Source organism: Schistocerca serialis, chromosome 11 (assembly GCF_023864345.2).
Source record: "Schistocerca serialis cubense isolate TAMUIC-IGC-003099 chromosome 11, iqSchSeri2.2, whole genome shotgun sequence".
NCBI classification, from domain to species: domain Eukaryota; kingdom Metazoa; phylum Arthropoda; class Insecta; order Orthoptera; family Acrididae; genus Schistocerca; species Schistocerca serialis.
The window spans coordinates 135,574,787-135,718,965 of record NC_064648.1 but is presented as its reverse complement, the minus strand read 5'-3'; the positions used below and the strand labels follow the sequence as shown (position 1 = coordinate 135,718,965).

Genomic DNA, 144,179 nt, shown 5'->3' with positions numbered 1-144,179 from the left:
TAATACGGGAGGTGGAGAACGTCAAACCAAATAGATTTCATTAAGGATCATATGGTCTCTGAGGTCAACTTGTAATGCTATAGAACACGTTGAAAGCGGTGCAAGTGTAAGCTGTTGTGCCATTGTCACTGACGAGGAATGTGTACTGACTTTTAAAACTGCTCTCTGTACAGAACATGTTTGGCGAGAATTGCTGGACGATGTACCCCTGAACGTTAGGTAAATGACGTACTTCGAAGAAGACACGGCGCGTGCTCGTTTCAGCATTACTGTGGCGAGTCACCCGGGAGTCTGCTCGGGGAATCGATGGATCGGCCGAGGTGACGCTATGGCCTGGTCAAGCAGGTTGCCTAACCTCACGTGCCTCCATTTCTTCCTCCGGGGCAGCTGGAGTGTCAAACCACTGTGGAAACACAAGAAGACCTCGTCGCTACAAATACCGTCGCTCCTGGTACCATTGTGGAGAGGCCAGGAATCTTCAAACGGACGTGGCAGTCAGTGGTCTAGTGATGTACTGCGTGCATACAGGCCAACGGCTGCACAATCGAGCAGTTCCTGTAAGTGTCACTACTGCAGTCAACATGCTTAACTACCTTCTGTGTTAAAAATTGCCATATTTGTTTTTTAAGTCCTCTGCCTCCTGTGTTAATTTGAACGACTAGCTCCGGAACTCCCAGTATGAAAATTTGGCCATGCAGTTTCTCTACTATGAGAGTCAGCTACCTCACAGTGGCATAAAGGATATTAAAGAGGGATAGATATGTTAAATTGGAACAATTGACTGTATTACACTTTGAATATCATTTCCAGTCCACATTTTCGTTCCTTTTGCCATATTCGCGGAAATTGGTATCGTATAAAGAGACTATGAAAGGAAGCAGCCAGAGAACTGGGCGACACCTTTCAATCTGTACAGCACATTCTAAGAAACCATTCCTCACATCATTCATCACATTTTCCTGTTGTATGAGCATTTTCACACATTCTGTCAATTTCATATCCCTTTTCAGTAGTACAGCCGAGTGTTTACACTTTGGGAGATGTTCCATATATATACCACAAGACTTGTAAACACATACCCTTCAGAGGTGATAGAAGAAATTTAAATAAAGTTTGGAAGGTAGGAGACGAGATACTGGCAGAAGTAAAGCTGTGAGTACCGGACGTGAGTCGTGCTTCGGTAGCTCAGATGGTAGAGCACTTGCCCGCGAAAGGCAAAGGTCCCGAGTTCGAGTCTCGGTCGGGCACACAGTTTTAATCTGCCAGGAAGTTTCGATTTAAATAAAGCTGTCAGTCAGAGTAATCAAGTGGAAATAGCAGCGAAGTCCTCCCATGTAACCTCTTAAACATCCAACATCGACTCTCTCACATCTATATCAGCATCTTCTGACAATTTAGCTGATCCTGTCTTCCAAAACCTGTGTGGAAGTCGAGATAACTAGATTCCTTCCGTGTCACACAAAAATGATGGGACTTTGGTTTCCATTTAGCTTTCGCTTTCTATTATAATACGACGGTCAATCAATAATTAAAGAGACAAATCCGTCTGGAGAAAAAACAGTTTACTTTTGCAAAACAATAGTTTTTCTGCATTTCAAAATAATCTTCTTGAATATTTATGCACTTTTTCCAACGAACTACAAACTTTTTTTTATTTTGGATGCAAAGAACTCTTTATCTTGATGTTTGAACCAACTCCCCACAAACTTTTCCACGTCTTTATTGCCCTGGAATCTCTGCCAACGTAATGCCTCCTTCAGTATACCAAACAAATGGAAATCACTAGGTGCTAAATCAGGACTGTAAGGGGGATGAGGCAGCCCTTCCCAGCCCATTATTTCGATGGCCAGCCGCTGTGGACGAGCGGTTCTAAGCGCTTCAGTTCGGAACCGCGCTGTTGCCACGGTCGCAGGTTTGAATCCTGCTTCAGGCATGGATGTGTGTGATGTCCTTAGGTTAGTTAGGTTTAAGTAGTTCTACGTTCTAGGGAACTGATGACCTCTGATGTAGAGTCCCATAGTGCTCAGAGCCATTTGAGCCATTTTTTTGTCTATGGTTTCACGGGTTGGTTGAGCAATATGAGGACATGGGTTGTCTTGCTGGAGAATCACATCTCTTCACTGACGTCCACGACATCTCTCTCTCATGGCTGGCTTCACCTTCTTTAAAGGCAAATCGAGTAGTATTGGCTGCTCACTGTACGCTGCTTTTCGAGATAATAATAAAAAAAACTGAGTCTTCAGCATCCCAAAACACTGTCAAGATGACTTTTCCTGCTGATGCTTTGGTTTTGAATTTTTTCTTGGCTGGTGAGTTGGTGTGCTCCATTATTTGTCTTTTTGTTTCGGGCTGAAGTATACCTCACTCAGAATACTTCCACAAGATCACGGGTAGATGGAGCTAAACTTTGTTTATTTCAACAAGTACAGTTCGAACCAAATAGTCTGCTGTTTTTGATGCAGTACAACAAAACAAACTAAACTTTCTCAAGAAATTCTTGTTCAAAAATGTTCAAATGTGTGTGAAATCTTATGGGACTTAACTGCTAAGGTCATAAGTCCTTAAGCACACACACTACTTAACCTAAATTATCCTAAGGACAAACACACACACCCATGCCAAAGGGAGGGCTTGGACCTTCGCCAGGACAAGCCGCATAGTCCATGACTGCAGCGCCTGAGACCGCTCGGCTAATCCCACGCGGCAGAAATTCTTCTTAAAAGGGAAACTTCCTACCGCACCCCCCTCAGATTTATTGGTAAGTTAACCCAGTGGACACCCCGTCAGAAACTGACCACAGATCAAACATGAGAACGGGAAGAAGTTGTACTGAACTGTGAGAAAAGAAGCAAAGTAGAGGCAGTGAACGGTCCAACCTTAACAAGTTGAACATCGAGTGAAGTAGAAGAGCCACAGCATCGTGGTTAAGTGGTCACGGTGTTCGACTGCAGAGCAGATGAGCCATATTGAACACTCCCTCCTACCATTTATTTTAATTCTTTTTTACTACATTAAGACCTCTCCATCCGATCACTCAGTTGTCTGTTCTCTGTCTGTAGTCTTGGCAGGTGTCGTACTGTGCACTGGTTGTAGAATATAAATCATGTGATAATAATACATTACCGTCGCAAGTAAATGTGATGAATAGTGAGAGCAGGCGAGTTAGCACATAGACGTCTCACAGAAATGAAAACAACGATTAAGCGGGTGTGAACTATGTTACAACAAACGAATTCAAAAGACCAAATTTCCAAACCTGAACGCAACTTCAAAATCGTTAAGAAAGTATGTTTTGACAGAGCACAGAGAAACTGCGTGATTGTGAAGCTGTTGCGTTCGCTTGTTGAAGCTTATGTGACAAACTATTATGTTTTCATCATTTCCTTGGCAGCGATCACACATTCATACGAACAACTATATCGGGCAAGGAAGCATATCTCGCTCAGTTTACCAGGCGTACGAATTAGGTGTGTCGGTATGAGATTCCTGTCATATGACTCACGTCCTGTCACTAATGCCGTGTATGACACACTACATGTGTTTTCCGGTGGAGAATACCGTTGACTTGTCGGCTTGTTATCAAAAGTTTGCCGTTCCCATTCGAAATCCACTTCCTTTCGACTGCTAAGAGACGTTACAGCACGACACACGCAGAAATTTATATACAGCAAGCAGCAGAAAAAAGAAATTGGCACGTGGGAGCTTCGAACACGGCTCTCCCGCTTTGCAGTCCAACATCGTGACCACTTATTTGTTTTCTAAATCTCATTTTGTTCGTCATTGTTCGTTGCACCAACGGCGTTGCAGCGGTGGAACACCGGTTCCCGTCAAATCACGGAAGTTAAGCGCTATCGCGCTCGGCTAGAACTTGCATGGGTGATCATTCGGTCTGCCAAGCGCTGCTGGCAAGCGGGGTGCACTCAGCCCTTGTGAGGCAAACTGAGGAGCTACTTGATTGAGCATAAACGGCTCCGGTCTCGTAAACTGACATACGTCCGGAAGAGCGAAGTGCTGACCACATGCCCCTCCATATCTGCATCCAGTGACGCCTGTGGGCTGACGATGGCACGGCGGCCGATCGATCGGTACCGTTGGGCCTTCCAAAGCCTGTTCGGACGGAGTTTAGTTTAGTTTATTATTCGTTGCATATGTTCGGGGCCGTCCCATGACACCCGTTCAATTTCACCATTGATCTATTCAGTCACATTTTTCTTTTTTTTATCACCCGAGGGCAACTATCCCTCTGAACGAACACGCAGAGCTTCCGTGCCTGCGCTAACAACGAAGCGTCGATTGTTTCAGACTGCTCTGTATTGCAGTGCTTGTGCTTGGGCCGGTCAGTGTTTCCATTTTGCTTTTATTTGCACAGTTCAGTACACCACCTTGGTTCAAATGGCTCTTAGCAGTATGGGACATTACATCTGAGGTCATCAGTCCCCTAGAACTTAGAAATACTTAAACCTAACTAACCTAAGGACATCACACACATCCATGCCCGAGGCCGGATTCGAACCTTCGACCGTAATTATCGCACGGTTCCAGACTGTAGGGCCTAGAACCGCTCGGCCACCATGGCCGGCTACACCGCCTTCCTATTTTCATGCTTGATCAGTGTTCAGATTTTGACGGACTGTCTACTGGGACCTCTAACCACTGAATGTCAGGGGGGTGCGATGGGGAGTATCCCTTGATAGCAATGTGGAGCTACAGTCTGGAATCGCGCGACCGCTACGGTCGCAGGTTCGAATCCTGCCTCGGTCATGGATGTTTGTGATGTCCTTAGGTTGGTTAGGTTTCAGTAGTTCTAAGTTCTAGGGGACTCATGACCCCCCATAGTGTTCAGAGCCATTTGAACCATCTAATAATGTGAAGGCCGGCCGGGGTGGCCGAGTGGTTCTAGGCGCTACAGTCTGGAACCGCGCGACCGCTACCGTCGCAGGTTCGAATCCTGCCTCGGGCATGGATGTGCGTGATGTCCTTAGGTTACTTAGGTTTAAGTTGTTCTACGTTCTAGGGGACTGATGACCTCAGAAGTTAAGTCCCATAGTGCTCAGATCCATTTGAACCAATAATGTGAAGGAAAAGTTCGTCACAAACTTTGTTCTTCAACGAAACGAAAATAGATTTTTGAGAGCCCAGACTACATTCTCTTGGTCAATGAAAAAACTACATCTTCAGAACAAAGTATGCGAACTGTCGGTGGCGCAAACACTTATGAAATCCCTGGGCAAGCAGGACAGAGAGGATGCGGTTATATTTGAGGAAAGGGGTCAAAGGAAGTTACTGTCAGTTGCATTCAATGTATAAACTTTATTCCTTAAAGCACACAATCACGCAAGCAAGAATCAAAACTCTCAAGCTTTTAACGAATGACCTCCTTTGATTTAATTTGGATCGGCTGAAGGCCACATCGAAAATCAAAGGCACAAGGCCTAAAAGCAAGAAACTGATGTACATGAGTTCTTCTGGAGGATTCACTTCCTTACAAAGAAATTGTTTTATCTTCATTGTAAATAGGCTGAAAGCCTTAGCTTAAATTTTTTCATAGAACTCGGCTGAAGGCCTCACATTAATCAAGAACAGTGTTACGGCTTGAGGCCAAGACTAATATTTTCAATGTTTAGTCGAAATAGGCTGAAACTCGGCTGAAGGCCGCATATCCACAAAACAATGTAATGGCTTAAGGCCTACATAGAAGAGCTTTCAATTTGGAAAGGCTGAAGGCCTTATCTTAAAATATTTCGTGTAAAACTCGGCTAAATGCCTCATACTAAAGAATAACAATCTTATGAGTTAAGGGGAAGACAAGGATTTTTAATTTTTAATTTAAGAGAACTAAAACTCTCCTGAAGGCCGCACACCAAGCAGAAAACAAATTTATGGCTAAAGACCTAAAGGGAAGAGGTTTTAAATTTGAACTATAATAGGCTAAAGGCTTTATCCTAAAACTCGGCCACATACGAAACCCAAACAATCTCACCGCTTAAAGCCGCGACAAAGAAATATCCAATTTTTAGTTTAAACTGAAAAACTCGGCTGAAGGCCACATACAAACTAAAAATTATTTCCTATGGCTTAAGGCCTAGAACAAATTTTTCAACTTTTGCAAGGGGTGAAAACTCGGCTGAAGGGCACATACCAACCTGAAACAAATTTATGGCGTAAGGCCTAGACACAAGGAATTTTCAGTGTTAAATTTGAAAGGCTGAACCTCAGCTGAAGGTAACATACCCAACAAGAAATATTTTTTTTACGGCTCAAGGCCTAAAAAAAGGTCTTGCAATTTTAATAAGCTAAAACTCGGCTGAAGGCCACACAGGGTACTAAAGAGGAAGTCACAAGCAGCGGTGCTCAGAAGGTTCCAAGGGTCGGCCTGGGAAGTAATACTAACGCATATTTAGGTGAGACAGGCAGCCACACCGGCAACGTCTTAATCGGAAGCCAGCCAATGAACCAACCAACAAGATCAGTTCTGATCCACCTGCCTCGGAAAACGACAACAAGATGTCAATAGCGCAACTGGTGCCCAATCCATCCAAGTCAGAATAAACGCCCAAAACTACCAAAAACACCTCAGCTGTCGAACTACACGCCATGTGGGACAGCATCAACACGACGAGGAAAATACACTGCCAAAAATTACGTCAACGTCCAAGGCAGGTAACCGGAATGTCAACGGCCACAAGACAGAAGATACCGCTGGTACACTTAACTAATGAAGGAATGAACTAAATTAAGTTAAACACCACACAGGAAAACGGCTGCAACTCTAGCCGACTTCAATGCACATACGTTGTTGCTCGCGGGAATCTCCAAGAAAGCGAGAACCAGGATCGAACGAAGAGATGTGATTGCAGTTCTACATCTACATCTACATCTACATCCATACTCCGGAAGCCACTTGACGGTGTGTGGCGGAGGGTACCCTGAGTACCTCTATCGGTTCTCCCTTCTATTCCAGTCTCGTATTGTTCGTGGAAAGAAGGATTGTCGGTACGCTTCTGTGTGGGCTCTAATCTCTCTGATTTTGTCCTCATGGTCTCTTCGCGAGATATACGTAGGAGGGAGCAATATACTGCTTGACTCTTCGGTGAAGGTATGTTCTCGAAACTTTAACAAAAGCCCGTAGCGAGCTACTGAGCGTCTCTCCTGCAGAGTCTTCCACTGGAGTTTACCTATCATCTCCGTAACGCTTTCGCGATTACTGAATGATCCTGTAACGAAGCGCGCTGCTCTCCGTCGGATCTTCTCTATCTCTTCTATCAACCCTATCTGGTACGGATCCCACACTGCTGAGCGGTATTCAAGCAGTGGGCGAACAAGCGTGCTGTAACCTACTTCCTTTGTTTTCGGATTGCATTTCCTTAGGATTCTTCCAATGAATCTCAGTCTGGCATTTGCTTTACCGACGATCAACTTTATATGATCATTCCATTTTAAATCACTCCTAATGCGTACTCCCAGAAAATTTATGGAATTAACTGCTTCCAGTTGCTGACCTGCTATTTTGTAGCTAAATGATAAGAGACCTATGTTTCTATGTATTCGCAGCACATTACACTTGTCTACATTGAGATTGAATTGCCATTCACTGCACCATGCGTCAATTCGCTGCAGATCCTCCTGCATTTCTGTACAATTTTCCATTGTTACAATCTCTCGATATACCACAGCATCATCCGCAAAAAGCCTCAGTGAACTTCCGATGTCATCCACAAGGTCATTTATGTATATTGTGAATAGCAACGGTCCTATCACACACCTGAAATCACTCTTACTTCGGAAGACTTCTCTCCATTGAGAATGACATGCTGCGTTCTGTTATCTAGGAACTCTTCAATCCAATCACAAAATTGATCTGATAGTCCATATGCTCTTACTTTGTTCATTAAACGACTGTGGGGAACTATATCGAACGCCTTGCGGAAGTCAGGAGACACGGTATCTACCTGTGAACCCGTGTCTATGGCCCTCTGAGTCTCGTGGACGAATAGCGCGAGCTGGGTTTCACACGATCGTCTTTTTCTAAACCAATGCTGATTCCTACAGAGTAGATTTCTAGTCTCCAGAAAAGTCGTTATACTCGAACATAATATGTGTTCCAAAATTCTACAACTGATCGACGTTAGAGATATAGGTCTATAGTTCTGCACATCTGTTCGACGTCCCTTCTTGAAAACGGGGATGACCTATGCCCTTTTCCAATCCTTTGGAACGCTACGCTCTTCTAGAGACCTACGGTACACCGCTGCAGTTGAGGCTTAACAGTAGATTAAGTGCGCACTCAACTTTAGCGTCCAGGTCTGGTGTGCGATGAACTTCGTAACCCTTGCAAGAAGTGGCCCACAACTCCAACCGCACATGCACGCCGCCAGCGGCTCTGGCCTGGCTATGCTCCATGGAGACTTCCTCGCTGCTCTGCCCCAACCGACCGACTGCCCAAAACCTGAAAATGGTCAAAAGATCAAATACACGTCGGCCGATGAGATGACCGATGGAATGACCAACCAACGGTTGTTCCCACTCCAGTCTTCTTCAGTCGGACAGTCCATGTGTGTCTCCAGCAGTAGGCAAGTACTTGGCTGTCGGCGCCTCACCGGCGCTCTGTCCCCGACTTCACTCCTGCTGCGTTCCGACTGAGATCCCCACTGAGCTTTCGACACACTACGACCCGGAAATACTATCGGTCGCTCCAGAGATGGCACCACAGTGCACTTAGCGATAAGCGCTGCTGCTGCCACTCACAGGCAGGTAAAGCAGGAAGTTAGCGACGCCAGTGAATGGAATAAGGAAACGAGGCAGTAGTACTGTAAGAGAAGATGAAAAACAATAAACGGCATGTACACGAGCCGTGCACGGTTCAACTTTGTCTCGGAGCACAGGTGGCGGGAGTGCAGCCGTCTGGCGGTGAAGGCGACGTCCGATCTGAGGCGGTATCCAACCAGTGGTGGTACGACAGCAGCTGGCTGGTGAAGGCGGAACTGTCTCTAGCCAGCTGCACGCAGGCAGGGCACTTGCAGGGCGGAAGATGACAATTTTCCTAATAGCTATCGAAATTACGGAGGATGCAGCAGGAGGTGGTGATACCTTAAGCCCGGGCCTCCTTTGTCGGCTCACACTGCCAGAGGCAGGCCGGACCCCATGCGGCCACTCTCCAACCACACACGTCCTCCTTTAACAAAGGACACGTCGTGAAGCGGCCGCCAGACAATGAGAAGTGTACCATAAACTGATGCACCCCTGAAGCCATTAGAATGGGACAGGAAGAACGCTCAGCGCGGCTGCCCCGTTGGAGATTCGAGTCCTCTGTCAGGCATGGGTGCGTTGTCCTTAGCGGAAGTTAGTTTAAGTTAGGTTAAGTACGACGATCATTCAATAAGTGAAGAGACAAATTGGTCTGGGGAAAAAACTGTTAGTAGGGCAAGTTTGGTATTTTCATGGCTTTGTCATCACTGGGGTGAGCCCAGATTAGCTGATGTATCAACATTGTTTTGTTTATAGCCTCAAAAATACATTTCAAGATGGAGAGTCCGTTTGAAACGTCCACGTTAGTTGAACAACGTTATTCGTTTTTTACTTGCTGAAGGCGAGAAACCAGTCAATATATACTGTAGAATGCCTAAGGTTTTTCGTGAAGGATAAATGAATCGTGCAATGTTTTACAAGTGGGTAGTGCAGTTCAAAAATAGTCGCGAATCAGTGACGGACGAACGCCGTTCTGGCCGACTAGTTACAGTTTCAACTCCCTCACTTGAAACTCGAACTGATGACATTATTCGGGCCGACAGTCGTGTGACTGTGAAAATGACAGGTGATAAGGTTCAAGTTACTACTCGTATGGTTCATAACATTATCTGTAACAAGCTGAAGCACCGCAAAATACGTGCAATATGGGTCCGAAAGGAGTTGACGTGGCTACACAAGAAAACAAGGTTGAGAGTGTGCACAGAGCAAAATGAACATTATGAAAGAGACGAAGACGACTTCCTCAACAAAATTTTAACTGGTGTTGAAACTTGGGTTCACTATTATAAGCCAGAATCAAAAACACAAAGCATGGAGTGGAAGCACACGAACTTACCTGTCAACAAAAAATTCAAACCCCAAGCATCAGTAGAAAAAGTCATGTTCACGGTATTTTGGAATGCTGAATAGCCAGTTTCTTGTGATATCTCGAAGAGCAGCGTAATATACTACTCAGATTTGCTTTTAAATAAAGTGAAGCCAGCCATGAGAGAGAAATGTCGTGGGACAACGCACGTCCTCATATTGCTCAACCAACCCGTAAAACCATCGACAAAATGGGCTAGAAAGTGCTGCATCATGCCCCTTTCAGTCCTGATTTAGAATCTGGTGACTTGAATTTGTTTGGTGCACTGAAAGAGACATTACGTAGCAAGAGGTTACAAGACAACGAGGAAGTCAAACAGTTTGTGGAACATTGGTTCAAACATCATGATAAAGAGTTCTTTGCAGTCGAAACAATAAGGCTTGTATCCCGTTGGAACAAGGGCATAAACCTTGAAGGGGATTATGTTGGAAAGTAGAAAATGTATTGATTCGTAAAAATAAACGTTTTTTTCTCCAGACCAGTTTGTCTAATAATTGAACGACCCTAGTAATGTGTAAGTCTAGGGAGCGATGACCTCGAGAGTTTGGTCCCATAGCAACGTATCACAAATCTCCAAAATTTCAAGAACGCACAAGCGAAAGCATGTGAATTCTTCTGGCCTGGAAGTAATAGTTGTACTTACTACCTTAGAAAGCAAGAACCAGTCGACGATTCAGGCACCCCACAGACACCGAAAGGAGCGTACAAAAAACGTGAAGAATTACCACCAGTGGGACATGTGATAGAAGTCAGTCTTCTTAAACAGATGCTTTCTGGACTAAAAAGGACGTACGTTGTAAATCATGGACGCCAGCAGACTTGAGAAGAACCCAAAGTATGAATCTGTCTAGGTCTCACGCAGAGATAGCGACTACAAATAAATGTGTGGCTCCTGTCGCAACAGCTTCGGAAAGCAGAAAAACATCGGAAAATTGTTCCACCAACTACGGCAAAATCGTGAGAAACACTCCAATTCCTGAGTCACACACCAGCCCACTCAAGATAGGAAATTTCCAACCTGCACTGAGAGGCGTAGTTATGAGACCGCGATCAGTCATTGGCTGGCACGACAAACTGGTTAGCCAGTGACAACGCCGAGGGAGCAGGAAATTTCTAGGAAGCGATGACATGAGAAATGGATGAGGGTGTGAAGAAGGGCAAGAGGACATGGGGGCTCTTCCATCCATCTCCAGCATCCACCTTCCGATGGCCGTGATATCGCAGCTTCGGCAACGCAACAGAAAACAGGGAAACAACCCGGAGACCGTGCCTGGCGCTCGCCGCGAAGCCCCGGATGCCGACACGAGCAGCCGATTCGCGCCGTACAGCCCCGAGGCGACGCGCCGTACCGACGCAGCGCCTGCCGCCGACAGCAGTGGACGACGCATGATAATGGTGAGACGATTCGTCCTTCCCCCTCCTTCCCCTTAATAACTGAGTCATATCCACACCCATCCAAATCGGCCCTGAGGTTTCTAATTTTGTCTAAATGGTACTGAAATAAATACATTTAAAAAAAATGTTTTAATCACCTAACCGATCTGTTCCATTCGTACATCAAGCCCTTAACCTCATAACCTTTTGTGTTTGAATCCATTAAATTACTGATATCAGTTGGATGCATGACGGTGACTGTGCGAGAATTATTGCACAATCAGCTTAACAGCTCATGCTTACAAGAATAATACACAGAAGAATGTAAAGGAAATTGAATATGTGTTGCATGATGATCAGTTTGGCTCTAGAGAGGTAAACAAACCAGAGAGGCAATTATGACGTTGCAGTTGATAATGGAAGCAAGGCTAAAGAAAAACCAAGACACATTCATAGGATAGTCGACCTGGAAAAAGCGTTCGACAATGTAAAATGGTGCAAGATGTTCGAAACTGAGAAAAATAGAGGTTAGATACAGGGAGAGACGGGTAATATAGAATGTTTACAAGAACCAAGAGGGAATAATAAGAGTGGACGACCAAGAACGAAGCTTACTGTTCAATCAGTACATCGAAGAAGCAATGATGGAAATAAAAGGAAGGTTCAGGAATAGAATTAAAATTCAAGGTGGAAGGATATCAATGATACGACTCGCTGATGACGTAGCTGTCCTGACTGAAAGTGAAGAAGAATTACGTGACCTGCCGAATGGAATGAATAGGCTAATGAGTACAGAATACGGACTGAGCGTAAATCATGGAAAGACGAAACTAATGAGAAGTAGCAGAAATGAACAGCGAGAAACTTAACATCAGGATTGATGGCCACGAAGTAGGTGAAGTTAAGGAATTCTACTACCTAGCCAGCAAACCGACCAGTGATGGATGGAGCATCAAGGACATCAAAAGCTGATTGCTAATGGCAAAGAGGGTATTCCTGGCCAAGAGAAGTCTACTGGTATCAAACATAGGCCTTAATTTGAGCAAGAAATTTCTGAAAATATACGTTAGAAGCACAGCATTGTATGGTATTGAAAAATGGACTGCGGGAAAAGCGGAGTAGGAGAGAATCGAAGCATTTGAGATGTGGTGCTACAGACGAATATTGAGAATTAGGTGGACTGATAAGGTCACGAATGAGGAGGTTCTTTGTTGCAGAATCGGCGAGGACACCCTGAAAATACAGACGACGAGAAGGGACAGGATGATAGAATATCTGTGAAGACACCAGGGAATAACTTCCATCGTACTAGACAGAGTTTTACGGGGTAAAAGCTGTAGAGAAAGACATAGATTAGAGTACATCCAGCAAATAATTGAGGACGGAGGTTACAAGCTCTACTCTGAGATGGATAGGCTGGCACAGTAGAGGAATTCCCAGCGGGCCTTATCAAACCAGTCAGACGACTGACCAATCAAAAAAAAAAATAAAATAAATAAATAAAAATAAATAAATAAATAAAATAAAAAACAATTGTTGGCTTCTTAATTTTTGGCTCCCAACGTGGGGCGATCTCATTGGTAATTTTCAAGTTATATGATGTCACGAACAATTTCTCGAGTTCTCTACAAGTTGCATGTCTGGAGCTACCCCTGTTGCTGTCTTCTATACTCTCCGGCACGTTACCGGGAGCCCCTCTATGCTGAACTGGATACTATGGAAACCAGCCTGAACGCAGGGTTTGAGTTGCTGATAACCCGCTAAGTACAGATGCATTGCGGGATCGCGGCGTCGAAGGCGAAGCCAAGAGACACACCGCTTCCTGTTCATCAGGGTTAACAGCTTTTGTGATATATCTGTGGCACAAATTTGAAAATTTGGTTAGCAGTGGACGAAAGCTCAGATCCCAGATAGGCCATCCAAATTGTGTTTTCCTTGTTTTCCTCTTTATCGGATACGGTGGACACCATCTCGTAGGCTGAGAGGGAGCCTGTCCCTCTCATCAGAATATAAGACAAAAATTTTGCAGCAATGTCAGGATACATCCAACACTGCCTGTTCTGTTCCCCATTTTAAGCTTGTGTTATGAACTGAGTAACATCAATGCCGATGGAACATCTGAATAAAAATCTTCCGTTCCTCTCCTCTGTTACACTGCCAGATGCCAAATTTGTTTTGTTTGCAGTTGATACAAACATTGCAAGCCAAGTACGGATTTAGAAATGGGTGCTAACCAAATTTTCATTCAGACTAATAAATGACTTAAAGCCAATTCCGGTCGCGTAAACTGACATACGGCCAGGAAAGCGGTATGCTGATCACACTCCACTCCATATCTGCATTCAGTGATGCCTATTGGCTTAGTACGACATGGTGGCCAGTCGGTACCGTTTGGGCTTCATGGCCTGTTCAGGCGGGGTTCAGTTTTTTAAAGGTAATTCACTGTCACTAAACTTTGAAAAGACTCACTGTGTGTAGTTCAGAATCTGTACGTAATTTCCTCCCAGGATGTGTATAACATATGAAGACATGTAGATCGAAGAGGTTGACAGTGTTAAATTTTTGGGGCAACAACTCGATAGCAAATTCAGTTGGGGAGAGCGTACTACAGAATTGCTGAAACTGTTAAACACCACCTTATTAGCTGTGAGAATGATGTCAGATGTAAGAGATATAAACATAAAAAAAAACTTGGATACTTTGCTCACTTTCATTGTATTATGTTATCTGGGATCATATTGCGGGGTAACTCGTAAAATCGAGGAACAGTTTTTAGCGTGCGAAAGCGGGTAGTAAAACTCATTTGTGGTGTAAATTCAAGAATATCATGTACAAACCTGTTCAAGTAACTTTGTGTTCTAACCACTGCTTCTCAGTATCTTTATTCCTTAATGAAATTTGTTGAAAGCAATATATTTCTATTTCCAACCAACAGTTCAATACACAGTATGAATACTAGGAACGAGAACAATGTACATGAAGAGCTAAAATCACTTGCCTTGGTCCTAAAAGGGGTCCAATATTCAGGAACACACATTTTCAATAAATAAAAGATTAAGAAGTTGGTTTCAGATAAAGCACGGTTCAAACAGAGGTGGATAGACTTTCTGGTAGGCAACCCCTTCCACTCTGTAGATGAATGTCTTAACAGAGACTGCTAAACAAGCTTAAGTAAACTTGTCTGTTACATTATAGTTTTGACAGCAGTTGGTTACAACAGTGAAGGGTAAGTATTTTGCGTATGATACATGTATTAAAAGTGTGTAACTGTGTTTCATTCTGACAGTGGACTAATTCTGTAAATATTAGCAGTTCCAGTTTACAGTAATGCATACACCTATTTTGACATTCTCCTGAGAAATGATCAGGGTAGAGAGTGCTATAATCAAATGTCTTATGTTATTCTTTCTGGTTTGTTCGACGCCCACGAGAACTATCTTATTTTTGTATCTATCGAACGAAAACTGAATCTAATCTAATCTAATCATGCCTGTCATAGTTCAGTTACATCAGCTTTTTTCCCAATATGAAATATTAATTCAAAACGTAAGATAGGATAATGACGTAGGAAGGTTCTCTGGGCTTCAAGTGGGAAGTAGTTTTGTTAATCATTTTGTGATAATTTGTTTCACATTCTCATCAACTAAGAGCTGAGAGAAGCTGCTGGATGATGGATTGAAACTGGCGCATTCGCAGAACAGTGACCCAGCAGCTGCTGCGCCCAAGCAGAACGTGGGAAACTGGTCTGTATTCTAGCCCTCGTTCTTTGTGCTATTTCTGGTCTGACCGGATTATTATTCCACCAGGAACTTACCATGTACCTGATCTACACTCACGTTTAGAAAAAGCATAACACGTTGAACGACTCGAGGTAGGACGTTCATATTCACAGGGCATGAACATTAGTATGTTCTGCAGAAATGATTAGCAGTTCAGTCACCTCGGTTCAGCATGTGTCCTGTTACCTAACAGGTACAGGGTCCGCCATGGGACCTGATAACTTGTTCCGTGTATGATGGCAACGACACGTACAAGGTGCGAATGGCATCCATGCTGCATTCACCTGGTTCCAAAGTCCATCTGTGGTGGTCGGCACTGGGTCAGAGCACTACACCCATCGTTCCACTGTATTCCACTCACTTTCGATTGGCGACAAGTCTGGTGATCTGGAGGACCAGGACAAGAGGCCGACATTCTGTGACACCGAGGAGGGACGTGTTCGCGCACCAACACGTGGTCGTGCTTGTCTTGCTGAAAATTGGCGTCTGAGGTATTGTGCAGAAAGGGTATGCCTATGGGCCACAGGATGGCATGTGGTTTAATAGCCTTGTTAGAAAAGCGCTACGTAAACATAGAGCACTACACTTCAGATTCAAGAGAAGTAAAAACATAGCTGTCAAAAGCTGAAAGAAGCGAAAATGAGCGTAAGGAGAGCAATGGGAGAAGCGTTCAGTGATTTTGAAAGTAAAACGTTGTCAACCGACCTGAGTAAAGACCCTAAGAGATTTTGGTCGAATATGAAGTCAGTAAGTGAGTCGAAATCATCTATTCATTCTGTCAGCGACCACAGAGGCACCAAAACGGAAGATAACAGAGAGAAGGCCGAGATACTGAATTCAGGCTTCCGAAGTTGTTTCACCGCAGAAGATCGTAACACTGTCCCTTCTTTCAATCGTCGTACGAACGTAGCAATGGCAGATGCTAAGCGTTCGCGGAGCTGAAAAGCAGCTACAATAGCTCAGCAGCGGAAAGGCTTCAGGACCAAATGAGATACTATAACATTCTATCAAGATTATGCGAAAGAACTTGTTCCCCTTCTAGCAGTAACTTATCGTACGTCACTTGAGCAAGAAGAGGTACCTAACAACTGGGAAAAAAGAGCAGGTCTTTTCCGTTTTTAAGAAAGGCCGCAAGACAGATCCACACAATTACATACCTATGTCGTTGACGTCAATTTGTTGTAGAATTAGAGAACATGTTTTGTGCTCAAGAACTATGACATTCTTGGAAAATGAACATCTCCTCTATAAAAATCGACATGGATTCCGCAAACAGAGATCCTGCGAAACTCAGCTCGCTCTGTTCCTCCCTGAGGTCCACAGCGCAGTGGACGACGGAGCTCGGGTTGATGCCGTGTTCCTTGATTTCAGTGAGGCATCTGACACCGTCCCGCATTGCCGTTTAATGAAAAAAGTACGGAGCAGATTGGCGATTGGTTTCAAGACTTTCTTGCAGATAGAACTCAACACATCGCTCTAATCGGAACTAAACCGACAGATGTAAAGGTAATATCCGGAGTACCACAGGGAAGTGTGATGTGACCGTTGCTATTTACAATATAGAAAGCGTCGAATGCTCTTAAAGGCTATTCGGAGATGATGCAGTCGTTTATACAAAAAGAAGCAACGCCAGAAGATAGTAACAATTTGCAGAACAACATGCACAGAATTGATGAGTGGTGCATACTCTGGCATTTGACCCTGAACGTAAATAAATGCACCATATTGCGCATACATAGGAAAAGAAATCCACTACTGTACAGCTACACTATTGATGACAAGCAGCTGGAGACACCGTCTGCCGTAAAATATCTATGCGTAACTATCTAGAGCGATCTTGAGTGGAATGAGCATATGAAACAGATATTGGGAAAAGCAGATACCAGACTCATTCATCCGAATATTCTTAAGGAAATGTAACTCATCCACGAAAGAAGAGGCTTATAAGGCGCTTGTTCGCTCGATTATTGAGAATTGTTCATCTATCTGGGACCCCTGTCAGCTAGGACTGACAGAGGAGATAGAGAAAATTCAACGAAGAGCGGCGCGTTTCGTCACGGAATCGTTTAGCTGGCAGGCTTTACAAGAGAGACATCGTGCATCACGGAGAGAGTTACTATTGAAATTTCGGGACAGCACTTTTCAGGAGGAGTCGGACAACATATTACTTCCCCCCACATACATCTCGCGTATTGACCACGAGGAGAAAATTCGAGAAATTAGAGTCAATACAGAGGCTTACCGACAAACTTTCTTCCCACGCAGTGTTCGCGAGTGGAACAGGGTTTCAGTTTCAGGGATCAGATAGTGATATCGGAAGGTACCCTCCACCACACACCATGGCATGGATTGCGGAGTATGATGTAGATGTAGATACATAGGTCATACCGATCCCAGTGTGCTGGACACACACCAACTGTGATTCGTGATTGTTGTCGTTTTATGTCTTACGCGAATGCAGTCACTGATATGTCACTCCCTCTGTCTGTGCAGTATAAAAATTCGGCATCATTTTCAAACAAGACAGGCCCTGGATTCGTCCGACAAAAGTGTCTGATGCCATTTCTGTCCACAGTGACATCGTTCTATACGTAACGTGGTCATGTCATTTTGATTTTTGTATGTTGTCGCTGTGCATGTCAGGGAGAGAGCAAGTTATGTTACTGTTAAACAATCTTTGGTCTTTTTCTGGTACAGTCTTTGTCTCTGCCCAGTCAGACACATTCTTAGTTGAAATGTGGTAGGTGATGAATGTATTCAGTTGTGCTGTGTTGACTTGTTATTGTATCTGTTAGATGAAGAAAGATTTGTTGTAAGGCACATCAAGGATGAACATGATCTACATATTGGAAGGCGAAAAGAATATGAATTTTGAAGAAAGTTATTATTTTTGAAGACAAGAAGTTTGAAGTAAGACTGAAGCACTGCGCAGCTAGCTTGTGTGAATAATTATTGTCAACCTTGATCAGAGCTGAGAGAAATTCCGCCCCACTTCCCCACATTGACTCATGCATTAACATATGAAGTGATTAAGCTGTTTGGTTTTTTATAGCAATTCTGAGTTAACATTGTACCCTTTTCAATTCATTACTCACCTTGTTAAGCATAGTATTGTTCAGACCAATGTAATGTGTGAAGATTACGTGAAATTTTACTCTGTAAGTGGAAATTTTGATAAGGGCCAGCTAACTGTTTTACTTCTGTTGCGCATTTAATATAAAATTGGATTCAGATGAGTTACAGTTCAAATTATGTTCTGTTTAGTCAAAGGTTAGCATATGAGTATAAGTTGGGTAACAGTTTGTGGGGACATAGTTTTCGTAATAGGTACACTTTTATAGAGTGGGAGGTAAAGTTGGGCTAGTTACTATCCGAAACCTGCATTTGCCTAATAAAATCTGAAAAAGGACGACTGATTGCTACACCCTGTAATTTATAAGTCACATAACAGTCGCTGAGCGCACCTACTTTCCCAATGGAAGGTAACGTGCAGGAGGATATTAATTGGGAAAAGAAGCGTTATAGGAACATTATGAATGAAACAGCGAGCGTGTTGAAAGAATGCTTAACCACGAAGACGAAAAGGACGAATTTGACCGTTTACGTTCATATTCAGGAAACTTTGGCGTTTATGTGCTTTTCCACGAGAGCAGTACAACATATCCAGATACGACAATGAATCGCCGACGTGGTGGAATAGAGAACAATCTGGTGTGCACAAAAATGGTAACTTCTTGACAATAAGTAAATCCAAAGTTTTCAGGAATTACAGCAACAAAATTCACCCCCAAGTTTGGATTTATCAGTTCCTATATTTTTTACCACCAAATGGGCCACTTGAGCAGAAATTGGAATTGCTTTGTGGTTATTTGGGAAATGAAGCTGCACCAAGAAAGCACTCACTAGTGAGACACTAAAAAAGCTTAATTGATTTCTACCGAGCAGTTTTGTTAGACTACTGGTCGCAAGCCCCACAAGATCGGGTAAAATGCACACATCAAAAAAAGGTTTGCATCACTTCGGTTCCGAGAGTTCCGGAACCAGTACGAAAAACTGGAATAGAGAGCAATATAAACATCATTTCTGCCCTTTTTATTGCTAATGAAAAGCACACATTGCGTATTGTTCCACCATACAGTGAGAACTTCTGAGGTGGTGGTCAAGATTGCTGTGTACACAGCGGTACCTGTAATACTTAGAAGGACGTCCTCTCGCATTGATGCATGCCTGTATTCGTCGTCGTATACTATCTGCAAGTTCATCATGGAACTTTTGGTCCAGATTGCCCCCACTCCTCAACGGCGATTCAGCGTAGATCCCTCAGAGTGGTTGATGGGTGACAGCCCTTTTCAATCTATCCCACGAATGTTTGATAGGGTTCGGGTCTGGAGAACTTGCTGGCCACTCTAGTCGAGCAATGTCATTATCGTGAAGGAAGTCGTTCACAAGATGTGCACCACGAGGGCGCGAATTGTCGTCCATGGAGACGGATGCCTCGTCAATATGCTACCGATATGGTTACACTATTGATCGGAGGATGGCCATAATACATCGGACAGCCGTTACGGCGCCTTCCACAACCACCAGTGACGTACGTCGGCCCAACATAACGCCACCCCAAAAAAACAGGGAACGTCCACCTTGCTGCACTAGCTGGACAGTGTGTCCGAGGCGTTCAGCCTGACCGGGCGATGGCATGATTGAAGGCATATGCGACATTCACGGATGAAGAGAACGTGATGCCAATTCTGAGCGGTCCATTCAGTGGTATATTGTTTGGTCCATCTGTAATGCGCTGCATGGTGTCGTGGTTCAAAGATAGACCTCGCCACGGACGTCAGGAGTGAAGGTGCGCATCACGCGCAGTTTGAGTCGTAACACGACATCCTGTGGCTGAACGAAAATCATTACACAATATGGTGACGTTGCTGACAGGGTTCCTCCGACCCATAATCCGTAGGTAGCGGTCATCCAATGTAGTAATAGCTCTTGAGCGGACCGACGGAGGCATGTCATCGACAGTTCCTGTGTCTCTGTATAACCTACATGTCCGAACAGCATCGCTTTGGCTCAGTCCGAGACGTCTCGACACTTCCCTAGTTGAGAGCCCTTCCTGGCACAAATAATGCGGATGCGATAGAATAGTGGTATTGACCGTCTAGGCACTGTTGAACTGCAGAAAACACGAGCTGTGTACCTCCTTCCTGGTGGAATGACTGGAACTGATCGGCTGTCAGACCCCTTGCATCTAATAGGCGCTGCTCACACATTGTTGTTTCTATCTTTGGGCGGGTTTAGTACAGTCAAAGGGACTGTGTCTGTGATACAATATCCACAGTCAACGTCTATGTTCAGTTCTGGGAATCAGGGTGATACAAAACTTTTCTTGAGCTGTGTGTAACATTAAAATGTTAGGGAGCTTTGAACACTCTGGCTTCTGTATTCCAGCAAAATATTTGGAAGACATGAACCGCAGAAAGCAGTACTTATAAGACTCATACAGCCCATCAGAAGTAATTCACATTTTTAAAGTAAGTAACCTACACATTTGAGACACTTAATTTTGGCCTGTACATGTAATGACGATTTAGAAGCATTGAAAACGTTACTGCAGGAACTGGGATTGGAGAGCGACAACGGTTTAACGAAAAGACATAGTAATAATCACAACAGAAACTATGACAGGTAAGGCGCGTTCGTTCCACGTCAAAACAAAATCTATGGGAACATAATTAAAAATACTTTCTTTTAAAGTATGAAATAGTATTCAAAAAGACAGAGTGAAATTTCACGTGCTCTTAGCACATAATATTGATCTGAACAATAGTATGCATAACAAAGTGAATAACTATATGAAAAGGGTACAGTATTAGTAGAGATTTTGTATAAAATCAAATCAGTTTATACGTTAACTCATGACTCAGAGAAGTGGGGTGGTGTTTCTCTCAGCTCTGAGGAAGATAACAAGCTGACAACAATTATCTGGACAAACTAGATCTGCAGTGCTGCAGTCTTACCTCAAACTTCTTCTCTTAAAAAATAATAACATTATTCAAAATTCATATTCTTTTCGCCTTCCAGTATATATGTCATATTCATCCTTGCTGTCCTTTACAACATATCTTTCTTCACCTAACTGATAAAATTACAAGTCAACAACGCACTACCGAGTACGTCCATCTCCTTCCACCCTTCAACTGAGAATGTATCAGACTGCTCTGAGGCAGAGACAGTACCAGTACAAGATCAAAGACTCGTTAACAGTAACATAACTGGCTCTCTTCCTGACATCCACAGCGATAACACACAAAAATCAAAGTGACACTATTATCTTACACGAACAGAATTACCGCCACCATGCTTCTGCACATTCGTCAATGGTAGGCGAAGAAATTGACGACGCGCACGTAACCCATGCCGTAATAAACGGCGATGGACTGTCACCCCTGATACTGTACGATGTGTTACCCAGTTCTGTCCTGCAACGCCGTTAGGATGTCTGCCTCAATGTTGTAACCTGTATGTGTCCTAAGACCCGAAGATGACGGCATTAGATTCGCTGAAACCGGTAATCGCGGAACAAGAAGAATTCCTGCGATCGTGGCTACCAGTTTGTTGTGTTACAGCCGTTAGGGTGAGGTGTCGGTCTTCTCGGAGCTGGTCTGGGGGTGCGGCCTGACCCACCTCGTCGTGTTCCACGGCATTCCGCACACACCCGCTCCACTGCCGAAACACTTCGTGCCACACGAGCAGCAGTCTCCCGTGTGGGTGCATCACGTTTTCTCATGCCGACAGTGTGCGCTCTTTCAAACTGACTGATGTGACGGTGCGGCTGGCGCAGACGTCTGCGAGGCCTCCTGCACGTCTGCCCGAGTCACACCGAGCCACTGCCTCCGGTTCAGAGCGACAACCAGAGCCGCAGGCGTACTGTACCGACAGGTGGTGTTGCGCTGTGATTTCTTTGTCGACCTGGAACCCGAGGGCGGACACGGTTCAAATGCTAATCATTTCTGCAGAACATAGTAATGTACATGTCATGTGAATATGAGTGTCCTAGCTGTAGTCGTTCATCTGTTCTGTTTTTTTTTCTTTTTCTTCTGAACATCATTGTATTAAATGAGAGTTAGGCGTTTATTCCTAAAGGGCACTCTGCTCGTAATTTTTATTAAGTATCTGCAGACGTAAGTTTCCTGTACCATTTGATTCTGTGAGAAAAAGTGTTACCTTAATTCAACGATGGATGCAGAAAAAACCTCAAGGAGGGGGCGCTAAAGTTATCTTGAACTACCTTCACTTTTGCTGTAATAAAAAATAAGCAAGTCACGTGCAAAGTTTAAGAAACTTTTACTTAAACTGATTATACACATATACAGGGGAATGCCATCTTATGATATAAAAAAGTTACAGTTGTGGTTGTCTTCCTTAAATGATGAATTCTATGTGCCTATCCTTACTGGCAAATTGGTTAATCACGTCGTCAACAGGACAATCACTGTGAGGGTGGAAGTTCAAGAGGGGTGAGCCATCAAGTCGATCCTCCTTCATTGTCGCCCTCTGCCGTCTCTCTGTACGCCACAGTGTTGAAAAACTTCTTTCTACTGTAGCAACAGATGCAGGTAGACAAGTAAATATTTTGTACGGCGTGTGCAAAGTAGGGGAGTCAAATCTCGGACAGACACACAACGCTTACATAACAGAATCAGTATGATTAAGGGCGTTTATGCTCGTTTGTATCTCTTTTTTAATCGATTAGCCTGCGGGCTGACTGGCGGGGGCGGCGCGGGTGGCAAGGTCAGTGGGGTACGGCTTAGTATACTCGCATTGTGTGCTGAAACATCCGAATAAAAAAAAGAAAAAGAAACCAACATCGTTTTCTGATTTAGATAAATTGCAGGTTGTTATTGAAAGTGTGCGTTACACTGATTGTAAGAGGAGAGACTTGAGATTGAACGACGATACGTCCGTCGGTAATGAGACGCGTGAGGTGTAGTTAGCCAAGTAACTTCCGCGGGCAAGGCCTTGTGTTACCGTTGAGGGATGTCCGGTCATTTGGTTAAGCAATGTACCGTACCGAAGCGCTGGCATACGAACAGCTGTGGCCAGCACAAATGGGAGCGTGCCGCCTTGGTCAGGACATTCCCTCCTGGATGCCGTAGAGTACGTGCGGTGAAAGGCGGGCGGCTCCCATATGCTTGCGCTAGCCTAGGACGTGAACCTATTTGCGCCTTGTTAGATTCTGGCAGTAATGTTTCATTGATTGATCATGATTTGTACGAACGTTACAAAGGCTTAGCTAAGTTGCCAAAATTAAGCACTGTTAATCATGTGTGTTATTCCGCTGGTGTGTAAACCCTTGAAGTGGTCGCAAGGCACTTTCAAGCATGGCATTCAAAGGTTCTCTTGGCCACTTGTCTGTTTGGTGGTTAAAAATTTATCTGTGAGGTTTATTTTGGGTTTTGATTTCTTGAAATTAACTCAGTGTGTGGTAGACTATGAGAACAAAAGTTTTTACTTCAAGTTTAGACCAGAGCTTAGTTTTCATTTCTGTGCTCATGGGTTGGGGGCTGGTGTGTGTAGAGTCGAGGCACAGCCAGCCAAGGTTAATGTTTACCATCTTACTCAAGAACAGGCTAGGTTATTATTAGAGGCGTTGGATGAATTTCCGGAGGTGTTGACCGACCGGCTTGGGGTCACTAATAAGATCGAATATCGCATTCAGCTTACTGATCAGATTCCGGTGCGGCAAACTCCCTGACGTTTATCTCCATCCAAAATGCAGGAACTCCGTAAAACCATTAACCACTTCCGTATCACCTTATGCAGCACCTATATTTCTTGTGCCCAAGCCCTATGGGGAAGGGTTTAGACCCGTGGTTGACTACCGTGCTTTAAATCAGAAGGTTGTCCTGGAGTCTATTCCTCTCCCGGATTTACACAGTTGTTTTTCTTGGTTCGTGGGAGCCAAAGTTTTCACTGTCCCGGACTTGCACCAAGCGTACTATCAGGTACCGTTGGCTGAGGAATCTAAGCCGGTAACGGCATTTAGTACCGATTGCAACCTTTCAGAGTTTAATAGGGGGCCCTTCGGACCAGCAGCAGGTGCGGCAGTCTTATCACGCCTGTTAGGCTAAACTTACACTGCCCACGATGCGATGCGATGCCGAGCCGAGCGGAGCGATGAAGCGCTGAAATCGCGTGACAATGGGCAGGCTTGGTTTAACTGTGGCAACAGAGCGGCGCCCGTTTAGACTGCAGGCTGGGCCGAGCGATGTGATGCGGTGCGATGCGATGACTCCGCTGTAGTCGCAACCGACTTTGCGTTTGGCGCGAGTGTTTGAAGCGATTGCTTGTTTGCGCTTGCATCTGAAGTAATTGTTTGCTTGCAATGGACATCAAAAGACTAATTAACAGTGTGCGTGAACACTCCGTGTTGTGGGAGCAGAAAAATAAATGTCACCACAATAGGGATTTTGTTCGTCAAGCATGGAATGAAATAGCTGAAGATTGTGGAACAGACAGTAAGTACAAAAAAGTAAAATAAATAGCTACAAGACTCCAAGAAATAAGTAACACAAACAACTTCGTTTATTTTCTAATTTTAATTGTGTATAGATACTATTACAGTATTTTGATAATGAAATGACGTTCACAATAGTTACAGTATTTGATAATTTCGACATGAAATATATTTGCGTTAATGACTGTTGACATAGTTTTTGAAGGCCTCTCTGACACTCCTCGCTCTTCTTGAAGCACTACTGTTTGCTCTGTCATTTTGGAGTTTCACGTCTATATTTTCAGACGAGGTACTGAAGAATAAATGGAAGCATCTACGCCACACTTTCCGCTCTGAACTCAAAAAACCTCGTGCTGAACGTTCAGGAGACGAAGGTGGCATGCCGCATTTCCAATCCAATTGGCCGTGGTACGAGCTAATGACATTCCTGACTGACATAATGACGCCACGGAAGACCAAGACTAATGTTCATCACAGTAAAAGAACAGCATCGCAACACGACGACGCACACGACGACGTACCATTTTCACCAGCTCTTACAGAGAAGCCGGCCGGTGTGGCCTTGCGGTTAAAGGCGCTTCAGTCTGGAACCGCGTGCCCGCTATGGTCGCAGGTTCGAATCCTGCCTCGGGCATGGTTGTGTGTGATGTCCTTAGGTTAGTTAGGTTTAATTAGTTCTAAGTTCTAGGCGACTGATGACCTCAGAAGTTAAGTCGCATAGTGCTCAGAGCCATTTGAACCATTGTTCTTACAGAGAAACAGAGTGTTTCACCTGATGAAACCAACCAAGCCAGGTCTTCAAGACCGTCTGTAAGTTCAGAGCGTAGCGTTTCGATGCCTCCTCCCTCACCCACCCTACACACAAACCAAAACAAGAGATCCAACCAATCGACAAACTCTGAGTTGCTAAATATAGAGAAGCAAAAGTTGAAGCTAATTGAGCAACAAATGTCGAAATCAGAAACGCAAGATGACAGCTATCATTTTGTAGTGAGTTTGCTGCCAGAAATGCGAAAACTATCACCAGCAGCTCAGTTGAGAGCCAGGATAAAAATTCAGCAGGTTATTTTGGAAGAATTGGAACAATCAACCACTTCCACTGCACATTCGTTGATGTCACCCCATGCACCTGAAAATCCAGTTGAAATCGTAATGGCTGGAAATCCGCAGAATGAAATAGTCATTTCTGAAACTGAACCTGATGACATTGTTATTTCAAGCTTTTTGTTTTGTTTGTTTTGGTTTTTTTAGGGCGCAAAATTATTTCAAGCCACCAAAATTCTGAAAACTTTGATACTTAAGTGAGTGAACTGTGATGTATTTTACTTCTCATTGTCATCTATGTCAAAATTAATTAAAAGAAGTTTGAATCTATCACAATTTGTAAATTTTTCATAGTAAAATGATTGCTGTAAACTTAATATTGTACTTACCTAATGGTGATCATAACTTTTTCAGGGGTAATAGCCATTCTGAAATTTGTGTTTTTCTTCTGTAATCTACTTGAAACAGACGGCACTATATAATCAAATGTCTCTGTACTCATTCTGGATGACTCCAAAATTTATCCTCATCTTTTCTCAAGTCACTGTACAAATGATGAAATTCTCCTAAAGCCCTCCTCTCCTTGTTGATTTCATGCACCCATTCACGACTGCGTTGAATTCTCAGAGCACTGTTTTCTAATAAAAAAGAATTTACTGGTTCGAGGAAACACGACATCGTGCCGAGACTGCTCAGTTGCTGGCCAGATCACGCGCGCGCGCTGTATCGTGTGCAATGTGAACGCTCCATCGTATTGCATCGCTTTGGCCATTATGCTTTGCATTATGCTTCGCGTCGCATCGCATCGCAGGCAGTGTAAACGTACACTTAGACTCGATGTTAGGCGACTTTAAATTCAACTTTGCGTTCAATTATTTGGACGATGTTGTCATACATAGCGTGAACTTCGATGAACATCTGGAACATTTAAGTCAGGTATTTGGACAATTGAAAGAGGCAGGTCTAACCGTTAAACCGTCCACGGAAAGTCGCCCGGAACGGAATATCCTTTTTGGGACATATTGTCATGCAAGGGAGTAACTATTGATCATAGCAGGACGCATGCTATTCATGCCTTTCCGATTCCTAAAGATAAAAGGGCTGACGCGCGTTTCGCCGGCATGGTGAATTTTTTTAGGAAGTTCGTACCGAATTTCGGTCAACTGGCCACGCCTATTAACCAGTTGCGCAGGAAAGGTGAAAGGTTTGTGTTGGGCGACTCACAACAGGCAGACTTTGTCGCCTTGGAAGCTGCAATAAGCACCGCTCCAGTATTAGGGATCCCTGATTTCAATCGTACAATCCGTGTTGAAACCGACGCGTCGAACGTAGGGGTGGCGGCTGTTTTGCTGCAGGAGCAGGACGGGGAAAGGCGTCCTCTTGCTTACGCATCACGAGCTTTGTCACCAGCCAAGTACTCAGTGTACGAATTAGAGGCTTTGGCGGTCATATTCGCCTTGGAAGAATATAAATTCTACTTGGGACATCGTCAGTTTCGTTTAGAAACAGACAATCAGGCCCTGAGTTGGGTGCTTGCTCGGCCACGGAAGACAGGAAGAATAGCGCGTTGGGCCGTTAGAATCTCGCCGTTCCAGTTCGATGTTTGTCATATTAGAGGGGGACAGAATCAAGTGGCGGACGTTCTCAGTCGCATGTTTCGAGGAAGCAGACGATCATTTCGAGCTAGCCACCTGTAATATGGCTGTGTTAACTGAAATTCCATCTCTGTTCAGTAAACTTAAGGAGGAACAACGACAGGACCCCGCATTGCGAACTGTGGTATACAGACGTAGTGCCGGGGAAACTGTTCCGGGTTACTCCTTGGAACGGGGGTTTCTCTGCTTTCGCGCTAACCGCCATAAGGTTCCTAAATTATACGTACCCCGGAGTTTAGTGCCTGGAGTTTTCGAATATTTTCACCAGACCTTGTGCGGGGGACATTTTGTTGTTGTTGTGGTCTTCAGTCCTGAGACTGGTTTGATGCAGCTCTCCATGCTACTCTATCCTGTGCAAGCTTCTTCATCTCCCAGTACCTACTGCAACCTACATCCTTCTGAATCTGCTTAGTGTATTCATCTCTTGGTCTCCCCCTACGATTTTTACCCTCCACGCTGCCCTCCAATACTAAATTGGTGATCCCTTGATGCCTCAGAACATGTCCTACCAACCGATCCCTTCTTCTCGTCAAGTTGTGCCACAAACTTCTCTTCTCCCCAATCCTATTCAATACTTCCTCATTAGTTATGTGATCTACCCATATAATCTTCAGAATTCTTCTGTAGCACCACATTTCGAAAGCTTCTATTCTCTTCTTGTCCAAACTATTTATCGTCCATGTTTCACTTCCATACACGGCTACACTCCATACAAATACTTTCAGAAAAGACTTCCTGACACTTAAATCTATACTCGATGTTAACAAATTTCTCTTCTTCAGAAACGCTTTCCTTGCCATTGCCAGTCTACATTTTATATCCTCTCTACTTCGACCATCATCAGTTATTTTGCTCCCCAAATAGCAAAACTCCTTTACTACTTTAAGTGTCTCATTTCCTAATCTAACTCCCTCAGCATCACCCGACTTAATTCGACTACATTCCATTATCCTCGTTTTGCTTTCGACCATCATCAGTTATTTTGCTCCCCAAATAGCAAAACTCCTTTACTACTTTAAGTGTCTCATTTCCTAATCTAATTCCCTCTGCATCACCCAATTTAATTCGACTACGTTCCATTGTCCTCGTTTTGCTTTTGTTGGTGTTCATCTTATATCTTCCTTTCAAGACACTGTCCATACCGCTCAACTGCTCTTCCAGATCCTTTGCTGTCTCTGACAGAATTACAATGTCATCGGCGAACCTCAAAGTTTTTATTTCTTCTCCATGGATTTTAATACATATTCCGAATTTTTCTTTTGTTTCCTTTACTGCTTGCTCTATATAAAGATTGAATAACATCGGGGAGAGGCTACAACCCTGTGTTACTCCCTTCCCAACCGCTGCTTCCCTTTCATGTCCCTCGACTCTTATAACTAGCATCTGGTTTCTGTACAAATTGTAAATAGCCTTTCGCTCCCTGTATTTTACCCCTGCCACCTTTAGAATTTGAAAGAGAGTATTCCAGTCAACATTGTCAAAAGCTTTCTCTAAGTCTACAAATGCTAGAAACGTAGGTTTGCCTTTCCTTAATCTTTCTTCTAAGATATGTCGTAAGGTCAGTATTGCCTCACGTGTTCCAGTATTTCTACGGAATCCAAACTGATCTTCCCCGACATTTAGCTTTCCATAAAACCCTGCTCAAGGTGAGCGAAAGGTTAACTTGGAAGGGATTGGTCCGCGATGTAATAAGGCTTGTTAAAGGGTGTGAGGCTTGTAAGATGGCGAAGCCGGATACTGGCCCAAGAAAGGGTTCTTGCAATCTACTCGAGAATCTCGACCCTTAGATAAAATCTATATTGACTATTTGGGTCTCTTACCGCGTACCCAGAGAGGCAATCGCTTCGTGTTCGCCATGGTAGACACCTTCACCAGGTTTGTGTGGTTAATTGCTAGCAGCGGTACTACTGCTAGTGTTAGTATTCAACATTTCGAGAGTGTTTTCGCTATCCTTGGCGCGCCAACGTTGCTAGTGAGCGATAACGCCCCCGCTTTTGTTTCTAAACAGTTTAAACAATTCTGTTTTGACCGGGGTATTTCTCATATTACCACTACACCTTATTATCCCCAACCGTCCTTCGCTGAAAGAGTCCATAGGAATTTAACGTCCGCGCTCATCGCGTACCATTCTGGGTCACAATGACGGTGGGATTTCTCTCTCCACTGGTTATATTTTGCTTTTAATACCGCTCACCACGAAGCGCACAAATTTTCTCCTGCTAAATTAATGTTTGCCTTCCCGTTGAATTCTCCCATGTCCAATTTGTGTTCGCTTAATGATCTGCTACCAGAGCAGGTCAACCCGGAGGAAAGTAAAGTCAACTGGGAGGCAGCACGCAGAAACATCAGGCTGGTACATCGCCGGGAGCAGCTGCGTTACAGTAAGGGTAGGCAACCCGCGCAAGTCCAGAAGGGGCAGGAAGTGTACCTTAAGAATTTTTGGGGTCAGAGTCAGGCCAGTCAAGGTGTCACTCGTAAGTTGCTGCCTAGATTTGAGGGTCCATATAAGGTTATTAAGAGACTCTCACCGGTGAACCTTCTACTGCAGGACCTTAATAAGAAGGCTGAAGGCACACCTGAGTCAGCTCAAATTGAGTACGATTGATCACCGTTCAGAATGTCAGGGGGCAAACGCAGGTTTTCCACCCCAATTTCAGCCTTTAAGGGGGGGGGGGCGGAGATTAAACCGTATCATCTTCATCTTTGCCTAGGCTTGGTGTGTCGTCTTCCGGAGCCTCGGCTTTGCTCTGCCGCGATTGGTCCGTTTGCTTACGGAGGGCGCTGCGTGCGAGGAGAGACCTGCTGACGACGAGGGTATCGAGTGCTGCTGCCAGAGTGAGACGGGGAGTTTTGTTTCCGGTTGTGTGGCAGCGCAATGTTGCGGGAAAGGTGGTACAACTTCCTGTGAACGCACGTGATTGCTACGAGCGTGTGTACTCGGGAAGGCGGCAGTCGTTCTGGACGGGCTGTGCGATAAGGAAGCTCGGCGTGGCAACTGTTGACGCGGCGCTCCACGTTGCTATGGCGGATCTGGGGCGGTTGACATAACCCAAGTTGGTGCTGGTTGCAACCTGTCGCCGAATGCTTGTCTGCCTTCTGGACTAACGGTGAGAATTTCTTGACTTGAGGTGTCTCACTCAATTTCTGCCCGTGTCGTCGGGTGTGTTTTGCTCTAAGGTCGTGTGCCATGGTGTTTCGCAATTTTAGTAGGCTCAGGCGTGCCTGAAATCCCGATTCAGTGATCTGCTGTTATATTGTCAAGTGTAGCTATCACTAGAAAAGAGTGTTAACTCTCTGTGCCTTAATAACTGAACCTAAAATATTATCTGTGGTTGAAATTTTATTCTGACCCAAGTGCAATAACGATCTTGTATTTTACAATTTGTTGGGTGGTATTATTATTTAGGTCTGGCTGTCACATTTACTAAGTCGAAGATTTACGAAGGGCAGTGGGCGTCATCAACAGCTCCTGCCTAGATAGGAGTTATATTTTGAACCATGTGTTTCAATGTTTAGTAATTTTTATTTTATGTGTTATAGAGAATTGCTGTGGTGCCCTATGTGAACGATTCGCCACGTAGGTGAAGTTACTAGTTGTTCTGCTGGTCTGCGCCATGTTGCTAAAGCAGGCAGTCCTAGCACAGCTGGCCAGCCGGAGTGGCTGAGCGGTTCTAGGCGCAGGTTCGAATCCTGCCTCGGTCATGGATGTGTGCGACGTCCTTAGGTTAGTTAGGTTAAAGTAGTTCTAAGTTCTAGGGGACTCATGACAAATGTTAAGTCCCATAGTGCTCAGAGCCATTTGAATCATTTGAACCTAGCACAGCTGATTGTAAATTTTTCCTAGTTGTGAGGACCACGGGCTGGTTTTAAGTGCTAACTCACTAACTTCAACCATTCTCAAATATTTATTACTACTGATATTCAGGCCCTTCAGGCACTACCCTTTTTTGGTTATTAATTTTATCTTGTTAGCTTGTTTCATTAAAAAAAAAACACACCTTTGGAATATGAATTTGTCATTTTGTCTTTACTGTTCCTTTGGAGGAAGTAAATTAATTGTTGGTTTTGAATTCTTGTAGCATTATCAAAACAGCATTTGTGGCTATATTTGATTGGTCTTTCTGGCCTAATGATTAAAGTCATTCCTTTGAGTAACTTATTGTATTGGTGAATAATTAATCAAAAGTTTTGGTCCTTCAGACCGTGATTATCTCCTTATGTTGAATCTTAAGGTTGTCATTCTGACATTACAGTTGTGAATGTTCAGTGGCCCTTCAGTCCTGGAATTTAAAAAATATTATTGTTTTTTGTGATATATATATATATATATATATATATATATATATATATATATATATATATATATTACCAGTGCACAAGTGTTTTTCAATGTTTAATAAAATTATATACATTACTGGTCATTAAAATTGCTACACCAAGAAGAAATGCAGATGATAAACGGGTATTCATTCGATAAATATATTATACCATAACTGGCATTTTCACGCAATTTGGGTGCATAGATCCTGAGAAACCAGTAACTATGACAACTACCTCTGGCCGTAATAACGGCCTTGATATGCCTGGGCATTGAGTCAAACAGAGCTTGGATGGCGCGTACAGGTACAGCTGCCCGTGCAGCTTCAGCACGATACCACAGTTCATCAAGAGTAGTGACTGGCATATTGTGACGAGCCAGTTGCTCGGCCACCATTGACCAGACGTTTTCAATTCGTGAGAGATCTGGAGAATCTGCTGGCTAGGGCAGCAGTAGAACATTTTCTGTATCCAGAAAGGCCCGTACAAGACCTGCAACAAGCGGTCGTGCATTATCCTGCTGAAATATAGGGTTTCGCAGGGATCAAATGAAGGGTAGAGGTACGGGTCGTAACACATCTGAAATGTAACGTCCACTGTTCAAAGTGCCGTCAATGGGAACAAGAGGAGACCGAGACGTGTAACCAATGGCACGCCATACCATCACGCCAGGTGATACGCCAGTACGGCGATGACGAATACACGCTTCCAATGTGCGTTCACCGCGATGTCCCCAAACACGGATGCGACCATCATGATGCTCTAAACAGTACCTGGATCCATCCGAAAAAATGACGTTTTGCCATTCGTGCACCTAGGTTCGTCGTTGAGTACACCATCGCAGGCGCTCCTGTCTGTGATGCAGCGTCAAGGGTAACCGCAGCCGTGGTCTCTGAACTGATAGTCCATGCTTCTGGAAACGTCGTCGAACTGCTCGTGCAGATGGTTGTTGTCTTGTAAACGTCCCCATCTGTTGACTCAGGGATCGAGACGCGGCTGCACGATCCGTTACAGCCATGCGCATAAGATCCCTGTCATGTTGACTGCTAGTGATACGAGGCCGTTGGGATCCAACACGGTGTTCCGTATTACCCTCCTGAACCCACCGATTCCATATTCTGCTAACAGTCATTGGATCTCGACCAACGCGAGCAGCAATGTCGGGATACGATAAACCTCAATCGCGATAGGCTACAATCCGACCTTTATCAAAGTCGGAAACATGATGGTACGCATTTCTCCTCCTTAGACGAGGCATCACAACATGGTTTCACTAGGCAACGCCAGTCAACTGCTGTCTATGTATGAGAAATCGGCTGGAAACTTTCCTGATGTCAGCACGTTGTAGGTGTCGCCACCGGCGCCAACCTTGTGTGAATGCTCTGAAAAGCTAATCATTTGCATATGACAGCATCTTCTTCCTGTCGGTTATATTTGGCCTCTGTAGCACGTCATCTTCGTGGTGTAGCAATTTTAATGGCCAGTAGTGTAGAAGTTGCCGGCAGCAGTGCTGTATTCTGTCTGTTTACATATCTCTGTGTTTCAATAGGTGTGACTATACCAGTTGCTTTTTTCGCTTCAGTGTATATGTGGTGTCCGTTCTTTCAGACATGTCCTAAAGAACGGGCACCATATGTGTATTTAATAAATGCTTTTGTCAAACTGACATACATATTTCAAATGACGACGTGATACAAGCAAATTCAGTAAGATGAGTTGTGGTCAGTAGCAGGTTTGAAGTGACTGATGAGGCTGCTTCTATTACATGCGTTTGTGCTTTCCTTGCGGACTTGTAGTTTTCGTCAAAGCCTGGGCAGACGTTCCGGTCTTGAGCTTCCATGCGATCAGCGCCTGCCTTTCCATATCTACATCTGCCCTCCGTAAGTCGCTTACGGTGTGTGGCGGAGGGTATTTCTGCTACCACTGTGATTTCCTCCCCCCCCCCCCCCCCCCTTGCTTGTTCCATTCTCGAACGGTGTGTGAACCGAATGGCTTTCTATAAACATTCGCATTGGCCCTGCTTTCTCTGATTTTCTGGTTGTGCTGGTTTCTCGAGTCACATGTGAGAGGAAGTGATGCGTTTCCCGTCTCTTCTTTGATCGCACGCTCTCGTTTCAGCAGAAGACCTCTCCATGGTACAAAGCATCTGTCTTGTAGCGACTGCCACTGCTGTCTGCTGAAAATCTCTGTAAGATTCCTGCGTCGAGTGGACGATCCCGTGGCGAAACGCGCCCCTCGACATCGAATGTTCTCCATCTCTGCCACTCATCCTTCCGTATGACTCTCGTACGCTCGGGTCGGTGCTCTGCTGTCGGGCAGAGGCTGCACAGCGACTCCTTATAGCCGGGGATTGCGCTCTATGCGTTTGAGTGAGCCAACACCAACACTAGTTAGTTGGCCATAAGTTTTCTTCGAGATTTCCGCTGCCAGCTGCTTATCCAACGACCATTTTCCAATTCTTGATTATAAATCGTTTATCTGTACAATTTATTATTAAAGGAGAGATAAAAAGTACCACAGAGGAAATTCGGGCTTTTACTTTAGTAGTGGAAAGTAATTAAAGCTAAACAGCACATTTTCAGTGGACTTGCAGACCTGGAAAAAGCGTCTGAGATCATACAGTCGATACCTAAGGAAATATAGGTAGAGGGTGACACTTGCTGAACTACATGAAACAAAATCGTCAAAACATCTGAACGGTTTGCGTTAAGACGTTCGAACTGCACGGTTGGCTTCCGGGCAAGATGGGAATTAATATGCGCATGCCGGTTTGGTTTAGCGACGAAGCCCACCTCATTTACTTGGGTTCGTCCATAAGAAAGACTGACGCATTTGGGGGGCTGAGAATCCACATTGTCCGACACATCGCTTATGTAAGTCGAGATAACTGGGGGTCCTTCTGTAGTGTCTTCCGACATACACACAGTGGGACATGGGTTTCTGTTGAGCTGTCGCTCTCTGTTATTTTATAGTGTACGAGGTCTGTTAAAAAATTTCCTGAACATTCGTAATTTCGGACCAATGGTGTGTTGGGACGAATTGGGTTGGCATCCCTGAAAACGCCTGTGTTTAACGTGTAACTGTCCGCCCCCATTAGCTGAGTGTTCAGCGCCACAGAATGTCAGTCCTAAGGGACCGGGTTACATGCCTGGCTGGGTCAGAGATTTTCTCCGCTCAGGGAGTGGGTGTTGTGTTGTCCTAATCATCATTATTTCATCCCCATCGACGCGCAAGTCACCGAAATGGCGTCAAATCGAAAGACTAGCACCCGGCGAATGGTCTACCCAAGGGGAGGCCCTAGTCACACTACATTTACATTTAACTTGTAACAACCGGAAGTTCAATTGCTGTATGTCCGTTAGTTATGGTTCAGTGCTGTAGTGAGTAGAAAGTTGTATCATACAGTGTGCGAATTTCACGATGGCAGAGTTAGAGGAGCACGGCATCTGCATTAAATTTTACGTGAAAGTCAAGGAAACCTTTACAGAGGCCCACCAAGTGATGCGGGAAGCCTACGCTGAGTAGTTAAGCCGTTACGAATGTTCCACACGGTTTAAAAACTGCCGGACGGAAGTTGAAGATGACCCTCGTTCAGGACGCCCTTCGACGTCTACCGAAGACGCTATCAGGAACGTGAACGAAATTGTACCTGTCAATAGAAGACTGATTGTCCGAGAGATTGCAGTAGAATGTAGCATTTCAGTTGGATCATGTCACGAAATCCTGACACAGCATCTTGGAATGCTCCTAGTTGCTGTTCGATTTCACAAATGAGAACGAGATATTCTTTAAGAGAATCATAATTGTGATGTGACGTGGCTCTATTGTTATGATGTTGATACCAAGGAATGATGTGGAAGGAAACATCAGAACCCTAGGAATCAGAGGATGGAGAAGGAAAGTAAATGGGAGGAAATTGTTGAGAAGGCTATGACCCATGCAGCGTTGTAAAGGCACAAAACTAATTAAAATGGTTTTGCAGCCTCATCAAATGTATATCTCATTTTTGTGTAGTTAAGAGTTGAAGTAATGAGAACTGGTATGATTTTTCAACAGACTCTGTTAATAAGGTGTGTTGGTAGGTAAGTAATTATTGATTCTTCTCTCAGAAATACAACTCGTATGCATACAGGGTGTTTGGAAATATCCGTTACAAATCTAGGACTTACAGAGGTGAGTTCATAATATCTTGAATAGGAAACCACATCTGGAAACATACTGTTTCCATTCTATTACAGTTTCAATTCAGATATTGAACTCATCCACTTATACTTGATGAATTGAATGATCCGTGACACAGTATAGTTATCAGGTAACAATTCGAAATGAAACATAACGAAACATGGATTTATCACTTAGGCACATTTATATGTATTAGCACTTTAGCGTCATGGCCTGTGTGTTTGTACAAAGAGCTTATGTGGCTGACCATGTAATTTTATACAAGACAGATGAGAAAACAGCATATTTACTAGACATTTTTGCAACACAGTATGTTTACATTCGTATCAAGTTTTCACCCAACACAAGAACATTTGCAGTATTCCACAGCATACTACAGTATGTAATGTATTGGTAAAGTATGTTATTTTCATCTGGTGTACGCAGAGAGCGCCAATGGCCTTGCCGCAGTGGTTACACAGTTTCCCGTCAGATCACTGCAATGTCTGACAGCTGGGCCTGCCACAGCCTGAAATTCGTTTCGATTGAAGTTCGCTGACAGTGCTGCCAACAGCCGAGTGCACGGCATTACCAATATTACTTTTGCTGTTGTTGAGGAGAGTGAGGAAATAGGCCTTGTATTCAAGTGGCAAGTTCGAGCTTATTGTCTCTGAGAGAATCAGTTTGTTGTGCAGAACAGACCATTGTGTAACATGCACGCCACCCACTGCAGACTAAGGGAACGACTTGGAACAGTGTATCAGGACAGCAGGAAAGATGAACAGCTGTTCTTGTTGCAGAAACATAAGAAAATTCTGAGTGATGTTACATTAGTTGCTGACATTTTAACATATCCCCTACGGTACATGGTAGTAGCAGCTTCGTGTTCCTAACTATCTGCACTGCAATTTCTAAGTGTCAGCACGTGAGATATAAGAGTCTGTTTTCATTGAAGAACCGCAGACTTTAGTAACGTGCAGCTTTGAGAAGTATTATCGAAAAAAGACCTGGAAGATTCATACCATGATCCAACATGTTCAAATTTGTTTTAAAATCAACGTCTTCTGGCTGTTTGCCGCTTTACCATTGAGAAAGCTAAAAAGGCGGTTATAGATTATCTCCAAGTTAATAGCAACAATACCAACCATATAACTGTTAAACTATGACACATGGCTTATGGTTTCATTCTTTTTCGTGTGCGGTGAGATTTACAAAGAAGGTTTGAGAACCCTCCACGTGTGTGATACCACTGTTAGAGATATTTACAAAATTTTTTTTGAATAAATTGTTTCATATTTGTCTACACTATGGCCTCAATAGGTTACAAGCAGATGAAGTTAAAATACAGCGACAAAGAGCATCAGCAGACGAGAGATCGGCGGAGCAGCGAGTCCCAGCAGAGGTTTTATAAATGTGTGCCTATTGTTCAGTAAGAATCTGGTGACAGTAGTTGTTACTGTATTTATAGGATAGACACAGCAATTTTTCAAGGTGTTTACTTAAATTATCTAGCAAACATAGGCTGTACATGTATAATCACCTTACACCAGTCTGCCATTTACTGTGCATTGCACTGTTGGGTTCCTCAACACATCTACACCAATACTCACACTGTACAAACCCTACAGGTAGGTGGCAGTGGACCATTACAACTGTACCATATGGTACTCTTAGCTTCTGGTTTCTTTCCATTCTCATGTGGAACACAGAAAGAATGGTAAATTTAAATACTACAGCGAAATACTGTTTGTGATGTCCTTTTTGTAAGCTTTTAAAATCCCCTGTTAGTTCTATTCTCTACAAGTCCAACATACTATATCAACGTTCAAGAATGGATACAAAGGAGTTTTGTTGGCTGTTTTCTTGTAGACTCACTGTATTTTCACAATATCATGCGAAAGAATTGTAGTCTGTTATCTACTTTACCTATGACTGTGCTTTTGTGGTCGTTATGGCCATATCCCTACAAACAGTTATCCCTAGGTATCTCTATGGGTTGACTGATTCTAGATTTTATTCACTGATATTCAAATCATAGAACACAACGTTTTCGCATTTTGTATAATGCACAGTTTTATATTTCTGATCAATTAAAGCTAGCTGCCACTTTTTGTACCGCTATTAAACGTTATCAAGTTGTTACGATTTATGCACTTCCTCCACCTAACTGCCTTTATCCATGGTCTTAAGGGTATCTTGCGAGGAAACCGTGAGCTGGAATTTTTATAACCAGTGTCTTCAAAGTCGATGCAAATTGACATGGATTAGGTTAATTTTTTCTACATACTTATCAATGAATACTGCAGATAAACATCTCCAAAACATGTTTGCAATGAAATCTCCTTATTCACTGTTGAACATGGAATGGTTGACTGATTATTGTGGAGGGTATAACTTACTCAACATTTACATAGAGTAGTATGAGACATTCATAGGCTGCAGCTGATTTTGCTTGGAGCCGTATTGGATACCTTAACTTTTACAAAAACTGAGAAGAAATATTTTGCTTTAGCATCCTGCAACAGTCAGAGCCACTCTATAATTGCGGTCAATAAACGTATCGACCTTTCATTTGATTACTGAAGCACTAACTTAATTTGAATTATGTACTTGATTTATAGGCCAAAGTAGAGAATTTTATTGCCAGTACTCTAACTACAACCGTAATTGCACCCTTGTGGCTGATGTGTGTGTCCAGCATTGTGGACTATGTGTTGCTGTTTTGTGCCCATAGTTGACAGTCTGCCTTCTGTCTGAAGTGCAACTTCAGTTCTTTTGACGGTTGTATTTTGGTGGCACAAAATAGGCAGGACAATATTAAGATTATACTAATTTTATTTTTCGCATGCGCCGTCTTCCATTCACGGCTGTATTAGTGCATCTCGTCACCCCTTCAGCTTTCTTTACTCTAAACGAAATTGATCTGTTGTTCATATTTCATTGACTATAACTTGCTTTTGGATACTCAGTCTCAAAGAGTATTGTATTACATTGTCATTATACCAAAGATTGTTAGCTGTTAATTGGCAGTCCCTGGCAATCCTCTGTTTGAGAACTGACTGTAATCTTCTATTGTCTGTTTTGGCGAAAGCGAAAGATCTCTCTAGCTTTGTAGCCATTTTTTTTAAATAGCTTGAGTGGTTTCAGGTTTTACCCTGTGAGAGTGGAGTGGCATTCGCACACCGTCTGACATGTTAAATTTTCTGATACAATCGCCCACACTAATTCCTCATTCACATGTACATTTCCTGCAAGCAGTAGTTGGCCAGACTGATGCCTGAGGCAATGGAGATGCTATCGGCAGGGGCGTCTGTCTGGCCAGGGCTGCTGTGCAGCTGGTAGCAAGGCGGCCCCTGCAGGTGCGTTGTAGACGTGATGCCTGACAGAGGAAAATGCACTGAGGACGGCCAAATGGAATATGTGGAAAAAGAGAATAATTTCTCTGGCTTCCTGTAATGTGATAGAGGAGATCAATGTTACATGATACCTGGTAATACATCTCCTAAGTCGAGTATTACATCTGTGAGTTTTATTTCCGATCATATGTGAATTCTTTTTAATTTAAGATAACCTATTGCGCTTTTCAAATGATCAGCACATAACTGATTATTGCTGCAGTTGCCACACTGTAATTATGCAGATTAATCACTGAACCATCTGTTTTCAGATACATAATTAAATTTGTTCTGGTGTAAAGTCAAACCCCATCACGCCAGTCAGGAACGTTAGAGCAAGAGGGCTGTGGAGAAGGTATCAGCCAACGGCACGCCTCTCGAGGACGACAACGCGGCAGCAGCGGCCTCTAGGCGAAGAGAACATAAGCGCCGCGCCCGTCTGGTCGCTGTCACTTCTACAGCAGCATCGAGATTAGGAACATCAAGACCAGCGATTTAGGAATTGTATATACTGAAGAGATTTCTTATTTGCATGTCGCCCTTTCCTTGCCACACTTCTGTGTTATTGTCAAAGTTAGGTATTGTCATTGACTCATTTAGTAATAAGTCTCTTTAATACTATTTGCTTCAATTGCTGTCTAGAAACCCACGAAGCAGGTTTCCTAGGCTCCCCATTTGCGAAATCGAGGGAGGATACAACATGAGTGGTGAGTATTAAGAGGAACCCAGTGCATGACGGCCACTGATTCTCTTTCGTGTTTTGCTGCCGCCTTAAATCTACATTGGCTTTTCTTTGCAGAGGCGTGTTTACATGATTCAATAGTGTATCTTATAGTGTTTTTGCTAATCAGTGTTTTCAGGAGGGCGTTGCGGAAATTTTCTTTGCTTTTGTACTTACTTTTTTGCTTGCTTAGTCTGTTTATTGCATTTCTCTCTTCCAAAATGAACAACCCACCTCTCCCAGCCCCTGCTCCAGGGCCACAGCGGCAAGTGATAGATGCAACGCAGCTGACACAGATCACAAATGTTTCAGCTGCAGACTCAGCAAATCGCAACTCTACAGTACAGCAGCTGCTCACCGCTCAAGTCACTAATGCAGCCCAAAATACCCGCCCTCTAGCTTCGAGTGTCATACTGCCTTTTCGCCAGTTCAATTAATAACAAGAGGAAGGGCTCGAATGGTTGCAACAGTTTGAAGCCCAAATACCTGGTCACAAATACCAGGTACTGTGAAACTCCATTATTTCTTATCAGCAGTAGGAAGTGCTGTGTTTCGCCTCACTCAGAGATTATTCCCTACCACAGCTCTGAGAGAACTTTCTTGAGATCAAGTTGTAGACTCGATAATTAACTATTATGACTAACAAGTCACTGTTGTAGAAGCTAGGTAACACTTCTTTCACTGCAAGAAACGGTCAGAACAAACTTATCATGATTGGTTAACAGATTTGCAGGGTATGATCAAGAAATTCAAATTAAGATGTGCTTCTGGTGCTTTATATTTAGATGTTATGTTGCGTGATGCGATCATTTACAATGTAACTGATGTCACACTTAGAGAACAAATTTTGAAACTGGCCGATCCACCATTTCAGCAAGTAGTGCAAATACTAGATCAGTGCAGTTCAGGTGCCATGTCGGCTGATAAATCTCAGCGGCCACCAGTTTGTCAGGCTGAGTGTCTTGCTCACGAGCGGCCTGTCAGGCGGCGGCTGCCTGCGCACGCCACGCCTCATAAACAGGTCTCTACTCAGTGTAAGCAGCTCTCTATAAGGTATTGAGAGGTGAGTCATGCCCTTTGCGCTATTCACAGCACAAACGCCAAGATTGCCCTTGTAGACGAGTACAGTGGTATGCCTGCAGAAAGAAAGGTCACAAACAGTCAGTATGTTTGCAACGGAACAACCATAAGATTTCTGTTCACTCACATAATTCTAGTCATAAGACCCATGTAATCAATGCAGTGTACTCAAAGCCTGCTGCAGGTATTAGCATAACTAGCAACCACAAACGTTTTGTTAATTTGCATATTAGTGAAAAACGTGTGAAATTTCAGTTGGACATGGGTGCCTCTGTAACGTACCTGAATCGTAACACATATGAACTTTTTGGCTCCCCATGCCTGTCTAAAACTAGCACGCACCTGATGGCCTATAATGGACAAGACGTTCATGTTCTCGGAAAATGTACTTTGCCTGCAAAGTATCACTCACGTACACGAACTGTAGCGTTCACTGTGCTACAATCATGCGATTGTGAGAACATACACTACGTGATCGACAGTATCCGAAAACGTGGATGAAAATGAGTTACAAAATCCTGACGCCCACCATCGATAATGCTGGAATACAGTGTGGTGTTGGCCCACCCTTAGCCTTGATGACAGCTTCCACTCTCGCAGGCATACGTTCGATCAGATGATGGAAGGTTCCTTGTGGAATGGCAGCCCATTCTTCACGGAGTGTTACACTGAGGAGAGGTATCGATGTCGATCAGTGAGACCTGGCACGAAGTCGGCTTTCCAAAACATCTCAAAGGTGTTCTGTAGGATTCAGGTCAGGGCTCTCTGCATTGCAGGGACGTTACTGTCGTGTAACCACTCCGCCAAAGGCCGTGCTTTATGAAGAGGTGCTCGATCATGTTGAAGGATGCAATCGCCATCCCCGAATTGCTCTTCATCAGTGGGAAGTAAGAAGGTGCTTAAAACATCAATGTAGGCCTGTGCTGTGACAGGGCCACGCAAAACAGTAAGGAGGGCAAGCCCCTCCATGAAAAACACGACCACACCATTACACCACCGCCTCAGAATTTTACTGTTGGCACCACACACGCTTACACATGACGTTCACTGGGCATTCGCCCAATACACACCCTGCCATCGAATCACCACGTTGTGTACCATGATTTGTCACTCCACACAATATTTTCCTAAGAGGACAACACCTGAATTGTTCTACTTCATGTTGTCGAGTTCATTGGCACAGCAAAAGGAAACTTGCTATTAGCGTATACCACAACTAACCAACGAGTGTTTCAGAAAGATCCCACAAAGTCTATGTTTTGCCTCGAATGCTTGCCTGCTGTCTTAGGGTTGGACAACGGCCCTGATTTCATGTCAAATGAATTTAGAACATTCTGTGTACGCAATGGCATACAGCAACTAACTAGTGCACTGTTCCATCCACAGTCAAACTGGAAGGTGGGACGTTTTGTCAGAACTTTCAACCAGCAGATGGCTGAACATCGCAAGGCACACACGAGGCATCGAGCAATGCAACTGTTTCTCGTCTCCTATCGTTCACGTCCACGAGATGGAACATCGCTGGCGGACACTGCTCCACCCTCCTCAACATCCGGCGCCCAAGTAAGGACACAGAGGATGGGTGCGAGGAGAGATCGTTCGTCGACTTGGCACTTGCATGTATCTGGTTTCAGGCTGAGACGGATTGCAGGGCCCACTTCACAATCAAATTTTAAAAAAATGTGTGTGAAATCTTATGGGACTTAACTGCTAAGGTCATCAGTCCCTAAGCTTACACACTACTTAACCTAAATTATCCTAAGGAAAAACACACACACCCATGCCTGCAGGAGGACTCGAACCTCCACCGCGACCAGCTGCACAGCAATCAAATTCGCCACTGTTAGTGCACAGTGACTCTTCTGTGCCTCTTCCTCAAGATTCACGTATCCCGTGGACATTGCGGCCACAGTAGCCATCAGTGGGCATTGCGGCCACAGTAGCCATCAGTGGGTGTCATCACAACATCTTGGGACACAATGATGGAGACGGTGCCGTCACCTCCTCTAGTCCTACCAATGGCGCTGGAACCACCCACACCGCAGCATCTGACGCCTTCTACATCTGGTTATTGGCTTCCAGAGGTGGATGCATACCCTTCTGGTCGTTTTCTGGGGGACGTTTCCGCCAGAGTGAAGGCCGGATGGCGGGGTACCACTGGAAGCCTGACATCCCCTGCAGCCACAGCTTCCGGTCCATCGCAGCGACCACGACCCTGCCTCCCCTCCCCTCCAGACGCCAGTTCGTCGGTTTGGGAGGGGAGGAAAGTTCCGGCAGAAAGCCAAGCGCCGGCACGCCAGTCGGGAACGTTAGAGCAGAGAGGGCTGTGAAGAGGACGTCAGCCAATAGCACGCTGACCGACCGACAGCTGCGGCCTCTCGCCGAAGAGAACACAAGCGCCGCTGCTGACTGGTAGCGGCCACTTCTATAGCAGCATCGAGATTTGGTACATTAAGACCACCGACTTAGGAATTGTATATGCTGACGAGATTGTTATTTGAATGTCACCCTTTGCTTGCGACACTTCTGTGTTGTTGTCAAACTTAGGTACTGTCATTTACTCATTTTGTAATAAAAGTCTTTTATACGTTTTGCTTGAGTTGTTGTTTACCAATCCGAGAAGCGGATTTCCTAGACACACCATATTCGGCAAATAGGCAGGATACAACAAAATTCAGCATGTAATCGAAACTAATGTGCTGTAAGTACTGGTGATAATACCACTTTGAAACTACACACCAAAGATGCGGGATCGTCAGCACATTAGATACAGAAGTAAATTCGGTCGAAGATCTAAAATGAAGACGTGTTTTAAGTACAGAAGTTATGTGTCAGGAGTCTGGAGATTTATACAAGTTCCAATAGCACCAAACATTTACCGAACAAGTATTTAATAATAAATATTGTGAGAAAACTGGTGTTTATTAGTAATCGAGAATTATTCAATTTCTTTTGAATTTTCAGCAAAAGGAGATTCCCTCTGATATGGCGCCTGCCGCTATCCTGTGATGTTTAGAGCGCACGCTATAATGGATTATAGTTCACTGTTCTGGTGCGAGTGGCGCTGCGGTGGTTATTTGCTGTTACATCGCTGGCGTGTAATTGCAGTGGCCGGCGGAAAGCGAGAGGGTAGTCGGTTTCCGGGTACTGCACGGAACGTGAAGTTCGCTATGCCTGACCTGCTGGTGACTAGCGCTAAGGTTGTCGTGCTTCGCAATATGAGCAAGGTGGTCTGGGGCGGAGGCGACTCGCCGCTGTTCCGGCCATGCGGCGGTGATTAATCTGAGTTGGCGTACTTGTTCAGCCTGCCTGTCTGATGTGGAGGTCGGGTGAGGTCCTGTGATACTCTGGCCCGGAGACAACTAGCTGCTGAATTTTGGAGTCGTCTGCTAGGTTGGGATGTAAGCTCGGTTGGTTAGTCAAATTTTCCGCTGGAAGCTCCAGAACCGGTTTCTGAACTTCATTCTGATGTGGGACGGCATTGCTGGAAGTTTGTGCTGTGTGTGTGTGTGTGGCACGTAATGATACTTCTTGGTACTAATTTGTTTGCTCAACTGGAGTACCTTTTGGTTAACCTGCTGAGTGGGTCGTTGCCCACCCAGTCTGCTCAGCGTTACCTTTGGTGGTATCTGTTTGTTCCTTTTTTGAAATAATTCACGTAGGTGGTTACTGTTACCTACCCGGAGTTGCGTTCATGAATATTTGGCATTTGATGTTTTAGGTAAAGTCTGCCTAAGACAGGCGTTTTTGGAAAGTATATGCATACTGATTTACTGGTGCTTGGTATATGTGGTCTTCTGCGACCTGAACAACATGATCTCGTCAATTTGGTTTGTGTAACAGAATTTAGTGATATGTTTTGTATTTTATCCTCACTGTGTTATTATTAACTTGGTGGAATATTAGTGTTTGGTATCATTAAGGCACTTCTAAGACTGTGGTTTTACTATTCATATGCGCTTGGCTTTTATTGTTTTGTTTTAAGAAGCGAGATTTGCTTATTAATATTTGTGTGTGTTGGCTTCCGGCACTTGTTAAGAGCGCCCGAGTTAACGGCGCCGTGGTTATCATGTGCTGTCGGGATGTTATATTGTTATTTGATTTTTTAAATTTTATCTTGTGTTGATGTTATCTGTCGTGTGTTACAGAACATAACCAAGGTGCATAAGTAGTGGGCAGTTGTGGGAGGCATGTCGGGGAGCTCTCAGTGGTTTATTTTGGGGACTGTTTCTAGTGGGAAGGCTTTGAAGTGTTGATAGCTCGCTCGTTTGTGATTGCATTGGGGATTGGCCTTGCCCTTTGGTTGTATCAAATGATTATTTTGTTGTTATATTTATTGGTTGTGTGTTGCGCTTCTTCGATTTTATAGTGCCAAGTGCCATTATCTTTCTCAAGGTTTTTTTTATATAAATGATTTTAAATTGTAATGCCAAGTTAACATATTAGTGGATGTTGTCTCTTGGGTAAACTCCAAAGGCACTATTGTAAAAGGTTGTTTGATTTTATGGTGGCAAGACGCTGTTATTGTTTTTAAAGCTGTTTGTTTTAACTATTTGTTAAGCTCTGTAAGTTACATGAATATGTTGTTACTTAAAAGAGTTTAGCATTGGCAATGTAATAAATTGTGTACAAAGTCTGCTGTTTTGATATTATTGGGCGGAAATCCGTGGATAGTTGTCCTATAAGGACACACATTCCACCCTCCTTCTACCTACAGTTCTCACTCTAGTTGTAACGGTAATGGATCCGTTGTATGTACTACGTAAATATGGGCGCAAAGCAAGACTGCAGGATTAACTTTTCTGAATTGTTTATTTTAAAAGTAGCAGAGGTTACACAGAAAGCTTTATTTATTTTACTCCGTAGTCGCCTGCATTACACTCAGCTTGATCTTAGGATGTCTATGAGCGACTGGTGGTTGTTCCGCTCGGCTAGGTCCAGCGGCGTGTCCCCACCATAATTCCTGTCTTCCCTGTCGGCCCCTGCCTCTAACAGTGCAGCCGCCGCCTCTGCACGGCCACGCCGTGCTGCATCGTGCAGTGGCGTGCTCCCACTTTGATCCCTGGCGTTGTGGTCGGCAGAAGAAGCTGCCAGCAGCCGCACAACAGCTGCATGGCCTTTCCATGCAGCCAGATGGAGAGGCGTGTTCTGCCAGCGGTCCCTGGCGTTAACGCCTGCTCCTACCTCCAGCAGACGGGCCGCCACCTCCCCGTGCCCCATGGCTGCTGCCCAGTGCAGTGCTGTCCGCTTGTTCTCGTCCTTCGCCTCCACGTCCGCCCCCATTGCCAGCAACGTTCGCACTTTGCTCACTGACCCCTCCTTAGCTGCCGCAATCAGCATCTCGCCCTTCATGTCTCCAGATAGATTTCTGCAACAAAAGGACAATACTAACAAATTTCTTCAAAGACGCACGTCTGAGGACGAAACACTATCCCAGAAGCAGAACTGTGATGAGTTCCAAGAACTCATGTCCCCAAGAAGGTTACCACAATACATTGGTGTCCAAAATTAAAGCAACAAACTGCGATTTCCCTGTCCTGTGTCTAATTCACGATGTGATCATGCATACTATCTACAGATGTCAGCACCATCATGTTCTACACGGAAGACAGCATTCCAGTCTACAGACAACCAAGCTCACAATGAAGTCAGTGCACCTATGAAATGGGGTAGTGTTTTCTGGGTAGTCAGTCCCACATCCACAATCTCTGTAGGCACAGTCACAGACGGTGGAGTATGGTACAGAGAAGACGCATGCCAGGCTCTCTGCAGTGGAGGGCCATAGGATGAATGGAAGGAGCACAATCACAAACTGAAGTGGCCTGGTGGCTCAATGTGGATCTTACTGTTGTTTCTCAGATGTGGCGATAGTTTGTAGAGACAGAAACTGTATCTCGAAGACGAGGGCAGGATCCAACACACATGTGTTGGATCCTGCCCTCGTCTTCGAGATACAGTTTCTGGCTAAAGGGCATCACGGTACTGCCTTACTACTGCATGGCAACTGACATCACACCTCGCAGCATGCACTGGATGTGTTGTATCGAGGCAAACGTTATACAGAAGGCCTCAGCAGAGTAGCCTATATAGTCAGAGACCTGTTGTATATGAACCCCTGACACATCTCCACAGAGAGTAATATGTAAAGTCATCAACACGCCAACCGGATGGCCGAACCATGGGCCAATGTTATTTTCACAGGTGAATCCCAGTATGGACTGGAGAGTGATTATCGACAGATTTGCATATGGAGGGAACGTGGAACAGGATTTTCGAGCCCAAACATTATCAAGCCTGTTATCCAGAAGGATCTTTAATGGTGTGGGCAGCGATTACGTTGACACCTTGAACACCTCGTCATGACACTGTATGGGTGAATTGGCAAGGGTTAACTCCTGTCAGGTATCGTAACGAGATCTGGGGAACTCATATGCCATTGTTGCGAGGTGCTGTGGCCTCATAGGGATATGCCTCATACAGATCGGGTGATTGACGTTTTCTTGGAAATAGAAGATATTGCACACATGGGAGATCCCAATTTGAATCCCATTGAGCATGTTGCAGATACACTAGGGAGACGGGTTGCATCACATAAGCATCCACAAACAATTCCATAAATCTTGTGAGTTGCTCTGCAGGAAGAATGATGTTATTGCCTCCACATGAGAGTGATGACTTCATTCGCAGCTTGCCCTGTTGTTGTCAGGGTAGTATCAGCCACAGGCGGTCACAAACTATGCTGAGCGCATTAAACCAGTAGTCGAATTGAGTGTGCAGTTCTGTTAAGTTGGAAAAAAAAACGAAGAACATTTTCGTCTACCATAGTGGTCAGTGCTAATAGACAAGCAACGCTGCGTGAACTAAATGCAGAAATCGATATAGAATGTACGACTAACGTATATGTGAGGACAGTGCGGCTAAATTTGGGATTAATGGGCTGTGGTAACAGATGTCCAATGCTAGTACCTTTACTAACAGTATAGTATCACCTGCAGCTCCTTTCCTGGTCTCGTGACCAAAATGGCAGGATCCGAGACGGCTGGAAAAGCTTGGTCTGGTCAGATAAGTCTCGAATTCCGTTGGTGAAAACTGATGGTGGTGTTCGAGTGTGACGTAGACCCCACAAAGCTGTGGACACTAGTTGACAACAAGGCACTGTGGTGTTGGCTCCATAATGGACTCCATTTTCTCAAACAACGATATAATGAGCCACAACTGTCCGCAACTGATTTGAGGAACATTGTGGACAACTGGTGTAAATGATTTGGCCATCTGGATTGCGCAACATGAATCCCATAGAAGATTTATGGGACATAATCGACAGGTCAGTTCCTGTACAAAATCCTCCACCAGCAACACATTCGCAATAGTGGGTGGCTCCAGGGACAGCACAGCAAAATATTTTTAAAAGGGACTTCAACGACTTCTCGGGTCCCCGCCACGTCGAGTTGTCGTACTAGGCTGGGCACAAGAAGGTCTGACACGATATTAGGAGGTATCCCACGACTCTTGCCACATCAGTGAATGTAGCTGTATTCCTGTCTTTCTCTGAACATTTCTATATTTTCTTCTTTCGTCGATCAGTTGCAGTATTTCTTCTGTTACTAAAGGTTTCTTCGAAGTTAGCTTCCCTTTATCTGTGTTGTCTGTCCACCGTCGGTGATTTTACATTCTAGAGATGTACACTCGTCTTCAACTGAACAGCCTACTGTGTTGTTCCTTACCGCCATATCCACATCATTGGTAAGCTTCAAATACATCTCATCATTTCTCAGTACTGCATGATGATACATCCTTCTACACTGATTCTTCTGGACGATTCTCTTGAACTTCACTCTACTATTCATAATTATTAGATCTGTATTTACATCTGAGTACACCTTACAGTCCAATATCTGATTTCGAAATCTCTGACCATGATGTAATCCAGCAGGACTCTTTCAGTGTCTCTGGGTCTCTTCCAAGTATATTTTTTCGTCACACGATTCCTGAACAGAGTATTCGTAAATACCATCTCACATTGGTTGCACAACTCAATTAGACTTTCATCTCTGTCATCCCAATGCCAATCCCATATAGCTGATGACCCTTTCTGCTTCTCCTTCCCATGCAACCGCATTTTAATTTCATACTTTCTTTTCTCCTTTTTACTTGTGTCATTGGCATGTGTACCTGAACTGTCGCTGTCTGAATTCGTTTGATGTCGAATCTGGTGAGAGAAACTCTGTCGTTGAGAAGATCACAGTGTTCCGCTCTCTCCCCTATTTTCCTATTCATAACGAACCCTGCTCCCACCATACCATTTTCTGCTGCTGATGATATACCTCAATGTGTCTTAAGATAAATGCTTAGCCTTTTCCTAGTTCACATCAGTGACCCCCAATGTATCTAGACTGGGGTTTTGCACTTCCGTTTTTAGACTCTAGCTTTCCAATTACAATCAAACTTCTGAATTCAAAGCTCCAAGTCATAGAATCTTATCCCACAATAACTTATTCCGTCTCTATTTCATAGTCACTTCCCCCTTGGCAGTCAATTTGCAGAGATCCAAGAGGGTAACTTGTCCGGAATCTTTCCACAATGCAGATGGCATCATAACCGTTTTCCTGTTACTGTTATATTTCCTGTGGCTGCAAGTTACGTGGTTTTAATTTATTAGATTCCATTGCCTTCTGCATCCTCATGTCATTGATCACTTTTGATTCTCCAGCTTTCTAGGGGCAGTTTACTACTTGAAGGGCAATAGAGTTCCTTGAAGCTCTATCCTTTCCTCCTCCCTCTTAGACCCTTCTATTATTGGTTGTCAGGAAGCTTATAACCTCGACGATGAGCGCCTGTAGCCCCAAACACACACACACACACACACACACACACACACACACATTCTTTGGCCTTTGTCAGAAAGATGGCGACTTCTGATACTGGATGACTTCTGCTGCCACTGCTCTTAGTTTTTTTCAGAGGTTAAGCAGCGTCTGTGTTCGAATGTTTTCATTACTAATCAATGGCGCACTCCTAAACCATTGGTATATAACAGAAACACTGTCCCAGCATTTATTTGACTATCTTGTAAAAATGTGAAGTAAGTCGTTTAAGAGCTTTTTGAGATTCTTGGTGACAATGTTAAAAACGTCTTTTCCCTTTGCAGTGGTATATACATTAACGGAAAAATATTGCAGCACGAAGAAGTAGTGTGACAGAAACGAAAGTTGGTACGTGTGTTTCTACATCTGAATGATGATGACTTTCTGTGGCAGTCGCGTCGCTTAAGAGTGGCGCTAGTAGTACCATTATGAGGAAGCAAATCAAGCTTGTTGTAATTACACGCTGTAACGAGCGTGAGCGTTAGTTACCTTTGAGATTAGATGCAGGAAGCTGATGTTAGTAAAAATTTCCTTCGACACGACAAAGACGCCGTTATGAACATCTCACAGAGATTAAACGAAATCTGTAATAGGGGCTATGAGAAGCTGGATGTTCCAACCGCGATGCATAAATATTTGAGAGGCATGTAGCCACTATGCAGGCCTGCTGGCTGCGGTGATTCCAAGAATATTCCGTCGCAAGAAGACTGGGTTCCAGACAGCCACGTGACACTACTGAGATGGAAGACCATCGTGTTCACCGTATGGCTCTGGCGCACTGTAATACATCTCCAGCAGCAGTTTGAGCAGCAGTTGGCACCAAGTAACACAATGAAGTATTACAAATCGGTTACTTCACGGACAGCTCCGAGCCAGATGCTCTGTAGCGTGTGTTCCACTGATCCCACACCACCACCGTTTGGCACTTCAGTGGTGGCAAACTGAAGGGAATGGTCGAACTCTGTTGTATTTTATGATGAAAGCTGGTTCAGCCTCGCTGCCAGTAATGACCATGTTTTGATTTAGAAGGAGGCCAGTTGGGGGCCTGCAACCAACCTGTCTGTGTGTTAACACATTGGACCTAAACCTGGAGTCATGGTCTGGGGTGCGATTTTATATGACAGCAGGAACACTCTCGTTGTTATCCCACACACCTTGAGTGTAAATATCTGTTTCAATCTGCTGATTCGACCCATTCTGGTGCCATTAATGAACAGCATTCCAGGGGGAGTTTTCCAACAGGATAACGCTAGCTCACTTACCGCTGTTGTAGCCCAACATGCTCTATAGAGTGTTGACATGTCTCTTGGCATGCTCAATCATCAGGTCCGTTCCCAGGCGAGCAGATATGGGACATCATCATACAGTAACTCCAGCATCATTCACAAACAGCATTACAGTCCCTGTACTGACCAACCAAGTGCATCTGACATCGAACTCCATTCCACAAACTCTCGTCCGATACTTGTGCAACACAATTCATGCATGTCTGCATGTTTTAATTCGACCTTCTCACAGTGTATGACCATTTCACGTTTCCAGTGGCTCATCTCACACCTACATTGACCTGCGATCTTGCAATGATAATCAGTTAAATATGTTACCCTGGCAAATGTATCCTTGATGTTTCACTACTCTGTATTGACAAGTTTTTGGTTTTGTGATTCTTTTCTATCAGTGTATTTATGATTGTAAACTATTTTTGTTTAAAGTAGTTGTCGCTTTTAGTCTTCGAAAGACTGTATTTTTTTATGTAGGACCTTTTATTAGTCACCACAACTGTCTGATGCCCAACAAAAAAGGAAGCCTTCACTGTCTTCGCCCTGTACATTGTTATTCACATCAGTACCATGTTACGCTCGATCTGTTCCCCAGCCTGGTTTTCTTAACTCTCTGTCAACAAACTTTTCACTCCATTATCAAGTATTTTGTTAATATATTTCATTTCCTGCTCTTTATCTTTTATTTCCGCATGCTGTTGTTTCCCTCTCGATTTTTAGCCAGCTTTCTTAACTTTTTATGTCAGTCTTTTTATGCTGAAACATTCTTCCCTTCCATGTCTTGTTTCTAAGTCAACCACAATAATTTATTTTCTACTTTGTTTTCTGCTGCTTTTCTACTGAGATTGTACTAATTTCGTGTCCAGTATGTGCAACGTAATTTAAAGACTATCCCTGAAATTGTATTCAGCATTATTAATTATGCTGCATAATGAGTTTCTGGATTATCCACAAAGTATTCTTCCCTGTGCTCTCTATCTTTAATCTTTCCTGCTACACTTCCTTATCGTCGGTTGTCTTCTTATGTTGAATGGCTGATGCTATTTGTGTACGAGAAATTAGGTAAATACCCGTCAGGCTATCTTATTTACATAATTTCACCATACCTTCTCTGTATCGTTCAACATTATCAGACCCATGGATGAACTTTTGTTGACTGCTTGTGCTGCGAAAGGCGTTCAGATTGGGATAAGTATTCTTATAAGTATTTGCTCAATTTGGCACAGACATTAAATCTAATGACATTGTGCATCTGTGGCTGACCATAAAAGGTAATTAAAGCCCGAAATCCTTGAATAACTGGGAGAGATATGTTTTCTTAAGTCACCTGAAACATTACTTATCCCATTTTCAACGTTAAAATACTGGGTAACCTTCCTTATTTCCCCTTGAATAGGTACAGACTCCTCTGTTGTCCAATAACTTGTTGGATTCTACTCTGATTAATTGTAAAAGCATGTTGAATACTCTGAATTGCCACTTTTGGGCCTGTAGAATTCAGCTAGCCACTGAAATGCATTTTGCAACAATATCAGTTCACTATCAGACTATCATTGTTTCACGAAGCGACAGTCAAATATCTGTGACTACCACTACAGATCAATAATTTCAAAGAAGAAAAGTGACGTGATGACGAATTTACGCTGAAGCTGGTCTGCAGTGAATAAAAAGAAAACTTTCGCAATGTCAGCTGTAAAACTCCCTGAGCCACAGAGGGTTTTACAGCTGGCGAGATATGGCTGCTGTGTCCATCTCCACTCAACGATCCCCACGCATTACAATTGACCTGATTTTTATTGATCCAACATGCCTGCGTTAATCAGCAAGATATCGACAGTTTAGTAGAGGCTGATGTTGTCACGAATGATTTCCAAAAACTGCCACTAGAGATTCTCACGTACATCTTTCGTAGTAGGGTAAGACATGGATCTCAACTGATTCTCCTCTCCCAGTGGTGGGGTTCCCACAGACCCTTGAGAGAATATCTCATTATAGTGTTGGGAGAGTAATCGCGGAAATGCAAGTGACGGTGGGAGTTTCAGAGATTCCTGGTTATTTGGTGAGGCAGCCCAATACTGAATAATAATGAATGTGGTTGCAAGTCAGAAGAAACAAACAAGATCCAGTCTCTGCAGAATTAATTCATAATATAGCAAATCATCGCCGAAAACACAAATTGCCTCTAAATCACCAACACAGTCGCTATCTTTGGGGAAGTATCTTACACAAGTAACTGCATTAAGTGGCTCAGTTGTGTTAGGAATTGAAAATACGTCACGATGCAGACCTGTAGATCCTTGCCTCGTCAAACAGCATAATTTATAAAAGAAATAACTTAATACCAGAACTATAACATCTGCTTCGTCAAAACATAAAATAGCAACATTCGATTTCTTCACTTTAACACTGGGCTAACTGCCCAACGCGTAACGCTGTTATTGTGACAGAACTCACCGCAGGTGAGAGACGGCAGCGTCATCAGGCTGTGGAGTGGCCTGGGGAGTGGTGTGGGGCACAGCTGTGGCTGGGCTTCGGCCGTCGTCGCTGTGGCCACTGTGCGGCTGCGAGGAGGGGCCGGTCCTGCTCTCTCCAGCGCTTGGCGTGCTGCGCAGAAGGAACATTGCTTCGAGAAGGGTTTTCACATCGAAGCCAGTGGTCAGATTACCACAGACAGTACTGCTGAGGTACTGTCCCCACACAGATAATGGTACACACACTACCAAAGACAGTAGTGGGACAACTAAGGCGTTCAGCTAACCACTTCACACATTGCATCTCCTAATTTTCTCATACTTGTAGGCTAGCATACTACACAGTATTTGGTGCAAAATAAAGCACAAATGAAAGGCTCATACTAAGCTCAACAATTATGCTTATGACAACTATTAGTCAACATAGTTTCAATACATAACAATATAAATCACAAAGAAATTTGAATGACAGTATCCCTCCAATGCACTTAATGTAGTGCTGTCGTTATGGGATGGTGTTCCTAGCTCGTGTGTTATGGGGGGGTAGGATGTCAAGCCGGCCGACTTGGAGCAGGAGAGACACCAGAGGACATTTTAGTTTCCACAGTCTATACTTTTACAAATAAAATCATAAAACTTCGTCAGAATGTCCACGAAGGATTCAGTATTCACACTCATAGCAGTGGAACTGCAAAAACATAAAGAAAAAATTTTTTTTACATGTGAAATTTCATAATTTTTCCTCTTCCTATCGGCTGCAGCTGTCGCTATAGGTACACCTTTCTTCATAAGTAAGAGAGATCTTTCGATGAATCTTGCACGGCATACAAACCATGCTTACAGGTACATGAAACTCTAGAATTTATTTAATTTATGAAAAAATGAATGTGCTGTAGCATTTTTAACTTCATCTTTAGAGAAAACTCAAGTTTTATAGTTATATTACTTCAATTTTTAGCACAGTTTTTAATCGACTTGCAAAATTATAGAGATTTGCATTAAGGAGTTCGTGTTTAATGAGCATACCAAGTTTGAAAGTAATAGGATACTTATTATGAATGTTACATGCACCTAAGTTAAGAAATGTCTGTTTTGCGGAAAATGGCCATTAAAGTTTCTGCTTGTATGTATCATTCCTTTAGAACTGTCCAGCACCATAAGCAAGTTCTTTTCCATTTTCTTAGTCGGTTTTCATTCTTTTCACATTCCTGATTTTATCACCTCCAAAAATAATTTATCTCCTTTCACTACACACTCTCTATCGCATACAAAGCTTTGATGCAGTTCACTCCGGTCTTTATTCCCATTTTCTCTAAAACATATTTCTTGCTTTGCACACAATCATTAAAACATGAAACCGCGTCATAAACACAAATAGAAACTGCATTTTGTCCAACAAAAATGGTTTTAGGCAATATTTCCCATACACATTGGTTAAAACTTTCATTTGGTTTTTGGGTACCACCATGAACACATTTCTTCAATAAGTTTTCATTTGCAAGGTCCCTGATATAGGTTTGGTGGCTTCCATTAAAGTCCTGAGCCATTGGTGTCACATTTGTTGCAGCACCCTTTGCTCTGTAAGTGTTGCCCTGGTGACTTTGTGTAGGATTGAAGCTGTGCAAAGGGGTTTGGCTTGTAATCACTAAAATGTATATTTTTTATACATCATACTATTCAGGAAGATATGCGGTACAAAATACGCATATCTTTGAAAAATCAATTTTCTAAAATTTTTGACATTCTCCCCTTAGCAGTCAGGAATCCGACTGTTGGAGGAAGAATCTGGAGAGACGTGTGCTAAAAATCTTTTTCGGTTGTTTTGTCCCTGTTGTGTGTAAGAATGATACGAAAATAAACCTAGAACACGAAGAAATGGGATACAAATTACAAAGGGGAAATTATACCAGTGATATGATGTTGTGCAGTGTTGTTAGTTCGAGGGATGTTGGTTCCTAAGATTATTGGTGCATTCATATCGCAAATTAATTTGTACTTCTACTTGTACTCTAAACATCACCATACACTTATTTTTTCTCCAAAATGTAAGTAATATATACAGATTGAGTTATCCCACCATCTTTTACACATTACAAACATAGAAATTCTTCTACAGAATAGGAGTTGTCAAGGAGAGACTTTTTCAGTTTAATTTCACATTTCACCTTGCCATCTGTTAGACGTTTTATATCACTGGGTAAGCTGCCAAAAATTTTTTTGCAGCTTTGTACACCTCCTTCTGTGCTAAAGACAACCTTAATGTTGATTAATAAATGTCATTTTTCTGCTAGTATTGTAATTATGTACCTCATTGTAGCTTTTGAACTGTACAAAAAAATTCATACGGGAGTAAATATACTGTGAAGCAATGGTCAGAATACCCTACTCCTCAAACAGATGTCTACAAGGTGATCACGGGTAAGCACCACATATTGTTCTCGCAGCACGTTTCTGGGCAGTGACGACCTTCTTTCTTAATGATGAGTAACCTCAGATGATTATTCGATATGACATTACTGAATGTAAATAAGCAAAATATGTAAACTTACTGATTTCTATCTCTTCAAAATTTGCAATGACTAAGTTAAAACGTGGCTAAACTAAATTGTTTTAGGAGTTCCGAAATTTGTGTTTTTTCCAATTTAAATTCTCATCAATATGGACACCACAGAATTTTTAATTTCCCACTATATGAATTATTTCACCACAACATGTTACACTTATCACTGGTGCAGTACCCCTGGAGGTATAGAACTGAATAATATGTGTCTTTGTGAAATTCAGGGTGGGACCATTCGCAGAAAACCAGTCAATGATACTTTTGAGAACTTTGTTCACCGTTTTTCCAATTTCTGCACGTATACTGGGAGTGATTACCATACTGGTGTTACCTGAAAAAAGAACTAGTTCTGCTTGTTGTACATTAGACTGTAGATCATTTATATATGTGAGAAACGCTAGTGGACGTACGATTGAACCTAGGGGAAACCCATACGTGATTTCTCCCCTGCCAGAATTATGTCCCTGGATTCTGTTTGTTGAATTACTAATAAGTACAAATTTTTGCATTCTTTTGGTCAGATATGACATGATCCATTGGTTGGCTACACCATCAATCCCAAAAAACTTCAATTTATCAAGGAGTATACTATGATTTGCACAATCAAATGCTTTGGATAGGTCACAGAAAGTACCTACCAGTACTATTTTGTTATGTAATGCTTGTAATATCTGGTGTGTGAACATGTAAACAGCATTCTCAGTAAAGCAACCGTTCTGAAACCCAAATTTTGATTTGCTGAGGACATTATTGTTGCCAAGATGTAATACTCTTTTAGAATACATCTCATTCTCAAACATTTTGGAAAATGATATCAGCGGTGATATAGGTCGGTAGTTACTGATGTCTCTCTTATCTGTGAAATAAAAAGTGTCGACATTCCAATTCGAAACTGAACGCTATTCATTCTGTGAATCCCAAGACGAGCGAAGACACGGATTGAAACAAGTGTGCTGTTACGAGTCACTGTTCCATAATTAATAATTCGCTGCCTGACAGATAAATTGAAGCATACAGGGAACACAGTCAGAGGTCGCTGTGGCTTTTCCGTGACGCGCCGGGAATTCTGCATCAAGAGGATCGAAGATAACAACAAGAATTCGCTTCAGCAGAGGAGGTTCGATCCGAACCAGTTTTGTCATACAAATATTCATGCACAATAGCGGTAACAAGAAAAGGATGTATGTAAATTTACGAATGCTGAATACATGTATTGAATATTGAAGGTCTGTTTCTATTAGAGCCAGTTAAAGTTCACACAGGATATGTGTACCTTCCATTTTTTTCAATCATTCTTTCAAAATGTACTTTTTAATTTATTTAAACAGCAAATATTTATTCAGATTTCCAATATATATCACATTTCTAGTCCCCCCGCCACTATTCAATGGCAACCGTGACACGACGGCGCCGAGAGGAATGTGAACAGACCTTTCAATTCTTGAAGAAAAAAATTTTTTTAGGTAAATGATCCATTTCAGCTGAAAAAACAAAATTCATGACAAATACAAAAAATGCACCAAAATACATAGAAACACAAATAGGTAAAATAGAGCGAGTAAATAAATTTAAATACCTTGGAGAAACTATACAACAGATTGGACTAGAATAATCTGGAATAGATGTAAGAATTAACAAAATGGAAAGAGCATATGGTTTGACCAAAAATATTTACAATAAGAAATGTATATCTAGAAAAATAAAACTAAAACACTACACCACAGTGGTACAACCAGAATGTTTATATGGATCTGAATGCCTAACGATGAACTACAAGATGGACAAACTAGAGGTACTGGAAAGAAGGATTATTAGAAAAATAATGGGTACAATGAAATCCGCAGATGGTTGGAAAATAAGAAGTAATGAGGAGATCTACAAAAATATAGAGAAAATATCTGCAGTAATGGCCAAACGAAGATTAACCTTTTTTGGACATCTCCACCGAATGAATGGAAATAGACCAACAAAACAAATACTGCTATATTTCTGGAAGAAGAAATCGACAATAGCATGGATTACAGAAGTAAGAAAAAATCTTGAAAGAAACAACATAAAAGAATCAGAAATAGCAGAAAGAAACCATTTTAAAAACAAAATACTAAATTTGGAAGGCTTTCAAAGGAGAAGAAATAAAAAATCGTGATTAACATGGACAGAAGAAAAGAAGAGACTTCATGGGGATGAAATGAGGGAGTCCTGGAAAAATAGGATACAACAACAATGGAAGAAGAGGAACTGAAGTTGTTAACGTGATCCTAGTAAGTCAATACGATTGTAAAAAAAAAAAAAAAATCCATTTTATCGTTACAAAGAACTAATGGGGCCTTTGTTGGATTTTTACACGTCCTTGAGGTTGAAACTATTAACAACTTGAAGGAGCAAATTAAAATGAAATTCTGCCTACGAACGAGACGTGCTGGGAATGCGAATTTCAGCGGTTAAAGTAGGAAGTTGCTACGCTGTATGCTTATATGGCCCCGCTTGGCGCCGTCTCTCTCGCAGTAAATCCTTGTTCCTTCCAATTAATATCCTTTACGGAAAGTGGATTTCTATAGAAAAGACGAAGATACGTGTAAAGTCAACATTTAATTGAAGGATACGATTCAAACAAAATTTCATGTTTAAAATTATTTTCCTTTCATAATTTTAATAAAAACTGTTCAGAATGGAGTCAAAGGAAATGGCCATTGTTGAAAATTCATTACAAAATGCAATATGCCAAGATGGCGGAAATTCGAGCTTGTCAACATTTGAAGGTCACGCACCAACTCGTGAACTGGCCAATGACTACCAAAACGACGAGGTTGGCGTTCCATTATTAAAAAATTGTGATACTGGTAATATAACTAGTCATGAGGCCGCTCTTATGACGCTCTATGAGCCAATTTCTCAGGTCTCACCGGGAAACATTTTCTAAAATAGAGAATCTGAAGTGCGCAATAGCGAAAATTTCTTTGATTATCTGCTCACGACGTCGCGGACGCAAGCACAGGAAACAGTTCACAAAAGCAATGCAAATACCAGTGAAACACACACTCTGACACAGCTAATGCAGCTAATAACACAACAGTTTGCACAGCAAAACCAGGCGTTTAACGATTCCAAGAATAGTATTAGTCAACAGTTGAGAGAGGTGGGCAAAAATGTACGCACTGAATTATCTGACGAATTATCCGGTAAGTTCACAGAGCACGGTAAACAACTAAAACAAGAAATAATTACCGACATGTCCCGCAATATAAATATGTTAACGGAAAAGGTAAGATCCGCAAATTAAAATCGGGAACAACTTGCAGGTGAGTTGCAAAACCTCAGTAAAGCATTTTGTCAAGTTCATGACACGCAATCCCATGTGGATGCGTCGGTAAAAAATGTGACGAACGTAGTCAACGAGCTGCAAGACGTATGCAAAAACCTAACTACAGAAATACCAAACTTGAGTCTAAGAGTAGATCATTTTAGAGTCAGAATTTGATAAAAACAGAGAGGTATGCTATGTGTAGATGTAAAGGAAGTAACTGAAAAAGCTGAAGCCGGGATGCTGGAGAAGGGCAGCACCCTTGCTGGAAAGGTAGTGTCAGAATGCAATATCTATGTAGGTACTGTACAATTTGTACATTTGTGGCAAGATCTTATGGGACCCAACTGCTTGGGTCATCGCTCCGTAAGCTTACACACTTAACTAACTTACTTACGCTACGGACAGCACGCTCACCGATGCCCGAGGGAAGATTCGAACCACTGACGGGGGGAGCCGCGCGGACCGTGACAAGACGCTTTAGACCTCACGGCTACCCCGCGTGGCCCTTATGTAAATCCTGCAGGGCTCTTTAGAGCTCTAAAAGAGACGTAAAGCCAACTTCTTGCTAAAACAGACTAGGGTTATAGGAAGCAGAGGAAAGGTTGCGCGGCAGTGTTGCTAAAACTACGGACATCCCAAAACAGCATATGACAGAATACAAAGCTATGCCCTTAGATGCCTTCACTGGTTACCAACAATTCAGGATTAGCCCTTAGAAGGGAAATAGCGAAGGTTGCACAATGCAACTTGCAACTTGCCGGCAGTTGCACCTGTCGAGCAGGCGCAGTTGCCATGGATACGCCACAAGCGACCATAAACACGACTGTCACTGACAGCGCGGCGTGTTTGTCAACATTACTTGCAGATGAATGATTACTTACGCATCGACATTCCCGATATTTGCTTATGAATGAAAGGAACACACCCTGTGGTCTTTATCAGAGCATTTCGAAATGTTTTACCTCGTACCTGGACCAAAGCCCAGAAAATTAGATTTCTTCTTGGATACACACAGGGTGACGTTCTACTGTGAGCTACGGACATATCGGAACGTTGCCAATATTATGAACGGAATGAGACGGCATTTCTGAGTAAGTATTGGTCTGAGGCCGTACAAGAGAGGCTCAGACGTGAAGTATTCAACCCAGCTCCGTTCAATAGCAAGTATGGAAGCTTACGAGGATATTTTGAAAAATATTTGAATAAAACTGGGTCTGGACGAACCAGCTAAATTTTCAAAAAATTTTAAAGAGCCGCCTTCCTGCCCACGTTAGGGAAAAACTCATTAACATCCCGTAAATCGACACCGAATACTTTCTATCTCTACTGGACTCAATAGATTTGATAAACGAAGAGATACCAGTACAACCCAAGCCTGTTAATACCCCGATAGCGTCACGGAGATTTACGGATAATGGTAACGATAATCACAGCGGCAATGGAGAAAGTCGTAAATGTAAAGGCGCATATAAGAGAAATGGGAAAAACTTTAGCAAAAACAACTACAACAGGCGCGTAGCGTAAGGCCAGCCTGTACAGTATGTACAGACACAAGCCACCGGCAACAGTCAGCCGATCGTTGGCAAACGCAAAACAATAGCAGACAACCAAATAACCCACAGACAGCGGAATGCCGCCAGAAATGTAACGCAAATATGCTGAATAACGCTCAGAGGCAAAGAGAATTTCAGTCGAAAGCCTCACAGGATACTAAGTGGTGTAATCAAACACCAACACTCCACACAGTGGAAGCTACACCTAACTCAGAGGCCGATGCCATCGCGACGCGAGACAACTTGAACCGGTCACGGTAGGCCCCCGTTCCGTGACTTTGGAGGATAGTGGGGCACATGTTTGATCGACACTTGCTTCATAAGGTTACTTTGAATAAAGAGGTTCAGGGTAGCATCTACAGCTCAAAGAACAGATCGTGCTTGCCCTAGCTGCCAGCAGCACATGTCACTGTGTCTGTCTCTGATCTGAGCAGCCCATCATTGTGTCCGTCACTAGAACGGAACCTGCAGCGGCCACAGCTAATGTTCGTCTTTCTTCAACCACTTGATAGGCTAACGTAAATAACAGCTTGCTGTACACATGCAATTTAATACAAATGACGACTGCAAATAAGACCAAAATAATTCACAAAGATATGAACGTCTTGGCTATTGCAGGATTTTTGGAGGCTAGCTTACGTGCTGACATACTCAGTTTAGTACGGTGATTTGATGAAACTCTTATGAGAATTTTACGAAAGCAACGTGAGCCATCAGAAAATGCTATTGCTAATTTCAGTGTCTGTGTTTAAGAGCCTACTATGCAATGTCCTTCAGACATGCATGCATGTCTGAAAAAACAGATGCTGCTGTGATCTACAGCTGTGTAAAATACAGGAAGCTTATTCACAATGGCGAATACTTCACTCCAACTGTACGGTTTACTGTTGGACTGGACTGGAATCAGAATTTCCCACTGTGCACGAGTGGTCGCCGTAACCACTTTGTCTATGCGAGCGTACTTCAGTGACCGACCCAAAACTCGAGACATCACAGTGAGTTTCCATGTCTTGCTGTAGAACAGTCACTGTAACACTCACACAGGAAGAAACACACTTATTGTTGTTGCGGCCTTTGCCTGGGCATGTAAATACTACTTACAGTGCCTGTGTTTAAAAACCTTCTATAGCATGTCCTTGAGAAAAAGGATTCATGTCTGAAGCAACAGACGAAATGTGTTCAAGTTGAGAATACGATCACATTACAGCTCTATAATTTATTGGTGACGTATGAATATTTGTGCCAGACTGGGATCCCAACATGGATATCCCACTTCATGCGAGCAGTCGCTTTAACGACCTCTGCTATTCGAGCATACTTCCAGGTTCTGGGTTCGAGTCTCAGTCTGGAAGAAGTTTTACTATGACGCAAATATACAGGATGAATCGCCTAAAACTTCGACTGAAAAGAATGGCGGATATTGGAAGTGCTATTCATGTGCTGCTCTCATAGAGTGGATTGGAACTGCGGGGCTCGTATTGTTAGCCATACAAAAGATTGTATTAGTAACTAGGAAGTGTATTATTAGTGAAAAATTACACTTTTCGAAATAGATCAACGCCTATTGACATTAACAAATTAGAAGTAGAACAAATCAGATGTCACTGGTGTTTGTTGAGGATTATGGTGCGAGTCGTTTTCGAGATACAATATTCTGAAAAGTTTCGACACTGACATTTATTTGTGATATTCAACCTGCTTCGTTGCTAGGTACAATGTTGTTGAGTTTGCTTACTGAGTGCTTGTGTGTACCTTGAGTGCATTTCGACTTGCTATTGAGGTAGTGTCTGAGAATCCAAGCAGTAGGTCGTGAGTGAATAACGGGATTTACCAATGCAGATAATGCCGGCATCTGTATGACGTATGGAGAGTGTAGGAAGAATGCATTTCTCCCTCATACAGTGTATGTGGAGAGATATCCCAATAAACATCAGCCACCTCAGCAATTAGGGCCAACGGCCTTGCCGCAGTGGTAAAACCGGTTCTGGTCAGATCACCGAAGATAAATGCTATCGGGTTGGGCTAGCACTTGGATGGGTGACCATGCAGTCTGCCTAAAGCTGTTGGCAAGCGGGGTGCACTCAACCCTTGTGAGGCAAACTGAGGAGCTACTTGATTGATAAGCAGCGGCTGCGGTCTCGGAAACTGACATACGGCCAGGGACAGTGGTGTGCTGACCACATACCTCTCCATATCCGCATTCAGTAACGCCTGTGGGATGAGGATGACACGGCGGCCGGTCGGTACCGTTGGGCTTTCGTGGCCTGTTCGAAAGGAATTTAATTTGCATCTTAGCAATTATTTATCAACCTCCAAGTTCATTAACTGAAAGAGGTAATGTAACACATAGACAACGTAACAGAAAGAAAAAAAGTGACGACAGAAGAGGGGCAATTTAATGTGCTTCCTGATGTTCCAGATTAGCTGCCGTGTAATCGCATGAGGACGTGGCATGGGTCAGGCAATTGTCGTACGTATTGTCCCTCGACATATGTTCCATTACCACCACATCTCTCTCTCCATCAAGAACTGAATGGAAATTATTATGACAAACGTGTTACCTTCTATACATGGGCCTTAAGACAGAATACTCCAGGTGTATCATGTATCTTTTTCAGTGATGAAGCCACAGTTAATAAACATGGCCAAGTAAATCATCGACACATACCCTGTGGTCTGTTGACAATCGCTGTCGGCTTCGTCAGATGGAGCGTCAGCATCCATGGAACGTAAACATATAGTGGGATAGTGAACTGCCAGTTCACAGGTCCGTTTTTCATATACGCCAATCTGAATGCGAACAAGTATCACAGCTGCCATCATCCATGGATGCTCTGCTCTTCCTCTGCAGACTAGGAGGAACCTGTGGTACCAACATGATGGCTGTTCAACCAATAGCGCACGAACTACTGCAGTATATCTTCACGAATTCTTTCCAAATTGCCGGATTGGATGCTGCGGACCTGTACCTTGGCTGTCCCACTCCCAAGATTTTACGCCCGTAGACATTTTTCTGTGTGGAAAGCAGAAAGTCTCTGTCTACGGGGACATACAGACTACAGTCGATGATATGCAGCGACGTATTACTGCAGCCTTCTTGGACATCTCCGCTGAAATGCTAGCATGTATGGAAAGGTCGTTGAAACCAGACCGGAACTGTGTTTTGTCGTTGCTGGTGCTGATTTTGAACCCAACCTGTGATGGTCAACTGCCTCGTTGCTGGCCAGAATCCACATAACTATTGTATGCACTTCTGCTTTTCTTTATTGTGTGCTACCACAGACACTCTGATCTGTAGATTGAGAAGGAAGAATGAGTAAATGAAATTATAAAGGAGATTTTATCCTACGTTCAGAGCCAAATAAGCCACTGGGAGAACTTGAAAGCAACACAGCATGCGGTGTAGATGACGTTCCGGCGGAAATCTTAAAGAGTTTAAAAGAAACAGGCAAAAATGAGTTGACCTCTCTCTGCAACTACATCTACGACAAATGTGAATGGGCAGAAGACTTTCTCGTAAGTATAATAGTCCCAATCCCAAAGACTAATTATCCTAAAAAGTGTAAAGGCCACGGGACAATCAGCCTCATACCGAAGGTAGCAAAAGTAGTTCTTCGGATTCTAAATAGGAGGCTATATGGAATACTGCAAGAAACACTTGGTGAAGAACACTATGGTTTCGTAAGGGGAAAGGTGAACACGAGATGCCATTGGGGTTCTAAGAACCATCAGTGAAAGATACATAGAAAAGAGCATAGAAATGTATGCTGCCTTCATAAACCTTGAAAAGACATTTGATAGAGAGCAGTTTGATAAGCTGTTAGGTCTTTAGAAAATGAAGGGAGTAAAGTGGAATGTGAGAAGACTGATGGCAAATCTGTACCTGGATAAGAAAGCTCGGGTACGTATAGGTAATGAGATGTCTGGAGACAACAGGATTGGGAGAGTTGTTAGACAGGGCTGTTGTCTCTTGCCGATCTTATTTAACAGCTGTCAGAAGGATGTACTGGAAAGCCGACAAGAGGCGTCAGGATAGGTCGACAAAATATTGAATGTATAAGATTTGCAGATGACATGGCGATCCTCGCAAAAAATCAAGAGAAGCTGACACAAGTGCTAAATGACCTGAATGAAGTCTTTGTAGTATATGGTATGACAATTAATAAAAAGAAAACCAAAAGCATTGCCATAAGCCTAAAGAAAAGAAAAGTAAAAATTAATTTGGAGTCAGAAACCATAGAACAGGTAAGAGCATTCAAGTATTTGAGAACTTGGATTAAAGAAGATACGGACTGACAACAAGATATCAAAATGAGAATGGCTCGGGCGGAACAGGCATTTCAAAAGCAGAGAAGACTCTTAACTAGTTGTTTAAACAAGGAATTAAGGAAGCGACTGGTTAAGTGCTTAATATGGAGCATTGCCTTGTATAGAGCAGAAACGTGGACTTTGATAAAGCAGAATGAGAAGAGAATTAAAGTTTGTGAAATGTGGATATGGCGTGGAACGAAGATCAGCTGGACTGATAAAGTTAGGAATTACTCAGATATACCGAGGAGAGTTGGAGAAGAACGGAGGATGCTTCTAGCGATGGAGGACAGGAAACTAAACTGGATAGGCCACAATCTAAGAAGAGATTGCCTTCTCGTAGAGACAACTGAACGTTTCCTTCTGGGAAAGACAAGGAAGGGCAGAAGAAGGTTTCAGTTGCCGAATGATGTCTGCAAGCCACAAGGTGGGTACCAAAGAATGAAGAGAAACGCAGCAGACAGATAAGCATGGAGGGCTAGGCAGTTAAAACCTGCTGCAAGGCAGACAACCCAATGATGATGATGATGATGATGATGATGATGACCACAGGTACAAGTTTTGGCGTGGGGACTTTTCAAAATACGATATGTCGTAATTGAGTCACATAGAATCCTACACCAAACAGCATCGACATTCTAATTTACCTTACTTTTTGTTGATTAGTATCACTGGCATTGTTCCTTTTAAGGAATTGAATGTTTTCACCAAGAAAACCCATTCTATGTATTATTACAATCTATTGATAAGTGAATAACACGAGTCCCTCACTATTAATCAATTTTGTGAAACCGCACATCAATTGTGCTTTCTATGTTTACATCATTTGCAAGTTTCCAGTGATTCACCCTATATTGTATACTTGGCGTGTCATTGTATTAGCAGTTGCGAATGCATTTATTGTATTTGATACAGCTGTCGGTCATAGCAGTGTGTGTTCCCTCAGATATGCATGCATGTATGGAGGATATTCCATAACAAATAAAGACACTGGAAAATTTTTACATGTCTAGGAAAGACTATGGCAATAATCAGTAAGTCTCTTTCTGAGTGAGAATCAAAGCATTTGTGCAAATGCTGGATGTGGACACATGGTGAAGTTTGGAGGTCCGGAAGCGTGCTTGGATAGCCGCAGTGGTTGAGGCAAGCTGTCCCATAAAGTGGCAAGCCTAAGCTCGAGCTCCACTGCAACACAAATTCTAATATGTCGTCAGAGAACTGTACAGCTGGAGTCTCATCCTACTTGCAGCTGTAAATACATTACTTACACGATGTGATCAAAAATATCCAGACACCCTCCAAAACCATGAGTTTTTCATATCAGGTGCACTGTGCTGCGAAATACTCTATATAAGCGACCTCAGTAATCATTAGACATCGTGAGATAGTAGAATGGGGTGCTATGCGGAACTCATGGACTTCGAATATGGTCAGGTGATTGGGTGTCACTTGTGTCATACGTCTGTACCAGAGATTTCCACACTCCTAAACATAACTCGGTCCAGTATTTCCGATGCGATACGTGAAGGGACATATACAGCACAAAACGTTGCGGCCAACCTCGTCTCTTGACAGACAGAGACTGCCGACAGTTGAAGAGGATGGTAATGTGTAATAGGCAGACATCTATCCAGACCATCACACAGTTATTCCAAACTGCATCAGGATCCATTGCAAGTACTATGACAGTTATGTGGGAGGTTTGAAAACTTGTATTTCATGGTCGAGCAGCTACTCATAAGCCACACATCACTCTGGTTAATGCCGAACCACGACTCGCTTAGTGTAAGGAGCATAAACGTTGGACCATTGAACGGTGGAAAAAACGTTGTGTGGTGTGACGAATCACGGCACACAATGTGGCGACCCGATGGCAGGGTGTGGCTGTGGTCAATGCCCAGTGAACGTCATCTGCCACTGTGTGTCGCGCCAACAGTAGAATTCGGATGCGGTGGTGTTATGGTGTCGTCGTGTTTTTCGTGGAGGGTTCTTGCACCCCTTGTTCTTTTGCGTGGCAATATCACACCACACTCCCATATTCATGTTTTAAGAACCTTTGCCACTGTTGAAGGGCAATTCAGGGATGGCGATTGTATCTTTCAACACGATCGAGCACCTGCTCACAATACACGAGCTGTGTCAGACTGGTTAGACGAGAATAACGTCTTTGTAATCGACTGGCTTGCACAGAGCCCTGACCTGAATGCTATAGAACACCTTTGAGATGTTTTGGAACGCCGTGAACTCCGTGAAAAATGGGCCCAAAGCAACCTTCCAGCAGCTGTTTGAAGGCTGAGGATGGGCCAACACCATATTGAATTCCTGCATTACCGATAGAGGGCGCCACGAACTTGTTTGTCATTTTCAGCCAGGTGTACAGATACTTTTCATCACATAGCGTATACAAGAAACTGGATATTGTATGTAGGCTGTTTAGGTTTTTATACTGGTAACGCCACGTAGCGCTCTGTATGAAAATCACTGGCTGTGCTGTGTGCAGTCTGTGGCTAGTTTGCATTGTTGTCTGCCATTGTACTGTTGGGCAGTTGGCTGTTAACAGCGCATAGCGTTGCGCAGTTGGAGGTGAGCCGCCAGCAGTGGTGGATGTGGGGAGAGAGATAGCGGAGTTTTGAAATTTGTTATACTGGATCATCATGAACTGCTATATACATTATGACTTTTGAACAGTATTGAGGTAAATACATTGTTTGTTCTCTATCAAAATCTTTCATTTGCTAACTATGCCTATCAGTAGTTAGTGCCTTCAGTAGTTTGAATCTTTTATTTAGCTGGCAGTATTGGCGCTCGCTGTATTGCAGTAGTTCGAGTAACGAAGATTTTTGTGAGGTAAGTGATTTGTGAAAGGTATAGGTTAATGTTAGTCAGGGCCATTCTTTTGTAGGGATTTTTGCATGTCAGATTGCGTTGCGCTAAAAAAATATTGTGTGTCAGTTTAAGCACAGTCATGTATAATTTTTCTAAGGGTACGTTTCAATACCAATAGTAGTGTATTTTACGGCGCAGGCACATCTAATTACACTTAGTGGTGGACATTGTAGGCTTGTCAGTACGCACACTTAGAGCTGTGTAACATAAATGAGGAGCTTGTCTCATGCTTACCTGGTGTCTGTCGGTGTCTCTGCAATCAGGTGAACCAACTCTATAAAAGTTTGTGGGTCGTTGACTACAGCCTCATCCCAGCCCTGAGTCGCCATCACACTGAGCAAATGGGCCTTTATGAAGGCGACGGCAGCCTGCTTCAGCATGTTAGCGGAGTGCCTAATCGCGAGAACACCTGTGGCTGATGCAGTCTCGACAGACAGCTGTGCGGCCACCTGTTGCTCGCACTGCACCTTCAGTACTGACAAGCCGTATTGGTCAGCGGCGACCAGCAGCTGTGGCGCCATGCTGGGCAGCTGTGGGGGCTGGAGGGTGTAGAGGTGTGCCAGCACCTGGCGCAGCACAGGGCCCTCTATGTCGGAGAGTGCGAGCTGGTTGCTGCTCGCCTCTAAGGTGAGACGACGGAGCATGCCTGCAAACACGGCGCTCCTGGCGGCCAAGATAGCCCTGTGAGCCACCAGCTGCGTATTGTCCCCGGCCAGCAGAGTCACCACAGCGCCGTCCCCGGCGTCCAGCAGGGCACCCAGATCCACGGCCGTGGCCTCCTCAGCCTCATGAACTCGTCCCACTGTTAGGGCTTCTGGAACACGGTGTCACTGAGCAGTCCTTTGCCCTCATTCAGTACCCTCTATACTTGTATGAGCCACAATCAAATCTGTATAAACCTCCAGTTGGGATATGTTTCAAATCACACGCCATTTGCAACAATATGATATACTTTCTGTGTCAGGCTGATGCCACAAGCGAATAGATGCAAATCATTAAAAAAACTGTTTCAGTAGGTATGTAACAGAAAATGTTTATTTAAAAAATCATTACACCCACATTTATTAATGTAGAAATCTAAAATTTTCCGTTCATAAAGCAAATGAGCAGCGTTTTAACAGAAAAATATATTGAAATAAGCAGGATTAATAATTTGCAATTAATTTGAATTTTTAATTTTTGTTGTTTTCTTATAAAAAGCCGTAACTTATATTCTAACCATGCAATTAATCTGAAACTTTTATTGTAGTGTTCTAAGAAGGTTATAAGACCATTGAACCGCAGTTATTAATCTATGGCACAAACTGTGTCATTAAGAAAGTTTTTAATCTTGCACATCCAAAATTAACTTTTTCTACATATAATCATCTAAAATTCCGAATGTATTTGGAGGATCTCGAATTTTTTAGTTCCGAGGAGACAGCAGTACGTGGCGAACACTTCACGAAAATTTCAAAGCATTAGAGCATATACTTTTTGATAAAACGCTTCTAATAAAGTAAAAATTGTGAAACAGACGAAATGATGTTCAAAGTTTATCTTCTCATATTTAAACATGCAATAATATTACCTCAATTTTAAAATCCTCCATACTGATATTCCTCATCCTTCAGGTTTCTCTTCTCTCCTCTTCGAATCTGCCTGGCCTGCATTTGCAGCTAAGACACTGATCTGTTAGCTTTCTCGATGGTGTAAAATGCTTTTCTTGTAAACACATCAAGATATATACCGACACTCTTCAGAACTTCAATTCTGCCATTATTTCCGTTATTGTGACATATAACTGCATAATAGACACCTATTTTGAGTACTTCGAGTCCACAGAATGTCCCTTTTGAGCATCTAATCCAAATTAAATAATTGAGGCTTTCATTTGCATTTTGTGTCTTTCCATGAAGACACTTCCTAAATAAAGAAGGTTTTACAACAAACCTGAATGTTGGTTTAAATGCATTCATAACATGTTCTGGTTATCAGTGTTTATGTAAATACGTCTCATTTCTGTTGTTTAACTTACACCAATCGCCTTTCGGACACAGATTGTGCATTGGTGCTTGGTCAGTGGATAAGCTGAGAGCTTATATTCTTCATTTCTAGCTACTTATTCTTTTTTGTTGGTGAACCGATTTCCATGAAACTTCCATCAGCTAAACACAATTTTTCCGCCACCCATTATGCATAAATCTAGACTTCCACATAAAGGTTCGCGAATTCAACTTCCCACCTACTCATATGTGTTAGTATTGTCAAAACGTAAATAAACCACATAAAACCAAGTTTTCAGGCAAAGATATAGATGTGAGCCAAAGATATCGAAAGAAAATATCTTCAACACTGACAAAAATTCCGCTGAAGCCACCAATTCCCCAATTTTCGGGAGAGGTGGGAGTGGCCTGCAGTGCAGATTTAATCAGTTTAACAGTATAAAGGTATTTCTAAAGCTGCTATCATGATAAAATTCGCACACAACTTAGATTAAACTGTGTAGATCAACAAAATGATATTTTTGAAAAATCGATTTTTTGGACCAAAATCTCCCCTTAAAACTTTCCTATTTGCTAGTACAAAAAGCCCCAGAAGGAATAGAGACCTCTTATCGTTAGTTCTACAATTATTTGCTCAGAATATCAAAATGGAGATGTATCAGATTACTAAGAGCGTCAGAAGGTACTGAATTCGTAATTTATTCAACACAAAGTTCCGATTTCTAAAGTTATTTAAGAAAAAAATGATATTTTACGCCTGAAATCTGTATCACACTGTCCTTAACCGCCAATCCAGCATGTTCCTCTGCAGGAACTGATACCCACAGGGGATCAACTAACTGCTATCACAGTCTGGAATGACTTTCTAGAAACATTACGTCAAGGTGGCGGGCATAGCTGGATGGCAACTTCTGACATAGTGCAATATCACAACACACAACGTTGTGTACAGTAGTGGCATTGTTACACCCCCTACGCCCACCCACAATGCATAAAATTAAATTTCGTGAGGGATAAAGACAAATGTGTCTATCTGTGTTTCGATCACAATACTAAATTATTTTAAAAAACGTCGCGCTTATTCTTACTGCTTCATAAAAGTATAATAGTTATTACATAGGTTACCATTAATTAACTTTTACTTTCAAATAATAGCATTAACGAATGACACAATGTGGTGAAGACAGAGCTAGTCAAATGAATGTATGAACCTCATCTTCCACACATAATCCTCCTGCTACACAGAATAGTTTGTACTTTTTACCATGCACCTATGATAGATAAATCGAGACATATAAATCATGTATGGTTAAATATCTCATAAAGGTTCTTGCAATAGACCAGATATTTCTTCATTTCTCACTTCATCCAAAAAGCATTGGCAAGTTGAAATCGTTCGATTTCTAACAGTTCAAAAGTAAGGTTTCCCGCAATCATGTGCTTTAGAAGCAGTAAGTATAGTGCGCGGATTTTAGCTTCATCCATTTTAAGTAAAGCTGCAGCGAGAGGGTGAAGCAACTGTCATGAGAGAGATAAGTGGTGTAGAGGAAACATGTTTTCTAACAAGTGTATACCGTCAGTGCAGACCGGTAGTTAACTTTCGTTTTTGAGGAGTAGTAAATGCAGTGAGAAAGGGTACATCAGTCTATGAAAAATGGTTGTTACAAATAAGAAGTACAAATTGTGTCATTGACTCATTAGTCTGAGGTTTAATAAAGCGTCTACAAAAGCTGAGTATAATTTATGTTTCATCATTTGGGAAACAAAAATTACCAAAGAAAATATTCTTCTTTGTAAAGTTCAGTTAATCGGTAAAGATGATGATTTGGTGTGTGTGTATGTGTTTGCAAGTCCTAGCTAGTATCTGGTTGCACTCTGGTACTATGGTTGGAAGCTATTACTGCAGGGCGATATGTCAGGGCCAGTTATGGAGAATATGCCACCTTTTCAACTAACATATTTGCCATCATTTCATAACTGATGTCATGCTACCACATTGTTCCAGGTGGTATTGATAACTAATCTTTCTTGATATAAGTTCTTTATTACACGGTATAATTAGTGCTGAAGACAGTCATAGTTCCAGTTACTACATTAGACGATCAGGTTGATCCTTTAAATGACATGTTAAATGATTATTATTTATTGCAGTTATTTTGTATCAACTAGCTCTGAGAATCCTGAGAAACAAGAAAGCACAAGGGAAAGACAACATTCCTGCTGAATTTCTCGATCCCCGGAGGAATCAAAATCAGAAGTGTGTTATATACTCCTAAGTGTAACATATGTGAAGAGGGAAAACTGTCCTTAGATTCTAGAGAAACATCATAATATTAATCCTAAAAGGAGGAATGTCTTAAAATACTAAAATTGCCGAAGTCTTAGCTTAGTGGTAAGTGCCTCATAAAATAAAAGCTTCCATTGTCTTCGAATCTTCGAACAGTTGACATAATATTATCAGAGTCAGTTTGGATTCAGGAAAACCCGAAGTATCGAAGGAGGAATAATATCTTTAAACTTAATTTAAAAATGTAAATAGGCAGCTTATTTAGGTATGCAGAAAATGTTTCATAACGTAAAATGGCTAAATAAACTTTGAGTTATAGAAGAATGTAGGAATATGCACAGACACTGATATGTTCTGTGGAAGCTGTATACAAAAAGAAAGGACTTTTATTGGTGTGCGCTCTACACAGGTTATACACATGTTCAGAAATGAGTCCAGCAAGGAAGTGTGCTATAAACAATTATTCTTAATCTATTCAACGAATAGGTAGAAAGTGAGAGTGGTTTTACATGCACAGGTAAGCATGGCACAGCTGTTTTATCTGAAAGTGAATCCAATCGAGGCCCATGTCAGTTGAATCTGAGTGCCCCAGAGCCAGAATGCAGTCTCCAAAGTGCTTCTCGAGGACATCAAACGCTCTACTGCTTCGATATGGGTCGAGCCCATTCTTGCACAAATCACATCTCGTCGAAATCAGTGGCACTTTCGATAATGGGGATGAAATCATTTTTCAACACCTTCACGCACCATTCCGTACTCACCAAAGGAATATCCACCGATTATTCGGTGAATGGAAATTGCAAACCACACAGTCTCCTGTTGAGAGTGAAGAGACTTTTCGACCGCCAAATGTAGACTCCCAGTCCCCCAGATGCGCCAATTACGCTTATTGACGAATCCACCCAACTGGAAGTGGGCTTAGCCGCTAAACCAAACTGTATTCACATCAAAGCACTGTTCGTCAATTCTGTAGACAATAGTGCTGGCGAAACATAACGGCTGTCCAATGGCCCTGGAACCAGACTGATAGGTCTGAATTTTATATGGGAAGAAATGCGCGTCTTCAACAACAATTTCTTTCAGTGTATCCCAGTTGATTCAAAGCTGTTATGCAGCTCGTTTCACCGATTTCCTGGGGCTAGTTTGAAACAATGCAAGCGTCTTCTTGGTGTTTTCAGGCGTTTTCATCCTATTTCGACGACCGACATTGCGAACTCAGTCAGTACGAACGCTACCCGTCTCTCAAACTTGCGAATCATATTCTCGATCGTTAGCACACTTGGACCGGTTGTCTTCAGCTTGAACTCGGTCGCAACACTTCCTCTGAGCCGCAGTTGGGCTGTTATTGCTAGCACAGCAGGCCTTCACAAGCGCTCTATGTTCAGGTACGCTGTACCGTGACGTTTTCTCGCGCAAATAGACGACAACAAAAAGGCGCGCGCATACACGTACCAATTACAATCACGCCCCGCGGCTAACCGTACAGTTTGAACGTCATAACGCAAACCACTCAGAAGCTATGACGATTTCTTTTCAAGGTTCAAATGGCTCTGAGCACTATGGGACTTAACCTCTGTGGTCATCAGTCCCCTAGAGCTTAGAACTACTTAAACCTAACCAACCTAAGGAAATCACACACATCCATGCCCGAGGCAGGATTCGATCATGCGACCGTAGCAGTTGCTCGGTTCCGGAGTGAGCGCCTAGAACCGCGAGACCACCGCGGCTGGCTTCTTTTCATGTAGATCAAAAATTGTCATCCGGTATGAATAACGTAAATTCCTGATTTCCATCATAAACATGTTGCTGCTTTGATGCAGCTCTCCATAATACTCTATCCTGAGCAAGTTTCTTCATCTCCAAGTACCTACCGCAAACTACTATATTGGTGATGCCTTGATGCCTGAGAACGTGTCCTACCAACCGATCCCTTATTCTAGTCAAGTTGTGTCACAAATTTCTCTTCTCAACAATTCTATTCAGTACCTCCTCATTAGTCACGTGATCTATCTAATCTTCAGCATTCTTCTGTAGCACCACATTTCGACACCTTCTATTCTCTTCTTGTCTAAAATATTTATTACCATGTTTCACCTCCATACATTGCTACACTCCATACAAATACTTTCAGAAACGACTCCCTGACACTTAAATCTGTACTCGATGTTAACAAATTTCTCTTCTTCAGAAACGCTTTCCTCTCCACCGCCAGTGTACATGTTATATCCTCTCGACCATCATCAGTTATTTTGCTTCCCAAGTTACAAACTAATTTACTACTTTAAGTGTCTCATTCCCTAATCTAATTCCCTCAGCATCACCCGATTTATTCGACTACATTCCATTATTCTCGGTTTGATTTTCTTGAGGTTCATCTTATATCCTCCTTCAAGACTCTGTGAATTCCATTCAACTGCTCTTTCAGGTCCTTTGCTGTCTCTGACAGAATTAGAATGTGATCGGCAAACCTCAAAGTTTTTATTTCTTCTCCATGGATTTTCATTCCTACTCCGAATTTTTCTTTTGTTTTCTTTACTGCTTGCTCAATATATAGATTGAATGACATCGGGGATAGGCTACAACCCTGTCTCGCTCCCCTCGTCACCACTGTTTCCCTTTTATGCCCTGGAGTCCTATAACTGACATCTGGTTTCTGTACAAATTGTAAATAGCCCTCCGCTCCCTGTATTTGACCCCTGCCAGGTTCAGAATTTGAAGGAGAGTATGCCAGCCAACATAGTCAAGAGCTTTCTCTAAGTCTACAAATGCTAGAAACGTAGGTTTTGCCTTTCGTTAATAAACCATATAATCATAAACATACGCCAGTGTCTTGCTCTTACATCATTCACCTTAGGGAAATACACTTTCTTCAACTTTGGAAGGCAAGACACAACTATAAATGAAAAACGAACGTAGTGTTGTGAGTGCAGGACAGGAGACCATAAGTCTGCCGGAAAAACAGGTTATCACAACTACCCAGTGGTCGCAGGAGCAGCCTTGACGCAACCATTGTCTGTCTTACTTCCATGGATAGCGTTCCTTTGTTAACTACAGAGCTATCGCATACAGATACCATTGAAACAGGCTCACAGAATTGACAGCCATGGTATATTTCGTAAGAAACACAAGGAGTGAGGGAGGCAGATCGTGTCACTGCCTGTGGGTCCTTTTGGAGGGAGCCACCTGGCTTGCAATGGCGATGCCTGGAACCTAGAACAAATGGGTGATGGAAGGATGCATGGGGCTGGTCGTTAATTCTTGCTGCTGCAAGGTCCATGTCTACATCAAAATTTGCGTGATTACTATGCTACTCACAACAAACTGCCTGGCAGAGGATTCAATGAACCACCTTCAAGCTGTCTCTCTCCCGTTCCACTCTCGAAAGGCGCGGGGGAAAAACGAGCGCTTAAATTTCTCTGTGCAAGCCATGATTTATCTTATTTTATCTTGATGATAATTTCTCCCTGTGTAGGTGGGCGCCAACAGAATGTTTTAGCAATCGGGGGAGAAAACTGGTGACTGAAATTTCATGAGATCCCGTCGCAACAAAAAACGCCTTTGATTTAATGATTGCCACTCCAATTCACGTATCACGTCTGTGACACTATCTCCCCTATTTCTCGATAATACAAACAAAGCTGTCCTTCTATGAACTTTTTCGATGTTATCCGTCAGTTCCACCTGATGTCCAACCCACACAACACAGCAATACTCCACAACAGGGGGGACAATCGTGGTGTAAGCAGTCTCTTTAGTGTTCTGCCAATGAATGGCAGTCTGGTTTGCTCTACTCACAACATTATCTATGTCATCGTTCCAATTTATGTTATTTGTAATTTTAATCACTAAGTATTTAGTTGAATTTACTTACTTGAGTTTTGTGTGACTTATCGCGTAATCGAAATTTAGCGTATATCTTTTAGTACTGATGTAAATAACTTCACTCTTCTTTATTCAGGGTCAATTGTAACTTTTCACACCATACAGCTATCTTATCTAAATCATTTTGCAATTCGCTTTGGTCATCTGATAACTTTACAAGACGGTAAATGACAGTATCATCTGCAAATAATCTAAAGACGGCTACTCGGACTGTCTCCTAAATCGTTAATATAGATCAGAAACAATAGAGGGCTTATAACACTTCCTTGGGGAACGCCAGGTATAACTTCTGTTTTACTCGATGACTTTCAGTCTATTACTACGAACTGTTACCTTTCTGACAGGAAATCAAGAAACCAGTAGCGCAACTGAGGCGATATGCCATAGGCATGTAGTTTGGTTAGAAGACACTTACGAGGAATGCTACCGAAAGTCTTCTGGAAATCTAAAAGTATAGAATCAATTTGCCATCCCCTGTCACTTGCCCCCATTACTCACTACTTCATGAGTATAAAGATCTAGTTGTGTTTCATAAGAACAATATTGTCAGAATCCAAGGTGACTATGTGTCAATAAATCGTTTTCTTTGAGATAATTGATAATGTTCGAACACATATATGTTCCAAAACCCTACTGGAAATCGACGTTAGTGATATGGTCGTGTAATTCAACGGATTACTCCTACTTCCGTTTTGGGGTATTGGTGTGACTTGAGCAATTTTCCAGCTTTTCGGTACGGAACTCCCTGTGAAAGAGAGGCTGTATATAATTCCTAAATATGGAGGAATAGCATGAGCATAATCTGATGGGAACCTGACTGCTATACAATCTGGACCGGAAATCTTGCCTTTATTAATTAATTTTAGCTGCTTTGCTACAACCTGGATGTCTACTTCTATGTTTATCATCTTGGCAGTTGTTATTTATTGGAATTCAGGAATATTTACTTCGTCTTCTTTGGTGAAGTTTCGGAAAACCGTGTTTAATAACTCTGCTTTAGTGGCACTGTCATCAATGACTTCCCCGTTGTTATCGTGCAGTGAAGGTATTGATTACGTCTCGCCACTGGCGTGCTTTATGTATGACCTGTCGCTGTCCTTGATCACCGTCAACTGTCTTCAGTGCCAGTGATTGGCCGCACTGCTGCTGGAGGAACACCTGTTTCTGGAGCTGAGCCGTGCGTGAAGTCTACGACCATGGAAAGGGCTTGCTTGGACGAAATATGCACTCGCGTCTACCTGTCGCTAAAGGGTTAATAAAGGTGGTGTTTGGACATTTAAGCTGCTGATTCAGAACAGCTTATACCATGGACTTCCTTTTCACATATAGGCAATTTTGAAACAGGTATACAGAATCACTGCATACACACATACACATCTTTCGTGCATTGCCTGTTAGCTTTTCCTTTCACACATTTGTAACCACACGCAGAACGTTTATATTTTGTGTTCTGTCAAACATTTAGGTGGTTATGTCTCTTTGTGCGAATATCCACACACAACGGACAGTGCCTAGTCATTAAATGTTACTCTCTTATGTCTCCCTACGGCCGCCACACCTACAGGACAGGTGGTACACTACTCCCTACTGCGAACGTCGATCTATAGTGCACCACGATCGTCGTATGCCATGTCAAAACAATTTGGTCGCCGCGGAATCAAGGTTGGAGAGTTGTTTTGCTCTCTATGCAAGTCTGTCTGGAGACTACAGATCGTGTTCCTCGATGCTCAAAATGCACTCACAATTCTTCTCTTACGTTCCTCCTTTGGGTTTCTGCACCTGGGGGGGGGGGGGGGCGGTCAGTACAGATCAGGCGATTGCATCAGTCTACGCCTTTCATTCGTCAGTGAACACTATATTGTTATATGCATTTTATTAATTCTCTAGGATTTATCTGTAATATCTGGTCTCATTCCTGAATAACGACGGATGTCTCTGCTGTATACATATTACCTCTGTTTGTTACCAGATTTTTCTGACACAATGTTAAAGATTTCTGACACAGAATTTAGAGATTAATAGGATTAACGTTACTTGTATAGGCATTTAAGTATTTGGGAACCATGTCTAGATTTTTATATATTTTACGTACTGCACCATCGTAATTATACCTCAAAGTGGACTACCCCTGTCGCTACAAACTTTCTTTTCGCCTCTATGCATCCACACTTCAGCACCTGACCTACTGACCACAGGAAGGTACATTTTTAATGACTTGCTTGTGCCATCCGTACTTGCAAATGCTAACAGGTATAAAAACATACGCTCTGTAACAGCTATAATTATAAGTCTGCAAATGGTGTAAGTACTGATATAGTATTGTTTAGTAGACTGTTCTCACTCACCGATAGAAATATCTGTACTTATACACCTTGCACCATGTGTGTCTGTCTATATGTAGGAAGTTAAATGGCTCTGAGCACTATGCGATTTAACTTCTGAGGTCATCAGTCGCCTAGAACTTAGAACTAATTAAACCTAACTACCCTAAGGACATCACACACATCCATGCCCGAGGCAGGATTCGAACCTGCGACCGTAGTGATCGCTCGGTTGCAGATTATAGAGTCTAGAACCGCACGGCCACTCCGGCCGGCTGTAGGAAATTATATGATTTGGACGTATAACTAACTACACACACTAAGCATTTGCATGTTATATACACTGAAGAACGAAAGGAATTTCGTATAGCGCCCCACCCCCCTCCTGATCATGCAGGAGTGCCGCAAGACAAGACGACGTGGCACGGCCTCGACTAATGTCTGAAGTAGTGCTGGAGGGTACTGACACCATGAATCCTGCAGGGCTGTCCATAAGTCCGTAAGAGTACGAAGGGGTTGGAGATCTCTTCTGAAAAGCACATTGCAAGGCATCCCAGATATGCTCAGTAATGTTCATGTCTGGTGAGTCTGGTGACCAGTGGAAGTGTTTAAATTCTGAAGACTGCTCCTGGAGCCACTCTGTAGCAATTCTGGACGTGTGGCGTGGTGCATTGTCCTGCTGGAATTGCCCAAGTCCGTCGGAATGCACAGTGGACACGAATGGAAGCAGGTGATCAGGCAGGATGCTTATGTTTGCGTCATCTGTCGGAGTCGTATCTGGACGTATCAGGGGACCCATATCACTCCAACAGCATACGCCCCACACCATTACAGAGCCTTCACCAGGTTGACCAGTCTCCAGCCGACATGCAGCATCCACAGATTGATGAGGTTGTTTCCATACTCGTACTCCTCCATCCACTCGATACAATTTGAAACGACTCACCCAACCCGGCGATATGTTTCCAGTCATCAACAGTCCAACGTCAGTGTTGACAGGCCCAGCTGAGGCGTGAAGATTTGTGTCATGCAGCCATCAAGGGTACACGAGTGGGCTTTCGGCTCCGAAAGCCGATATCGATGATGTTTCCTTGAATGGTTTGCATCCTGATTCTTATTGATGGCCCAGCATCAAAATATATAGCAATTTGCGGAAGCGTTGGACTTCTGTCACTTTCAACGAAATGGTTGTACGGGAAAATCCCCACTTCACCGCTACTTTGGAGATGCTGTGTCCTTTCGCTCCTGCGCCGACAGTAACACCACGGTCAAACTGATTTACATCTTGATAACCTGCCATTGTAGCAACAGTAACCGATCTAACAACTGTGCCAGACACTTGTTGCCTTTTCAGGTGTTGCCGACCGCATCGCCGTGTTCTACCTGTTTATATGTCTCTGTAATTGAATACGCAGGACTATACCAGTACTCCAGTACTTTCTTTGCGTATTGCCCGTTGGCTTTTCCTTTCACACACTTGTAACAACGCGGAAAACGTTCCGGTGGTTATGTAGCTTCGTATTTATATCCAGACATAACTTACCAGGCTTAGTCATTAAATGTTCTTCTCTTATGTCTCCCTGTGAACACACATGTACTCCTTTAAAAGTACTGATCACAGACAATCGCCTTCTTTTCATATTTATCGTTTGATATACACAGACCAACGCAGTACTTTTATTTCACCCACGTTAATTACTTAAGACTCGATTTTCGAGTTATACCGAGTACTGGGCATGTGATTCATGCCGCTCAAAACAAAGGAAGTATTTCTGTTTAAATTCTGTGTAGTCAAATATTTTGGTTACTGAATTTTTTTCTCCTTTTCTGTCTGGTGCACACACGAATAAATCAGAACACTTTCCAACGTCTCATCAGGCGACGTGCAGCATTTGAGAAGCACGGATTCGCCAAAATTTAGTACTCAGACTTGTTGCGAACATCCCTGTGCTTTGTTGGTTCAAATGGCTCTGAGCACTACGGGACTTAACATCTGAGGTCATCAGTCCCCTAGAACTTAGAACTACTTAAACCTAACTAACCTAAGGACATCACACACATCCATGCCCGAGGCAGGATTCGAACCTGCGACCGTAGCGGTCGCGCAGTTCCAGACTGAAGCGCCTAGAACCGCTCGGTCACTTCGGCCGGCGCTTTGTTGGTGGTCTCTGAAAATGTGAGACTCATCGGGAACAGCAAACCTTTCAACTTGAACGGCATATCTGCTGGGACCGTTGGGATGTGTCGTAGCAGTATATCTTCTCCTGCCATGCTCCCATTTAACATTGTGGCTTCAATGATATTATCATCGGTTTTTGCAGAAAACGTGGTACCACTGCAAAATCGTAGTTTCTATATGTTTCGAAGAGGAATGACAGCCAAGCAAATTTTCAGATTTAAACCGTGCAGCGAGAGGCCTGGCAAATCAACGAATTCAGGAACTTGACTGAATTTTTAAGAACTTCATTCTGATTCATTGCAGTATCAATACACAGAAATACAGTCGCTTTGCCTGATACTTTGTTTTATACGCAGACGGTGACGGCACTGGCATCGATGAATAGGTATGTTTAGGGATCCGTAGTTCATGCACGAACTAGTTGAAATGAGCTAGGCCGCTATGGTCGCAGGTTCGAATCCTGCCTCGGGCATGGATGTGTGTGATGTCCTTAGGTTAGTTAGGTTTAAGTAGTTCTAAGTTCTGGGGGACTGATGACCTTAGAAGTTAAGTCCCATAGTGCTCAGAGCCATTTTTTTGAAATGAACTACTCTTAGAAAAGATCTGTTAGAAGTGTCCTTTCTCTTACTAACATGTAGTTCGTTTACTTCTGCCTTCCCCTACATATTGGAAATTAGAATCCGTGAGAACGAATTTCCCCTCCCTCGATACTGAGTACAGCCGACTCCCAGGACCTAGGTGTCCTTAGTCCTGACATCCTAATGGTGGACTGTGCGGACGGCATCTGACTGGAAGACTGAAACCATTCCGTCAGTTTGCAATCTCACCCCCCCTTTCTCTTTCCATTATTATCCACATTAAGCAAAGTTTGTTATCAGGATTTGAGACATGCGTAGTTTACAATAATCTTTCTAGTATGCTTAGCGTGCCATGTTGAGTTGGCTCCAGTTCTTCTTGTCTAGGGGTCTGATTCTTGAAGATATAAATGTCGGATCAGGTCCTCGCAGTTGGTTTAAACCAAATAAATTTGAATATTGTTGTTGGAAAAATTTTTGTATGTAGATATATTTTCTCACATTTTAGTATATCATACAGTATTTTGATTTTTGACCTTAACAAAGCCTAAATTAAGTTATTCGCAAAAAAATACCTCCCATCACATCATAAGCATGCTTAAGACTGTCCTACTCTGAGAAATAACAATATTCCAAACGTTTTACCACTTTTCTTAACAAATGAATCCCTTGTAGTTTTATTTACATTATTAATTTGGATTATTATTTCATAAATGAATCCAGAAACAAATACAGTAAACAGCACAGGGTTACGTAATTAATAATAGAAATTTTAAGTGTGCCAATAATTAGCAATTTGCAGTGTTTGCAAAAAAATTATTTTAGCTATATATCCACAATTAATACGTGTCGGTTATAACATAAGAACTAAAATATCTTATGAAAATAGTTCCTTTTCGTAAATTTTAGCTCGAAATATAACATACCGTGTATAAAATTATCTGAAAGTTTTCCTAAAATCGACTGAGATAATACTGACCTGTCCTAAATTCGGAAAATAATACTCGTATCGACAAATACTGTTGAGGAAAAGGAATGCTAGAGGAGGGGCTGTTCCCTTAGTTCACTTACATCACCTCAGTCTACAGTACCTGTATCTAAACAGTTCTTTCCTGTGTTAAGACTTAATTTTAGCGAAATATTTAATAAGAGCTAGTTTTTTTTCTATTTCTAGACCTTGTCAGATAAGAAAATTAGAAAGCAGATACTCACTCTTGGTGGCAAGGAGAATACTTTCGTCTTTAATGCCTCCCACTTCCCGTGTTCCCAAGTAAAGGCCTAGGTTAAAATTAAAAACGCTCAGCCCTTTGTGTCAAAAAGATTGCGTGTAAAAAAGTCCTAGAAATGTGCACTTTGGTCTGTTTTCGAAGGTCATTCAGTTTGGTACCCCGCCTCTATCGCTGAGTTCGGCTCGCGCAGCCGTGTGATGCGGACGTCTGCTCGCGTTCCGCCTGTTCTGGAGTGCACACGCGCCGTTTCCTTGTTTACTTCTTGCCGCGGTTTCGAGTACTTACGAGCAAACCATGGTGCACACTTAACACTGAGTAGCGATCAAGATATCATTTCAAGTTGAATATGCACAACTACGACCTTTTGAAATTGAGAACTTTGCATGGGATGATCTTTGCCTGGATCCACGGGATGTAACTGGCATTCACTTTTCCATTATCGGAAACGTTGTAGGTGTCAGAATTGTGTACCGATATTGAGAATCAGCACGTGCAACACCTCAACCTGACGGACATGTAGAGGCCTCCATTCGATCAGTGTCTTTGACCTTCCAATTGAGGTCCCACCAGACATCGTCATATTGGCTTCCAAGCCATATGCCAATGTACTCAATCACCAGGCCGACAAACGGAAAAAAATGTGATACCTATCCTTTTCTCTACAGTATCCATTAACTGAAAATTGAATTAGTGAAGCATGTGCCGTTATACCTGGTTATAGGACGATGGAGGGCCATCATCACATATGACAGGCAGCCCCATACCTGTGCTTCCTGCAACTAGGAAGGACATTCCGCCAGAACTGTTTCTGGCGCCGGCCTGGAGAGACACCACTCAACGACGCTGCACCCATTGCGACGTCCACTGTCCATCCTGTGGTTTATGCTGTGGTCACCAGGCGATCTTCAGCACAACTCACATGATCCATTACAAACGAAGACTGCCGTCACAATGACTGATCCGTCACTTGTCACATCACTGCAACCAGAGTTGTTAATGTGGGGAGAACTCTCCTGACCAATACTGATGGCAACAATAGAGAAAAGGCACCTAGTGTTGTAGCGACTTCTGCTTTCCTTCCATTGGGCAATGAGTCAACAGACAACTGCTACCATTTTAAATCTGAGCTGCATGTTGAAACAAAAGTCGGCATGGAAGCGCCAGAAGTGGAAACATGACACTTAGATGATTACCTTCAACAAATGGCTACATGATGACAATCAAATGTTCGCTGACGCAAATTCCTCTGTCACCTTGGCCCACAAATGCTTCATGTCATAGTAACAAAGTGGCTCATCCCACATGACTTTCCTCTTATGATACCAACTTCACTTGTGTGTACAGCAGACGACCCTACAAACGACACAATATCTGTGCCAATGAGCTTCTCGGCATATAAGGTAGACGATGACACCATACTACCACCTTGTACCACAAAAGATAATGTTCTGATGGAGGTATTGGGCAGAGCAACGACACCACTGTGTATACCACGGCTGGTACACCCCAGACAGCTACTCACAGAGTGCATATCACATTCCAGGTAGACATCGGAACTCAACAGTACTGACAGGCCATGCTCAACGTCAATAACATCCATGTGGAGCATAAACTGACGATGTTACAGGATACACTGAACACAGCTGATATAGGCATAGCTACCCTTCAGGATGTCTATGTCAGGGATTTTGTAGAGCCTTTCGAATACGACAAACACATCACCCACACATTTGGCACTGGCAGTGGCATGGGGTTCTTCTTTGATGGCTTAATAATCAAAGACATAACTTTTCTCCTTGGCAGGAGCAGCATTGCGTACACTCTTCATAGCACCAGATCGATAAACATCTACACACCCTACGGATTGAGCCATCATGGAGAATGGTCTCCTTCTTTCAGGATAGCTTCCTACCACTCTTGATGGGCGTCAGGATGACTTCATTTTCGGTGGTGATTTAAACTACATTAAGGTGCCTAAGGGCCAACTGCCACACTACACTCTATGTGTGGCCCTCTCCACCATCAGAATCGCCCTTCGATTCACTGACATGTGTGAATATGTACATGTCGATAGGGAGGGTTTCACACACCATATCAGATACTCCTCCAGCCACATAGATCGTAACTATCTCTCATGCTCCAATGTTTGGGCAAAAAAGTCACTTAAACATGGCTCATTGGCTTTTCCTATCATGCAGCCTGTATAGATACTGTCACCTTTCAATGCTAGATGGTATGGCATCGGCGAGGCCCCTGTAAATTGAATGCGTCTCCCCTACATTTTCTTGAATGTCAACAGCTCATGGGGGCCTTGTGGACATCCTGCATCCTCCTGGCTTCCTTTTAGGGTTGCTTGATTCTGTTGATAAACCAAACAAACTAGTGTCAGTGACTATCGTCCCCTGTCTTCCATGAAGTCTGACATGAAGATCTTCACTGGCTTTTGGCAGCGAACTTGAAAAGTGTTGCCTGCTTTGTGGTATACCACAACTAGGCGTCATCATGAGGTAATTACAACTTCTGGACATTCTTACGTTGATACTGTGACATGACTGCATTTATGCAGACATGGTGCATGATAGTACTCTTGGCCTCCTTTTATTCCAGCGAGGACTTTGATAGGGTTCATCACTCTTATCTGGCAGTGAAGATCCAGAAGATGGAATTCCCAGACAGCTCTGGGACACGTCATCTTGGATTATGTACCATGGTCGTCTTATACCGTCTTTCCTGGTCCAAGGACTGGTATGGAATGGATGCCCTGTTTCCCCAGTCCTGTACGTTGACACCATTGAAGAGTTACTTTACTGTGTCTGTCAACACTTCAATGACTCTTGGCACCCACACTTTTTCTTCCATGGCCTAGGTGGGAGGCCTGGTCCTCCACCTGCGCTACAGCAACGTTGTTCAAACAGCAGTGGAGTGGGTGGGGTGGTACCATACTCCTTCAGTAGCGTCATTAACATTCACCAAATGTCGTGCACTACCTATAGTACATGGGCTGCCCACTGAATGTGTCACTTCCGTGCAGGTCTGTGGCATGACTACATATCTAGGTATTGGTTTTATGGGCGACTTCTGGTGATCTATGCACCTTAACAGTAGGCATTTATTATGTTAGATCTGGCCAGAGCTCCTTGACCATCAACACTGAACTGTGGGCTTGCTGCAATCGATGTGCTATGCAAACATTTATGTCACATCGCAAATCCTGCACATGGCCCAGACTTTCCCATTCTGCCATCAATTGTGAGTCAAGGCATGTTGTTTAAGGTCAGCTATGAGTTCCTCACACTTGTGAAGGGCAAAGGAGGCCTCAATGTCTGTCGGCTCCTACATCGAGGAACAGCTCTCTTTACAAGCTTGCATATCAAGATGTTGCAACGTATTCTGACTTGCCTCACCAGCCTATTGAGCGGACCCTTACCCCAATCTCTCTCGTTGCTACAAAGCCACTGACAGATGTCGCAGCACCTTTTTCCTACTTATGCTATTTATTTCTTGAATACAGCTACAGCCAGACCCCGCTTCCACCTCCACATCTAGCAATGGCCTAGGTAGTGTATGCGTTGCTGCAATCGCACCTTTCACCGAATATAACTGAGAAAACATATGACATCTTTTGGTGGAATTCAGTGTGGAGGGAAGTGCAGACCCCTATGCTCATGTCAGATGGTCAGTCCACCTGATACATGACTGTTAGTGGGAAGCAAGTATGAAAGATGCGTCTCTACCAGATACATCAGATGGCATCGCCATTATGTACCACATGTGGAGTACAACGATGGCCATCTAAGCAAGGCAAGTGATGTTTAGCCTTTGGCCCACCAGATGTTGATGTTCATCTCATGCATGACTCCTGACATCAGCACAGCACAAATGATTCTCTTCCCAGGCATGGACTATTTTCTGTGGACTAAGATCTACTCAGTAATTTGGATTCTTGGACACACTGTCCACTACCTGTCAGGTGGTGGTGACAAATCATCTCTCAATTTCTGGAAATACCTTAACACCCAACATTGTGCAGTTGTGAACAACCCTAATTACCAACGATATTAATCGAAATTTCTTCAGAGCACTTCCTGCCACAATCGTTGTAGTTGGATCACCCATGCTACAAGCATCTGACATATCTTTCGTTCCTCCATTTTACAGAATCGATTCCCGCAGCAGTTATTTATACACACTTCTGAAGAGATAAGCATCAGTGATCTACAAACACATCTCCACCAGCCAGCTTTCCTTCCAGTGATGTTCAGGGTGATTTCTTTGTGAGGATGTGTTGGTGTGACAGAGATGGCTTAAAAAAGAAATGGTAGATGTTAATGGTGTCTTACTGACTGGAGCCTACACATGAAGTGGTGGATATTATTTGGTTTTGGGGGGGGATGCTTCTTATTAAGTTTAGGGTAACAGTGGCGATGCCATTGGCTTCTTTTCCTTTGTAGGCCTAGGTATAGTAAGGACTGTGAGGAATGTGGTAAAAAAAATGTGGTAAGTGCAGTGTAGCTGACATTTTCTCCACTCAGAGATTGGGTGTTGTGTTGACTTCACCATCATTTCATCTCCATTGACACGCTGACACGCAGTCGCCAAAGTGGTTTCAACTGAAATACCTTGAAACAAGTGGCTGGACTCTGCACAAGTGGGTCTCCTGGCCTGGCCACATGCATCATCATTTTATTCAATTTTGTAGCCAATGAAATTTTAAATTTTACTTTCTAATTATTAGTTTTTAGGTTTTTATTAGTGCTCTTGTTTCTTGGCCCCTTTACATAAAAATTAATTATGTAGCTAATTTGAAATGGTTGGTCCAACTAATTCAATAAGAAGAAATATCTCTAAAGGAGTATTTGCGTACAAAATGTCTAACGATTTTTTTTTATTCTGTGGGATATTTTAAGAAATTGGAGGATCATTTTGTATGTAATTGCTCTGACTCTGTGGAAGTTCGTTGGCAATGTGATACAGTGTGTGGATTTATCGGTTGTTATTCTTCCATTCCAAATATAAAACAGCTGTGCAGCAAAACGTTCAACAAATGCATCATGTTGCAGTCGCTCATTCATATTCATCTCCAAAGTCAGTTTAGTACATCTTGCCATAATACCGATAGTTGAGAGGTGCTTCCACTTCATCAGTGGCTGCTGAATACTCAGTTTTCGTACGCTGTGTACCATCAGAAACGTATTTTGTGCTATAACATCAATTGCGATCAACATTTATCCTCGATAAAAATTATCGGAGTAGCAACTTCACTCAAAGAAACATTTATCCAATGTTTAATTGTGTATGAATGTTAATAAACGTAAATTTTATCTAATTTTCATAAGTTACCAGTGATGTGTGATACGTATGTCGTAGAAAATCAGTGTTTGTGTAGCGCTTGCTGTAAGCAACATGTCGTATCCCATTGTCTGTATTTACCGTAAACTAACGATTACTTTCATTTGGTTTTCGACTACAACCTCTAATAATTTCAAGAGATTAGTAGCGTTTATGGAAGGTGCTACTGCAGCTATATTGGAAACATCGATTTGCCTACGGTTGCTTCATATCTTAACAGTGACTAGCTATACTTGGAGCTTAACTGCTCCAGAACATAAAAAAAACCGGAGGCTTACTTCAATGATACCTGTTTACTGTTCTGTAAAACATTACGCCATCCACAACACACTGCAGCCCTACTGTGAACAGCGTCCTCGAACGTGGGAAGAGTTAGCTGACGTTCATAAGTTAAGATCAGTCCCCTGGAAGCTACTGTATATGGGTGTTACTGGAGAGTTACCAGCAGTCATGTATCAGATATGCCACAAATACCTGATTTACTATCATCTCCTGCTGTCGCTTCTACAGGGAGTACATGACCTGTCCTCACTGATCCACTTGGCTGTCAGCAGCTTGTACAGGAAGTACATGATCTGTCACCATTCATCCACTTTGGCGGGAGCGACATGTCAGTGGCAGGACTAGGCTCCCTGTACAGGGGTGGCGGGGACCAGGGATGACTCAGCACGTGGTACTCATCACCCTAACCAACGAATCTGAAGTGCTGTCTTAGGACTCTTAGAGGAGAATTTATCTGTCATATCTGGTTTTACTTTGATGTGAAGGAAATAGAGGAAGTCGGTTTGTATACGAAATTATGAGTAAATAGCCATGGGAACTGTTGGATTCTCCATTTAGCTGGTTTCGTGTCAAATTTTGCAGTTGCCTGTCAAAGATGAACTCTGCAACATCAGAATGTCTCTCTCAAAAAAAAAAAAAAAAAATAGTTACGGTGTGGGACATAACACAGCTAAAGGTGCGTTGGTAAACGTTTGTGAAAATTATACCGATACGTTCCACAGACAGATTACTTTTATCACTGTAAGGGTCTATGGAATACACAAGGTGATTTTTTTCTACCATGTACAATCTCTAGTGGTTGATCAATTTGAGGATAAGGAACAAAAAATGTCGAATGATGTCCGGAAATGCATGGGGTTCCTATGCCAGAGACCATTTATTCAGTCATTCTTTGTTACAGAAGCTGCAGTGTAATACCATGCAGCTACAGTTAAAGTATGCATGATATCCTCCTAGAGGGTGATACTGTTTCTCGCACATCATGACCTAGGATGCACGAAGTCATGAAGGACGTACCCGAAATGATCAGACACTAGAGTTGGAAGAAAATGTAAACAGCACTGTGGAAGGCGACCGCCATCTCAGTACCAGGCAGTGGGCCCACCACTACAGGGTAAGCCAGACGACCGTGTGAAACGTTCTCCATAACAACTGGTACTACCCTTATCAGTTACAGTGCGTGCAGGACTTACTAACGACAGACTTTCCACATCGGGACAAGTTTTGTCAGTGGTTTCTTCACCAGGTAACCACGATTCCGGGATCTGTGTCATTCATCCTATTCACAGATGACGCAACATTTACGTGGAATGGTGTCTTCAACTCTCATAACAGCCATCTGTGGGATGGTATGCAGAACGGCCATAACAGCGAATCATCAGCATCGGTGCAGCCGGAATGTGTGGGTCGGGATAACTGGCGGCCATATTTTGGGACCAGTCTTCCTTCCACGTCGCCTAATAGGCCGGAACTATCGGCATTTCTTGCGGGCGTCTTGCTGGAAGAAGTGCTATTGATGATTCTAATGGTTATGTGGCTGCTACATGATGGGGCTCCATCCCACTTTGCCGATAACGTTCGGACGCATCTGAATCGAGCAATTGATGGATTGGAGAAGGTTGTCCATTTGCATGGCCTGTTTGTTCACAGCATCTCAACCGGTGCGGTTTCTGGTTATGGGGCCACCTCAGAAGTATCGTGTTCGCAGAGCGCATTCCAGATGTGGAGACACTGGAGCAGCGTATTCATCCTGCCTATGACGCTGTTTGTATGCAGCCTGGCCGGTGCGAGCGTGTGAGACAGAGCACGCTACGGCGCGTATACACGCATGGATTGAGGCACATGGAAAGCATTTTCAGTACATACTGTAACTGTAGCTGCGTGGTACAGCGACTATTAGACTGTAGTCTTCGTAACAGTGTATGATTGAATAAGTGGTCTCTAGCGTGGAAATCATTCATTTCCGGACGTATGATCGTTAGACCTTTGTTGTTCCGCATGCTGTCATTGATCAATCACTAGAGTTTGTACACGGTGGTAAAAACACCCTGTCGGCCGGAGTGGCCGTGCGGTTCTAGGCGCTACAGTCTGGAACCGAGCGACCGCTACAGTCGCAGGTTCGAATCCTTCCTCGGGCATGGATGTGTGTGATGTCCTTAGGTTAGTTAGGTTTAATTAGTTCTAAGTTCTAGGCGACTGATGACCTCAGAGGTTAACATAGTGCTCAGAGCCATTTGAACCATTTGAAAAACACTCTGTATACGCAACATGATGACCAAATGGCATTCCAACTGGAGCTTTCTACAATACCAAAGGAAATGATACACTGATACCCAACGATGTTACGTAGTTCCCTCGCAGTATTCTTATGACTGCCCTGTGGCCCAAAGCAGTTACCCCAACAGGTTCACGCCTGTGTGTACCACGGGTGAGTCACGCTCGACTCTGCCAGTTATGCTACATGCATAACAATAATGTCTGACGTACGTATGGCCTATCGTGCAGTACTGAATACAAGTTTGTGTGACCCTTGGACGAGAGAGATTTCTGAACAAATGAGGTACAATTATTTTATATCGTCTCTCGCTGTTCTAAAAATAGAACCTCGATATATTCAAGTAGGCTACTAGTCTAGTGTGTTTGAATAAGACAAGCAGGCAACAGGTGTCTCAGGCAGCTGAAGGGAAGCTTGCACACGCTCGCATTCACACGGCGCTGGCGGGGACGTCTCAAACCAGAGATAAGACTACCGTGATTAAATAAACTAGCACCAAAAGAACCACTTGGACCATGAGGTGTTTTTAGTAGTAATGGATGAAACACTTACCTGAGTTGTCGGCTGTTAATCTATGTACGGTGACTTCTGTATACGATTCCGGAAAATAAATTCGTAAAAATCTCAGTGCAAAACTTAAATATTTACTTCATTACTTCACAAAAAAATTGCTGTCCATTATCATACCCAGCCTCATAGGAATCGAAAAAAAATTTAATTTTTACCTGTAACGGAAACTGGGCGACTGTAGCCACTACACATGACCACCGCCACAAAAATGCGGATGAAGCAACTAGCGTTTCTGCGGAACATCACGGAAGGTCGCAGGTGTCGGGCCAAGTAAAAAACTTTTCCCTCAAAATAACTTTACCGAACTTGCCGTCAGATGAAGAACCTGTAATTTTACAAACAAGTGGAATCACAAAACACAATTCTTTGCAACTACTTGTATAGTAAATAAAGAAGCGTAAATTAATATGAACAACACCATTTCACAAGATGGATATCATTCCGTTGTTCGGAATATACAGTGTGATTCACGAAGGTATGCAAATATTTCAATATGTTATTGTACAAGTAAAACTAGAGAAAAAAGTTTGTGTAAACGCAGGTCCGCAAATGTTCAACTACGGAGTTACGGCTAATAAAATATTTTGCCTGAAATGATCCAACTTCGGTAATATGAAGCCATCGCAAAACTGCACGAGGTTACAGTAAAGCACGATTTCCATTTAATATGTTGTTATTCATCTGGTGAAACTAATAAGAGATGCTCCAGGCGTGTATCTGCAGTAGTTTTTCAGAACATCCAGTGAAGCAAAGAAGTAACTTCGTAAAATTTTTTATTTATTACTTGGCCCAATTAGTTTTTTAAATTCGAGGCGACTGCACAAAGATTTCAGCAAAAGTTGTAGAGAATTTAATTTTGAAATAATGATGCTAATAACTTTAACTGAAACTGTATGAATTTGTCAGATAATCTGCTTTTATTAATACCATATCATACGTGAATTCATGTTACAGTGGATAAAACAAACCTCAGTGTTAAGGAAGTTGTACAGTGGGCATACAGTTTCACAACACATTCACAATAAATGTTCAAAAACGTGTTCACTGAGTTCAATGAATTTAGCTACACATGTATGAACTGATTTTGTTGCTCGTTTCAGTTTCACAGAGTTGTTCTTAATTTTGCCTATTGCATTCACAACGCTAGCAAGTAATGCCTCACGTGTATTGACTTTGTCCTCATAAACTATGTCTTTCACCCATCTCCGTACAAAAATATGCATTGGTGTTAAATCGGGCGATCTGAGTGGCCACAGACGTGTCCATTTATGGCGAAAATGTTCATTTAAATGTGTAGTGATGGGTTGGCGAAATGTGGAGGCGCGCCGTCACGTTGAAAACACATTTGCAATCGCGTAGCAAGTGGAACATCTTCGAGCAAGTGGGGTTTTCTTCTTGAAGGAATAGTAAGTACGTCTCGTCAGTTAACCGTGCTAGGAAAATATTTTATTAGATTCATCATATCAATGACGACGAAGTAAACGGAAATCATGCTTTACTTTAACCTCGTACAGTTTTGCGATGGCTTCGTATTAGTGAAGTTGCTAAATTTCAGGCAAAATCCTTTGTTAGCCGTAACTTCGTAACTAAACATTTGCGGACCGATGTTTATATGAACTTTTTTAGTTTTACTTGTAAGATAACATATTAAAATATTTGAGTATGCTCAGCAACCACCATGTATACTGGCTGATCAGCTGCACTGTTTAAGACAAATACTGTCGAAACAATTTAAGAGATCGTTATGATGTTTGCACCTGATTAATTGCGAGAAACTGCTGTATGAGCGACGTATAGTCCGTTGTAGTACTCATATTAATTGCAGGAGACAGGGATCAACTTCGCGTTTTCAAATGAAACCATAGTATATGTCTATACGTTGTGATCTGGTATGCAGAGGGAGAGAAGGACGGGGCTGTGTCTCACCTACAGCAGGGGCGTTAGCCGGCTAGACGAGCCTCAGGCGGCTAGAGACACGCCAGCGTGTGCTTCCGAGTGTGCTGCTGGCGGGAACTGTGCTCCAAGAAACATAGGGTGAATCAAAATGCGTCATCCGATTTCAAAACTATCGTGACTGTTATGTTATTTGACATATGTGTATGAACAACTTACTTGTGGAAAGAGCAGGCCCGAGTTTTACACCATTTCAGCCAGTCAGCAGCAGTGTGCGCCCGTTTCAGTTCCAGTAAAAATGGTGTCGGGACAACTGAAAGCGCTTTGTGTTCAAAGTTTTGCGCACTGCGGGTCAGTAATAACCGTTCAGCGCGATTTTCGTGTGGAACATCCTATAGCACAGATCGTTAGACAATGGGATGAACAATTCCAAGAAACAGGTTGTGTGTGTAAGGGCAAATCGCCGGGCCGTCCCCGAGTGTCTGACGAAGATGTCGAGCGCATCCGCCATAGTTTCACAAGCAGTCCGCAGCAATCCGTTGGTCACACAGCACGACAGCTCAACGTGTCCGCGATGTCCGTCCTGGCGTTTGTTGCGTAGACGTTTACATACGAAACCGTACAAAATTCTGCTACGGCAAGCTTTTCGTGAAGGTAACAAAACGACAACGTGTGGAGTTCTGTAATTTCGTTCCCGGAAAGATGGAGGATGACAGTTCTCTTCCACACTTAGAGCTTAGTGACGAGGCAAAATTCCATTTAAATTGACAATTGGGATATGATCTATGAGTACGTGCGTGCGAGTGCGCGGAATAATTACAATAATGGACCACACGCTTCGCAACAGCACGTAGCAAACTGTGTCAACGGGATGTCGTACCAGCATAACAGGGGACAACCAAACGCTCAGGGTTACAGCAGTCATAATAATTTCAACCGCCGCAATGGAAAACTACATAGCAAATATCCAAACCAGAATAGATACAACCTGATTTATCAAAACACACAGCAACAGTACGGTAACTCACCAATAAATCACAACTGTAATTACAAGCATCCGAACTACTGGAAATGTAATGGAAAGCGTCACAAGGGAAAAAAATGGAACAATAATAACGGGCCACAACAGTATAGTTAGCCAAGTCACTTCACTCTCTCCCATCAAAAGAATTCTTTGCAGCCTCAAAATGCGACACATTCTTACCAACTCAACCAACAGTTCAGGAAAAATAATCAGGACAATCCGTCGCATGCTTTTCTTAACACAGCCAGTCACAATAGCCAAGGAAACCCGACAATTTTTTTCATGCAGTCGAACCAAGCATCAAACGCAATGTCAAATGACACGCAATTAAGTGATGCACATTTCGTATGGTATACGAACGCAAGTTTTGAGCCTACTACTCAAGTAAAATTAACTGACATTTCAACTCCACCTAAGTCGGAAAACTAGTAGCAGCTTCTTTATGCCTCCACAGGGAAGCTGCGGAACAAAATTACAACACCCTGAAGTAACATTAGAAGACAAGTTAAGACAAGCTCTCATATCTTTAATCACTCATGCCAACCTAAGAAAAAAGGCGCATGACAAACACATTACCAAAGTCTTATCGTATCATGCAAATGAACGAGTGCTTTTAAAGACCGACTTCAAACCATTTTTGACTTATCATAAGAATTGCAAGTGGCAGTACTTGTATGAAGGACCATTTATTATACTAAGAAAGCCGCACATTGGTTGCTATCTATTAGCTGACCCTGTATCTGGATGCATAAAATGATTGTTTCATCACGCAGACTTTTTATATATATATATAAGTGTACATAAGAATATTGCACAGGACTAACACCCTGTCCACCTGCCTCCACAAGAGAAGTTATTTATGTGTGTGCCTGAAATAAAAGAGATTTATTGTAGGAGAGCAAGATTTGCCTTAGATGTTAAGTTTTAAGTTAATTGAGCCATGAGCAGCCACAGCCAAAGAGCTGAAAAACAAATAATATAGGAGGGACGTGCTAAGTGCCAGCTGATACCACTAGTTTTAAGTATAACAAAGCTCTCTCCTCTTGAGTGAAATAAATTAAAATGATCATTCGAACCAGAATGATATCTCGTAAATAAAAGTTGATTAAGGTCGCTTACTCTTAGGAGGGAAATGTTTTGTTATGTATAAGAAGTGTTTCATAACAATTTTTATGAGACCACCCGTGAAAAGCAGTTGATACAGACCGCAGCTTTACATATATGTGTCAAATATATCAATAATTATCCAGGTAGCAGGAAAGAAGTGTGCAACTCAATTACTCTTATTACAGTACCGAGAAAACCGTATGCGCTCATAGGAATTTTACGGCAGAGTGCAGCTGAAATACTTACAAAAATCAATTATAAGTAAAATAATTTAGTACAAGAAGCATTTTTTATATTATTTTAAAATTTTTTTTTGGGAACCCAATTTTACGATACCCAGAACAGAAGATAGCTAACAGACACTGTTCACCGCTAATGCATGGTATAAGTAATTTTAGATATGTATAGAGAAATGCTTGGAGAGCTGGATCGGACGATATTGTAACTACTGTATCGATTTAATTACGCTAACTACTTATCATGGAAAAGTAGCGTGATAAGGCACAATTTATGTTACGCTCATCATTTCATAGGTCATTAAAAGTTTAAGATCTTTTCACCCCATAAAAGTCTATTGTGTTTTCCTCTAATCAGTATTCTTATCTTCCTACCTTATCTAGTAGAGAAGTGAATTTTACGGACTGACAGCAAGCTTGATTCGTGCAGACTGTACGTATGGATGGTCGTGACACTTTAGTTGTTGACAGAATATGCATATTCTCCGCGAACCGCGAATTCAATTAAGGTTTGTTATGTGCAACTGCACGACTGAGAACACTAAGCTTCCCAATTTCCCTAATGGAAACTTGAACATGAGCTGTTCATCCCATAAGGGAAGCCATAATGACTATGTCTTCAAACAAACGACGTAATTAACAGAGAAAAAATATGAGCTGAACTTGAGAAAAGAGTAATTATTGTAAAAAGAGAAGAGTAACAAGTTTTCGAACAAGGTGTATGCCCTAAACCTAAAGTACTTTGGAAGCACAAACTATGAATAAGAGACACTTTTTTTCGTCAGGCATTGTAGTCACAGAAATTATTTTTCCTTTGTAAATAATATTTAGACATAATATGTATACCGAATGTTAATTCGGTAGTAGGTGACTATGGATTGGGGGTAAGAAATCAAAGAGGAAGCCGCCTGGTAGAATTTTGCACAGAGCACAACTTAATCATAGCTAACACTTGGTTCAAGAAACATAAAAGAAGGTTGTATACATGGAAGAAGCCTGGAGATACTGACAGGTTTCAGATAGATTATATAATGGTAAGACAGAGATTTAGGAACCAGTTTTTAAATTGTAAGACATTTGCAGGGGCAGATGTGGACTGTGACCACAATCCATTAGTCATGAACTGTAGATTAAAACTGAAGAAACTGCAAAAAGGTGGGACTTTAAGGAGTTGGGACCTGGATAAACTGAAAGAACCAGAGGTTGTACAGAGTTTCAGAGAGAGCATAAGGGAACAATTGACAGGAATGGGGGAAAGAAATACAGCAGAAGAAGAATGAGTAGCTTTGAGGGATGAAGTAGTGAAGGTAGCAGAGGATCATGTAGGTAAAAAGACGAGGTCTAGTAAAAATCCTTGGCTAACAAGAAATATTGAATTTAATTGATGAAAGGAGAAAACAAAAAAATGCAATAAATGAAGCAGGCAAAATGGAATACAAACGTCTCAAAAATGAGATTGACAGGAAGTGCAAAATGGCTAAGCAGACATGGCTACAGGACAAATGTAAGGATGTAGAGGCTGATTTCTCGGAGGGTGGGGGGGTAAGATAGATACTGCCTACAGGAAAATTAAAGAGACCTTTGGAGGAAAGGGAACCACTTGTATGAATATCAAGAGCTCAGATGGAAACCCAGTTCTAAGCAAAGAAGGGAAAGCAGAAAGGTGGAAGGAGTGTATAGAGGGTCTATACAAGGGCAATGTACTTGAGGACAATATTATGGAAATGGAACAGGATTTAGATGAAGATGAAATGGGAGATATGATTCTGCGTGAAGCGTTTGCCAGAGCACCGAAAGACCTGAGTCGAAACAAGGCCCCCGGAGTAGACAACATTCCCTTAGAACTACTGACAGAGAGCCAGTCCTGACAAAACTCTACCATCTGGTGAGCAAGATATATGAGACAGATGAAATACCCTCAGACTTCAAGAAGAATGTAATAATTCCAATCCCAGAGAAAGCAGGTGTTGACAGATGTGAAAATTACCGAACTATCAGATTAATAAGTCACTGCTGCAAAATACTAACGCAAGTTCTTTACAGACGAATGGAAAAACTAGTAGAAGCCGACCTCGGGGAAGATCAGTTTGGATTCCGTAAAAACGCTGGAACACGTGGGGCAATACTGACCCTAAGACTTATCTTATAAGCTAGATTAAGGAAAGGCAAACCTACGTTTCTAGCATTTGTAGACTTAGAGAAAGCTTTTGACATTGTTGACTGGAATACTCTCTTTCAAATTCTGAAGGTGGCAGGGGTAAAATACGGGGAGCGAAAGGCTATTTACAATTTGTACAGAAACCAGACGGCAGTTATAAGAGTCGAGGGACATGGAAGGGAAGCAGTGGTTGGGAAGGGAGTGAGACAGGGTTGTAGCCTCTCCCCGATGTTACTCAATCTGTATACTGAGCAAGCAGTGAAGGAAACAAAAGAAAAATTCGGAGTAGGAATTAAAATCCATGGAGAAGAAATAAAAACTTTGAGGTTCGCCGATGACATTGTAATTCTGTCAGAGACAGAAAAAGGACTTGGAAGAGCAGTTGAACGGAACGGATAGTGTCTTGAAGGGAGGATATAAGATGAACATCAACAAAATAGCAAAACGAGGATAATGGAATGTGGTCAAATTAAGTCGGGGGATGCTGAGGGAATTATAGTAGGAAATGAGACACTAAAGTAGTAAAGGAGTTTTGCTATTTCGGGAGCAAAATAACTGATGATGGTCGAAGTAGAGAGGATATAAAATGTAGACTGGCAATGGCAAGGAAAGCCCTTCTGAAGAAGAGAAATTTGTTAACACCGAGTATAGATTTAAGTGTCAGGAAGTCGTTCGTGAAAGTATTTGTATGGAGTGTAGCCATGTATGGAAGTGAAACATGGACGATAAATATTTTGGGCAGGAAGAAAATAGAAGCTTTTGAAACATGGTGCTGCACAAGAATGCTGAAGATTAGATAGGTAGATCACATAACTAATGAGGAGGTATTGAATAGGATTGGGGAGAAGAGAAGTTTGTGGCACAACTTGACTAGAAGAAGGGATCGGTTGGTAGGACATGTTCTGAGGCATCAAGGGATCACCAATTTAGTATTGGAGGGCAGCGTGGAGGGTAAAAATCGTAAAGGGAGACCAAGAGATGAATACACCAAGTAGATTGAGAAGGATGTATGTTGCAGTAGGTACTGGGAGATGAAGAAGCTTGCACAGGACAGAGTAGCATGGAGAACTGCATCAAAGCAGTCTCAGGACTGAAGACCACAACAACAACAACTACAACTCCACTTTGTAGTAATAATGCAGTCATCAATTAATGGACACGTATATGCTGCTGCGTGTGAACCGACTATAGACAAGCAATAAACGGACACATATAACACTTGTGCGTGTGGACTTTAACATGACGACCAAATACATGTGCACACGAAATAATAATAACGTGTGGACTGAAAAGGTGGTAACTCCACGGACACGTGTGGAATACCATGTGTGATTTAATGTTATAAGTACTTGCACCACGAAACCACTATGTAGAAAACCGAACTGTGCAAGTGAACAAGTGTTGTACTTATCGCATCCGGTAATGTACCCCTTTCCACAGACACATTCTTCGACACAGCTACGGGAGTTGCCGCATCTGACTGCTTCCGTAATTCCGAGTCGATGAAAAACTGTAAAAACTCACGACGCGGCTAGTAGGCACCAAACGTTCTGCCTCTCTCGGAACACTGCCTTATGAAGCCTTCAAGTTACTATCACGTGACTATGAGAAACGGACGTAACACAGAGTACGCTGCGCTCAACAATCCAGTTTCCTTTGCACAGCGATCGCGGACTCCAAATGTGTTTGAAATACTTTCAACATAAAATCTGATAAAACCATGAGTTAAGCACTTATATACCTTATAAAATCACCAAGACACTAATCTGAAATGTCTCAAACTCGACTTTGACAATTGCTACCGGACTTATAGACCAGGCCAAGTAATGACGAAAACTTGTCGACCCAAATAAAACCAGAAAAATAAATAAATACGATAACTAAGCACTCCTAAGAGAATGAGACGTTATGTACATAAACATTATTGTTATCCTTACCTAATTCACTTTTCTTTTAGGCTAAGTTATTAGTAAATAAGGACACTCTAATACAGATTTTCTCTGAATTTTTCATGTACGGGAACATGATTGGAAGCTCGAACATGCATCAAGTGAAATAGAGACCGCCACCAAACGGCTCAACACGTTGCAGAACCAGTCTTCCAGTTCCTGATCCACGACAAATTTCCAACGCACCATCATATCCAGACAAACACTTCAACCTCCACAGTGAAACTGATGCCCTACGTTTCCTCCACTATGAAAGTGCAATCAATTTCCCTCACTCAAGTGTAGTGCTGCCATTTATACCTGAAGTTCTACCACTCCCAGTGCAAGTCATACCTACCCAAAGCGCAGTGAAACTTTTTTTTTTTTTTTGCATGTCATGAAAGCCATAAATCAGTCTAGTGCTAAGAGTTTAGCGCAAGAAATCTACGTCCAGACCACGACAAAAATATTCCTGTAAATGGTGCAAATGGCTCTGAGCACTATGGGACTTAACTTCTGAGGTCATCAGTCCCCTAGAACTGAGAACTACTTAAACCTAACTAACCTAAAGACATCACACACATCCATGCCCGAGGCAGGATTCGAACCTGCGACTGTAGCGGTCACGCGGTTCCAGACTGTAGCGCCTAGAACCCCCTGTAAATGTCACTGTATAACAAGAATGTCAGTTCTTTGTAATATATTTTTCCAAGAGTGCACACTGCTCCCAGACTTCCTGCAAAGTCAAATTATTTATTTCTTTGTTATTTTTTAATATTTATTATGCCATGTATAATGTATATATGTATGTGTATCTTTAGCCTAATTTCATTGCCTCTTACCGAGAAATGAACATCTGTTATCCTTGTATAATACATTAGAACGAGTAATTACCCCATGAACAATTTATCATCAATTTCAGTCGTACGAATATATTTACCTGTCATTCTTTATGTCAACCACTTTGCCTAATGTCATATATGAAATCTATTGTAAAGAATTCTAGCAAGTAATACTAATTTGATTGTTTGATTGATGAAAACAATAATATTACAACTACGCGTGAGTCGCGATGATCCTGACGGAGTCATCGCGCCGGCCCGTGGTGGCCGAGCGGTTCTAGGCGCTACAGTGTGGAACCGCGCGACAGCTACGGTCGCAGGTTCGAATCCTGCCTCGGGCATGGATGTGTGTGATGTCCTTAGGTTAGTTAGGTTTAAGTAGTTCTAAGTTCTAGGGGACTGGTGACCTCAGAAGTTAAGTCCCATAGTGCTCAGGGCCACTTGAGCCACTTTTTTTTTTTTTTTTTTTTTTTTTTTTTTTTTTTTTTTTTTTTGGAGTCATCGCTCCTCACTCAGAAAGCAATGTAATATTAATGGATTTCAGATACTTTGCAAATGATGTATTTGTCATAAAGATGATGAGCATCACAGCGCGAGAGTAAAGAGACGAAATATTTTTGTAACGTGCGCCTATATCAAGACGCGCGTCCAGCGTTTAAATTCTCTAAATAAACACTATGACCCGCTGGGCGCAGATATTTAAAATTATTGCCGCAGCGCTTGATACAAGAAGCAGCAAACAGAAGAAAGAACAATCTATCTTTTGTTAAGAAATATTCTAGAGACTTCATTACTCTTGTACTTTTGGTCGCTGACGTGTTAAGACGTACTACATAACATTGCTACCAGTTTTATTTTTATCTTATGTAAAAATTATGTGAAACAACGAAGAAACGTCTCGGTAGCTCGGGTGAAGAAGGAACGGACTGACAAAGCAGCAATTATTGGACTGCGCCATGTACAAAATAAATATCAGCTGTAACCCATGTACTCATTCTGTACCTGTCAGTGTCTAGAAGTTTAAAGTCAATTTGTTCAAGATATATTAATATTTTACGATGGAGTAATTTTCTTCCTATTTTTTTCTTTCACTAACCAAAAATGATGTTCAAATTGTATATTTGCTTTGTACAGGTTCTCTCTTTATCGCAGTGTCTCGATTGTATTTGGGAGACCACTAATGTGTTCAACTTCCGATCTCACGAAATTCGACCAATTTGCTTTCATTTCTATTTTTATATTCACACAGGTCCCTTAGGTATTTTCATCGAAGATTCTGATAGCGTGAAGGCAATCCAGGTCAAAAGGTCAATTAAGAAAACCCCTTGGCGTCATCAATCAGTACGTCTCCTGAACACAATCGAGAACCGACGCATCGGTGATCAATTAATAATCTTTCTCTCTTTTTAAGTCGTACTGAAAAACGGCCACACAGGATAGCTGTAAGTACGCAATCTAGTGTTAGGTTTTATTTTGCCAGTAAATATTACCAATTAACAGTGACAGCATCACTATTATTAATTACTACTATTTCTTATACAGAATGAGCAAGCTACTAACGCCAGAACAGGAAGTGTAAAATGGCTAAGCAGTGATGGCTACAGGACAAATGTGAGGATTTAGAGGTATACATTACTAGGGGTAAGATAGATACCGCCTACAGGAAAATTAAAGAGACCTTTGGAGAAAAGGTGAATCTGAATGAATATCAAGAGCTCAAATCGAAATCAATTCTAAGCAAAGAAGGCAAGGTCGAGAAGTGGCGAGACTATGTAGAGGGTCTACACAAGGGCGATGTACTTGAGGGCATTATTACGGAAATGGAAAAGGACGTAAATGAATATGAAATGGGAGATATGATACTGCATGAAGAACTTGACAGAGCACTGAAAAACCTACGTCGAATCAGGGCCCCTGGAGTAGACAACATGCCATTAGAACTACTGACAGCCTTGGGTGAGCCAGCCCTGACAAAACTCTACCATCTGGTGAGCAAGATGTATGAGACACGTGAAGAACCCTCAGACTTCAAAAGGAATGTAATAATTCCATTCCAATCCCAAAGAAAGCAGGTGTTGACACGTATCAAAATAACGGAACTATCAGTTTAATATTTCACGGCTGCAAAATACTGACACGAACTCTTTACAGACGAACGGAAAAACTGGTTAAGTCAACCTCGGGGAAAATCAGTTAGGATTCCGTAGAAATGTTGAAACACGTGAGGCAATTCTGACCCAACGATTTATCTTAGACTAAGGAACGGCAAACCTACGTTCCTAGCATTTGTAGACTTAGAGAAAGCTTTTGACAATGTTGACTGGAAGTCTCTTTCAAATTCTGATGGTAGCAGTTGTCAAATACTGGGAGCGAAAGGCTATTTACAATTTTTGCAGAAACCAGTTAGCGGTTATAAGAGTTGAGGGGCATGAAAGGCAAGGAGTGGTTGGGAAAGAAGTGAGACAGGGTTGTAGCCTATCCCCTATGTTCCATTGAGCAAGCAGTAAAGAAAACGATAAATTTGGAGTAGGAATTAGAAACCATGGTGAAGAAATAAAAACTTTGACGTTTGCTGATAACATTGTAATTCTGTGTGAGTCAGCAGAGGACCTGCAAGAGCAGTTGGACTGAAGGGACAGTGTCCTCAAAGGATGATATAGGATGAACATCAAGAAAAGCAAAACGAGGATAATGGAATGTAGTTGAATTAAATGACTTGATGCTGAGGGAATTATAGTAGGAAATGAGACACTTAAAGTAGTAAAGGAGTTTTGCTATTTCGGGAGCAAAATAACTGATGATGGTCGAAGTAGAGAGGATATAAAATGTAGACTTGCAATCGCAAGGAAAGCCTTTCTGAAGAAGAGAAATTTGTTAACACCGAGTATAGATTTAAGTATCAGGAAGTCGTTTCTGAAAGTATTTGTATGGAGTGTAGCCATGTATGAAAGCGAAACATGGACGATAAATAGTTTACGCAAACAGATAATAGAAGCTTTCGAAATGCGGTCCTACAGAAGAATGCTGAAGATTAGATGGGTACATCATGTAACTAATGAGGAAGTACTGAATACAATTGGGGAGAAGAGGAATTTGTGGCATAACTAGACTAGCAGAAGGGATCGATGGTAAGACATCTTCAGAGGCATCAAGGGATCATGAATTTAGTATTGGAGTACAGCGTGGAGGGTAAAAATCCTAGAGGGAGACCAAGAGATGAATACACTAAGCAGATGTTAGATGCAGTAGATACTTGGAGATGAAGAACCTTGCACGGGATAGAGTAGCATGGAGAGCTGCAACAGACCAATCTTTGTACTGATGACCACAACAACAACACGTTTCAGTTACGACGAAGTTGTTTTAAAACGACCAAGGTAGACTATTACCTTGGGGCGGATGTTTGGTCACCTAAGTTCCTGAATCCGAGAGAGCGTAAAAATTTGTTCCAAACAGTGCTGGCGCGTGTGACAACAGGTATAATTGTTGGCCCACTATCTTAATTTCTATATTAGCACACTGTTTCCTTGTGTTTGGGTGCAAGATTAATTGCTGTAGAGACTAGGCGGCTTTTAGCGTGCCCGTTTGATGTGTTAAATAATAGATTGAGCCAATAGGTCGCCGGTTTGAACTGAGTGGCTTATCATGATTTTCGGTACTGATTTGTAACTTCAAACTGTCTCTCGGAGCGAGGACTGTAAATTTTAAATCATGTCAGATTCCTTGAACAATTGTGTTGGGAAACCTAATGAGTATAAGAAGCTCTTATTTCAGATTTTGCTTGTATAGAGCGTCTCCATATTGTTCATGAAGATATTTTGGTTTTGTTGTCTATGTAACTAGTAAACCTTTTGCCATTGGTTAGTGTACTAAGAATTTATTTGACTACAAGCCTGATATACATTTAATTTCATTTATTGATTCTTTCATTTTTTGACCTGTTATTTCATTCTGTTTGAATTTAACTGAATGCGTCACTCGGTGTTATGTTCGAAGCAACCGCTGTTGTTGATCTGTGAAGTGTGAGTAGTGTTGCTAGACGGCCTTAGAGTAAAAATACAGTTAAATTTTGTTAACGTTTCATAGGCTGTGGCTCATATAACATGCAAAATTCATTAAACACGGACCTCTGTAATTTTTCAAGTTATCGAGTTTGTTTGATGAATTCGTATTGTGTAATAGACTGTTTCATTTGGGCTCCAGCACCTTACCCTTCCAACCTAGCTTCCTGCCACTTGAAATATTGTACGCAAGAGATAAAGCGAATGAGGTAGCACTGTCTTAAACAGACTGGCCCTGTATTCGGGAGGGTGGATGCTCTACTCTTCATCTACTCATCTAATTTAGATTTTCGAGGTATCCCTAAATCATATCCGCTAAATGCTAGGTTTATTCCTACTATAAGCTCACAGCTAACTATTTGTCGCACTCTTGCCATTCTAGACCTATAAGCCTGCAAATGTCTCTTTATGTGACTTACAGTAATTTATCGTTCCTAAATTGTAATATCAAGACGTGTCCAGTATGCCTTTAAAAAGTGATCTACTAATTAAAGACTATTACTATTACTGCTACTACTACTACTACTACTAACGTCATTACTACAACAACAACACACAAATGCTAAGTATTCTTACATACCTGTTCAACACATGCATGGGAGGGTGATAAAGAATGTTCTGGACATAGTGCAACACACTCATGTGGGCATATTACTACATTCGTTCCTCAGTTTATCAACATTCAGAGGTTCAGTTTTCAGTCCTTCCTTGCCTTCTACAGATAATGGTCGATCTATCGTAGTCGCTAAGTAGCATACCATGCAGCTATAACTGCTGTTACCAAGATCGTACCCAGTACCTGAGCTAAGGGCCAATTTCTACTAAATTTGTGGATGGGGAATGTGTGAAGAAAACAAAAACCTGGTTAACATGTGTGATCGACGTACTATCATGTCCATCTCTGCGATAGCAAGGCTGGTTACTTATGCAAAGTGGTAACAAACCCGAGAAGGCAGCAATAGGTTTATTTCTGGAACGTCCTTGCAGATTAAAACTGTGTGCTGGACCGAGACTCGAACTCGGACCTTTGACTTTAAAGTGCTCTACCGACTGAGCTACCTAAACACGACTCACGACCCCTCCTTACAGCTTCACTTCCGTCAGTACCTCGTTTCCTACCTTCCTACTTGCCCGCAAAAGGCAAAGGTACCGAGTTCGAGTCTCGGTTAAGCAGACAGTTTTGATCTCCCAGGAAGTTTCGTATCAGCGCACACTCCGCTGTAGAGTGAGAGTTTCATTCCGGAACTCTCGCCTGCTTCAGTTGTCATTTGGGTCCGACAAGTTTACATAAAAGCAACTTTCGTTCAAGAACCACTGCTAGTAGCACCAATACATAAATTGTGCTGTAAGAAGCAATAGTAAGTAACTTTCAAAGCTAACGTTAGCCAATACGGGAGTTCTTAATAAGAACTGTCGCACTACAGGTCGCGGAAAGTAATTTAGAAAAGAGAGAAACATCTCGGTCTCACTTTAGTTTTCCCCATTTTCATAGCCGGCACTTTTCAGTGTGGACAACACTGAGAACAGGAGACAGCCAAATTGAGGGAAGTTACACGCACAGTATATACCTACCGTACGTTGATGGAATGAGTATGTAGAGACTCACCAGACACGTCGGGCGCCGCGGCAGCCAGTGCAGTGGTGGTCGGCAGCGAGACTCGCCTCTTGTCCTGGACTGGGCTGCCGCCTCCCACCCACTCTGTCTGCAGTTTTCTTCGAGACCCCCTCCCTCCCCCCACTCCTTCCCCCTCCCCCCTCCGCACCGACAACGATAACCCTTGCATAGGTCTGACGTTCGAAATATTTCTGCCATGTGATCTTAGCCGAAACACTAAGAATTCTTGCTCTTACGCAAAGGCTGTAAGTGAATTCATATCGCGTATCCTGTCACCCGGTGGCCATTCTGGCACCGTAATGCAAAGTGATGCATTCGGTATTTCTAAAATGTTTCACCGGAAATACGGTCGCTCCTTCCAATCATTGCACGAACACTGAAACTGCAGAGACTGAGATAAGCGATCGCGGAACAGGGAACCTGGAATCGCTTACTAGCAAAAAGCCCTGTGCGCCACATCAGATGCTGCTCATTCCCAGGCTCAGTCCACTCCATTCTCACTGCGACGTACTTTGCCAGCAGGAGGTGTTCACTTCCGTTGCCTTCCTCTCTCCTTCTCCGGGATACGCACGCCGGACAGAAAATTGTTCCCCCTCAGGAGGCGCCTCGCACTTGCCATCAACACTACGTCCATAAATTATATGAAACAATTCGTGAGATGGTATCATATCTTAAGGGTATTTTTCTTTGCATAATTAGAGAAAAAACAGTGAAAATCGAAGTAAATTGTTCCAACGCCTGCAGACATTTTAATTTTCAATATTTTCACTTAGAAAACATGTTATTAATGTAAAATCAAAACCTTTGATTTCATATGAAAATCGGAATGGCTGTGCTACACACAATTCACTACTCACAACCTTCAGCGGACATCACAGCATAACTCTGTTATTTTTGGCTGAAATCATTCAAAAAATTCACAGAAACTATTCGAAACATGAATGAAAATTGTCAAAATTTGATTAAATTGTAATTAATTCCTTGCACCCAAAACAAAATCCCAAAAAATCTGTCAAACAACATCTTAATGTGGTTTCTCCCAATAACCCGAAGAAATGGTATCAAGGAATGGTATGAAATATAAACTCAAAACATCACAGCCATTAGTGTTGAATGCTCTAACGGTGCAATTAGGCGAGCGTTCTGTCTGCTGTCTGTGGAGGATGCATTTCAGGCTAGAGATTGTTGTGTGGTGCTTTGGGATTCTACATCCTACTCCACAGATCAAAAACAATTTTGCATCAGCCCAGTTCCCAGAACTCCTGAAAACAGGACTGTTCAGAGCTGTCACTAAACCCACACAAAGATGTAAACAACCATGAATGACCAGCGCCTAATAGATGGAAGCGTCCGACAGCCGATCAGTTCCAGTCATTCCTCCAGGAAGTAGGTATACAGCTCGTTTTGTCTGTAGTTAAACCATGCCTAGACGGTCAATACCAGGGTTCGATCGCGTGCGGATTGTTACTTTGTACCAGCAAGGGCTCTCAACAAGAGAAGTGTCCAGACATCTTGGAGTGAACCAAAGCGATGTTGTTCGGACATGGAGGAGATACAGAGAGAGATAGGAACTGTCGATGACATGCCTCACTCAGGCCGCCGAAGGCCTGCTACTGCAGTGGATTACCGCTATATTGGCTCGGAGGTACCCTGACAGTAGCGCCACCATGTTGAATATGCTTTTCGTGCAGCCACAGGACGTCGCGTTAGGCTGCATGATGGGCAACTTGACTCCTGATGTCCTTGGTGAGGTCCATCTTTGTAACCACGACGCCATGAAGCGCAGTACAGATGGGCCCAACAACTAGCTGAATGGACCGCTCGGGACTGGAATCACGTTCTCTTCACCGATGAGTGTCGTATATGCCATTAACCAGACAACTGTAAGAGATGTGTTTGGAGGCAACCCCGTCAGAATGAACGCGATAGATACACTGTCCAGTGAGTGCAGCAAGGTGGAGGGTCACTACTACTTTGGGGTGGCATTATGTGGGGCTGACGTACGCCGCTGGTGGTCATGGAAGGAGCCGCAATGGCTGTACAATACGTGAATGCCATCCTCCGACCGACAGCACAACCATATCGGCTACATACGCGCGAGGGATTCGTCTTCATGGATGATAATTCGCGCACCCATCCTGCACATCTCCTGAATGACTTCCTTCAGGATAACGACTTCTCTCGATTGGAGTGGTCAGCATGTTCTCCAGACCTGAACTCTATCGAACACGCCTGGGATGGATTGAAAAGGGCTGTTTATAGACGACATGACCTACTAACTACTCTGAGGGATCTACGCCGAATCTCCGTTGAGGAGTGAAGCAATCTGGACCAACCGTGCCTTGATCTTGTGGATAATATGCCAAGACGAATACAGGCATGCATCAACGCAAGAGGACGTGCTACTGGGTATTGGTAGTACTGGTGTGTGCAGCAATCTTGACCACCACCTCCTGAAGGTCTCATGCAATATGTCGTTTTAACAAGCAATAAAAAGGGCAGAAATGATGTGTATGTTGATCTATATTCCAATTTTCGGTACACGTTCCGGAACTCTCGGAACTGAGGTGACACAATTTTTTTTTATGTGTGTATATCGTGGGCCCAGTAATGCTTTTTAATGTGAACAAAAACCACGGTGTTTATTCCAACGCAGTGTTGCCCTCTCTTCTTCATCCTCCACACATTGCGCCGTCGGTGGACTGGACATTACGCATCGTTTGACAAGAGGCCAAACGGCGAGACGCCTGAGCCCACTGCACGGCCCCAGGCAGCTGCTGCCCGATCGCTGTGGTCGCTGGCCAACGGGAGGTGTCCAGTCGTGAGTGCTGCTGGGGGAAACGTCTTTACTGCGAAGTGTCAGATTCCAAGTGTGCTCTCTGTGCAGTCCGCTTCTCTATGTTCTCTGAGAAACTTTTTGAGAATGGTACGTATTAACTGACAATAGCAACTCCTGTCGGCTTTGACAACGTGTGGCCCTCTTATTGTGTCGCTGTCAGTTAGGATCTTGTTACGATCACCGCCCTTGCACCGCAATGCGTGGCTGCGTGTAATGTACCATTCCTCTTTGATACCTATGTACAAATGAACCAGCTTCAGACAACGTACGGATAGAGGCAAGTACAAAAACGATAGGATCTTTTTGCCAATTTATCACGTCCCGACATCGACCTACCGTCTTGTGCTCGTTGCATACAAAACGGCCGGCACTTTCAAATCGATTCGCTGCCTCTACTGAAGTTACGTTTTCCAGCATTTCTCAGGACTCCAGAATGATATTTCCCGAGGTGGCCTTCTCTTCAGAAGATAATTCATGTCATATCTTGCAGCCATGCTGATGGTTCCATAGTATTCACACCATCACCTGCTTTCTTTAGTATTGCATTTATTGCATTATTTCCGATGTCTGAAGATATTTTACCTGTCTCATTTGTCCTGCTCACCACGTGGAATAATTTGGTCATATCTGGCTCTCCCACGCGCCTCAATAATTCAGATGTAATGTAGGTGTACGCTTGGTTCATTGTTTCGAGTTCAAGACTTCCACAGACCTGTGAAATTGTTATCCCAGTATAGTATCTCTTATCACATCTCCTCCTACTTCTCCTAGTCTTTCTGTAATGGTGTCCTCAAGATTTTTTTCCCGTTATATTCATTTGCTTATCCGCCATCTGTTTACCAAGCTACGTGTTCAATCCACTTCCATTACAAACTCAGTGCAGTCGTAATTCCACCTTCCACGTACGCCTGTACTCAGGTACATTTATAAACTTAGGTTTCAACAACATTTTTGTGGGTTTGCGACCACATTGTCAATATATATAAAACTACCGACGTTTCCTTTCCTGTTGTAAGCCACACCTTCAGGGTATTTTTGGTTACTGCTGAATCAGAAAACATTGTTTCTTATATACCTGCAGACATGGCTGTTATCTACTTCTGATAGGCTCTCCGGTTTCCACCGATGAAAAGAAATAATAGAAACTCCCACAGTGACTTCTAACATCCCTCCCCTTCATCCTCAACAGTCTCAAACTCTGGGAAAAGGAAGTTCTGAAGCATATCGAGATATGTGCTTGAGTGAGCAGTGTTCTCGGCAAAGAAAAATGGACTGTACACCTTTTCCTGTGAAACTACACAAAACACATCAAATTTTGGAGAATTCCTGTCATGTTGTACAACTTCATGTGGTTCTTCCGTGCCCCAGATTCAGACGACTTCATTTACCAACAGGATGGGGCACTGCCACGCTGGCGTCTTGAAGTGCAGAAATTTTTAAATCAAACAATCGCCGAACGATGGACTGGTCGCGATGGACCGTTTGATTCAGCCCTACATTACGGCCCTACATGGTCAACGAACTTGATTGTATGTGATATTTCTTGTGGGCATTTATAAAAGACTCTATGTGCCTCGGTTATCAACATCAATGAATGAACTGAGACATCGCATAACACCAGCTGTGGAAGCTGAAACTCATGACTTGCTCGCTGTAGTGTGGAACAATTTGAATACCAGATTGACATATGACATTCACCTAAAGGGTGTAAAATGAACACCTATGAAAAGGTATGAAAAAAAGACTTTCTGAGTTTCCCGTTAATCAAAAAAGAATATTCATTGTAACAGTGTTGTTCAGTAAGTGATGCCCCACATTTTTTAAAAAAGCCATTCATATACATAAACAAACGTCCTTGTTGCTGCATCACATTTTATGTTTGTTCAGTGTGCGAATGAAGTTGTGGCAGATGTCAGAGCCGTAGTACAGCGTCTAAATGGCGTCTACATACGACTCAGCATGCTTTTATTGAATTATTGTCTGCAAAAAAAGAAACCGTGTGAACATCCATAAACGTTTGTGTGCAGTGTATGGCGATGCTGCAGTTGATAGGAGTACAGCTGGGCGATGGGTGAAGAAAGTTACAGCCCCAGGAAAAGCAGAAACAGAGCTCTATGGTCAGCAACGCTCGGGACGTCCTGCCACAGCCACTGCTCCAGACGTGCAGAATCGTGCGGATGCCATTATTCGTGCCGACAGGCGCGTCACAACTCGACATTTGGCTCTACAGTTGTCGGTCAGCATTGGAAGTGCGTCTGCAGTGATCGACACTCTGGGATATTGAAAGAGGCGTTCACGATGGGATCCACGAGTGCTCACAGCGGACCACAAGACTCAAAGCAAGGTCTTTTCATCTGAATTGTTGGAGCGTTTTGAGACCGACGGAGAGGCCTTTCCGTCACGGATCGTTACTGCAGACGAAGGCTGGGTGCGCCACTTTGCGCCAAAAACAAAAAGGCAGTCCATGGAGTGGCATCATCCTCGTTCACCACAGAAGAGGAAATTCAGGGCAATGCCCTCTGCCAGAAGAGTCATGGTGACAGTCTTCTGGGACTGTAATGGCGTCATTCTCAGGGATGTGATACTTAGAGCGTCAACCATCAACTCAGAGGCATACGTAAAGACTCTGAATAAACTCAAGAACCGTTTCAGACGTGTTCGATCGGACAAGAATCCAGGAGAAACCTTTCACCAACGCAACAAAGCACACCAGCACAAAAGGCAGAGAACCCGGGAACACATGGCCAAATTAGGTTGGACATCCAATCTTAAGTTTTCCCGGCCTATTTCCAGTTTGGACAATTCTCGGGTGTACGACCGGGTGGCGTCGTAATTTCTCCTCAATATTTCGGCAGACGTACACGCTGCCATCTTCAGGTGGTTCCTGATGAATGCTGTGATGTTCCTCTCGGCGCCGAGAGGAACAGCACAGCATTCGTCAGGAGCCACCTGAAGATGACAGCGTGTACGTCTGCCTAAATACTGTAGAGAAATTTCGACGCTACCCGGTCGTACACCCGAGAACTGTTCAAATAGGTTGGACACCATTGCATCATCCATACTACACTCTAGGCGTGGTACCCTCGGCCTTCCATCTCTTTGGGCCACTTGAAGATTCTCTATGGGGAAAATACTTTGAAGATGACGAGAGTGTCAATGGTGCAGTGAAAACACGGCTACGCCTACAGGGAATAAATGCTCTTCCACAACATTGGCGCATGGCCATTGGTCGTGATGGAGTCTATGTAGAAACATAGGACATGGACAAGACATGTTGATGTATATTGTTACCAAACTCTGACTCCAAACAATAAGTATGTTCTGAGACAAATAACGTGGGGCGTTACTCATTGAACGACCCTCGTATATGTATATTAGTTTCAAAAATGTTGTTCTTGTTGTGGCCTTCAGAGACTGGTTGGATGCAACCCTCCATTCTGCTCTACACTGCACAAGCTTCTTCAAGTAACAACTGCGAAATACATCCTTATGAATCTGTTTAGTGTATTCATGTCTTGGTTATCCTCTATGGTTTTTGCCCTCCACGCTGCCCTCCAACACTAAACTGGTAATCCCTTGATGCCTCAGAACACGTCCTACCGAACGATCTCCTCTTCTAGTCAAGTTGTGCCACAAATTCCCAATTGTGTTCAGTACCTCCTTATTAGTTACGTGATCTACCCATCTAATCTTCAGCATTCTTCTGTAGCACCACATTTCCAAAACTTCTATTCTGTTCTTGTATAAACTAATTATCGCCCATGTTTCACTACCATAGCCGGCCGGTGTGGCCGTGCGGTTCTAGGCGCTTCAGTTTGGAACCCCGTGACCGCAAAGGTCGCAGGTTCGAATCCTGCCTCGGGCATGGATGTGTGTGATGTCCTTAGGTTAGTTAGGTTTAAGTAGTTCTAAGTTCTAGGGGACTTATGACCTCAGATGTTAAGTCCCATAGTGCTCAGAGCCATCACTACCATATATGACTACACTCCACACAAACACTTTCATAAAAGACTTCCTGACTCTTAAATCTATACTCGATGTTAACAAATTTCTCTTCTTCAGAAACGCTTTCCTTGACACAGGCAGTCTGCATTTTACATACTCTCGACTTCTACCATCATGAATTATTTTACTCCCCAAATAGCAATACACATCTAGTGCTTTGTGTCTCATTCCTAGTCTAATTCCCTCAACATCATCTGATTCAATTCGACAACATTCAATTATCCTCGTTTTGCTTTTCCTCCTTTCAAGACACTGTCCATTCCGTTAAAATACTCTTCCATGTCTTTTACTGTCTCTGAGAGAATTGCAATGTCATTGGCAAACCGCGAAGTTTTTATCTCTGCTCCATGGATTTTAATTCCAAATTTTTCTTTTCTCTCCTTTACTACTTGCTCAATATAAAGATTGAATAACATCAGGGACAGGCTACAGCCCTGTCTCACTCCCTTCCCAAACTATTGCTTTCCTTTTATGCCCCTTAACTCTTATAACTGCCATCTGGCTTCTGGAAAAATTGAAAATAGCCTTTCGTTCCCTGTATTTGGCCCCTGCCACCTTCAAAATTTGAAGGAGAGAATTCCAGCAACACTGTCTAAAGCTTTCTCTAAGTCTACATATGCCAGAAACGTAGATTTGTCTGTCCTCGACCTACCTTCTAAGGTAAGTCATAGGGTCAGTATTCAAAAATGTAGACTTGCCAAATCGGATTATTCTTTCAGATACAGATTGTATAAGTAAAACGGTGAAATAATTTTACGTGAACCTGTGCATTGAACATTTCATAAATTATGCAAACAGAGGGCCTCTGTACATCCTTTTCCTCCTCCGCAGACCCGTTCTTGGAAGAACAGTCAACACATCGTTGGGCCGCAGTTACGCTGTTTGTTTGTTGCTCAACTGCACTGGTGGGTAATTACTTCTCACGAAAAAATAAATAAATAAACGTTGATAGCGACTGTTAGCGGTCTGGGCCAGTGGTTCGCTAGCGATATGGGGCGCCTCGCCTTCCTTAAATCGACGGCTTCCTACGTCACACCGATAAGGCGGACGCGTCCGCAGTGCACCGGAGAGGCAGTTCCAGTTCGCAGCCGTGCAACATGACGAGAGCTGCAAGGACGTAGCGGCTCATTCGTCTTGTACTGCACTCGTTTCTTGTTTTTGTTTGCCAGCCCCAGGTCGACGATATTTCCCAACTGGAGCAAAAACTTGATAGTGGCATCTACCCTCGCCCCAAGCCATCGTCTGTTTGCGATAGGACACAAAAATTAAAAAAAAATCGATTTTTGAAACATTGTAAGACGTGTATATTTCTATTGTCTATTGTCAAATCACAGTTTTTGAAAGATGTTTATATTTTATTAATAGGATTAAGTAGGAATAATTAATATTTGTCACGTTGGAAATAATTGTGGTAGCAGGGAATATCTGCATCAAAGTATTGTTGATATAATTTTAAAAAGGGCGGGAGAAACGGCGTATGGATAAATTTTAAGAAAAGAGCGGGAAAGACCGCGCATTGATACATTTTGTAATGGTAGCAGGGATTGTCTGCTCCAGAAAGCATTGTTGGCAGGAGAGACCGCACTTTAGCGTTCGTAGGAAGTCAGTAGTGAGCGAGATGTGAAGGAAGTCGGTAGCAGGTCTGAAGCGAGAGGTTGAGAGGAGGGGTGTGCCTGCCAGCCACCAGCTATCATTTACAAGAGATTATAAACGGATGTACAGAGACATCAACTAACTATTATCATAAGAGGAACTAATATTATTGAATTAATTCTTTGCGAAACTCAAGACTACTGAAGGTATGATTGCGCAATGCTAGTTGTTAAGATTATTGTAAAAAGTAAGTCCCATTTGAACGTTTGTAAAATCATTTCATTACCAACAGTAAATATTTGAAGCTTTTTCGGAATATAATTAATTTTTGCCAGCAATGTAGCATTACTGATTACAATCCATCCCAAAAACTATCAACATAAAACTTTGCAATAATTTTATTGTTGTCAAGAAAAAGTGTAACTATGAATTACGTAACTTCAGTCAAATTAATTATAGAATAACGTCAGCTTTGCTATTAAAGAATAACGTCAGCTTTGGTAATAAGTACAGCCACTTATTATGACAGCCCACCAACAGCTAATAGAGTATAGTAAACCAGAGTAAGTATGTTCATGTCGCAGTTCGATGTAGCAGTCAGATGGAGATCCAGTAACAGTAAAAAAGGTAAGGAAGAGTTTTGGGTTATTGCAGGTAATGACTGAGGGCCACGACGACGACACATTCTATGTTTCGTCGAAATAATCAGAAAATCACTTTTAATAAGCAGCAATTAAATTTGTATGCGAAGATTGAGAAAGAGAACAAATTTCAAAGGGAAGATTTCATTTGTTATTATTAAGCAAGAGGTAGAAATCCTAAGGGAAGGTTACATAGGTTATCGTAAAAGGGAAGGTTATCATTAACAAAAGAGGCATAGAGGAGACGGGAAGGTTTCAACATGTGTTCATTTTTCAGCGCGCATCTTTCTGATGAGTTTGAAATATGAAACATATACGTTAGAGGATACGTAAGGCTTGTTATTCGGTCTTAAGTCTGCCAAAGTGCAGTGCCACGCCTCTTCACACAGCAATCTTCTCTCGCACGACGCTGTCTTTCGCTCTATGCAGTTCAAATGTGTATATTTTGTATTGGAAGCCATCAAGAGTATATTCAGGTCAGTGGAAGTTGAAAAGTCCTGTGGTGCCTCTTCTGCTCACAGTCGACCGATTTGACATCCTAACCCTCTTAAAAGAAATCTCCCAATTAATACTTGGTTGCGTTATTTGTGACATGGAGAATAAGAACTCTTCAGAAAATTTGCACTCTTTGTTGCCTACATCTACATCTTCGTGGTTACTCTGCGAATCGCACTACATTGCCTGGCAGAGGGTGCAATGGGCCACCTTCAAGCTGTCTCTCTACCGTTCCACTCTCGAATGGCGGGCGGGGAAAACGAGAACTTAAAGTTTTCTGTGCGAGTCCTGATGTATCTTATTTTATCGTGATGATCAGTTCTACCTATGTAGGTGGGTGTCAAATGAATGATTTCGCAATCGGACGAGAAAACTGGTGATAGAAATTTCATGAGAAAATCTCCCTTGTTCTAATGTTTAATACTCCAATTCACGTATCATGTCCGTGGCACTATCTCCTCTATTTCACGGTAATACAAAACGAGCTGCCCTTCTTTGCACTTTTTCGATGTCACCTGTCAGTCCCACCTGATGCGGATCCCACACCGCACAACAATACTCCAGAATAGGGCGGACAAGCGTGTTGTAAGCAGTCTCTTTAGTAGACCTGTGGCACCTTCTAAGTGTTCTGCCGATGAATCGCAGTCTTTGGTTTGCTCTACCGACAATATTATCTACGTCATCGTTCCAATTTAGGTTATTTGTTATTGTAATCCCTCGGTATTTAGTTGAATTTACAGCCTTCAGATTTGAGTGATTTATGACCCCAGAAATTTAACTGATTTCTCTTAGTACTCATGTGAGTTACTTCATACTTTTCTTTACTCAGGGTCAACTGCCACTTTTCGCACCATACAGATACCTTATCTGAATCATTTTACAATTCGTTTTGGTCCTCTGATGACTTTACAAGACGGAAAATGAGAGCATTCATCTGCAGACAATCTACTTGTTAATAACTTTCTCATTAATGTCACACAAAGTTAAATATAGGAAATATAAAACCAGTAAAAACAAGAGACCATCAAGACAGTGCACATTTCTTCAATCCGAATGTCCCGGCACTTTTTTTGTCACTAATCTCGCTACAGCTTTTCACTCCGTGATTGCATATTTGTGAAACAATCCATTACCACATCAAAGTCCGTCAAATGTTTTGCTACATGAAAAATGAAAGTATTGCTGTCTGATACTGAAAAAGCTGTGTTAATACAAATATTACCCAAGACCGGTGTGGTTTCTCGATTTGATTACATCTATTTTCCCACTGTCTGCTAAATAAAAGGAAATGGGCCTTTCTTATATTGCAGCATTTGTAACACACCTGATAAGTGACACTGTTTTTGCATAAATGGTCATTTCTGTGTACTTTATTTAAATAAATAACACAGCAGAAGATGACTCACGAAGTACTAATATCAAATGGCTATTATGGCCTACTACAAGCAAAAAGTCTTATATTAAGAAATAGTTTCACATTTCGTTCATACGCTCCACTTCCTCAAGCATGAGATCGACAAGTAGTAGTACCGAATTTTTCATACAATTTTGGAATCGTCAAATTCTTCCTTATAATTTGTGAGGTGTCCCCGTTTCTTCTCCTTCCTTGTTCTAACACACAATCTTTTCATCGCAACTATTGCTGCCACTGTCTAAACTTAATCTCTGGTTAATTTCAGTAACCCTGCCAGCAGCACAGGTTCAGTTATCCCGCTTTTATTCGCCGGTTAGGTGTCATTGCGTGTTCGTACGACGCGTTTCCCGCACTTTGTCGAGAACAGAACTTAATGCGGCTGCTAACCGGCAGTAACAACTGGTAATGTAGCGATTTGGCAAACACTTTCTGTCAAAATTTCCTTTTCTTGGATACACCCAGAACATAATATGTGATCTTTCCAACCTGATAGTCTGACTTTATGAATTTCTCTGGTAATAATAACAACGCTGATCATTCGCACACCCAATCAACCACATAAACAAACCGTGATCGGCATTCATCCGTTCGTGTTTATTCGGCTCAGCTCGTATAGCACCATCCCCTTATTTTTATTTCTACACGCGAAGGGATTTCCCTGGCAGACACACCACGTAAACTATGCATGCATTAGAAAAAACTTATTATTCGTTCTGAAATCAACTCAGAATTTGTTCAAAAATGTTCAAGAAACAACTCGTATGCGTTTCAAAATCATATGAATGATCGATAAACAACATGCGGTGGATGATTTTTTTCTTCAAGAATATGGCTGGGCGCCCAGTGAAATTGCTGTCTCCCCTAGATCCAGGCCTGAAGCTTTCTCGTCCAGCCGCTTTAAACTGCGTGCAACATTATGTTGATAATTTTCACGTTAGATCGATCATATTCAAGTGAACAAACGGGTATTATCAGGTCATACGCCATTATCCTGTTTTAAACGGCGTTGTCGTTGGTAGGGTTTGGGGAAGATGTTCCAAATGTTTTCATGTTCTGGATTTAGATCTGTTCTTCTCCTTCCTTACATTCGAATTTTTTCGTTGGATCAGAACTGACTATCTGAAGGTTCCCTTGCCTCATGTTATCTTTTGAAGATAACACGGAGCAAACGAGTGTTCACACTGTCAGTGGCGTGCTGTTGAAAATTCCAATGGCAGGAAGATGAAGAACAGCGCTGAGACCTGAACAAGGACGAGCTGTTTATCGTATGTCGCATGGAGCAACCAAGAGCAGCTAGCGACTGAAAAGAAGCGCAGGGCATTTTCATTTCGAAGAAGGATCATGAGACCGAGGTAAATATGATACGCCTGTATCGTTCACATCAACCAAGAATTATGGAATGTGTATTACGCTCACAGAAACCAGCTATATAAAAATCAACATGGATTCCATATATAGAGACCCTGCAATACTCAGCTCGCTGTGTTCTTCCGTGAGGCCCAGAACGGTGTATACACCGGTGGCCAGGTTGCTGACGTTTTCCTTGACTTCAGGGAGGCATCCGACACAGCCCCACACTGCCGTCAGTGGAAAAGCAAAATCGAGGCTGTTATGGTGGGAGACCAAAGACTTCCTATTTGAAACTCTGCGCGAGCGTCTTCATAGCAGCTGCAGTGTGCTGATGAGCATTCTCATGAAAAGGAACATTGCCTAAAGACAGCGTTCCTCTTCGCTTGTTCTGAACTCTCCTTTACGGTCAATTTTCTCGAATCGCCTTATCCAATCAGTGAACAAGAACATCAGCTGACATTCGCTTCTTTCCCTGACTACCTGCATCGTGAACATCCTGCTTCAAATACCTCGCATGACTGCCACTCCTTGATATCACACGTCACGGCTGTTTCTCAAGGGCCGCATGAAATCAGGCTGAATCCCTCAGCATAATGAAATCAAATTACAGCACACACTCCTCACTTGGAGCGTGTGTCTGTTGTTTTAGCCATCAGTACGTGTTCGTTTTGTGCTCAGAACCGGAAAGTGCGACGAGGCGCGATATATCGGGATGCGAGAGACACTGCACAACACGTCTGAGCAAAGTTGTCTGAAGTCCATTTGACGATCAAATCCAAGAAATCACCACCATTTCTCCGGAAATATGCGCAACCACCGGCTGTGCAGCGAACGATAAAAAGGATAAAAAGAAGCAAGTGCAGAAAAATCGTCCAAATCAACCTTAAAGTGATTGTGTCCAAGTTTCAATTAATACTGTTTACATTGATCAAAATTATGTGCATTTAAAAGTTGCGCAAGTAACAGAACGCAAGTACAGAATCTGATATCTGTCCCATCACTATGTCCAGATATTACCAATAGATTCTTGCAACCTTTGCTTCTAGATTTACGGCAGCATAAGGCCTAGAATGTCTGGTTGCTCTTTCGTCCGCACATTGGCCGTGAAACACGCTCTCCCACATTCGTTCACACTTGTCACATTTCTTTTCAATACATCTTGGAACGCACAAATTGTTATTATACTTTTGCCAGTGTGATCAAATCTGCCTCAGTTGGGCTTTCAGTGAGGGAGAAAACATCTGCGAAAGTACATGGAACAAGGCAAACTGGTATCTTGAATCCTGATTTCAAATCCATGAGCAGAAGTACAGGGTTGTTCGTCCCACGCATCTGCTGCTATTCTGTCCTTGAAAAGTGAAACCAACTGACTTCCGTATGAGGATTCCACTAAAGGATATGCCGAACTGTACGACGTGGCTGATGCTCGAGGCAGTCGTTTGTTTGCTTTCTCCTATAGAGCCCATGTGATTTCGGTTCAGGTGGAATAAAGTAACATGATGATTTAGTGTAATGATTATTAAAAAAATTGATCCTGTTGTCACTTATATTGGTGTAATGAGCTGTTTTCAATCACGCTAAACTTGTAGCTTATAATTTGTTTGTATGAAATTATATTTGTGGAAATTAAGCCTATCATAAATCTGCAGGACAAAAGTGTGCATTTTGTAACATGGAGACAATTCCAGGGAAAATATTCAAAATCGCTATAAAATAACAGATTTGTGTAATATAAATTTAAGTACTACAAATTGAATGGACTTAATAAAATGAAAGCGGCGAGAATTGCTAGCCTTGTAATACAGACGCTGGAGAAGTGATTTTTTTAAAGATTTTCTCCTCGTTCAGGGATTCTTTGCTTTTCGTAGAAGAAGGAAAATCCTTCACCCGCAGATGCAGAGTCTGAGTCAAAGCAATTCGCGAACTTCATTGGTGAGTGACTTCCTCTGAGGAAAAGATAAAGACGCTGATTTTCCGGGTCACGGGTCGGGGACGCTGGGTCGCCAGTGATAGGACGGGCTTCGCCTGCAGTGAAGCGGCGTGTTTTGAAATACAGTGTCACGTGGAGTAAGCGATGGCTCTGGAAGGCAGTCTCGGCCCGCGAGCACAGCAGGGGTGTCTGGCGACAGGTGGCTGCCCTGCACGAGGCGGCCCTCTGCGTCCTGTACTGATCTCATTTTCTCTTTAATTTCAGATGCTATGTTTCCCTCATTGGCGTGTGATATTATGTTGGCAATTTTCACATTACGGAACCGAATAAAACTAATTTTACCAAAACATTTTCATTTCGCCATTACAGGGTGTTTCAAAAAGAATATATTTACTTCGGGTGCATATATTTATTAAACCTTACGAAATACGAATATGAAATTTACACTCATATTTACAAACCTCTCAAGTTCAGGTTAAAGAAGTTCAATATGTCCTCCATCAGTGACACGAACAGTAGCACATCGATACTCAAATTCCTCCCATATTTGGGCAAGCATGTCCTTCGTCACTGATGTTACGGCAGTACGGATCCGGTTCTTCAACTTTTCCATGTTCTGTTGGAGTGGTCGTATATACACGTTGTCTTTAACGAAACCCCACAGGAAGAAGTCAGAGGGTGTCAAATCTGACCCGGTGACTGTGGATCCCAGCTGGGACATGCTAACTCGCCAGCTCCTTGATGTCCAATCCAACGGTTCCGTAGAATTTCATTCAGATGTTCACGTACTTGGCGACTCCAGCCAGTGGGTGCCCCGTGTTGTTGAAAAGTGAAGTTGTCTTCGTGAAGTCTCAGAAACAACCAGTTTTGTAACATAGTGACATACTACTGACCGTTAACCGTGTTTCCTTCAGAGAAGAACTGGCCGTAAACAGATGATCGGCATATCGCACAAAACACATTGACTTTGGGCGAATCTCGTTCAGTGGCTGTATGCGGGTTCTATGGCCCCAATTTCGAACATTCTCTTTGTTTACTTGACCACTAACATGGAAGGTCGCATAATCACGGTGTTGTGCGAAAATGTTATCATTGTCAATAGTGTCGAGAATCTCGTTACAAAATGCCACACGTTTGCGTTAGTCAACAGGACGCAGAGCTTGTAACAGCTGTAACTTGTACTGCTTCATAACCAACTGACGTCTCAAAACATGCCAAATTGTTGTTGTACGCAGTTGTAACTCCCGACTGGCATGACTAGTTGATTTTGAGAGACTGTGTTTGATAGCAGATTGAATTCGTGCAACATTTCCTTCAGGAACACGAGGATGGCCGGGACTCTTTCCTTTACACACACATCCTGTATCTAGAAACTGTCGATACCGTCTGGATCGATTTGTTACCTCAACCTGGAACGTCTTTGCACTGTAACCACGGAACTGCACTTCGCAAACTCTAGAACTCAAAATGATTTCAGCTGTGGAGTAGCCATTTTAAACATATCACGCTTACCAAAGAAAACATGAGACCACTGACATGTAGCGGCTATTAATATGAACTGGACTATGTATTCGTTTCTCCAATAGCTGAACCAAGGCGCAGCGATCGATAGTTAGGACTAAATAATACTTTGTAATACATATATTCTTTTCGAAACATCCTGTATTTTTCAAAACGCTTCGTCAGTGGTGAGGTTTATGGATGCTGCCATTCTTGTGTTCCGGGCTTAGGGCAGATTTGCTGTGTGCCATTCGAATTTTGAGTAGCAAAGGACTGATAATATGAACACTCATTTACTACGTGCTATGTTTCCAAACAGGGTAACTCTCGTTTCACTACACTTTCCGCAAACGTGACGTCATCTTGATGTCACACGCAATATCGACGACCTCATCATCGACTATCAACTTTCGGTAGCCTTCGATACGGGCCACTGACAAGAGTTAATGCCCAAGCACTGAAGATTTTCAAAGCCACGTCATTCTCGGATAGATTTATTATAATTACTGCAATCATAAAATGTTACGTAATGATTTATCGATGGTTAATGTCTTCATATAAAAGTGCTCTCTCAGAAGTGACTTATTATCGTCAATAATTTCCAGATTAAGCATGGAACACGTTTGTTTCATAATAATTTGTAGTATGTCGTTCTGAGCTAGCAGAGCACTGAAAATTATTTACAAACACGTTGTCACTATCGTATAATGCTACTGAAGAACGGACCAACGAAGTATACATTCAGGAGAAAATATGACACAAACTTCACATGGTTAACTGATAGTGTAACAGATAAGGGCGGGGTTTCTGGAGTCGGAAATTGTGGGTTCCCATCCCATGATATGCAAATAATTTTTTCATGTTATCGCTGGTAGCACATTCTACGACTCTCTTGTCAATGTAATACAAGTAACTTGCGCAATAAAAGATGTTATTTACATTTTGTGTGAGGGTGAAATACATAGAAATTTCCGAGTGCGCGCCTATGCAGGAACTTATGAGGAAAGCTTAAATTGCTGCGAGTGAAACAAGTAACCATAACATCCATATTCCTCCCTCTCGTAAATATTTGACTCTCTATTTCCGAATAAGTGCCTTGTTCGAGTGTGAGGTTAGGCTGGAACCTAAGAGCAAACTTTAAACTTCTGCGAGTGAATCGACGTGCAATAAAATTCATATCCTCCCTTGTCACAAAATCGATAGCCGATCATGCGGTCGTCCATATTGTGACTGACTTCAAACTGAGGTCACGTTTGCGGGAAATTCATGAAACGAGATTTACCCTTTCAAACATCCACATGAAGCACACAGAAATCTTGCCACCGATTATTCCTTTCAAAAAATAAAAGCGAGATGTGTATAGCCCCACAAAGTGCATTTCTTCTTGTTTCTGTCAACCGTTACCTAATGCTCCATTTGGAAATCTCCACGACCAATGGTACTTAAAATTTATCAAACACCCATATGCGAAAAGCCACACCTTCCTGGAATTTCTTCAGTATTATTAAATGTTACCAACGATTAAAATATGCTCACTGCAAAAACCCACCAGGCCAGTCCTCGTTCTCCTACCGTTTTTCTTTCTCTTCCTCTAATAGAATTCCACTCCTGCATCACAACTAAATTTTGTCGCCATTAACCACTTCAATAATTTATCTCAACATTCACTGTCCCACTCTTTCCACCAACTGCTGAGCTAGCAGGATTATGTACTCCTTTGAGGAGTGTTACATTCGTACATACCTTTACCCTGAAGATTCATTTGCTATGCTGCTGGTAGTAGATTACCCACATTCAAATCCTCTTATTGATTATTAGACCTGTTCTTGCATTATCTCTATTTCATTTAGTGCTGGTAATCCCATACTGACCTAACTAGAAGTCTTGATCTTCATGCTACCGCATTTCACTTCTATCACTACATCTAACTTGAACGTATCCATATCTCTTCTTAAATTATCTAACCTACCTATCTACTTAAGGGCACTAACGCTTCGTACTCCGACCTGTAGAATGCCAGTTTCGTTCTTCTGATTACGTCACACTTTAGAGTTGTCCCAGACTGGAGATCGGTATGGCCTATTATTTTACGTCCGTAATATTTTGTCTGAGACTGTACCATTTAACGATGCAGCAGGTTCACATCTTCTTGGAAAAAGAAATAGCAGTTGTAGTTTCCTCTCGTTTTGAGACATTCGCAGTAGCAAGACAGCATGGCCATGTTGGCTGATGTTACAAGGCGACACCAGTCAGTCATTGAGACTGGTGTTACAAGACCAGTCAGTCGTCCAGACTGTGGCCTCTGCAGCTGCTGAGAAGCCCTCCGCTGCTTGTCACAAGCCATATGTTGGTCTGGCCGCCTCACATATACCACCACAATGTGGTTCCACGTACAGTAAAGCTATGCTAGATGCAGGCAAGACATTCCACCTTGGGAATTCGACGGTCCGTATCACCTACAGATTTTATCATTTATTTTTCGTGCCATACTGTATACGGACAAAAAGTAATATTTTGGTAACTGCCATTCTTCGAGGTGTTTCCGTTTTAGTGGACAGCAAAATATTTACCATAGCAGCAGCCGCCTGAGATGTGACGAACCTTGTTAGGTAGGGGTGCATCTTACTGCTATGCCTCGAGCATGTGTTCCAATTGAAAGAATTTAGGATAAAAATACACTGTAGCAGGAACAAGATACTGATAAAACCTAGAGCTAAGGAGTGAGCTCTATCTAATTCCGTGGGCAGGGTGCAGAGCAGAAATCCCGTAATGTGCAGGGCAGCAAAATCCTCCAGTCTCCAAGAACAAGCCGGACGACGCACGAGTATCAGATCATGCACAGTTTACGCCACCGACAGTCATACGTAGAAAAATTACTGCGTTCGTTTAATAGGCGAGGTAAATTTTTCTGAAATACTGTAGAATTTTTCAGATGGTAAACGTGATTCTTGTGGTAGTCGTAACGAAGTTTGAACTGGATGCGTCAGGCAGTTAATTGATGACTGTAATCTGAAGATGACACTGTATCAGTTGCTTCTGTAAATGAGCAGTAAAAATATCGCACTGCCATTAAACATTTTAGTTTGAAGGATTGGGCAGCAGAACAGATGAAATCTGAACGACGTCAAGTCCGAGGGACTCACCACAGCGTGTACTGCCAGGAGCAGAGCTGCAGGCGGAGCGAGCTTTGGACACTTAGCGACTTCAGTAGAGCAGGAGACGGCGACGACACCCGTCATGTCGCAACACACAGTGGCTGACACGGGGTGATTTTCCACTGAGAATACAAAGCAGTGTCGGGGAATGTTTAATATCGATGTGCAGGGAATTTTACTCCAAATCAGAGAAGAAAATGGTGACAAAGCATTGGACATGGACCTTTGAAGTGTGCAAGTTGAGGCTGAAACCATTGTGTTATCTGATACTCCGTTGAGCAATATGCGTACAAAACAATGGCAAATCAATTCCATTACGAGTCATGGTTTTCTCTTTTCAGTGATTTTACTGGGCGCTAAGGATTAATCTTTTGGTAAATGGAATTATGATTTGTTGCGCTTAAACATTTGAAACAGAGTCACATACATCATCGAAATATTTAAGCGCAACGGAATATAATTTCATATACCGCAATCGGTAAGGCCCAATAGAAGCACGCAGTAAGAGATGACTATAGTTCGCATTAAAATTACTTTAATACATTGTAACCACAAGTGCATATTGCACAATGATTCGGATGGGACATATGAAACAAACTAAGATTACGACCACTATATGAAATACAAGAAATTCAGGAACAGATCGAATAACAAATAAGAAAATTAGAATGTGGGTAAGCTGCTACCAGCAGCACAGCGAATTAATCACTATGGATAAGGTAACACTCACCAAAAGAGAACAACTTCATAAGCCTGATGTCTCAACACTTGGTGAAGAGACTTAGACGGTGTATGTTGAGATAAATTATTCAAGTGGTTAAAGGGGACCAAAATTTAATTGTCATGCAGGACTGGAATTCTATTAGAGGAAGAGAAAGAAAATTATTAGGAGAACATGGACTGGCCTGGTCAGTTTTTCCTGTGAGCATAGTTTAATCGTTGGTAACACTTACTAATACTGAAGAAATTATAGGAAGGTGTGGATTTTCACATATGGGTGTTTGATAAATTTTAAGTACCATTGGTCGTGGAGATTTCCAAATGGAGCATTAGGTAACGGTTGACTGAAACGAGAAGAAATGAACTTTTATTTTCTGGAACGAATAATCGGTGGCAAGATTTGAGGATGGTGCATGTGGATGTTTGAAAGCGTAAATCTCGTTCACGAACTTCTCGCAATCGTGACGTCATTTTGACGATACTCTCAGTAGCAACGGCTACATGATCGGCTATCGATTTGGTGACATGGGAGGATGTGAATGTCATAGCACCTAGATTCACTAGCAGCAGTTTAAGCTGTCTTTTTACAAAGATTCCAGCTTCGCCTAATACTCGAAACACGGCACTTATTCGAAAATAGTCAAATATTTACGAGAAGGAAGAATATGGATTTTATTGTTAGTTGCTTCAGTCGCTGAAATTTAAGCTGTCCTCTTAATTTCCTACCTAACCACGCACTTGGAAATTGCTATTTAATCCATCCTCTGTTCACAAATCAGACAGATTGTAAATAACATCGTCTATTGCGCAACATACTTGTATTACATTGATAAGATGGGCGCAGAATGTGTTAGCAACGATAAGATGAAAGAATTATTTGCATGTCATGGGATGGGTTGGATACCCACAACTTTCGACTCGACAAACCCCACCGTTATCTATTATGCTAACAATCATGCGAAGCTCCTCTCGTGTCGCGATCGCCATATTCTCTCTTGAATGTATACATGTGTAAGGGTCTACGGGCTGCACGCAGCTGTACGGTACGTAACACGTGCTCGCCAGCTGACCTATGAGGAGTGTCGACAATCTGCTCGGTCAGTGCACTTGCGTCCGGCCGCAGTGCTACGCAGGGAGTAAGCCACTGGCCGCCGTCTGCAGCGCGCCGTATTAAGTAGCGCGGCCTCGGGTGTAAATATGTCTCTCTTTCTTAGCTCACCATGGAGACTTTCAATACAACCATAATTATGTCAGACACAGTGATGATGGGTGCGCCTACGGTGCGCGTTTTATAATCAGCCTTTGTGAATAAAACTGTTTAAACTTACTTCTCGGCATTCGCGTATTGCCGCACCTCAAGGATCCACTGCTCACAAACCCTGACAAATATTTCGTCTAATTATCATCTGGAACAACAACACAAACAAACCCCTTATGGAAGTGGTGTCAGCAGTGGGATTATTACGGAAAATCTACAGTCCTGAAGAGGTGCAGCACAACGTGAACATCGAGCAGCAGCAGCAGCATGAACATCTTCCGACTACGTGGGGACATCCAACGCTGGAATTCAGGTTGGTCTACTCGAGTTTGGCTACAATACGGAAGGCAGTGACGGATTTTTATTTTACATTTGAGTGATTCATTGGCGTTAAATTAGCCGGAATGTCGCAATCCAGTCAGAGTAACGTCGTTGATCTACAAACTGTTATTACTGAACTGCAAGAAGAGATTCGGCAGTTAAAAGCAGAAAAAAAACAAGCGTAACATTCCGAGAGCCTTGTCAAATGATAGTTCATGCAGTACAAGTACAACTACAATAAAGAATTTTTCAATATCGCCATCAGGACCAGTTTTTAGCGGGAAACCCGAAGATGATGTGAAGCTGCTTTTTCGTAAACTTGAAGGTGCCGCCCCGTTAAGATCATGGACAGATTCCGATAAGCTAGTGGTTGCCAAAATAAGAATGCAGGGAGCAGCACAAGATTTAATTAGTGCAGAGCCTACCTGCGTGAAAACGGAAGATTACAATGAGTTTAGAGCAATTGTTGTTCAGAGACTTAAACGTAAAAACGCGATCGGATTTTACAGAGAGCAGCTTTACAGTTTGCGAATGCGACGAGGCGGATCTATCGAGCAGTTTGCCGAAAGAATTCGAAACATCAACGCTCAAACGTACAAGTTAGTAGAAGATGAAAATGAAAATCGCATTCAATTGTTCAAAGTCGACCAGAGAGCCATTGACACATTCATTCATGGGTTGCACGGAGAGGAAGTAAGCAAAGCTGTTAGATTGGTACGATGCAAAACGTTTCAGGAAGCAGCAGAATCAGCTGCTGGTTTCGTTGAAGCACTAAGACGACCGAATGAGATGCAGAAACAAGAACGCAGAGATTTCAACACATCAGTACAGTGCTGCAGAATCTGGGTCACAAGCGTAAGGATTGTAAAGAGAATCGAATCTGCTATCATTGCGGGGTGCAGGATCATGTTTCGAGCGATTGTCGCAACAAGAAGAAAGGTAATGCGAACAACAGACAATCGGCCAAATCTTTAAACGAGTATGTGGATGTAGGGGTCAGTACTCAGTTCGCCCCCTGCTAGAGACAGTGATTTCTGTTAGTTCCAGCGAATCAGACCGAAAATGACTTCGTGATAGGTGCTGTATATCGTGGGAGAGACATCGAACTACTTATTGACACAGGAGCACAGACCTCATTAATCGTGTGGAATAGATACTCGGGATAAATTGAAACCGCCGCTATTAAAAGTGCGAGGGTTAAACAGAGGAAAACCACGTAAATATGGAGAAGTTGACATAGAATTAATTCTTGACCAAGGCTGAGATGAAGGTGAAAATAAAGATAAAGATAATTACACAGCAAGGGTGCAAGTAGTTTCAAATAACGAAACGCGTTACGACGGTGTACTTGGATTTGATTTTTTGTCTGCTAACGAGGCAGAGATATTTGTCGCAGAAAGAAAGATCAGATGAGGTAACAAGTGCTGCAGTTATTAACACAGATATTTGTAACAGTATCGCAAAATTATAATGAGGAAACGAAGTTAATAATGAAATGAAGCGCAAGATTTGGAAGGAAATAGAACATTTGACACCTGATAAAGAGAATACTTTAGCACCTGTTTTGTTGGAGTATGCAGATTTGTTCCGAGAACGTGCAAATTTATCTGTCACTCATTTAGTTCAGCATCGTATTCATACATGAATGGCAGCCCCAGTCACACAGGAACCTTACCAAATACCATTCAGTCAACGAGAGTCGGTAGAAGACATGGTTACAGAACAATCAGAAGCCAGAATTATAAAACCAAGAGGTCACCCACCGTGCTGTTCGCCTGTTGTAATTGTAAAGAAGAAATCAATTTCTGGAGAACCACAGTTCACTTTTTGTGTTGATTACCTATCTTTGAATGCTGTGACCACACCCAAAATGTACCCCTTACCAAATTTAGTGGAAATCTTGAATTACTTGGGCAGATGTCATTTAACGGTGCATCCAGATGATATAGCAAAAACTTCATTTGTAACAGCTACAGGAGTATACAAGTATCTCCGAATGCCATTTGGACTTTGTAATGCTCCAGCTACATTTCAACGCATGATGGATTCAGTTTTACACAAGCACTTGTTTACCTTGATGATATTATAATATTTGGTGAAAACATGAAGCAGTGTACTTAGACCATACAGGCTGTTTTTGAGCGTACAAGGAGCGCAAACCTGTCTCTATCAATAGATAAATGTCAGTTTGCACAAAGTAAAGTTAACTATCTAGGTCATGTTATAACCAGTGAAAGTGTTCAACCAGATCCAAAATTAATTGAAGGTGTAAAGGATTTTCCTGGACCACAGAGTTTGAAAGAACTACAATCATTATTGAGATTCTCAAATTTCTACAGACAAATTATAGCCAGTTATGCGAATATAGCATGTCCAATGACACAGCTACTGAGGAAACGAGCCACATTTAATTGGTCAGCAGAGTGCAAAAAGGCAATGGAATAACTTAAAACTGGTCTAACCACAGCCCCAGTGTTAGACTATCAAGATTTCAGTAAATCTTTTATTCTTTTAACTGATGCATCCAATTTTGCCGTAGGTGCCATCTTTTCTCAAGAAGCTGATGGTTATGGACATCCAACAAAGCAGAATGGAATTATACTACTACTGAGAAGGAGCTTTGTGCTTTGTTCTTTGGTATAACACATAACAGATGTTTCTTAACTAGAAGAGAATTTACAGTTATTACAGATCATGCCACAATTCAATGGTTATTGAGCTTAAAGGATCCAAGTTCCAACTTAACAAAATGGGCGTTAAGACTGAGTGAGTACCAATTTAAGGTTATACACAGACCTGGTAAACAACATTTGAATGCTGATGCAATGAGTGGAAAAGTCAATGTCTGTGTTACAATAAGTCGAGAAGAGTTAAAGGCAGCTCAAGAGGAAGATTCACACTGCAAATTATAGAAAATTGATGAATATTTTGTCGAAATAGATGGATTATTGTAGAAAACCGATAGTCAAGGAAACATCCTAGTTATTCCAGAAATCATGAAAGACCAAATCACGAAAGAACAACATGGTTCTTTATTATCACGACACTGTGTTAAAAAAGCGCCAACATTAAAGTTGTTCAAATGTTTTGGTGGCCAAGCACCAAAGCTGACGTTTTCGAGTTTGTTTCACAATGTGACTCTTATAACAGACGTAATAATGTAGGAAAAAGTAGAGCACCATTGCAAGAACTGCCAGAGACAAGTGAACCATTTGAATGAGTAGGACTAGATGTCATAGGACCATTGCCTAAGACTAAAGTTGGAAACTAATACTTATTGACAATGTTAGATCATTTCTCTAGATACCTTCTCATGATACCAAAACCTCATCAGAGCGCTGAGACTATAGTTAAAGTTTTTGTAAACAAATAGATTCTTAAGTTTGGATCACCATTAAGTGTAATTACTGATCAAAGAACGAATTTTATGAGTGAATGACTCAAACAGACTTGTAAGCTCATGCAAATAACTGAGTTAAGGACTACAACAGCACACCCTGAAGGAAATGGAAGAGTTGAACGAGTCCACAGAACAATCATTAAAACCTCTTGATGCAATAATTTACCGACAGCCGTAGGTATTGTAGAAATTTATTTTCTTTTATGAACTTCTGTGTTCTACCAGTTTCGGCATTACATTTATGCCATATTCAGGCTCCAGTCAGGACAATTTGATTCACAGATCCAGTTATATGACTCGTTCCGTGTGTAGCGATTTTATGACTATGACGAGTAGGGCCTGAAGATGGCACATAGAAGTCCATAAAATAAAATAGATTTCTACAATACATACGACTGTTGGTAAATTATTGCATCAAGAAGTTCATGCCAGCCGTCATCCCACGATCCACAATGGATCAATGAAGAATCATTAAAATGGTTAGCCATTATGCGATTAACATACACTACAATTGGGATGTGTGTTTACTGTACTTGGTAAGTTGTTACAATGGCAAAAAGCACAGCTGAACTGTGAGATCGTCTATGGAAGAAGAATGCATTCATCCTTGGACTTTGCACGATCAACTGCCGGAAACAGCAATTAACACATAAGGGATCTAGCACGCAAGCTAAAGAAGCATGGAGGGGAGTGGAACAGCGAAATCATCAATCTTTTTTAAGCAAGCAAGACAACACGACCGCCAAGCAGCAGTGCCACAGCATCGAGTTGCAGATCTTGTGTACCTGAGAAATGTGGTGTCAAAGAAGATTCAAAATAAAAAAGTTTAAGAAGTTTTGTAAAGGAGCATATCCAATCTTGAAAGTGTTGTTGCCAGTCACTCTTAAGCTCCAACTGTCCTTTCGTTCGACTGTGGTTCATGCCAATCGTGTAAAGCCATTTCTGGGTAGATTTTCTGTGGTATTGTAAGACGACGAGGACCGACCGAGAGGTAGACCTGCTGTTCTCAAACCCAGGAAACGAGAATCGCGAGGTCACAGTCAAGATGTTGAGGCTGAGGCATCGTCAAGTTCCGAGCGATCCTATTCCAGACACCTCCACAATCTGCGTAAATGTGTGTAGGTGTGAGATTGCAATGCATGTGTTTATTTCAGCCATGTGCTTATGAGAATGTGTTGTGAAAATTTAGCATTGAAGCTATTACACGAGTGCACAAGTGAAACTAAACCTTTTATTCCACTGGATACCACAAGAAACTCATTTAATTTATGTTCATTGTTAAGAGAGAATAGAAGCTTTCGAAATGTGGCGCTACAGAAGAATGCTGAAGAGTAGATGGGTAGATCACATAACTAACGAGGAGGTATTGAATAGAAGTGCGGAGAAGAGGAGTTTGTGGCACAACTTGACAAGAAGAAGGGACCGGTTGGTAGGACATGTTCTCAGGCATCAAGGGATCACAAATTTAGCATTGGAGGGCAGCGTGTAGAGGGAGACCAAGAGATGAATACACTAAGCAGATTCAGAAGGATGTAGGTTGCAGTAAGTACTGGGAGATGAAGAAGCTTGCACAGGATAGAGTAGCATGGAGAGCTGCAGCAAACCAGTCTCAGGACTGAAGACCACAACGACTAGAACTATAATATTTAGAATTAATTAACCATTTTCATTTTTATTCTAATGTTCCTATGATAGCGTATTCAACTTATGCTGCAGTTGTAGTACCTCAGAGTACAGGTGTTTTGTTTGAACCACTATCAGACGTGATAGTTTCAGCAAATAATTCAAAACTTGTTCTCAAGTACAGTCTGAGTGAAGTCCAGCAAAAGTTCAGTTCTGTAAAGAAGCCAATTGATCTAATTCGTTCTGTTAAGGGTTATGATATAATTTTGGATATGGGTACATCTTGGTATAATAACTGGGTCACAGTCAAAATGCAGGTAGAGTCTGCATTTGCTAATTATGAACAAGAGATTTGCTGTTTGTTAAAGCTTTTGCCACACAAAACTTTAATTAGGCATAATCGGGCCTGGTTTGATTTTGGATGGAGTATCCTTAGTACAGTATTTGATACATTAACTAGTCGAGATCTACTGGAAGTGACAAGCAAAATATTAGCTCTTGCACAACAGTCCAGTACAAATTCAACTAACATCTCTAATGAAATTATCGTATTAAAGAATATGCAAAGAACTATTACTAACTACACAGTTTTCATTGAACAGATTTAAAGCAATTTATCTCACATTTCCACATAATTCCTAATGAAATGAAAGCAAAAATCCAAGAACCATTCCAAGTATTAAATGCTGTGTGTGCACACTTAGATTTAAACACACATTTCTTAAGGATTACTGATAGTTCATCAAATGCTAGAATTGATGCCCTTAACTTAAGAACAGCCATAGAAAGTAGTTCAAATGACTGTTTGAGCAGTGTACTACTGCATCAAGAACAATTTTTATAGATACTACTATCAATTGAGTGAAAGCTAGATGCAATCTATACTATGATTTAGCCTGTTAAATATTACAACTTATACCATCACCATAAGTAAACCAGCACACACTCTTTAATGATTGAATATGAATTAACTGTTATTATTTCTATACCCACTGCTAGATCAAAGAATAATTTTGAAATGTGTAAAATTGGTACTTACCTTGTGAACTGGAGACAGTCAGGGATTCATGTAAGGTACGTAGTCAATGATTATCTACTGATCAGCATGGATCAAAGATATTTTGTCAGTAAATGAAAATGATATGCATATGTGTAAATGTAGTCATAAGTTAATTTGCCCTGAATCAGCAGTATTCTTAGATAGTAGAGTGTATAGATTGTGAGAAAGATATGTTTGTGAATCATCCCCCAAGAGATGATTGCCCTAGAATTTTGACATGTTTTCATCATCCATTTCTTAAATGATGTTCAGAAGGTATAATTTTCTCATTTAACTCCACCCTTGATGTCACATTTTCTTGTAAAAATTATGATACAACTGAGCTAGTTTTACACTCAAATTGAATAATAGTGGATTAATCTTGAATGTGTGATTTATCATGCGAACTATTTTATATGCCTAGTATATTACCAACTACATTTCACGCAACTGGACATTTACCATCAATGAGATTGTTATCTGTTTATTACAATGATTCATACCTATTAACATATTGAAAGCATTCCTTATCAAGTTTTTCTGAGGACAGTAATTTAATTAATGATATCTATGAAAATTTGATTACTTCCAATAATGAGTTAAACTTCATTGAAGCAGCAAACAGAATTAAGTCTTGTAAGTAGGCTGTTTAGGTTTATATGTTGGTAACACAATGTAGCGCTCTGTAAGAAAATCACTGACTGTGCTGTGTGCAGTCTGTGGCTGGTTTGCATTGTTGGAGTATTTGCCATTGTAGTGTTGGGCAGTAGGATGTGAACAGCACATAGCGCTGCGCAGTTGGAGGTGAGCTGCCAGCAGTGGTGGATGTGGGGAGAGAGATTGGAGACTTTTGAGGGCAGATGATCTGGACGTGTGTCCATCAGAAAGAGTAAATTTGTAAGACTGGATGTCATGAACTGATATATATATATATATATATATATATATATAATAATTTTTGAACGCTATTAAGGTAAATATATTGATTGTTCTCTATCAAAATCTTTCATTTGCCAATTATGCCTATCACTAGTTAGTGTCTTCAGTATTTAGAATCTTTTATTTAGCTGGCAATATTGGCGCTCGTTGTATTGCAGTAGTTCGAGTAACGAAGATTTTTGTGAGGTAAGTGATTCATGAATTGTATAGTAGGTTATTGTTAGTCAGGGCCATACTTTGTAGGGATTATTTAAAGTCAGATTGCGTTGCGCTAAAAATATTGTGTGTCAGTTTAGTGAATGTCTGAGTACATCCAGTTTTGCTCAGCTGTTTCAAAATCAAATAACGTAAGGGGTTTACCAGAACAGTAATTCATAAATTTTTCTAAGGGGATGTTTCATATGTCGATCTTTCGCCGAGGATACCTCACTGGAATCTTCTGATTTTTTCTTGTAGTGTGTGTAATTAGAGCAGCTATTAGTTATTGGTAGATTGTAATTGCAGAGAGAATGTGTTTTCTTGTTTTTGCTCTTCAAATTGTGCTTTTCTTGTTACCATGTGATATACGGAATAATTATGGCGTGTGAAAAAGAAACACTAGGCTCCAAAGTAAATTGAGAAATGATAGTGATGAAGATTGTAGCTTATCAGCTCCACCGTGTAATGAATTAACAGACATTCAACGTAGTAATCTGGTAATTGTGCATAGGGAAATGGGGTGGGCGGCAAATAATGGTGTAGACAGTGAAACAATTAGTGAACAGGGAAGTATTATCGATCGATCGGTAGGCAACAGCTCACCTCAGGAATCCGAAATGACAGGACACAATCTTGCAAATCCTGTAGATTCAGGTTTTGGGTCCTCACCGTTTTCTCAAATAAGTCAAGACACATTTTCTGCTTGTCAAAATGTGAATTCTGCTGGTGCAAATGCACTGTCGAAAAGCATAGAGGAACAGATACCAGACACTAATACATTATTATTGCAATTAATGCAACAAATGAAACAAAATCAGAGACAAACACAGCAACAGCTTCATATGTTAAACACCACTCTTGAACAAACACGTGAAGGTTTAACTGCTGAGTTACTTAAAATCGAATCGAAATGTCAAAAAGTCTATAATGAAGTAAAAACACAAATTTGTGAGCATTTTCAACCTATTTTTTTGCGTCATGAAAATGCATTACAGAATCACGAAGCAGCTATAAAAGAACTGCAAACTATTGTTCATGAAAATCACGACACCTTGCAAGGTAAAATTGACTCAATTGCATCTACTGATTTGGTCACGCAACTTGCAAAAACTCAAAGAAACTTAAAGGACATAGTAGATACGTTTTCAACACAAATAGATACTCTGAAAATTGGTTCAGACAGCACATGGAGGAAATAAGTTCATTATCACAGAAAGTAGTCGAACTTTCGGATCAGCTAAATAATTTATCTACGAAGGTAGATGATAATCTGAATGACACAAGACTGGTAGTCTTTAATGACACAGAAGAGTATGAACAAATTAGAAAATTCAAACAAAATCACGATCAAATCAATACCCAATACAAAAGAGAATTCAGGGAAATACAAGATCAGTTGATTACATATTTCAGAGGAGACTCGCGCTCTAACACGGGAAGAGGGACTTAGAAATACGGAAAAGCCACAAAATAATAACACAGGGCATTTCAGAAATTGGCAAGGTGCACCAAATTTTGAGATGGAACCGCCGACACGACATAACAGTGACCGACATGCGACTCGCCGACACGATGATTTTGACTTTAAGTTGTTCATTACTACACATAAATTCAAAACATTTAATAATTCTGGCAATGACATTCATCCAAAAGCGTGGCTTCATCAATTCTCTCATTGTTTTACTTAGAACTGGTCATTAGAGCTCAGATTAGAATTTATGTGTGGCTACTTAGAGAATGAACCAGCTGTAATAATGCGATCGGTCATTCACGATTGTCACAGTGAAGGAGAATTTTACCATGCCTTCCTCTCAGCATATTGGTCTCAAGCTACACAAGACCGAGTAAAACATAGCATCATAATGATGAAACATTTCGAACAATCTGAATTTTTCAGTCTTGTGAAATATTTTGAAGACATTTTGCATAAGAATCAGTATCTGTCAAACCCACACAGCCCCTCAGAACTCATCCGCATTTGCTTGATCAAATTGCCTGAACATTTACAAAGTACTATTTTGGCAGGACTTTGCAAAGACGATATTGAATCTTTTGAGGGACTCTTACAAGAATTGGAAATTGACACTGACAATCGCGGGACGCGAAACAGGAACACAACAATTACAGGTCACATCCGTCACAATTTCGCGATGACAGAAATAATAACTGGACATGACAAGGCTATTCTTACAACGCAAATAGTGACTAAAACAGACACCACTCGTATGACAACCGTTGGTAGAGTAATAGTAATTACCTCTCCGCAGTAATGACTATAACAGAGACAATCAGAGAATCAGACAATATGGGAACCAACATTATTATTATCAAGGGAGACACAATAACTTCACACACAATGGTCCACCGCGCAGTTACGATTCCGGGAGAAAATCTCCACCACATGACCGACAAAAAAGAAACTATGGAAACTACTGACATAACGACAGACCTGAATTTCATCAGAACTGGCGGGATTCAAACAGGGCAGGGCCCTCTCGACAAGGTGAATTTGTAGAAGTTAGATCTCCTAAACCCAATAACGACACGCGCCAACAAAGAGACAATAGGCAATGACTCACACCGCTTGCAGCACAAAACGTACTTATAAAGCTGACGACATAGCTGCCGTGGTTAGTAATTACGTAAAAATGGAAAACATTAGGGACATCTTACTCCAGGAACATGACGTAAAACAGAACAACGTTGCATATCCTGTGATTCACATTAGGATAAATGATGTAAAATTTACGGCAGTACTTGACTCTGGCAGTCCCATTTCAGTAATTAGTGAAACAGCTTTTAGCAAATGCAACGAATCGAACGATTGCCCCACACTTCCTTTATGGATGTAGATGTAGATGTAGATACGTAAGATTAAATTGCAAGGTGCAAGTTTTGGAAAAAATGTAGATGTACACCAACAAACCAACTTAGAGTTCTTTTGTCAAAGCCACAGTTTCTCTATGAACTTCCTTATCATTCCATTATTGTCAACAGAAATTATATTGGGAGTAGACATTTTGAATGATTACAAAGCAATCTTAAACTTTCACGATGCTGAAATAAGTTTAGAGAAAGTAGCTAAGTCAATAGCTTTGAAATTTGAAGATTGGCTCTCAAACCATGACGAGGAAATGAATCAGCTTTACCTCCTGTTAGACAACAGTTCGGAACTTTCGACGGAGCTTGACACTAACAATCACTCTGCAAGTATCGAGAAGGATGATATCGATTGCGTATTTGATTGTAATGAGTTAATTCAGAATAAATTTCAAACAACTGAGAATTGTAATGACACTGATAGACAGGATGTTTTTGAGATTTTACAAGCACATTCCACAGTTTTTACTCACAAAACAGGAACAATCAAGGGATTTCAATACCAATTTTGTGTTCGTGAGCATACTAAATTTTGTGCTAGACCATACATAATTCCGGCACATTATAAGGACCGTGTTAGAACAGAAATACAATCTATGGTTGATGAGGGCATTATTGAGCCTGCAGTAAGCTCATAAAACAATCCATTACATGTTGTTGAGAAGAAAAATGAATCGATCAGGCTTGTCTTCGATTCGCGACAAATCAATACTATCATCATTGTTGAAACAGACAGGCCGCAAACGCTGGAAGAACTTCTTCAAAATTTTAATGGTGTAAAAGTGTTGTCTTCCATTGATCTCAGATCCTGCTTTTATCAGATCTAACTTCACCCAGAATGTAGAAAATACACAGCTTTTCTTTGTTTCGGCGTTTGCTATCAATTTCGGTTTGAACATTTCTTCGGCAGCAGTCATTCACGGGCTAAATTCCATATTACATGAGTTCTTAAAACGTCACATCACCTTATATGTGGACGATATTCTGATAGCAGACGCTTCATGGGAACAACATCATCGCATCCTCAATAGCGTATTACGTATTTTTGAAGAATCTGGAATTACAGTTAACTTGGAAAAGTCCGAATTCGGTAGAACAAAGGTGAAGTTTTTGGGACATATTATTTCTTCTGAAGGCATTCAGCCGGATCCTGAAAGGTTAGAAGCAATCAGAGCCATTCCAGTTCCATCCACAAAAAAAAACAAGTCTGCAGTTTTCTATTTCTCGTGAATTTTTACCGTCGTTTTCTGAATATGCAACTTCTAGTTACACCAAAACTTTGTTCTGTCACTGGAAAAAATACTATTTAGAACTGGGACGAAGAATCACAGTTGGAATTCAGTTCTTTCAAAGAATCGCTACTTAACGCGCCATTATTAGCTGATCTGGATATGTCACAAGATTTCTGCCTTAGCACGGATTCTTCTAAAGTCGGTCTTGGTGCCCATTTATTTCAAGAAGCCACAGAAAATGACGCTACTGTTCAGAAAACCATTGCTTTTGCTAGCCGAGTGCTAACAAAATCTGAAAAAAATTATTCCATTACTGAATTAGAAGCTTTAGCTATCGTTTGGGTATTTAACAAATTCCGTTTCTTTCTTTCTGGTAAGCACGTAAAAGTATACAGTGATCATCGTGCATTACAATTTCTTATGTCTACAAAATTAAATCATTACAGGTTAAAACGTTGGGCATTGTTTCTGCAAGAATTCCACTTCACAATAGTCTACATACCCGGAAAGGAGAACATTGTTGCGGACGCATTGTCAAGCGCACCGGCTGGGCTTGAGAAAGGTAACACAGAAGGCAACCTGAAGAAAAATTTCTGTATTCTTTACATTCAGAAAGTCACCTTTGAAAATTTCATCACGACATCTTTAAAGGACATTTCTCATGAACAAGATAAAGATCCGATTTGGAAAGACATCAAAAGTAAATGGCATAAAAAGACACACACACAAATTCGGCATTATTACCTGGTTAGAAACAACATACTCTTCAAACGCTGTACTGTTGATGACAAGCTGTGGGTACTTTGCATTCCAGATGATTCTGTCAATAAGCTCATTTGGTGCATTCATTTCAGCTACGCACATTTTGGTCCACGAAAATGTTATCATATTCTTCCGACATCTTGTCATTTTAACAATATGGAAAGGAGAATTCGAAGAGTCTTGTCTATTTGTAAACTTTGTCAAAAAGCTAAACCATCTACCATCTCACATCGTGCTCCGTTGTTTCCTATCATTCCTTCTAAATTAAGAGAATTTGCTGCTGTCGATCTCTTGGGACCCCCTGTCAGAACTTCGAATGGATTTTCGTACGTTCTAGTAGCTGTTGAACTTACTTCAAAATTTGTTTCGTTCACACCATTACGTAAAACCACTGGACGGTCTGTATCCAATGCCTTAGTTAAAAATTTCTTACGTGAAGTTGGACACGTAAGTAAAGTCATTTCAGATAACGGACCGCAATTCAGATCTGCTGTTTGGTCACGCATGCTTCAGAATCATAAAATCAAACCCGTTTTTATTTCATTGTACTCACCACATTGTAACCTATCTGAACGGATTATGAACGAAATCAGTAAGCTTTGTAGACTTTATTGTCACAGAAAGCATCAGCATTGGGACAGATATTTACACTTATTTCAAAATGTGCTGAATGAAATGCCTCATGACTCCACTGCTTTACCACCTATTCTCGTACTGAAGAATGAAGAACCACCGTACAGAATCAGAGAGCTTGTACCTTTTCCGAATACACGTAACCCTCAACACAAAGACATAATTGATTTGGCTATTAAAAATATAAATTCTGCTGCAGACAAAGGGATAAAACTACACGGTAAAGCAAATGCAAAGAAACTATATATTGGTCAGAAAGTTCTCGTTAAAGCTCATCCATTGTCACATAAGAAGAAACACTTGAGTCACAAATTCTTTCTGGTTTACAATGGACCTTACAGAATCCGACGTATACCACATGATGATTGCGTTAAAGTTGAAACTCTGCATACTAGGAAGAGTAAGGGATTGCACCATATTTCACATATAAAACCGTTTATTGTGAGATATTCTGCTTTTTAACTTAGTCTTTGCTATAAATTGTTCACTTCACGTTACTAGTACACTTTGTCACACTTATAAACTGTTAACATGCAACAATGTTTTGAAATTAAGTATTCAGTTTAGAACCTAGGGAACATATTTAGACAGTAATTACGAATGCATTGTTATAGTGTGTGTACATTCTTGCTTGTTAGTTGCACGATTATGTAACGACTATAAGGCTTACATATTTGGAACCTATAGCAGCACTGCCAATGAGATTTTAATGCAACATGTTCGTTTACTTGAAAATACATTCTGGATTTAAAGTACTTTCTGAGAGATACCAGATGTCACAGTGGTTAGTTTATTTGACAGCTACACGATTGTATCATGGCGCTACTAATGTGTGACACAATTTACATTGTTGCTTTTGCGGTGTATCTGTTTTATATCTGCACAGTTTTTCTGAATTCTTCTGGAAAGGAAAACATGTTTTAGTTGTAATGTTTGTCGTATAGCTACAATGAGTCAGACTTTTTCGTATCACAACAATACGTTACAGTATAGTACTTTCTTGATCACGGTAATGTACGTAATAACTACGATATCTATATGCATAGCATTTCACTTTTGCTTATTACAAGGTAAGTACATTGACTTCTACAGAACTTTGCTTATGACGATAATTACGACACTTGGCACATTTTTTACCCTTAAGTAATGACAGAGATTATCTTACAAGAGACAAAGTTTAGCGCTACAGTACACGTATTTGAGTGGTTAATTTTGTACTTAAAACATTTATTTTTAAAGATTTTAGAAATACAAAGATACAAAGGTTTTCCGTGATACATTTCATTCCATTGCTGTAATCTGTAACACCTGAGGGTATAATTACATTAGTCCTTAGGGGGTACACGCCTGCTTTGTGTACTAAGCGCGGCGAGCGCTAGGAGCCCTATCTAATACGGTATTTGCTTATACAACTTTACACATCGGTACCATATTTCTGTAACGCAGAATTACACAGCTATCTGATAATTTAACTGAGAGAGACAAAAATTTTTTTTTACTACGTCAGTGACACATGTTTACACAATTACACAGTTGGATAGCTTCACACTTACGAAATTGTATTTTATCTGTACTTTGTGAACTGTTCATATTTTTTTGGAATCACTGTGATACTATGAGAGCTTTGAATGATGTATTTGGTATGGGATCATGATTTTTAAAGGACGTTTGATGTAGATGACACTACTGAAATGAGCAGAGAATTTTTTTGGGTTTTGAAGTTATTGCAGAATCCTACGACGTTTTTGAGATTTGACTGAGGTGTTATGATGTTATTATTACGACGACGATGTGTATAATGCTGTTGAGGTATGTTTATGATCAATAAGCTGATGCTATATCAAGAATTTGATTATGCTACGTATTTATTATGATGAAATATTGAAGAAGTGCCCACGAATATGTATATGTGTAATAAGGTAAGGGATAATGAGTAGTAATTAGGGACTCTGATTTAAGAAAAAGGATGTAGGGAACCAAGAATCGCACTTTAAGCGTTATGAAATGTGTGTACATCCATGAATGTATCACAATGCCGGTGAAAATTTTTTGGACATTGTTATATTTATAGGATTTAGTTTCTACGCATTTGTAACGCAAATTCTCGACCTGTGAAATTTTTTTATATGAGACTGTCACTGTAGCGCAAACTGCTGTCGTAAATATTTCGTAAGAAAGGTAAGTGACCGTGACGTAATGCGTTCTGGGGGCCCAGCTGTGCTAGTCGCCTGGAGAAAAAGCCCTTATGTGGAGAAAAAAAGAGGCCATAAACCTCGCTATTGACATTTCTTTGTAGAAAGCATTTCAAATAAGACATGCTCATACTTGAAACATATGATTACAGTTTGGAGCTTGTACTTTCTGATATTTACTGAATGGCTAATGAAATGAAGAGAAACATTTCACATCTATTGTCTTGCTAGTTGAGAGATTTTTTGCTGCATTATGAAATGCCATATGGCTGGTGAATTACGTTTCATGCCTTGCTTTATGTATATATTTGCTCATTTTGTTTAATATCTAGTTTCTAGTTGCACTGCAGCATTGGTTAAAATAAAATTTAATAGATGTACTACTATCACTATTTTCTGTCTACACACCCAGTAAAGAATAATTTTATGATGTAATTTCTTAGAAAAGAGAGCACAAATAGAAATTTCCCTTCACAGGTATTGCATACATAATTTTTTCAACGATTTGGTAACTTTTTTCCGGAGTAGGTTTTTGTGATACATCACTCTTGTGTTAAGATCTGACATAGGTATCAGACATTTCCTGTTTCTACTGTAATATTTTTTCTGCTTCAGCTTTGTCATGTTTAGGTATAAGTTATAGCATTTTCTGCTGCTGTTTGCAGGCATAGTGCTACCGAATTTCACTTTGTATTACTCTGTTAAGCCAGTTTTACTACTGATTTATTTTTCTTGTTGCTGTTGTAATGTTGCATTTGCTTTGCTAATTTAGATTTACTGCTGCTAGCTTTGCCAATTTACATTTTTTTGTCATTGCTGTTTATATTAAATGTTTTGTGCTGCTGCATTCCCTTGTCCCTTGGTTTATGCAACTGAGCTCAGTAGATTTAAGTTAGCTTAAGAAGGGGTAGACTATACAAGAGAATGAGTTTCGAAGAACTGGAAGAAATGTATTGAGATGTTATACGGAAAAAAGTTTGTAAAAAAGAGTACTGAACAATGAAGAGTAATTATTTTGAAGAGGATATGAATAGAATACAGAAAGCAGGTATAGGTAGGACTTTTTGTGAATAATGATGAACGAATGGAGATCTCCAAGAAGTAAAGAAAGTTTTGTTTGCAAAAACTGCAGTAAAACAAACCCATTTCTTTTTGTGTTATCCCGCTATGTGTTTGTGTACCCTTATGTATTTGTGTTCTTCCTGTCTTTATATGTTTATCTGATAAGAGTTATATTGTAGAAATTTTCTAATACTATGTTATTTACTTTGTAAAGATGTTTAGACATTATTTATTCTGTTTTGTATGCTCATGTGTGAAACTAATGTTTCAAAAACTATTCTCATTATTTTACTTATTTACTTATGTCATAATTCCTGTAACACTGTTGTACATGCTTATTTCTATTCTTTTGTAAAGCCTGCATTACTACAAATGTTATCTGTATTATTATGTTTTAATGATGTTTTCTGTACCTTTGTAATTGTATTCTCATGTTATAAAATTATAGTTGACACCAGTTTATCAAATTAAGTAACTTGTGAGCATTCATTTCAGTGCATACATTTCTGTTGGTCGTAGTATATGCACAATATGTGAGAAGTTGGGACTGTTAGTGTTTGCACATGTGTTGATAATTCAGCAAGGGACTGGTTAACGGCATTGCTGGTTCTAAGGACAATTCCAAAACCTTTGTGAGTGCACAAGTGGTGGTTCGTGGACTTGCTATATTGTCTGCAAGACTCTTCGATGGTGCTTGTGCACCTGCACAGTCGCAACAGATGGCTGCTGGCCATCTCTACAAGGACTGCAGTGGGTCTGCGCCTTTGATGGGCCGCCAATACTATAATCTCTACCAAGACTACAGTTGGTCTGCTTTGTG

General features: G+C 42.0%; 1 protein-coding gene across 3 annotated transcripts; it reads right to left on the bottom strand.

The window, feature by feature from the left end:
• Positions 1–45,947: 45,947 nt before the first annotated feature.
• Positions 45,948–106,256, bottom strand: LOC126426792 (uncharacterized). 3 transcript variants are annotated; one of them, XM_050088788.1, is made up of 5 exons: positions 106,170–106,256; positions 91,470–91,639; positions 68,615–69,194; positions 53,753–53,902; positions 45,948–46,522 (listed from the first exon to the last, which is right to left on the bottom strand). In XM_050088788.1, the coding sequence occupies exons 2-5, from the start codon at positions 91,555–91,557 to the stop codon at positions 46,036–46,038; spliced, it is 1,305 nt and encodes a 434-aa protein (XP_049944745.1). In that variant the 5' UTR covers positions 91,558–91,639; positions 106,170–106,256; the 3' UTR covers positions 45,948–46,035. The 3 variants fall into 3 exon arrangements, with proteins under 3 accessions (XP_049944745.1, XP_049944744.1, XP_049944746.1); XM_050088787.1 differs by having other exon boundaries at positions 106,136–106,231; XM_050088789.1 differs by having other exon boundaries at positions 68,615–69,191; positions 106,136–106,231.
• Positions 106,257–144,179: the final 37,923 nt, after the last annotated feature.

Excerpts from the sequence above, each read along its gene's own strand:
- LOC126426792 (XM_050088788.1), bottom strand. The coding sequence starts at position 91,557 with ATGTTCCGCAGAAACGCTAGTTGCTTCATCCGCATTTTTGTGGCGGTG. Across the intron at positions 53,903-68,614 it reads GAGACACCGACAGACACCAG|CACGCCAAGCGCTGGAGAGA; the intron begins GTAAGCATGAGA and ends CCTTCTGCGCAG. Across the intron at positions 46,523-53,752 it reads GCTGCCGTCTCTCACCTGCG|AAATCTATCTGGAGACATGA; the intron begins GTGAGTTCTGTC and ends CTTTTGTTGCAG.